This window comes from Mangifera indica, chromosome 2, assembly GCF_011075055.1.
Source record: "Mangifera indica cultivar Alphonso chromosome 2, CATAS_Mindica_2.1, whole genome shotgun sequence".
Lineage (NCBI taxonomy): Eukaryota > Viridiplantae > Streptophyta > Magnoliopsida > Sapindales > Anacardiaceae > Mangifera > Mangifera indica.
The window spans coordinates 1,461,848-1,605,947 of record NC_058138.1 but is presented as its reverse complement, the minus strand read 5'-3'; the positions used below and the strand labels follow the sequence as shown (position 1 = coordinate 1,605,947).

Genomic DNA, 144,100 nt, shown 5'->3' with positions numbered 1-144,100 from the left:
GGTTTGAATCTAACCTTGATTGTAGATAAGGTTTGAGTTTTTTTTTTTTTTTTAAATAATGAAAAGTCTCATTTAAATTGAATTGTTGTATCGAAGTTAAAATGATCATATTAAATTGGTAAAATTCTAAGAGCTTATTTTAATAATTTATCTATCATTACTCTAAGTGTTCCATGGGCCTCTTCTGGGCTTGCTTCCCCGATAACTTGTTTGGGTTTACCAAACCTATTCCATAGGTTTACCATTATGTTCTTATAAATAGTGACTCACTAATAGCTTTTAAGGATAAGATCATAAGATTGAAACAATAAAAATTTGAAAAAAAAAGAAAAATTTGAAAAAAAAAAGAAAAGAAAGGTTTAAGATATAGTAATAGAAGTAATTAGACTAAAATGTAATGATCTAAGACGACAAGAATGAAAAATAAATTACCTCAAATCTTTCTCTTGTTTCAACTCTCTTCTTCATTTTGTCTCTGAAGTCTAAACAATGTCAATGTTATGTTAAAATCTCCTTTAGTTGAAAAAAAGACACTACTCACAACTCTCTCTAGCTAAAAATCATTCAACCAAACTGAGGGAAGTTACATTTTTACTCTAATCAATCTTTACGTGGTGGCTCTTTGTTGTCTTCTTTAATTATTCACTGAACAATGTAATGTCATGTCAAAGTCTTCTTTAGTTGAAAAAAAAAAAACCACTCATAACTTTCTCTGGGTAGAAAGCACTCAGCCAAATTGAAGGAAGTTACATTTTTACTTTAATCAATCTTCACGTGGTAACTCTGTTGTCTTCTTCAATTATTCACATTACAATTGATAAACTTTTACTATAATCTCTCTTCATCATCTTCGGTTTTCTTCTCTCACAATCATTCATAAACCACCCAAAATTACTTTTTATAAATATTTATTAAATTTGAAATGGGTAAAATCCAAGAGTTTTAATTTTAAAAATTAACTACAATCCTACTTTTAATTGTGATAAACAAAAATATATATATTGATAAACATTGGATTATTAATATATAGAGATATATTTGTTGTCCTTTTACAAATCTTAGAAGACTTTTTGTTGACACATATCATGTAATGTTTTTATTGCTTCTTATAGTGGAGGGGGTAGCGGAGAAGCTATTTGAGCTACTTTTGAAAAATAATTAGAATTATATTCGAATTGGCTTAAATTTATAATGATGAGCTCAAAATTGAACTCATTCTAGTTTATTGAAAATGTCATTAAAAATGGAATAAATAATATCACAAGCAAAATAGACAGTTTCAACAATAGACAAATAGTATCGTTGATATGATGAAAATTATTATCAAAAAAAGATTTGAACTAAACTTAAATTAAACCATCAAATTGAAACCTTAATTTGAATTCAATTCGAATCAAATTAAACACCAAACTTGAATTTAATTAGCTTTGTTTGAATCCAATTGTAAAAGCAATATGAAGCTCTAAGTTGAGATAGAACTTTTTGGCCTATTAGTGATGTACCATTTCATGTCGTCCATTTTGCTAACAATTGAATGGAATCGACTTAAAATAATTAAAAAAAATTAAAATAGTATAAAAAAATAAAGATACAAAATTATAATATTTGAAATAATTGGACTAATCTATAATAATCTAAAACATAAAACGAGAAGGATGAAAAAAATTTTACCTTGACTGTAGCAACCAAAATTAATAAATAGATAAATATTTAAGTTTTCAAAAATTAATGAGAGTCATTTGGGTTTTCAATTTTAACAGTGTAGTTGTTGTGATGTGGCAGCCTCCTGGAAGATACAAATGACTTTATGAAGTATGGAATAAGAAAAAATAGGAAAGAGACATTGCAGTGAAGAGCCACCATGTGAAGATGAAGATGAATGAGAGTACATTTTACTCTCAAGAATCTAAAATGAAAAAATAATTCAAAATCCTTCTACATGAGGAAATTTCCTACTTGACTTGAGATATTTTTATATCTTCAATCAAGATATTTGAAGAGTAGAGTCTCTGTCATATAGCTACTTCTTAGAAGATACCTTTGTTTTTGTCAAATTAATTATCTACCTACTACTTCTTGGCTCTTCATTTTCCATAGCAAAATCCTTTTACATGAGGAAATTTCCTACTTGACTTGAGATATTTTTATATCTTCAATCAAGATATTTGAAGAGCAGAGTCTCTGTCATATAGTTACTTCCTAGAAGATGCCTTTGTTTTTATCAGATTAATTATCTACCTACTATTTATTGACTCTTGATTTTCCACAGAAAAATCCTTCTACATAAGGAAATTTCCTACTTGACTTGAGATATTTCTATATCTTCAATCAAAATATTTGAAGAGTAGAGTCTCTGTCATATGGCTACTCCCTAGAAGATGCCTTTGTTTTTGTCAGATTAATTATCTACCTACTACTCCTTGACTTTTCATTTTCCACAGCAAATTATTAGGGTTAGTGGTAATTCCAGTGTCATATCAATTGAATTTGGTGGAACTTTTATTTCTTGTATAAATGAATTGAGATGATAATCTTATAAGAATTTGTATTTATTTTAAGGCCATAGGACTTATTCCCACCCAAAGTATCATGTTTTCCCAAAGATCCCTCTCTTAATTATGAAAATTCTAAACATCTACCCATAGGAGATTAAGTCTATTAGTTTCAAGGGCAAAATTGTTATTTCATCTATAATATTAAAAATAAATTAAAATTTCATCCCCTTTTCCTTGCCTAAACCCTAAAAACTAAAAGTTTTCCCCCTAGACCAAGTTTTAAAGAATGACACTTCCCCCCCTAAGGTTTAGTTTTTAATCTTCAGCACCAAATCTAGTGCCATCGCTGACAATGAAAAGTTTCCAGTGCATCACCATACTTCGACGGTCCCTCTTCTCTTCTCTTCTTTTCTCTAGAACATCAACTGACAAAGATCTTGTCTGAGAAGATGAAAAGCTTCATCAGGAAGATAAAGACAAATATCTCATCGTCATTTGGGAAGACGATCGTCAAAGTTGAGTTTTAAACTAAACTCAAATTGAATTTTAATTTTAATTCAACTCAAAATAAAACTACACAATCAGTCAAAGTCGAGTTAGAGTTTTTTGGTTTATGATATTTTTGTATTGTAACATTTCATGTTGTCCACTTTACTAATGATAAAAGAATGAGACTAAAATGATAATAATTTGAAAAAGAAGGTACAAAAAATATTTGAAACAATTAAATTTGGGACAAAAAAAAGAAAGAGGCTAAATTATTAATGGTAATGGAAAGCAACTCATCACACAACAATTGTCCTCTATCCTGGCCCTTTTCCCTCTTTTGGTACACCCTAGTAGTACACCTTAGTATAGGTGGCCTTAAAGTTCCCTCAAACCTCTTGCAACATTCTAGCCAGAAACCAGCTCTGTCATCTTAATCTTTTATCGGTTGGTTAATGTGTATTGAATGACTTTCAACTATTGGAAGACACTGTTGTACAGTTGGGAAAGAACTAAATTTTTGCATTTCAAAGCAGTTTAGCATATTCTCTATAGGGGTTTCTGGGGCCCTTGTAAAGTTGAAGTCTTATGAGTGAAAAAACACCTCTGCTTTAGGGATCATATAAGACCTTACACAATTGACATATGAGCTTAATGCAATATATTTTTATCATACTTTTCAGCTGTGGCAATTAGCTGTGGGTATAAATCTTTAAAAAGGGAAAACTCAGGAAAACGCGATGTGTGGAAGTATGAAAATCATAAAATTTTGTGTATACATTATTGTGAGAATGTTTAATTAGAGGGAACTAATGACATTCTTGTATATGTCGCAAGTGCGTGATTCATATTCTACAGTAAAGAAATGTGTAAATCAATTGATAAGTTTATCTTTTCTTTATCTTGGTATAATTCTATGGTTTCTGGTCGCCACTTTTTCATGTTTCTTGCATTCCATCAATCATTGAATGAATTTTGTAGTTGAAAATATTTCGAACTTCAGTACCTTGGTCCTTGATGGATTTGTCGTCTCTGGCGTCTACCCTTGGTCTAGACGCATCATCATCATTTAGATGAAAGGTTTCATCTAGATTCTTCAAATCCTGACGAAATCTAGCTGGAGGGAGAACCATCACTGGGAAGGAGAGAGCGTGACTGTCGTTCACCAAGAAATTTGAAAATAGGGAAAAATGTCATTTTTCAAAACTTAATCTTAGGGGGGAAAAATGTTAGTTTTTCAAACTAAGGGGGGAAAATGTTATAAATTTTTAAAGTTTTAGGATTTAGTAGAAAAATAACAATTTTAGCTTTCTCTCTAACAGAAAATTTTAATAGAAGTTAATTTATGGGTAAGTGTGTGAGTTTTTTTAACTGTTATAGGTGTATTTTTGAAATTAGATTAAAACTTGGGTGGGACATATTGTTTGGCCAAGAAGAAAATATAGACATTGAAATGGTTGTTGAAATGTAAACGTAGGTTAGAGACAATGCTATCACTGTCATGAGCAAATGACTTTTGAAGTATGAAATAAGAAAAAGCAGAAAAGATACTGCAGTAGAGACCCACCACATGAAGATGAAGATAGATGAGAGTATAATTTACTCTCCAAAATCTGTATGAAAAAAAAAAATTCAAAATCCTTCTACATGATGAAATTTCCTACTTGACTTGAGATTTTAATCGAGATATTTGAAGAGTAGAGTCTCTATCATATGGTTGCTTCTTGGAAGATGCCTTTGTTTTTGTCAGATTAATTATCTACTTATTGCTTCTTGACTCTTCATTTTCCACGGCAAATTAATGAGGAGAGTAGTAATTTCCAATGTCATATTAATTGAATTTCGTGAAACTTTCATTTCATGTATAAATGAATTGAGATGATAATTAAAATTGCCACCGTTTTCAATGTTAAATCAATTGAATTTGGTAGAAGTTTCAATTTGTTCATAGTAAAGTTAAAAGCAATTGACACGTAGTTATCATACAATATATACATAAACAAATGATACATATTTTAGAATATATTGAAATTTGATATAATACAGTTATGTATCCTATGATACGATACATATTAGTTCGTAACAATAAAATTAACGATATAGACTAATACACCTTTTAACTAAATTAGATATGTAATTAGGGATAGATCTAAACTAGAGCAAGTTCGAATATCTCTTGACTTGAGTTTAACTCAAATATAACTTAATTTGATTCGATTCAAATTAATAATTTAGATTTAATTTGATTTGATGGTTCGAATAAATGACTAAAATTTGATTCATTTTGAATTAATGATTCCAATTCGAACTGGTGATTCGGTTTGAAAACTAATTTAAATTTGTTTGTTGGATGCATGTCATATCAGATCAAATGAATGCCACCGTTGAAATTTGAAATGGCTTCAATTTATTTGACAATGTGACTTTGTTTACATTGATTTTGTATTCAAAACATTTTCAATGTATCAGCGAATGTTATTGAATTATTAATTCAAAATCAGTTGAGTATACAATAGAATTAACAATTTTTAACACGATCTATTAATTTGATACGACATAATATAAAAAATATTAGGTTAAGATTGAGTTTTTTAATACAAAATTTATTTTGGGTCAATCCAATATGACACGAAATTAAATCGAATAATGTTATGGTTCATACGAAAGTAACCTGACACAATCTGAATCGATTCAAATATTTTGGAGAAATATTACTTTAATAAAATTTGTTAGAGATAAATTATAGAGATGTTAAAAGATAATATCAACAACACTCATTGAATGAAGTTTGTAGTTGAAAATATTTTGAACTTCAGCACCTTGGTCCTAGATGGATTCGTCATCTTCGGTGTGTACATTTGGTTTAGACGCATCATCCAGACAACAATAATTCGTTTGAACAACGAAGGTGTCATCTAGAAGAATCATTGTTATCCAGATGATGATGATTCGTCTGAACAACGAAGGTGTCATCTAGATGAAGGATAATCCAACCAGAGGGAGAGTCATCACTGAGAGGGAGAGAGCGGTTGTCATTCGCTAGGAAATTTGAAAGGGAGAAAAATATCACTTTTCAAAACTTAATCTTAGGGGGAAAAATATTATAAATTTTTAGGGTTTTAGAGTTTAGGGAGAAAATGACGATTTTACCTTTCTTTCTAATAAAAAATTTTAACATAAGTTAATTCATAAATGAATGTTTAAGTTTTAAAGTATTGTAAGTGTATTTCTAAAATTAAGCCAAAACTTGAGTGGGAAATAGTCTTTTAGCCAAGAAGAAAATATGGGCAGTGAAAATATTGTCAAAATGTAAACGCAGGTTAGAGTGCTATTAATTTTAGGCCAAATTACTTATTCCCACCCAAGGTATAGTGAAAACTTGAAGTGACCCTACTAAGTTTCGAAAACCTAAATACTCATCCATCAGTTAGTTTTGACTATTACAAAAAGGGGTAAATTTGTCATTTAGAATTTTTATTTAAACAATAAAAGTTATTTCCTCTTCCCCCCTTAGTTTTAAAAACTAAACATTTCCACGCTAGCTTAATTTTAAAAAATTAATCTTTCACCCCCAATATATATGGTTTTTAGGATTTTATACTTTAGAATGAATAACTGCCCCTTTAAACTTTGAAACATTGCACTTACACCTCAAAAACTTCACTCCATCTTTTCGATGATCGTTCTTTTCGATGTTCCTCTCTGATGGCATCTCCCCCCTTCCTTGGTGGTTTTTTGACTTGGAAACCACTGAAAATCCTATCAAAATATTTGGATTTTTGTACATAGATTTATGCAAAAATCACATAGATTCATCAACGATCTGTGAGAAAATTGCACAAATTTGTCTACAATCTGTGCACCGATCACATACGTAGGCAACGTCTGTGTGATGCCGTCTGGTTGATCTGTGCATCTGCAGACACATTGATCATCGCACAAATTTGTGCAATTTTTACACAAATTTGTGCATGAAAATGTAACCTTTCCAAAAAGATTTTTGGTGGTTTCCACGCCGGGAAACCACTAAGGAGGGGGGCAGATGCTGCCAAAGAGGAATGCTAAAAAGAACGGTCGTCGGAAAGATGGAATGAAGTTTTTGGATTGTAAGTGCAATGGTTTAAAGTTTGAAGGGGCAACTGTTCATTCTAAAATATAAAATCCTAAAAACATATATAGTGGGGTTGAAAGATTACTTTTTTAAAATTAATTTAGGGGGAAACAATTAGTTTTTAAAATTAAGGGAGAAAGAGGAAACAATTTTTTAAATTTAAATAAAAATTCTAAATAATGATTTTACCCTTGACTATAACAACTAAAACTAATAGATGAGTGAGTATTTGCGTTTTTGAATTTTAACAAAAGTCACTTGGGTTTTCAATTTTAACAGTGCAGTCATTGTCATGTGATAGCTTCTTGGAAAATACAAATGACTTTATGAAGTATGAAATAAGAAAAGGCTAGAAAGAGACATTGCAGTGGAGACCCATCATGTAAAAATGGAGATGAATGAGAGTACAATTTACTCTCAAAAAATCTAAAATGAAAAAATAATTCAAAATCCTTTTGCATGATGAAATTTCCTACTTGACTTAAAATATTTTTATATCTTCAATCAAGATATTTGAAGAGTGGAGTCTCTATCATATGGCTACTTCCTGGAAGATGCCTTTGCTTTTGTCAAATTAATTATCTACCTACTACTTCTTGACTCTTCATTTTCCACAACAAATTAATGGGTCAATGGTAATTCCAGTGTTATATCAATTAAGTTTAGTGGAACTTTCATTTATATATAAATGAATTGAGATGATAATCCTGTTAGAATTTGTATTTATTTTAAGGCCAAAGGACTTTGTCCCACCTAAAGTATTTTGTTTTTCCAAATATCTCTCTCTTAACTATAAAAATTCCAAATATTTACCTATGAGAGGTTAAGTCTGTTAGTTTTAAGGGAAAAATCATTATTTTATCTGTAATATTAAATATAGATTAAAATTTAATCTCTTTTTCCCCTCTAAACTTTAAAAATTAAAAGTTTGCCCTATAGGTCAAGTTTTAAAAAATAGCACCTCTCCCCTTAGGGTTTAAAAAATTTGAAGAAAGATTACAGTGGAAACCCACCATGTGAAGATGAAGATGGGTGAGACTCAAAATTTATCTCCAAAATTTAATTTAATTTGCATTTTGTTAATATAAATATAATTTTGATAGTGACTTCTCTCCAATAATCCTAATAATTGATAACTTTCCCGACAATAGAATAATTCCATTGGCTGAACTATTACCTGTTACAACAATTTGATAATAAATTATTAATGGTAATTTATAAAATAATTTTCCACCCAATTGAATTATAAAATAATTAATTAATGAGGTCGATAGTCTTCTACAATCCTCTGTTCACATGTGAGTTTCCACAATCAATCAATTGAATTTGGTGGTGCTTTCTTTCATAGACGAATCATTCACACTAAAGTTATAAGCAATTAATTCTTGTTCACTGTGATCTCTCTTGACCATCTTCAATTTTCTTCTCTCTCAATAATTCGGAAATACTTTCACTCACAAACCTCCCTGAAACTAGTTCCCCTGATTTCTTTAGTTTGCATCTTGTTGCCCTGTTACTTTCTCTGTTTTACTTTCTTTATTTCAGAATCCTTTTGCCCTGTTTCTAGTTCTTTATTTTTTTCTGTTTCAATATTTCTAATTTCTACAACCAAAAAAAAAAATTTTGCTTTCTGTCATTTCTCGATTACTAGAAAGAATTATCATTTCTTGTATTTATTGTTAATTTCAGTGTATTTTAATTATTTTCATTTGCTTTACTTCTCTTCTGTGCTTTTCAAACTTCAAAAAATGGTTGATGTTGCTGGGAGTATCGGTGGTGTGGTGAGTCCACTCCTTCAAGTTGGCGAGTGGTTGGCTGCTCCGATTTGGCGTCAATTTAAGTACGTGTTCAACTACAGGAGCAACTTTAACAGTCTCCAAGAACAAGTTGATAAGCTGAAGAATACAAGAGACGAAGCTCAACGTAAGGTCACTGCAGCTGAAAGAAATGTGCAAGAGATCAAACAGAATGTCAAAAACTGGCAGAAGGATGTGGAGAAGACCATTATTGAAGCAGAGCAGCTGATTCAAGAGAAAGCAAACAACCCTCGATGTTTCAAGGGATTGTGCCCCAACTTCATCATCCACTACAAACAAAGCAACAAAGCATTCAAATTAAAGCGAGATGATATTGCTCCACTCCACCAGCAAGAAAAGGATTTGGATCCAGTTTCCTATCCTACTAATCCACCGAAGATCTGGCTTAGATCTAGTGAAGATTATTTGGCTTTTGAATCAAGAAACTCCACAATGAAGAATGTTTGGGATGCTTTAAATGATAACAATGTCTTCATGATTGGTGTTTACGGGATGGGTGGTCTTGGGAAGACTACTCTTGTGCAAGAAGCCGGTAGGAAAGCCAAGGAGAAAAAGCTCTTTGAGGACATTGTCTTTGTAGAGGTAAAGAAACATATAGTACAATATTGTTTATTTGTAAAGGTTTACTTTATATTGGTTCTGACTGGGCGTATATATATATTTTTTAAATCTTGCAGATATCTGAATCTCTTAATATAGAGAAGATTCAAACAACAATTGCAGACAACTTGGGTCTGGAATTTAAAAACAAAAGTGACAGAGCAGATGAGCTATATGCAAGAATGAATGGCAAGAATATTCTTTTAATTCTAGATAATATTTGGGAACCTCTAGAATTTGAAAAGATGATAGGAATTCCTTGCGGAGCTGGTCGTGGAAGAAATAAACTTTTGTTCACAACAAGAAACAAAAATGTGTTGGAGAGAATGGATTCTACAAATAATTTTGGGATGCACTTTTTAAAGGATGATGAAGCTTGGACCTTATTCACCAAAATGGCAGGTAACTGTATTATAAAATTTTCACTTGTATGTTTTTAAGGTCAACACATTTTAATTTTTTAAAATTATTTATTGTACAGTGATGTGAATATTAAAAATTAAAATAATTATTACATGAAAAAATTTGATTTCAAATTTTAATTTCACTTGTGTGTTTGATAGAAAACTTTACAATTTTAGTTTAAGGGTAAGGTTCGTGTCTAAGATCACGTTTTATTATATTCATGTTACAGAGTAACCCAACTTAAAGTTAGTTTGTTTATTCATTTGATGGCACTATTTATTTAACTGATAACACTATCAACTACTCTAACAATATTATTCACACCATCAGTGACTTTTTAGTGACATTGTTTATCAGCTCGAATGTGATTGAACTTGAACTTGAGTCTAGACTTATGTCTTCAATCCAAGCTCGAGTCAACTTAAGATTTCGCTCAGGCTGAATCCACCCCTATTTTAGATATCAAATTTTTATATTTGATTTTATTGTATTTGTTTTCCTAAGAGTAAATAACATTTTCTCACCCAAGGTTTTGTTTAAAAATACTTTTCCATACAAAATTAAACTCCGAAAAAAATTGCATAAGGGTATAATAGTAATTTTATAATCAATATATTTTGAAACAAATACCAAAATTTGTATATGACTCAAATGTTTTGAACATGACAATTTTACCTTTAAAAGGTTTAAAATCTCACAAATCAATCTCTGAAATATTTTCAAACCCTTATATAATTTAGAACTATTGTATAGTCCCAATATTTGTGACATGACATTTATACACATAATTTGTTGTATTCTGTTTAATTTTGTGGGGATGTAACTATTATTTTTAAAACTATTATTGGGCAAACTAATAGTTCAAAATTTTTCAAAAAGACCCCTAAACGTTTTTGAATTTCTAGTGACCCCTACAAAATTTTGAAAATATCCTCAATATTTTCAAAATTATAGTTTACCTCTCATATATGATTATACGACAAAGATACTCCTATATATAGGAAAAGAGAAAAAAGGGGTAAAGATGAAATGAAAGGAAAATAAAAGGCTTATATAATTTGGATATTTAAAAAATTATTTTTAATTTTTGTTAAATTAGGGTTATATGCTAATTTTGATAAATGAAATAGTAAGGATAAAATGGTAATTTTACTTCCTAATACGTTGTTTCAATAACATTATTAAATTTTGGTTGGGAAAATGTTTTTATGCTTGATTTTGGGTGGAAAAGTGTTATTTATATCAACTAAGGGATGAAAATTGCTCTTGAGGCCAAACCTTGGGTGGGACAATGTGATTCACCATTTTTCTAAAAGTAAATACTTTTACATTTTCATTAATATAGTTTGATTTTGGGTGAAAATGTTACTTATACCAACTAGAGGTAGAAAAGTGTTCTAAGATCAAACATTGGGTGGGCAATGTATTTACTCAATGCAATATTTTGATTTGCATGTAAAAGTTTAGTCATAATTGTTATAATGTAAAGGCATTAAACTTTTTCAAAGTTTGACTTTGAGAACGTGCACAATTTAATAGATTTAGAACATAAATAAACATAAAATTTCCACTAAATTTGTGTACTACCAAATAATTTTAAGAACCTTTTTTTCTAAAGTTTTTTAAATAAAACTATTTTACATTTAAGATGTTGATTGTATCTTTTTCTAACACTTTGAGAGAGAGATTATATTGCAATTATTATGTTACCAGCTTTCACTTTTTTTTTTTGCAAATAAAATTTCAAGAGGAATAATATTTGATATTATAAAGTGGAATTCATTAAGACCAAAAGTTTGATGAATTTATTTGGAAAAGATTGAAAGTCAACATTTAGAGCGTTTTTTAAATCTAAAGTGCGCATGTAAATAAAAAAATGCAATCTGTAACTTATATTTCTCTGCAGGTGACGTTAGTCAAACACGTGAATTGAATTCTTTACCAAATGATGTATGCAAAGAATGTGGAGGTTTGCCGATTGTCATTTGTACAATAGCAAAAGCATTAAGGAATAAGAGCGAAAGATCTTGGTGGGAAAATGCTTTGGGACTACTACAACCGCCTCCCCCTACAAACTTCACTAGACCTTTGGAAGAGTCATATAAAAAGATTAAGTTGAGTTATGATTATTTAGAAGATGACAAGCTCAAGAAAACTTTTATAATTTGTAGTTTAATGGAAAATGACGCTTCCATTTTAGACTTATTGAAAAATATCAAAAGCATGGGGATACTTGAAGGATCTAAGTTAACCATAAAAGAAGCAATGAGTAGACTAGAGGTCTGGGTCGATGAACTCAAAGACCGTTGTTTACTACTTGATGGAGGAAGTAAAAGAAGATTTTCTATGCATGATGTTATTCGTGTTGTTGCTGTAACATGTGCATACATAGACTACCATGTTGATACAGAGAAAAATGATGTTGAAAAGGAATGGAAGGATAAAGATAAGCTTGGATTATGCACAACAATCTCATTAGTCGGTAATGATATTATTACTCAACTTTGGCCTGAAGGATTAAATTGTCTAAAACTTGAATTTTTTCAGGCAAGTCAGATGGGTTCTTCTTTCCAAATCCCTGAGGGCTTTCTCATTATGATGCCTAAGCTCAAAGTATTAAATTTATTTGAAATGCAACAGTCATTGTTGTCATTATCAATTGATTGTTTGACTAACCTTCAAACATTGTGTTTAGATGGTAGCAAAATTGAAGATGTTACTGTTATCGAAAAACTTAAGAAGCTAAAGGTCCTTAGCTTGCGAAATACTTTGATTGAGGAGTTTCATACAAATATGGGTCAATTGACACAATTAGAGTTATTAGATTTGAGCTATTGTAGAAAGTTGAAAGTTATTGCTCCAAATGTGATATCTCAGTTATCCAAATTGGAAGCATTTTATATAAAGTCATGTTCTATTGAGTGGAACCATGGATTACTTGAGGAAGTGAAGCGGTTGTCCAAGCTCACCATTTTGGAATTGGATGTTGAAGATATCAATGTGTTGCCTAAACGCTTTTTTTCCAAAGAGCTTAAAAGGTACAACATATCAATTGGCCGATGGCAGTGGTTTCTTTTTGGAAACGACCAACTTGAGTGTTGGAGGACATTACAATTTAAATTTAATTCTACCACTTGCTTAGAAAAATTACATGAAATCAAGAATGTTGAAGCTTTGCTATTGGACGAATCTTCAAATGAAGAGAATGATATTGAGGCTTCAAAAGTTATTTTGCAATCCAATGAAACCAAGCCACTTTTTAACAAAAAGGTTTGATTGACTATAACTTATTGTACTTATTAATTTTTATGTTCTTATTTTCTTTTATGTGCATTCTCATTTGCTAATATATAGTTGTGGTATTGTATAATTCATTCTATTTTGGGTTTTTTTTTTTCCTGGTGATTTAAATTTTCCATTCAATTTCACTATTAAGTACTTCTTTTCAGTCTCTATATTATATAATCTTTATCAAATTGATTTCATCATTTCATGCTTGATTTTGTAGTTGATACTATTAAAGACGAAAAAACAAAACACATTGTTAATATTTATGACATGTCATCTATAAATCCATGAAAACTAATTGTTATTTTCTTTTTTAATTTTTCTCATGAGTTTGTAAATATTGAAACAATAATTAATTTTGACTGCAGGTTACTTTGACTGATTTGATGAGTTTGAAATTGATCAACATTACCTTTGGAAAGATTTGGGAGAGTCAGCTTTCAACTTCTTCTTATGAAAATTTGACATGGTTTAGTTTAGAAAGATGTGATAAAATAAAATATGTGTTTCCATTTTACATAACTAAAAGCCTCCAACAACTTCGATGTCTTAAGATACATTATTGTAAGGTTTTGGAGAAGATTGTTGAAGAAGAAGAAGAAGAAGAACAAGGAATAGAAATTGTTAATTCTATATTTCCACATATAACTCAATTGATGCTTCGAGATTTACCCAAGCTTACTGTGTTCTATCAAAGAGCACATGTTTTGGAATTACCATTGTTAAAAGAGTTGGAGATAGAAAAATGTCCAAACTTCACTTCAAGATATGAAGGCTTCCAAGATAATAATGAGAAGGATGAAGTTCAAGTTTCAGAGTCAAAATCCATTTGTTTGAAACATAAGGTACTAATCTCATGTTTATTCTTTATTGAAAAGTGTAAAAAGAAAAGTCCTTAGATACACATACACACACTCACTTAAGTATATAATTTTTAAAGTTTTTTGTTACTTTAACCAAAATTAGAAAAAATTAAAATAAAATGAAATGATTGATCAATTGAATTTGGATAGATTATTATAAAAATCTTGTCAATTAAATATATTATAGTACAAAGTTTAAAAATTCCAATGTTGTTTTAGTTTTGAATTAGAAAAAAAATTGAGAAGTAATCATAAATTTAAGATTTTGTATTGTTTAAAACTCGAGTTAACATTAATATTTGTGAATTCTAGGAAATTAATAAATTAAAATAATTAAAAAATTGTTTTTTAAGACCATGTGGTGGATTATCTTACTTTTGTGGGCTGATATTATCTCTTGGACTTAGTCTAGACTAGTTTATATCTTAAATTGGGTCTCTATAAAGGGGTATGAATTTCGGTTCAACACACATTTGTTAAGAAAACTCAACAAGATGGCCTATTTAGCCCAAATTTATAAGTAAAGTAAACTGCTCCTGCATTTTTTATGAATAATTTATCACTCGATAGTTAATAATTTCATATTTAAACTACTTATACTCTTATTTTGAATTTAGAATATCTTAATAATAGTATAATTTCCATTATTATATTTATATTACAAATTTGATTTATTTTCTTATTTAAATTTATCTTATATGTTACACATTTGATCATATGTTTCACAATTTTTTTTTTGACAATTAAAAAGTATTGATTAATTATTAATTAACTATAGTACTATATTTCATGAATTTAATTATGTGCAAGAAATTGCAACAATTAAAGTTTTGTTTTAAGATTATAATGAACTCATTGGATTTTGTTTGTATATATATTTGCAGATTAATTCTGATTTGGAGGCAATTAGATTGGGGGATTATTGGGAAGGGGATGTGAGAGAAATCAATTGGTTGAGTGAATCTAAAACTCTTGAAATCTCCCACACTAATATTTCAGTTGGACTCCTTCAAAGATTTTACAATCTTGAAGTTCTATTTGTAGCTTCCAATGATAGATTGATGAGTCCACTGTCATTCTTAACCTATTTCCAGAATCTTACAATTCTGAAAATAAGTTATTGCCATGGGTTGATAAAGAGGTTAATAACACCTTCAATGACTGAAAGCTTGGTGCAACTAAGAGAAATGAGAATAAGAGGTTGTGGATTGCTTACTGAAATAGTAGAAAACGAGGGAGATGAAACAACAATTGAAATTGTTTTTAACAATTTGAACAAGTTGTCACTTGAAAATTTAAATTGTCTCACATGTTTTTGTTCTGGAAATTGCTCTTTCAATTTTCCATCTTTGGAAGAGTTAATTATAAAAGATTGTCCAACTATGAAGACTTTCTCTTCAGGAAGCTTAAGCACACCAAAGTTACACAATGTCCATTATAGGAAGTCTTGGAGAGATGAGAAGAAGCTAGTAAAGATTGGGGAGAATGACTTGAATACAATTACACAACAAGCAAACAAAAAAAAGGTATGTATTTAATTAATTAGTTTAATAATATTTCTAATGTTTTAAGAATACATATTTTCTTCTCTAATTATAATAAATTGTGTTTTAAGAATACCGCATTAAAAAGAATTAGTTTTTGCATATACTAGTGGCCACCACACACTTATTACTATAAGCACTGTTTTATATTTCTAATAATCTATCATTTCATCATTTTTTTCTCCTTGTTCCTTTTAAATATACATAAAAAATTATTATTTGTTTTCCAGAGCAATTTTAATTTTAATTTGATTGACATATTTTTTCTTTAGGTTAACTCTGCTTTGGAGAAATTGACATTAAGTGGAAAATATATCATATCAATTTGGCAAGGAGACTTTGAAGAGAACTTTGGCAAAGTAAAATCTCTTAAATTGATTAATGATGAGCATGCATATATTCCAATTCATATCCTTATGAAATTTATCACTCTTGAAAGACTCAAATTAAAAGTGAGTTCATACGAAGAGATATTCTCATATGAAGAAGGTGAGGAACATGTTGGAGCACTTGCACAATTAAAATTTCTAAAATTGTGGGGACTTTTTAATTTAAAGTGCATCTGGAAACAAGACTTTCAGTTCAAATCAATTCTTCAAAATCTTTGTGATTTAACTGTAGCATATTGTCACAATTTGATGACTCTACTGCCATGTTCATCATCATTCAAAAATCTTACTACTTTGGAGGTGATCTACTGTAATGGATTGCAAAACTTAATTGCATCCTCAATAGCCAAAAGTCTAGTATGTTTAGAAGAGTTGAAAATAAGAGAATGTGAAATGATGATAGAAGTATTAGCAAATGAAGGAGACAAAGAGGAAGATGAAATTGTTTTTGAGAAACTTAAGGAGTTGACCTTGGTAAAATTAAAAAGTCTCACATGCTTCTATTCTGGGAATTGCGCCTTAAATTTCCCATTCTTGGAATCATTAAATGTGTCTAAATGCTTCAAGATGAAAACTTTCTCTGGAGAAGGCTTAGACATGCCAAGGTTACAGAAGGTGAATAAAAAAGTTTGTACAAATGACCTCGATTCAATCATACAACAATTACAAAATGGTATGTATTCATTTATTTAACAATGTTTTTGTTTTTTGTAGATTTTTTTTCTCCCTCATTGAATTAATAACAATCAATCCTCAATGATCTTTATTATTGATTTTTTCATTAATTAAAATCCTCTGAGTACATGTACCAAAGCTACAATATTACAGTTTAAGTATCATTGAAGTTAAAATAAATTGAGTATGTGTGCTTTTTAAGAATTGAGGTGGTTGTTAAGGAAATTCTTCATCTTCTTGTTTAATTGATATATTATAGTCATTTTAGACATTGAAAGGAACATTAATTCTCTATAATTTTTGTTTTACAAATAAATTAATGTGTTATTTTTTGTGATTACAGATTGTTCAGAGTTCTGTGATAGAATGAGAAACAAACGTATAAAAGAACTTATATGGTTAGTCAAATTTCTTCTTAAACTTATTTCAAAAGAATATATACATTGCCTTCATAAATTCAATTGATTTAGAAAGTAAGAATGACCATGTCCCACCAAAACTTTGCTGAATTCACTTTCCATTCTCTAAGTTTGAAAATTAAAATTTCCCCCCTGTATGTCATTTTTTGTAAAAAAATTAACGATTAAAAACAATTTCTCAAATGGATGCTGCTTCCTTCAAATGCAACAACTCCTGAAGCTTTCTTTTGATTCCACCAACACAGGTCCCCCCTACTTCGGTCTCTCCCATCCTCGAACTCTCAAATATGGTAATTTCCTTTCATTTACTAATTTCGCATTTGTTTAATTTACATTGTTTCCACACTAACATATGTTTAATGTCACTGTCGAGGATTCTTCAGACTGGGAATCATCAGAAGAAGAAGAGGACTGGAGCCAGACGGCGAGGATGGAAGATGAAGAAGAAAGCAGCAATGTTTGAAGGGTTTTCAAACGATCAATTGATGACGGCAACAACAGTTGAAGTTTGTCAAAGAAAGTTTCAGGCAAAACCATACATTAAAACCCCGCCATAACTTCACTCTTTCTCCCTTTTTTCTTTCCTTATTTAACTCATAACACCATCTCTTTAAATAAATGTTCTAATTTCCGAATTTACTCATTTTTGCTTCTGTTATCTTCAGCTATTTTACGTCTTTATTTGCGTGCTATCTTAGTTTGATTTCCTAATGTACTCAGTGTTACCTCTGTTTTCTTCACAGGTAACAGAGAAAAAGTTTCCTACAATGGTTACCGGTTGGACGAGTTTGTTCCATAGAAAAAGTCAGCTTATGTAAGCCAAGAAGATCTGCATATTTCTAAGATGGCTTAGGGAAACACTTGAATTTGCTGCTCAATGTCTTGGTGCTGAAAACCGAGGAAGTAGGCTTCCTTAAATTTACTTAAATGAAGTTTAATCTTAGCCGCCTTATCAATTCTCTTGAGCAGTTGATAGGCTCAGAGCTATGATGATAGAAGTCAGTAAAAGAGAAGAGGCACGAATTGTTCCGGATCCAGATGTAGATACTTATATGAAGGTATCTTCAGCATATTTTTCTTGTTTGTATCAAATGTTTTGTTCTATATGCTGTTGCTACATGTATGAAATATTCATGAAAGTGGTTGTTATAATAAGCAATTTCTGCCGAAGGACAATAAAACAACCCTTCAAACAGATCATGTTTTAAAGCTGTTTCTCTTTGTTGAAGCTGTAACCACATTTTTTCGTAGTTGATTTTTATCGAGCAAATGTTTTAAGTTAAAATCTTAACTGTGTTAGGTCCCAAGTATTAGATACCTGCTATTATAAACCTTACAGGATTAATTTACATTGAAATATGCAGGAGAGGTGGTTGCTCCCACAAAAGCCTTATTTCTGGATGAAATATCAAATGGTTTAGACAGTTCAACTGCATATCAGATTGTTGTTTGGCCATAGCAGCAGGTGCATATCACTGATGCTACTGTATTGATTTTTACTTCTTCACCCAGTTCCAGAAACCTTTGAACTCTTTGATGACTTCATTTTGATGCGGAAGGAAAGGTTGTGTATCAAGGACAATGCAATAAAGTTGTAGAATTTTTCAAGGACTGTGAATTCAGGTGTCCTCAAAGACAAGGTGTAACTGACTTTCTTCAGAAGGTAAGTGAATTACAACTTACAATCATTTGTTTTTCCATGCTTAAATGTTAGTACTTCAGGTTTTATTTTTAATTCATTTATTCGGCTGGTGATATCTCAAAAAGATCAAGTGCAATACTGCTACTGCACTGATTCTAATTGGCACTAAGAGAAGTTGTTCCTTCAATGTGTATTTCTTCAATTTTCTGCTATGGCAGCTGTTTGAATTCAATGCTACTGAAGTTTGTTCAATGTTCACCCAGTTGAATTCAAATGCTGCCTCCTGATCATCTTGTGCGATGATTTTGCAAGAAAAGCCGGCCAATAGTCAAGTCAAGATTCCAATGACGGTAAACTTGATTCTCCTTCGAATGGTGAATTTGATTTCTTGCAGTTCAGATTTTAATCCATTTTTGTTCCAGTTGCATTTGTTTCACTTCAATGTTTTACATTATTATGATTTTTTTTTTCTGTCTTATCTTATTTGACAGGAGGGATGGTCCTAACTTTTAAACCCTAATCAGTAGCAATTCAGAATATGAACTATTATGTTGACTTCCCTACGGTACTCCTTATTAGCCATTCTGCATTCACAATCGGTTATTTTCATTGCATGATATTTAAAGGCATCAAATCTAATACCTTCATTTTAACATGTTTAGTCATTAATTTACCTTCTACTTCCCTTGGTTTTAGGAGAAGAGGAAACTCCTAACTGCTCTCTGATATATCTATTGGATTAAGGCCTACTGTGCTTATGACATCGATGGGTGTTAGTGAAGCTGGAAAGTCCACTCTTCTAGGCCTTGGCCAAACGATGTTGTGTCAATGACAAAACTCATGGTTCTTGCTTTAATCACTTATGAATCAATGAGTAAGAGTTTGTTAGTACTAAAAGCTCTAGGTTCATTCCCTTGGAAAACTGAACTGAGGTCATCCAATTGTCATGAATTGACTAATCTATGTTCGTTTTTCAGTTAAGCATTCAATTAATTGATGCTTCTTTATCTGTTGTGCTAGCATGTCCTTCTCGTAATCTCTTTCTGGAAAATGTTTTCATCATTGTCTTCTGGTACTAGCTGTAGGACTGTCGTAAGTTGTAACTTGGTTTCTTTATCTGTTCTTGTAATTTAGGTTGCTTAAAGGTTGCAGTATTCCCAGGTAAAATATTATTGACCAGAAGGGCAGTTCCTAAAGAGGACCCAAGCATACATTCCCCAAGTTTTGGACGTAGCTTTTCTTAGAATGATGCTTGGACAAGTAATAACATGCATGATTCCATAGAGGTATTATTAATGATAACTATTCATTCTTTTCAATTTCATAATTTTGAGTTTCATTTGAAGTTTAAATATTAAAGGATTTGATTTGCTGTTTTACTTATTATGCAGGTGGAAGATCAAGATACAACCAAGCCAAACAATGGAAGTGCTTAGTCCACCATGGGTGCTAGAGCTACGGATTCTGCAAGGGTTATGAAATTTACCAAGGAGCTCTCTGCTTCCATGGTCATATTGGGAATCATATTGAGTAGGTATGCCTTTTAGTTTAATGAGGCTCGAGGTATCAGCTATAGACTATAGTTCTGCAGTTGTTTCCTTACATTTCATTATGTTCTGTTTGCCTTTTTGAGTTTGTAGTAGTCAATTCTTATTGTTCAAAAGTTGAAATGAACCATTTTACGAGCATGCATTCAAGTGATTCTCCATTTGAGTTCTGGGATTTACATAATCTGGCCTCTTAAGTACAATATACATATTATTGAATATATTTTTTTCCCTGATAAAATTTATGTATGAACTGATAACAGGGATATGCACTACCTAATTCAGATGCAAGGGAGGGAGTCCTAAAAAGGAAGCGTAGTGAGTATCTTGCCTGTCTCTCAGTTTAAAGGTATTTCAGATACTGAATGTTCAGATGACGAAAATTAACATGCTTTGCCAGGTATTTTGACTGAAACGAATGAAAACTCTGAACATATCATAGCACAAGTAAAATTAAGTAATACATTAATGAAATGGTAATGTGCTAGGCCTCCAATACAAAAGGAAAAGCGTAGAAATTAAACATAGGAAGCTGAAATCAGGGCAGATAATGGAGCTGAAATCAAGGCTTGCCCTGATCAGCAGCTTGATTCAAGGAAAAAGAACAAGAGCAAGATCGATAGAACAAAGCCAAAACAGCCTATAAAAAGGGAAGATAAGATGAAGAAGAGGCAAGCAAGAATACAATAATTCTTTAAGGGGGATTTGCAGCCAAAAGAGGGAGGGGGTTGGCATCTCTACTTTCAGCATATTTCTTAGAGTTCTTGTTACAATTTTCTGTAAGAGAATAAACACTTTTAGTGTGAAGTTCATAGATATAATCCTTTGTGCTTGTGTATTTACACTTTGTAGTTCTCTAAGTGATTACAAATTCTATTCAAGCTCATTTTTTTTACGGTGCATGAATTCAAATTTGTTTCTTATTTCTCATAAATTTAGTTTATTTGATTTATTTTATTCTCTGGTTAGTCAAATTTTGAATGTATAACTATATTTCTTTATTTGACATAGATGATAATAAAATTGAACAAAATCTTAACGGTTTGTGAGGAAGAGTGAATCTTATCCCTTTGGTCATTCTCATCTAGACAAAAAGTTAATTTAATCAAAATTAAAGAAGGGTTAAATTAGATCAAATTAACTTTGAATAAGGGTTAACCTAACATTGAAATATTTTAACACAAACTCGATTTAAATTATAAAAGCGTTTTAATTTTAAACTTAGTTCAAATAAAGTTTAAAGTCGAATGTTTAAATCGATTTGAATTTGACTTATTTATGAAACTAAATCCAATCTTTGGCTTAAGCTTCAATCAAGTTTGATCTATTTTTATTCGAATTTGATTTGTTTAATCTAAATTATTGACTTTGCTTGTTATAATATTATCCAATCTTGTAATATAATAATTGTTAAAATTGATCTAATTGTAATGAATTTTTATTACCGTGTTTGTGACACAATGAAATATTTGAAGCAATAATTTTTTTAACTAGTTTGATTTTGGTAAAGTAATATAGTATGAAAGAGTGTATTTAGAGATTAATTACTCCTGTAAACCTCTATAAGGTATGACAATTATATTAAAGAGATGATCGTGATTTGATATGAAGTAATTATTTTTGTATGTAGTTATGAGATATAATAACAAAGTATCTCAACATATATGAAAAGTTGAAACATTAATATCTACATATGTTGGAACATTAATATATAGAAATGTATTTTTGCCTCTTTAGAAATCTTAAAGGACTTTTATTGGTATATACCATATGACATTATTATTGCTACTCTTGGTAGAAGAGGGGCTGTGGGTCAAGCTGTTCCTGGTAAAAAATAACAAGATTTCATGTGATATAAGGTATGTCCAAATTTGATGATGAAATTGTTATTAAACCCAAATTGAGTTAGCTTAATTTGAATGTAACTGTAAAAACAATATGAAACCTTGAGTTGAGATGAAACCTTTAGGTTGATGATATTTTTATGATTTATGATGTACCATTTCATTTAGTCCATTTTACGAAGAATCAATGGAATTGACTTAAAAGAATCAATAAAAGAATAAGACCAAATAATAATAATTTGAGAAATATAAATGCAAAATTATAACAGTTGAGAGAATTGGACTAAAATGTAATAATTTTAAATGACAAGGATGAGAAGGAATTATCTTTAAGTTTTTCTCCCACTGAAAATCTTGTAAATTTATATTTTGGCTAAAAATATACGCCAGCTCAGTTCACTTTTTAACCAATAACCACACACCCAAACTTTAAATTAGAATTTCTCTTTTTTTTTTTTAATTCAAAATTATATATGATAATAAATAAAACAAAATTATTGCAATAATTAGTTTAAATTATTCAAATAAAATGAGAAACCTAATATGACCTATATCGAGCCCAACAATCTTTGTAGAAGATTGTAGAAGAGAAACTAAAGAGTGAAAAGAAATGGACAGATGTATGCAGCGGGCCCACTAATCTTTTTGAATAAAACCTACTTTTTTCCCTCAAATCTTGAAACTGTAACCCAAAAATAACCCAAATATATTGCCTATAGGCTTGAAAAACACTAAAACAAGACAAAACAATGTGAACATGACAAAAAATAAATTCAATTTATGCAAGCTTAAACTAACAGCACCTTACATAATACACTCATTCTCGGTAGGCAACATTGTTATACCATAAACACGAAGGTTAAAATTTCTCTTCGCACCAATAGTGCTACACTCTAGGGATCTAGAAAATATACCATTGTGTTCTGGTGAAAATTATTTGCAACTGAATGTCAGACAAAAAAGGAACATTCCATTCAAATTATGTAACGTGAAAAACACAATGTGAACTGAAAAAATTGTTAATAACAAAATAGCAGATGACAATATGAATTGCAAAACAAACTGAACATTTTACCACGTTATAAAAAACAAATTAATGATTATCCAAACAGAAAACGTTGAAACAATGTGAACACAACAAAAAATCCATTCATGTCATGTTATGCAAGCTTAAGGCAGAAAGAAATAGTGCAGATACAAAGATTTAAAATGAAATAAAAGAATCAGTCTTTTAACAAAACATGAACAATAGCTGCAACAGCAACAAAAAAGATATATGATAAGCCCTAATACAAACCAGAGATATGATAAGCCCTACGAAAAGCATAAAAAATCAGACGTGCATATGCATAAATAGAGGTTAGCCCTGTATTCCTCCAAGATCTATCTCTAGCCAATTTGTAATAAAAAAGGTCAGTTTCCTTATCAGTGTCTAAACTGGAATGATTCTGACTTTGTGATAATCACTGGTTCAGGCCCATATCTTTATACTTTGAAGCACAAATTGGATGTGAGCCCAAGCCAGGTTCATCACTTGACTCTGCTGTATTGTTGTTATTCTGGAGCTTCTAAAATTTAGTCTTCTAAATTTTATTCCTTTTGATTATATATAAAAATCTTCGGAGCTTCAGGAAAAAATATTCAATTATAATTGTACGGTTTATTTCTGAACCTAAATTTACAAATTCAAATAATGACACCATTATAAATAAAAACAATTTATGTATACGAATTAATGATTATCCAAACATAACACCACAAATGACAAAACATGTGACCAAGACAAACAATTATGGTCCAAATATCAAGATAAGAATTTCAACTTTGGCACAGAATTTGGTAACATATGATGTACTAATATTTCACGAAAGGCAAGACTTCAATTTTAAAAGTGAGAACACAGAACATGAACAAAACAATACTTTTGTATAATGCAAGCTTAAGGCAGAAACAGTTAGGGCATAAAAAAAGTTAAATAGAAGAATCAATCTTTCATCGAAACATGAATAAAAACATCCATCAACAACCAAAAAAACAAATGATAAGCCCTAAAACAGACCAGAGATGTAGGACAGGACAATACGAACTGATACAGAAACCGAACATTTTACAATATTATAAAAACGAATTAATGATTATCGAAACACAAATCAAACATTTTACATCATTATAAAAACGAATTAATGATTATCCAAACAGAAGACAGTATGTTAGAAAGATCATGCAGAGAAAGTAGTGAAGAAAGCTAAAAGATTCTTATCGATTTTTGAGAGATTTCCAGGCCGATGGTTGAAAGCGTTATGATTTTTTGAGTCAGTCTCAGTGACAACCTGTACGTGCGAATGAAATTGAAGTTTCCACAGAATATTTACAAAAGACGAAGAGAACTTGTGGATTGATGACAGTTTTTGCAGAAGAGAAACAAAAGGGTAAAAAGAAAACTAAGAGAATTTGGGAGGAAAAAGAAATGAACAGATGCAAGCATTAGGCCCAATAAATTTTTAACTTGAAACATGGCCCAACAATAGCCCAAATGCAGTCTATCTGCACAGCAAATACAAAATCATATGGTATTAATCAAAATCATATAGTAAGTGTGGCATTATATGAGGTTACATTTCTTCTTAAACATATTTGAAAAAATATATATAAGTTGCCTTTAGAATTTCAGTTGATTAATAAATTATAAGGTTATATATGATATTAATCAAAATTTAAATGTTATAATCATATGAAGAATTTTAGTGATATTATCCAATTTTATAAATTTATTATAGAGTTAGGTATCTCCAGTGGCACATTACAATGACTCTATTCTTACAAATGAATCTTGTAAATCTACTCTAGTATCTAATTTTGTTCTTTAGTTTATAGTCATTTCAAACAAGTTATAATGCCAACGCCATCCTCTCCCTTTTGTTCTCTGTAACCCTTTCAAAATTGACTATAATCTCGTCTACTTAATTGTCATAAATCTAAGTCATTTTTGTCAACTCAAATATATATGGTTACAACTAATTGAATATGTATGCTAATATATGTTAATGTTTTTTATTTCACAAATGAAATTACCCAGTTGTTCTCTTATCTGTTTGACATATTGATAAAGTTGGTGTCAAATGACTTTTAATACATTGGGAGTCGATCACAAGTCAAAATTAATGTCATTTTCATTAGATTCTAATTGCCAAGTGGGCTCATAATTTCAAGAATTTTCATCGAGGATTTATATAATGATGTTATAGTTTTATTGTTTGGAAATATGATTTTCATGTTTTATTGCTAGATTATTATTAGTAATTTGCTTTTGAAATTGATAATTATACCCACAATTAGAAAATGTAGCCGGTGGTTTTATTGAAATTTACAACGGGAGAATTTTTAAGCATGTGTACATTTGGTTTAGCTATGTAAAAGTCATGTTAAGGTTGCATGATTGAAACTCCAGAGCTGGTGAGACTATTCATTTGATAACTGGAACATTTGGATGGACTTTGTTTTAAGACTATTTCTATCTATCTATCGGTATGTATACAAATATGCGAAGACAGACTACTATAATGATGAATACCCAAACTTATAAAAGTCTTATTTGTTGGCTTTTAGACACTTATGAGATAGGCAGAGGAGAGGCATACCAACAAGGACTCGATGTATGTTTAAACCCTTTCTTGCTCTTGTTTTCTTGTTTCTTTTTGAAGCCTTTTGTTTTTTGGTTGTTTTTCATTTTGGTCACCACCGTTTTGTTGTACAGAAAGCTAGAAATGGTAATACATGTCAGATAGTGATCTTATAAATGCATGTAGAATGAACAAATGGTTTAGGTCTTTTCTTGGTTTGGGTGTTAAATGTTTGGGGCTTAAATGTGTTCTGGTAGTGAAACCTTTTAGGATATGTTAAATTTAGCATACAAGTGTTTGTTTTAGGTATTGTTGAGAATATACTCCTGTATCATTGAAGTTTAAGGATCTTCATTAACTATTGGAATTGACTACTATATGAATTTATGACTGGGTAAGGCTGACTATGACTAGTATAGGTTTTTTTAACTTTAGCAACTTGGTCCTCCATGGGATCTGTAGAACAAACCATTTTTAGTGAATGCTCAGGTTTAACATATGTGGTCACAGGTGTTTGAAGTTCAGACTTTGGCAATTAATAAATGATTTGTTGTATTGGATTTGTACTTGATCTTGAAAAATGCAGCGAACTGAAGTTGGGAAAGAAAACAGAACTGGTTTATGGCATTGCCCAATATTGCCCAGGACATCAGAAGTGCACATTTCTAATAGGTTGCTTATTTTTATAGCATTAGATTATACCGCACTCTTATGTAGTTGTATTCTACTGCACAGACCATAGGTTTCTGGGCTATATACATCTGAGACAGAACCTAGTTAGCCTTTTCAGATCCAGTTTATATTTCTATCCAAACATTAATTTGCTTTTAGCTTGATGCAAGATGAAATTAGTGATTTATGGTTTCATTTAAGTTTTTTGTGTTATCTAGTTAGATATCTTACTTATATACTAACTTTTGATTCTGTTTTCTTCAACGGATGATGGGAAGATTTTAAAAAACGGTTACAGGCTAGACGAATTTGCTCCCCAGAAAAAATCATCAGCTTATACAAGCCAAGACGATCTGCATATAGCAGAAATGACTACTGAGGGAGCACCTCAATTTTCTGCTCAATATCTTGGTGATGGAGACTGAGGAGGTAGGGAAGTTTCAGTTGTAGCTACTATGAATGATAGCAGCTTCGAGCTTTGATAAGTGTTCCTTATGTGAAATTGTACTTCTATTTCCAGCAGGCTGTCAGAGCTAAGGTTTATGTACGAAAGAGAAACAAAGCCGAGGCAACCAATTCAGCAACGGTAGGAATTACAAGTGTCAATGGTCCAAGAGTAACAGCTGTAAAGCCACAAAAGGAGGAGCAAGCAACGGTGAACCACCTTCCAACTGTAGAAGCAGTAGGTCTCCAACTTTCAGAGGAATGGAGAAGGCACTGTGAGAAGAGAGTTGGTATATCAGCCATGGGAAAGAAGGAAAAAGGTAAGCGGATATTGGCAGCATAGGAAGGAAGGGAGAGACCAGCCTCTCTGATTGCTGGAGGAAGAATTGAATTGTGGAAGCTGCTGTAATCGCCGAACTGCTGTATTTTTGTTAATTGTGTTGTTGTGATTGAATGTAGAAGTATCAGAAAGTTGCTGAGACATTTTGTAACCATTTCATACATGATATCAATACAAAGACTACTGTTCATTACATCACAATTTGATTCAGTTATTTGCTTACAAACAAATTCCAAATACAACTACATCACTGTCATTGCCTCTGTGTTCTGATCTGGGCTCTGTAGTCTGGGAGAGGATCTCCAGAAGGAAAGCTGCTGCTGCTGGCTCCAGGTGAGGCAACTTCAGGTTCCTATCATAGGCTTCTTGTTTTTGCACGGTAGAATTTCTTTTCTAGTCCCTTAGATCAATCTCATTTAGACAAAGGGTTAACTTAATCATATGTAGCAAATAACGGTTAGCTTGAGATAATGAGTTGAATTTTAATTCAAACTCGGTTTGATTTGTAAAATCGAGACTTCAACTCAATTTGAACTTGGTATTAAACTGAATCCATATCAAATACCCCCAGCCCCTCGGTCCTAGTTCCAAAATTAAAGGTAGTTTGAATTTAGTTCGAATAAATTTGATTCAGTTAAATTTATATCTTGAGTTTGTGATTTATTGATAAAACGATGTCACTTTGAATTTTGTTTGATTTGTTGTTCCAAATTTTATATCTATGGTTATGTTATTCGGATCTTATTATTAAGATTTTAGCAATATAATACAAGAGAACATATGTCTAATCTCTGAAGACTAATTGAAGTCTTTTATCTCTATCGAATCCTTTATATTTGTAAAATTAAGTAACAAGGTTTCAACTGTGTATACAATTGAGATACAAAAAGTTCGTAGAGATTTACTCTTATTATAAGTCTTTAATAGAGTAAGATAATTATATTAAAGAGATAATCTCATTTTGATAGAAATGATTATTTTTTGATATAGCCACGAGATGTAAAAAGAAAGTACCTTCACATATTTAGCTATTATGTCATGCTTTTGCCATTGGTTCTAAACGACGTGACTCTTTTCCAAGACTTTGAGATGATCTGTGATAAATGACATGTTTAGTTATTGTTGACTTGATGATGCGTAGCGGACAATCTTCTTTTGTCTAAGTTTTGTTAAAGAATTTTCCATGTAATAGTTATAAATATTTACTAAATTTAAAATGGATAAATCTAAATATTTTCCCTTTAAAGAATGACTACAATCCTACCAATTGTGAAATAAAAAAAAATTTCTAATTGCAATAAACAACAATTTATATCAATAAATGTTGTATTATTAATATATAGAGATGTATTTTTGTTGCTTTAGAAATCTCATAGGGCTTTTATCATTCATTATGTGAAGGTACTTTCTTTTTACAATTTTAGGTTTTAGCATAGCACAATACAACTTTTTTAGTTATAATTTTAGGAATTCCTAAAATTATAACAAAAATTCCTAAAATCACAAAGGCACAACCTGTTGTGACATGGCTAAGTTGTGGGTGTTTAGGTTTTAGCATGGCACAATACAACTTGTGACACATTGAACCTCATCATTTTTTATCCGGCACAGCTCGGCCCATTGTCCCCTCTATTATAAAGAAAAGCAATAAAAAGTGCTTGTTTATGATTTAGGAATTTTTGTTGCTTTAGGATAAAACTTTTTGGTTTATGATATTTTTGAGATGTATCATTTTATATCTATCTGTTTTACTAACAATCGGTGGAATAGACTTAAAAAAGATTATCAAAAAGCGTAAAACTAAACTAATTATAATTTGAAAAACAAAGGGACAAAATTATAATATTTGAAATAGTTGGACTAACATGTAATAATCTGAAACCACAAGGATGAAAAATTATATCTTAGTCTTTCTCCCGTTGAAAGTCTCTGAGTAATGTCTTGTTAAAGTCTATTGTGGCTGAAAACGTATGTCATCATAACTTACTTTTCAGTTGGAAACCATACTTGATGCTTGAATAGCTCTTTTAGAATTTAAATTGATCTCTTCGATTTTCATGTAAATTAGAAGTGGAATGAAAAATATTCATGTTAAAATAAAAATGAGTTAGTTTAAATTTAGTTTTAATTCATAATTCAAATCTCATATTTGTCATATGATCAATACATGATTTTTTATAATGTTTTAATTGATAATATATAATATCATATCGTTTTAATAATTATTTAAAATAACATTAAAACTGAGTGAAATTGTCCACAGTCCTGAGTCCACTCTTCAAATGACAAAGACCTTAATATCAACCCTATTCATGTTGTGAGTTTCCAGTGCAATGTCTCTTCTTCTTCTTACAAAAAGCAGGGAAGAGAGATGAAGATAAATGGGAGTAAAATTTACTCTCCAAAATTAAAAAAAAAAAAGGTTAAAGAATTAATTCAAAATCCTCCTACATGACAAAATTTGTTATTTTACTTGAGATATTTTCATATTTTCAGTGGAGATATTTGAAGAGTAAAGTCTCTGTCGTGGCTGGTTCCTAGAAGGTGCTTTTGTCTTTGTCAGATTAATTATCTATCTACTTCTCTTTTTCCACCACAAATTAATTAATGAGGTCAATGGTAATTTTCAATATCAAATCAATTGAATTTGGTAGAGCTTTCATTTCATGTTATTAAAGAATTGAGATGATAATCCATCATTTACAGTAAACTTAAAAGCAACTGATTCTTGTTCACTGCAATCTCTCTTTATCATCTTCAGATTTCTTCTCTTTCAATCATTCTGAAATACTTTCACTCACAAACCTCTCTGAAACAGCATCCATTGATTTCCTCTGTTTGCACCTTACTTGCCTTGTTACTTTCTCTCTTTCACTTTCTTTATTTCAGCTTTTTTTTCCCCTAATTTCTGTTTTCTTTTTTCTTGAAAAATTTTTCTGATTTCTTCCAAAAAAAAACCTTTTCGCGTTCGGTTATTTCTCAATTACCAGAAAAAAAAATCCGTTTCTCTTGTTTATTTTTAATTTCCGCAGTTGTGCTTTAATTATTTTTATTTTCTTTACTTCTCTTCTGCTTTTGAAACCTGAAAATAGTTTAAAAAATGGTTGATGTTGCTGGGAGTATTGGGAGGGTGGTGAGTCCTGTCCTCGAAGTTGGCAAACGGTTGGCTGCTCCGATTTGGCATCAATTTAAGTACTTGTACAACTACACTACCAATTTCAAAATTCTGGAAAAGGAAGTTGATAAGTTGAAGAATACAAGAGACGAAATTCAACGTAAGGTTACTGCAGCTGAAAGAAATGTGGAAGAGATCAAACATGATGTTAATGTGTGGCAGAAAGATGTGGAGAAGACGATTACTGTAGCAGAGCAGTTGATTCAAGAAAAAGCAAACAATCCACGATGTTTCAAAGGATTGTGCCCCAACTTCATCATTCACTACAAACAAAGCAAGAAAGCATTCAAATTAAAGTGGGATGATATCGATCCACTCTTCCAACAAGAAAAGGAATTCGATCGTGTTTCCTTTCCTGTTAATCCACCAGAGATATGGCTTACATCTAATGATGATTATTTGGCTTTTGAATCAAGAAACTCCATTGTGAAGAATGTATGGGAAGCTCTAAATGATGAGAATGTGTACATGATTGGCGTTTATGGGATGGGTGGTACTGGGAAGACCACTCTTGTGCAGGAAATCGGTAGGAAAGCTGAGAAGGATAAGCTCTTTGAAGAGATTGTTTTTGTAGAGGTAATTATTATATATGATTAATTTATTTGATGGTATTAATTAGATGATAAATAAAATAAAATATTATTTTATTTAAATATTTTTATTAAATTAAAAATTTTATATTAATATTATACTTAGTTAAATTAATGTATCTATGTCATATAATTTGTTTTAATATAATATAAAATCATCTTTATGTTAATAATATATTAAAATATTTTTAAGTTATTAAATTATAAAATTAATTTTTAAATTATTATTTTAAAGTTAACATATTTTATTCTCATATATGTATTTTTTATATTATAAAAATATTTTTATGTACAAATATTTTATCTTAAAATAAAAATAAAATTAATTTTTTAAATTATTTTAAGCTATAATAATTAAATTACGTTTATATTATGTACTATTTAATTGAATATTATTGAAATAATTTATTGGTAAAATTATGTATATAAATAATTTATTTAAATTTAAATACAAATGATGGTATGTCATTATATAATTAAATAATTTTAAATTATAATTAAAAATTAAAATAATATCTAATTAGATAGTAAATAATACATCATTATTTATATTCAAATTTATATACATAATACTATTTGTAATTTATTATCTTATAAATTAAATAATATAAATTATTAAAATAATATTTAATTATTCCAACGCGAGCGCTTTGTACCAATTATAATTTGAAAGAAAAATGTATACATTTTTCAATCATGCATACATTTTTTCGTCTCACACTAAAAAATGTGATTAGTCAATCATACATACATTTAAAAAAAAAAAAGAGAAGAGACGTGTATACAACAAAGACCATTGAAACTTGGATAATTTAGATAAATTTTTGGTTAGTAAATTTTCAAAATTCAGAAAAGAGTAAGTCTTTTTTACTCTCAATTTATTTGACGATATTAAGGAGGCATTCAATACAATATCGTTTATCTGTTAAGGTTTGCTTTTCTTTCTGGTTCTTATTGGGCGTATATTTCTTTTCTGTCCTGCAGGTAACAGAATCTCCTGATACAAAAAAGATTCAAATAGTGATTGCAGACAACTTGGGTCTAAAATTCGAAAACGAAAGTGAAATGACAAAGAAGCTATATTTAAGAATGAAGGACAAGAATATTCTTCTAATTCTAGATAATATTTGGGAACCTTTAGAATTTGGCAAGACTATAGGAATTCCTTTCATAGCTGATCGTGGAAGAAATAAACTTCTGTTCACAACAAGAAACTTAGACGTGTTGGAGAAAATGGATTGTTCAAAAAATTTCAAGATGGGCATTTTAAACGAAGAAGAATCTTGGACCCTATTCACCAAAACAGCAGGTAATAAAGTTAACTTGTATTATGGTTTGACGTGAATAAATAAAAAGTTAAAATAGTAACGGCAAAATCTGTATAATTATTCACGTAGAAAAACAGAGTAATTTAATAATCTGATAAATAGTATCATACACGTTTTATTCTTTTCATTCAAAGAAACACTTCTTACAGTGCTTTGATGGTGCTACGGTAAATGCCGTTATTTTCAGTTTCGTTTCCAATTTCCCTGTTTTCTATGATAAGATAATAGCTTGCCAGGGGAAATTAACAACAATTAGAACTGTCATGTTTTTGAATCAAAAGCATGTAAATACAAAATGCAATTAGTAAAATTCTAGCTTCTTGTGCAGGTAATGCTTTTCAAAGATGTGAATTGAGTTCTTTACCAAATGATATTTGCAAGGAATGTGGTGGATTGCCTATTGTAATTTGTACAGTCGCAAAAGCATTAAAAAATAGGTGTCATCCATCTGATTGGAAAGTTGCCTTACAAGAATTGAGAGAGCCACCAAAAAGGTTCATAGGATTGCTAGAAAAGGAACATATGAAGATCGCGTTAAGTTATTATTATTTAAGAGATGATGAACTTAAGAAGACTTTTTTAATTTGTAGTCTAATGGAAAACAATGCTTCCATTTTAGACTTATTCAAACATGTTGTGTGTTTGGATATACTTGAAGGTGTTAACTTAACAATGGAAGATGCAAGGAATAGACTAGATAAATTGATTCGCGATCTCAAAGACACATCTTTGTTACTAGATGGGTTCAGAAGTGGACATTTTGCTATGCATGAGGTTGTTCGTGTTGTTGCTATAAAAATCGCATATGTGGATCACCATGTATTTACAATGGGAAATGATGTTGAACGGGAATGGAAGGATAGGGATAAACTCAAGAAATGCACAAAAATCTCTTTACTTGGTAGAAGTAATATTATTAGTCAGCTTTGGCCAAATGATTTGGATTGTCCAAATCTTGAATATTTTTATATGTCAAACTCTTCTTTCGAAATGCCAAAGGACTTCTTCACTAAAATCTCTTTACTTGATAGAAGTAATATTATTAGTCAGCTTTGGCCAAATGATTTGGATTGGCCAAATGATTTGGATTGTCTAAATCTTGAATATTTTTATATGTCAAACTCTTCTTTCGAAATCCCAGAGGACTTCTTCACTATGATGTCACAGCTCACAGTGTTGAATTTAGTCAAACTACAACAATCATCATTGCCGTCATCAATTGATCTTTTGATAAATCTTCAAACATTGTGTTTAGACCATAGAAAAGTTGAAGATATTTCTATTATTGGAAAGCTAAAGAAACTAAAAGTCCTTAGCTTGAATCATTCATGTATTATGGAGTTTCCTATAGAATTGGGTCAATTAACTCAACTAAGGTTTTTAGATTTAAGCAATTGCTGGAAATTGAAAATAATTGCTCCAAATGTGATATCACAATTCTCCCAATTGGAAGAATTTTATGTAAAGAGATGCCTTATTAAGTGGAACAATGAAGAACTAAAGGAGTTAATGCTCTTATCTAATCTCACAAGTTTGGAATTGGATATTAACGATAACAAGATGTTGCCTAAAGACTTCTTTTCTAGGGAGCTTAAAAGGTACAACATATCAATAGGTGGTGGGTTTTTCCAATATCCAAAAATGGTCAACAAAGAGGAGCGGTGGTTGAGGATATTTAAATGGATTTTCAATTCTACTATCAAGTTAGAAGAATTATATGTGATCAAGAATGTTGAACTCTTAGGCTTAGCCGAATCTTCAGATTATGAAAATGATATTGATGAAATGCCAACAATGCCATTATTTAACAAGAAGGTATTGACTACAACCTCTAGTATTTCTCTAACATATATTCTTATCTTTTTCTTATGCTTACGTATTTTTTGTCAAATTGATATCATTTATTTATGTTTGATTCCATAGTTGATATTATTAGAGATAAAAGACAAAATACATTGTTAATATTAATTGCATGTCATTGATAAATCCATAAGAATCAATTATTTATATTCTAAATTACCTTATGAGTTCATAAATATTGAAACAACAATTGACTTTTATTGCAGGTTATTTTCACCAATTTGTTGGCTTTGGTATTGAACAATGTTAGTTTTGGAAAGATTTGGGATAATCAGCTTTCAACTTCTTCTTATCAAAATTTGACACAGTTGATGTTAAAGGGGTGTAATAAAATAACATATGTGTTTCCATTTTCCATAACAAAAAGTCTCCAACAACTCCAATACCTTGAGATAAAATCTTGTGAGGCTTTAGAGAAGATCATTGAAGAAGAAGGAGAAAAAGTTGTTAATTCTATCTTTCCACAGTTAACTCAATTGGAGCTTATAAATTTACCAAAACTTACAGTTTTCTATCTTGGAATTCATGCTTTGGAATTGCCAATGTTAAAAAATTTCTGCATATACAACTGTCAAAAATTCACTTCAAGATATCCAGGCTTCCAAGATTATAATGAGGAGGGTGAAGTTCATATTTCAGACCTGAGATTCCTTTGCTTGGAGCATAAGGTATTAATCTCTTATTTTATTTATGGTTGAATGACTATTTCCCACTCAAGGTTTGATGAATCGACAAATTTTTACCTTTTAAGTTTGACTACTTATATTTCTATCTTGGTAATTGGAATTTTAGAATATCTTTTTAGTAGTATGATTTCCACTGTTATATTTTTATATTGCAAATTTGAGTTATTTTCTTATTATTTGTCTTCAATTTTGAATATTCTAATTTGAGTGAGACTCAAATTTCATCTCTCGTACATAGTCTACATTCCATTAACTCCACTTTTTTTAACGTAATTTTCATAAATGGCTTTTAAGGTTATTTTAATATTGATTTTAAATTAAAAATAAATCAATAAAGGTAGCCATTAACTAAAATTTTGTGCTAAGAATATAATTAAAAAACTAATTGGATTTTGTTTTGATGGAATTGTAGATCAATCCCAATTTGGAGGTATTGGAATTAAGGAATGGTTTGAGCAATATATCTTGGAAGAGTCAATCTAAAGATCTTGAAATCTCTAAAGATAAGTTAGCAAGTATTCCAGTTGGACTACTTCAAATATTTAAAAGTATAAAAAAGCTCAGACTAGATTCCTGTGCATACAGAAAAATTAAGAGCCTATCTTATGTTCCAAATCTTGAAGTTCTAGATGTAGAGTTTTGCCATGAATTGTTGAGTCTACTGCCATCCTCAACTTCTTTTCAGAATCTTAAAGTTCTCATAGTAAGTAACTGCAATGGATTAGTTAACTTAACAACACTTTCAACAATTAAAAGCTTAGTGCAGTTGAGAGAATTGAGCATATCAGACTGTCGAATGTTGATTGAAATAGTAGAAAAAGAGGGAGATGCAACATCAAGTAGTGAAATTGTTTTTAACAATTTGAAGAAGTTGTCATTTAAACGGTTAGAAAGTCTCACGTGCTTCTCCTCAGGGAATTACTTTTTCAGTTTCTCATTATTTGAAGAGTTTATTATAGAAGAATGTCCCAATATGAAAACTTTCTCTCAAGGAAGCTTATGCACGCCAAAGTTACTCAAAATCAATTATGGTCGAAGGTGGAATCATACTAATAATCAGTGGGAGAAAATGGAAGTAGAGATTGAGGGGAATGATCTTAATAAAGCCATACAAAGTTCATACGAAAAGCAAAACCAGGTATTCATTCAATTAATTTAGTCTACACGTTTTGTTAGTTAAGAAGAAAGACAAATAACTATTATTTGTTACATTTTTCTAGTCCATTAGAAACAAATGATTATTCTTTATATTATAATAATAATTAACTTTTATTGCAGGACATCTCCCTTGATCTGAAGTTGTTGACGTTGAAAGATGATAATTCTATGGAGATTTGCTACAACCAACATCCAACTTCCTTCTATCAAAATTTGACACACTTGATCGTTTGGAAATGTGAGAACATAAAATATGCGTTTCCATCTTCCATTGCCAAAAGCCTCCACCAACTCCAACAACTCAAGATACAAAACTGTAAGGTTTTAGAGGAGATTGTTGCAAAAGAAGAAGGAGCAAATGCAGTTGTCAAGTTTATCTTTCCTAATGTAACCTTATTGAAGCTTGAAGATCTACCAGAACTTGCTGCTTTCTATCCTGAAATGCATACTTCAGAATGGCCAAAGTTGAAAGAGTTGGTGGTGAGAAATTGTGACAAATTCACTTCAAAATATCTAAGCTTCAGAGAGAATAATGAGGAGAGCGAACTTAATATTTTGGATCCGAAATCTATTTTCTTGGAGTATGAGGTATGGACTTTTTATTTCATTTCATCTTGAAAAAGAAAAATAAGTTTCTACATATTTATTACATTTATTCAAATTTTAATTATTGAAGGTTACAGTGTGTATTTATAGCTGATGCATGATATATGAATTAAGGAAATTGTTATTAAATAATTATAATGTAATATGATATATGATTATGATTTCAGATTTACTCATGGAATTACATATTTGATAACATTTTCTTTCTAAATTTATTTTGATTTTAGTTTAGAATATGTATATCCAATTGTTGGGTTATGCATAGAATAGAATAGAATGTACATGTAGAATAATGTTATGCAAGCCTCAAAGGCTGTTGAATTTTACTAAGTTTTGGTTGTTACAGCACCAAAAGAATCCCAGCTGTCCAAAAAGGGAACCATCCACTATGGAACAACAAAGTTTATACCAACAAAAATTTAATCACTTGCACAAATGATTTTAAGTATTGATTTATTCGGTATTTATTTGGTATTTGACAAATGGTTAAGATTTTCATAAATTAACAGTTTGGATGTATTTGTAGATCAATTCTAATTTGGAGGTATTTGAATTGGAGGATGGTGTGAGAAAGATTAGCTGGCAGAGTCAAACTAAAACTCTTAATATCTACTATGATGACTCAACAAATATTCCACTTGGACTCCTCCAAAGATTTTACAATTTGAAAGAGCTCCAACTATCTGATAGTCAATACAAAGAAATTATTAGCATTTCTGATCTTCCAAATCTTGAAGCTCTACATGTAAGTTTCTGTAATAGATTGATGAGTCTATTGTCATCCTCGGCTTCTTTCCAGAGTCTTAAAGTTCTCATACTATTCAAGTGTCGAGGGCTGACAATGAAGTTAATAACACCTGCAATGGCAAGAAGCTTGGTACAGTTGAGAGAAATGGTCATAAAATCTTGTGGAATGCTAACTGAAATAGTAGAAAACGAGGAAGATGCAACAACTGAAATTGTTTTTAACAATTTGAACAAGTTGTTACTTAAACAGTTAGAAAATCTTACATGCTTTTGTTCTGGGAAATACTCTTTCAATTTTCCATCATTGGAAGAGTTAATTATAAAAGGATGCCCCAATATGAAGATTTTCTCTAAAGGGATCTTAAGCACACCGAAGTTACACAAAATTCTTTATGAGATAGAGGAGGTAGAGATTGGGAGGACTGACTTGAATGCAAGTATACAACAAGCACATAAAGAAAAGGTTTGTATTCAAAATGATTAGTTTAAATATGTAATCCAATTTTTAAGAATATTTTATTTTCAGCATTAATTATAATAAATTGTGTTATAAACAATATTGACCTTGATATCGTATAAACAAGAATTAGCTTGTGCATATGCTGAGCATTATTGTTGAACTAGTAGCCACCAAACACTTTCACACCAATATCTATAAAATTATTATATGTTAATATAATAATTTTAATTTGATTTGCATTATTTTTTCTTCAGGTTGACTCCTTTTTGAAGGAATTGACGTTATGTGGCAAAGATATCATGTCAATTTCACAAGGAGAGTTACAAGAGAACTTTGGCAAAGTATTAACTCTTCAATTAATTAAGGATGAATATGCATATATTCCAATTCATATTCTTACAAAGTTTACCAGCCTTGAAGAACTCATATTGAAAGTGAATTCATATGAAGAGATATTTTCATGTGGAGAAGGTGAGGAATATGATGGAGCATTAGCAAAATTAAAAGTTCTAAAATTGCAAGGACTTTTTAATTTGAAATGCATTTGGAAACAAGAATTTCGTTTCAAATCAATTCTTCATAATCTTCAATGTTTATGGGTACAATATTGTCACAATTTGATGACTTTACTACCATCATCATCTTTTGAAAATCTAAAGTCTCTAATGGTATGGCACTGCAATGGTATGCAAAACTTAATGACATCCTCAACAGTCAAAAGTCTGGTGTGTTTGGAAAGCTTGTCAATAGAAGAATGTGGAATGATGGTAGAAGTATTAGCAAATAAGGAAGATATGGAGAAAGGTGAAATTGTTTTTGAGAAATTGAAAGAGTTGTCCTTGTTTAATTTAGAAAGTCTCACGTGCTTCTTTTCTGGGAATTACACCTTAAAATTCCTATTCTTGGAATCATTACATGTGAGGAAATGCTCCAAAATGAAAACTTTCTCTAGAGAAGGCTTAAACATGCCAAGGTTAGAGTGGGTGAATTGGGAAAATTGTTCTATTGACCTTAATTCGGTCACACAACAATTACAAGATGGTATGTTTTCATTTATTTATTAATATACCTTTTTGTATACCTTTTGTTGTCCTTTATTGAATTAATACCAGTCAATCCTCAATGCTTATTATTTATTTCGTCTTTAATTAAAATCCTGTAAGTATGCGCAGAGAAGCAATCGTTAAAATTAAAACTGATAGAGTAAATGTGTTTTTCAAGTATTGAGGTGATTTTTGGGGAAATTCCTCATCTTCTTGTTGAACTAATATATTTTGATCATTTTAAGACTAAAAGTAGCAATCATTCTCTACAATTATTTTTTTTTTAAATTATTGAGGTGATTGTTGAGGAAATTCCTCATCTTTTCGTTGAACTAATATATTTTGATCATTTTAGGGACTAAAAGTAGCATTCATTCTCTACAGTTTTTTTTTTTTTCAATTAAGTTTATGTATTGTTCTCTATCATTACAGATTGCTCAAAGTTATGGGAAAGATTCCCATAGTTCCCATGGTAGCAACTGCAAAATCACATGGTAAGTGTGTGGGATTAGTATAAATTTCCTCTTACATTTCCTCAAAATTCAATTGATTAAGAATTAAACATGATGTTAATTAAATCTTAGGGACAATATTTACTTTGTCAGGATAAAATTAAAATGATATAATTATATGAAGAACTATAGTGATATTATCCAATCTTATAAATTTATTGCAGAGTTAGGTGTCTCCAATGGCTAACAGCCATGATTCTGTCCTTAGCACTGACTCCTGTAAGTTTTCTCTAGTATTCAGCTTCCTGGGTCAATTCACAGTCAATTTTGAACTAACCATATACACCATGCGCATTCTGTGGCCTATGTTCTCTGTAATCTTATCAAAATCATTGATGGTCTGTCCACTTAGCTGCCAGAAATCCAGGTCATTATTGTCATTGGCAAAGATCCAATTTCTCTTATAAGTTGATGGAGATCAATTTAAATGTCTAGTAATTTTATGTCCAGTTGGATCTGAGTTTCTGTAGTGCTTCTGTTTTCTTCAACGGTTGAATCTGCTGTGCTTCTGTTTTCATCAACAGTTGACAGGGGAAGTTTTGATTTCATTGCTTAGAATGTACTCTTCTGATTTCTTCATGAGCTACACATCCAATGGGACACAGGAAAAGCTGAAGCTTTACATATTCTCAAGTAAGCTATGTAATAACTCTACCAACAGAATTTGTATGCCGGATTTATCAATCATGGAGTTCATTATTTTCTATATCTTTGGACACCTTTCCATTTTTCTCCTTTCTGTTGTTCAACTAATTCATAATATTATTTGTTAAACACAATCTTATTCATAATTTCATATTAACTTATATGAGTTTATTTCATACAGTCTGTTTTTTTTTTTTTAAATTTTAGCACTGTTATTTTGTTTTACAAGTACTTCTCAGATATCAAAACAATGCTCATTCTCTACAGTTTCTGCTTTTACTTTCATTGTGTTATTCTCTTTGATTACAAATTGGATTCTGTGAAAAATTCCAGTTGGGCTAAGTACACAACCTTCAAAATGAAGCCTCTTTACAGTTTGTCTTTGTTAATGCTCTTGCTGAAAGATTAGTTTTTTATGGTGGTCTATGAAAAGAATGTGCTTAATTGTAGTACTGTTGTTATAATTGTTCTGGGTTCCAAGCAAGCTTGTAAATTTACTGATTTTGCTTACTGAAAGCTCAGTTCCTTTTTTCATATTGTGATCTCATGAAGTTTGTGCTCACCGTTGAACAAATGTACTTCACTTTTGGAACAAATCTACCTGATTAAATTATTCATAAGCCAATTGAAGTACTTATGTTGTAATTATTTTGGCTTGCAAGAAAGTTTGTAACTTTAATAATATTCTTACCGGAACCTCAGTCTTTGATACATCGAGTCATTGGTTTGCCTTTTGATATTTAAACTCAGCATTTAGTTGAGCAAATGCACTTTACTTTAATGAGTCTGATTAATTGAAGTACTTATAAGTTAGTATCAATTTGCTTTTTCTTTTTAGTTTTTCTTTATTTTTCAATGCTAATAAGTAAGACCGATAATGTCCTATGTTTTCTGTTTCTAATGTGAATAGTTTGCCTCGTGTTTAACTGTTAAAGGTTTATCTTTGTAGAGTTGGTGTGGAATTGCCAACTGTAGAGATGAGATGTAAGAATTTGAGACCGGAAGCTGATTGTGACATTGCTCATAGAATGCCCCTCCCAACTCTATGGTTCATTTTCTGTTAAGCCTGGAAGGTAATATGAAAGATTTATGTTATGTTTGTTTGATTCGCTAATTTACTCAGTTTTGCTTCCGTTTTCTTCAGCTAATTGACTTCTCCATGGTGTGCTATCATAGTTTGGTTTCCTGATGTACTCAGTTTTGCTTCCATTTTCTTAAGGTAACAGGGGAAAAGTTTTCTTCAATGGTTACCGGTTGGATGAGTTTGTTCCCAGAAAACATCGGCTTATATATGCCAAAAAGATCTGCATTTTGCAGAAATGAATGAGGGAAACATGTGATTTTTCTACCTGATATCTTGGTGTTGGAAACCAAGGAAGTAGGCTTCTTTAAATTTAATTCAATGAAGTTTTAGTCATAGCCACCTTATTAATTCCCGTGAATATTTGATATGTACAGAGCTTTTTTTTTCTGCCTGTGTGGATATGATGATGGAAGTCAGTAAAAGAGAATAGCCAGGGATTGTTCCAGATATAGACATAGATACTTTTGATTCTGTTTTCTTCAACAGATGATGGGAAGTTTTTCAAATACGGCTACAAGCTAGACGAATTTGGACCCCAGATAAAAATCATCACCTTAAACAAGCCAAGACGTTCTGCATATAGCGGAAAAGGCTACTGAGGGAACACTAGATTTTTCTGCCCGAAGTCTTGGTGATGGAGAATGAGGAGGTAGTAAAGTTTTAGTTGTAGCTACTATATCAGTTTTCACAAAGTAATTAAGATTTATCACTGTTTCGATTTTATGATGTAGGTCAGTAAAAGAGAGAAGGCAGGAATTGTTCTGGATCCACTCGTAGATGCTTATCTTTAACATGTTTTCTAGTTTCGGTCTGATTTCTTTTTGATGGAGCTGTAACCATACTTTCTTTGGCTGATTTTTATCTGTGCAAATGTTTTAAGTTTATATATCTCAGTTCTGTTTTTGGCTTCCCATATCCTTGCAGTTGATATCTGCGCTGAAACAATGGTGAGAGATGACATAGGAAGAGGCATCTCTCGTTGTCAACCAAGGATACGACTACAGGTATTTTTTGGCTCAAATGTTTAAAGTTTTACCGAAACATGAGATATGCATGGGCCTGGAATATTTGAAACATGTTAAGCAATTTCTTGTTACAAATTGTTATCGTTGCAACGATCACAATGAAGCAAACTCAGAATGTATACTGATGTTCTTCAGGCAACTTACTCCCTGGGTGCTCTGTTTTTGGATGGATGAAGCAATTACTTATGGTTTGTGCTAGAGTTGACAATTTTCAACATGTGTTGTTAATCTGAAACAACACAAATATAATCCGATAACACGAACTGTCATGTCTATTTTGTGCTGACACATTGCTTTCTATTATTTGAATAAGGAGTCTACATTCAGTTACAGTCTGCTTGTGTAGAAAACTATAAATTTTTGGAGATGTTAGGAGCCTCTAAGGCTAAGCTCCGAGATCCTTTGAGATTCATTAATGTTGAAGGACCACCTTGTCCTTCGAATTAAATAATCAGATTCATTACCTGTTTCTCTATTGCTTCTGCTTTTACTCTGAATAATCTGTTGTCTTTTATGTTACAGATTGTTCAGAGTCCTGTTCTAGTTTTCAGGGCGCACTTGATCGTGAGAATGTTAAAGGGGACTAATGGCATGCTTCAATATGCCTGAGTTGTGGTTGCCACTAACTATTTTAATCTTCTTGAATTCTGTTAGTCAGACTTGAATTTTAACTCCTAAGTCGTAATAAGTATTATCCTTTTACTTAAATCTTCCCAATAATTAACACAAAAACTAAAATTCAATTCTTTAGTGTTGCATTGCATTTGCGTCCATCAATTATCATTTCATACTTAAATTTTTGTTCTTTTTTTGTTCTCTAAGAAGGGATGACCACTTGACTCTAAAAATAATCTCTAGCCCGCCCCATACGAGGAGAATATCATCCAACATATTAACAGATATGGTAGTATTAGATTGGAATCAATCTTTCCTGATTTCCATCAATCTTCCTTGATTTCTAGCTATTAATAGATTTGGTAGTATTTGATTGGAATCAATCTTTCATGATTTCCAGCCTATTACAATTCATTGTATTACCATATTCAAAACATTCTTTTTTGTATAAATTCATTGTATTCCTATGCTTGTAAAGATACAAAAAAAAAAAAAAAAACAATTACAGTAATACAAAATCTTCTTCTTCAAATCTTGTAGCATTCTCGGCATCCATAAGCTATTCTTGCTATATTTTCTGACATGGTATCAGAGCCCCTCACCTGAACCAAAAATCTGTTGAAAATTGATCCTCTCAAAGCCCCAGCAAAGCTCTCAGATCAATCTTGTTTTTTTGCACAAAATTTTTCTGTCAACACACATTTTTTTGAAACCTTAAACCTTTACATTCATAGAAACAAAACCCTCCACGCTTTGTCACGATGGCTACTACACAACCGACCGAAAATCTAATTAAGTCAACCCAAAACATGCAAACACAAGACCAATTCATTCCCATACCCTTTAGCAAACCTGAACTCGGAGATGATTTGTACACAACGACATCTGATGGGCTGGATTTGGTACTTGTCAAACAATTACTCACAGGGGCTACCAATTACGCAATGTGGGCTTGAGACTTTTGTCGAGCCTTAATCACCAAAGACAAAGAAGGGTTTATCGATGGAACTGTAACCATTCCATCAGAACCTCGATTGCAGAAAATCCAGATGCAATGTGATATGCTTGTGCGATTTTGGATCAGTAACACTCTGACCTAAAAGGTTACTGCTAGATTACTTCCAAGTGAGAATGCAAAAGAAATGTGGGAGCACATTAAGAAGATGCATGGGCAATTAGATTTGGCTAAGATTTTTACCTTAGGCAATTAGATCTGGCTAAGATTTTTACGTTGAAACATAAATTAACAGAGATCAAACAACTGAACCAAGCCGTGTTAGTTTTTTTCAATCAACTCTCTGTCGTGTGGAACGAACTAGATGTCATGGAAAAACTACTTAAAGAACCACCAAAAACATTAAAACAATACAAAAAACTCAAGGATCAATAAAGACTTATTCAATTCCTCCTTGGATTGAATGAAAATTTTCTTACCTTTAGGACTCAAATGCTAACCACATCATCAACACTCTCATTACGCCAAACTTTTCAATTGGCGGTGCAAGAAGAAAGCCAAAGATCCATTGTTTATGAAGGTGAGAAGAATGAGGTAGTATTTCTCTCTACAGTGAACGAATATGAGAAGAAGCAATGTGAAGATGTAAATGGCCAAAATTTAAAAGAAATAAATGGCCAGAATTTGATCTCCAAAAGCAATGGCCCTGATTTGTCCAAACTTTATGAGGACAACAAGGCCCTAAACAATTATGGCAATCACTCAGGTAGCACCTATATTTTTGCTAATTTTCAAAATAATCCATCAAAGAAGGGAAAATTATTTTGTGAATATTGTAAGAGGAAAAATCACACAAAGGGGTCATGCTGGAAACTATATGGGTGCCCTAGATCTAACACAATAGGTCATTTTTCAAGCACTTCTGGAGGCACAGGATCAGCAATTTCAACTCCAGTCATCAGCCCCAAGCAATATAATCAACTTATCCAGATGATGAATCGACTTCCCTCCACGAGCTTAGCCTTATCTTATACAGGTATGACTTACTGCCTGAATAGTTTTTTTCCCAGTAATGATGTTTGGCTTATAGATTCAGGGGCTAGTGATCACATTGTTTGTCACCAAAATTTTTTCTATTCACATAGTCCAATTAGGTCCACAGTTTCAGTATGTATGCCTGATGGGATTAGAACCCCAATCACATGTATTGGAACTATCTACCTCACACCTTACCTTATCTTAAAAAATGTCCTTTATGTTCCAAATTTTAAATTTAACCTGATATCTGTGTCCAATCTTACAAAGGCAACAAATATGTCCTTAAATTCTTTCCCGACACTTGTCTTTTCTAAGACCCTTTGACTGGCAAAATAATGGGCTCGGCTAAGGCCTAAGATGGATTGTATTACTAGAATTCTAATTTTAATAAAAATGAGCAGATTACTCATTGCAAACGATCTTTCAATAATATTAATAAAAGTTCTATTATTCATTAAAGAATGGGCCATAGCAGTTTATTTCCTTGTCTTTATTGTCCTATTTGTCCAATTGCAAAGCAAACACGACTGTGTTTTCCCAAAAGAATGACCTTCACAAAAACACCTTTCGCCCTCGTACATCTTGATATTTGGGGGCCTTATCCCACACCTAATCATGATGGGTCAAAATATTTCTTAACCATTGTGGATGATTATTCTAAGGGAACTTGGTTGTTCTTAATGAATTCGAAAGCTCAAACTTATAATAACATTATTGCTTTCCTCACCATGGTTCGAACTCAGTTTAAACAATTTGTTTTACGTGTTCGAATAGATAATGCTTGAGAATTCTTTAATAATCAGTGTTCCTCATTTTTTGGTTCCCATGGCATAACTCATGAAAGCTCTTATCCATATACACCTCAATAGAACGATGTTGTCAAATGAAAACATTGTCACCTATTGGAAGTAGCTAGAGCTCTAAAACACTAATCCAACTTACCCATAAAATTTTAGGTTGAATGTGTGATCACAACAACCTATTTGATAAACAGGATGTCAACACCAGTACTTGGAGGAAAAACTCCATATGAACTTTTATTAAGGAAAGCTTCAAACAATAATCATCTTAGAGCTTTTGGATGCCTTTGTTACTCCATTATTATTCCATCACATGATAAGTTTGCTCCTCTCGCCAAACGAACTATCTTTATGGGATACTCAATGCATCAAAAAGGGTACAAGCTCTTTAGCCTTGAAGATGAGACATTTTTTATCAGTAGAGATGTCGTGATTCATGAAGATATTTTTCCCTTCAAGGAAAATCAAATAGATATTGCATATGATTCCTCTTGACCGGTTAATTGGTCCTCTTCTAATGTTCCTACAACAATGCTTCTTATACCAATTCCTAGACCTCTATCAACTCCAACCTCTACAATTGATATCCTTGATCTTACCACTTCTACAAATATATTGCAGTCCTCTAATCCTACTATAGAAGACTCTACGGATAACTCTTTCTCATAAATTCCTAACACTTTATTAGAAGCCCCAGTTTGTTGATCAACTAGACACACCAAACCATCCATTTGGACCTTTGATTATATCTGTTCTATAGCACTATCCTCACTACCAGATATCTCTTATCCCATCTCTCATTATGTGGGTGTAGATCATCTTCCCTCTGAACACAGGTCCTTCACTCTATCCTTATCTACTACTCGTGAGCCAGTGAATTTCTTAGAGGCTTCTCTACACTCTCATTGGCTTAGTGCCATGGAAGACGAATTTAATGCCTTGGTTCAGAATCATACCTAGGATCTGGTTCCCTATCTTGCATATAGTAAACCTATCAGTTCTAAATGGGTGTACAAGATTAAATATCGTTCAGATGGATCCATTGAACGTTACAAGGCCCAGTTAGTGGCAAAAGACTATACGCAAAGGAAAGGTTTTGATTATCATGAGACTTTCGCTCCAGTCGCTAGACATGTCATCGTCTGGACATTTTTTGCCATTGCGTCTTATCATGAGTGGCAACTTCATCAAATGGATGTTCAAAATGCCTTTCTTCAAGGTGACTTCAATAAAGAGATCTATATGGAATTACCTTCTGGTCTTCACAATCAAGGGGAGCATCGGGTTTGTAGATTGCATAAGTCCTTATATGGTTTAAAACAGGCTTCTTGACAATGGGATGCCAAATTTATATAAGCCTTTATCAATATTGGTTTCCAACAATCTAAACATGACTATGCACTATTCACAAAGCAGTAAGATAAGTCATTCATTAGTCTTCTGGTATATGTAGATGACATCTTGATCATGGGAAATGACAACAAAGCCATAAATTCCCTCAAGACTTACCTATACCAAACTTTCAGAATCAAGGACTTAGGAGAGCCAAAGTACTTTCTAGGGATTGAAGTAGCCAGAACTCTATCTAGAATCTTGCTCAGTCAAAGGAAGTATGTTCTAGAACTCATTTCTGACTCGAGACTATCAAGATGCAAACCTAGGAACATTCCAATTGAATAAAATACAAAGCTCACTAGTCAAGAGTTCGATGATGGCACCAAATCACCTAAAGAAGACCTACCATTACAAGATCACTCCAAATACCAAAGATGGTTGGAAGGTTGATTTATCTCACAATAACCAGACCAGATATCAACTACGTGGTGCAAATTCTTAGTCAGTTCATGCACTCACCTAAACAATCACATATGGATGTAGCGATTAAAGTGGTAAAATATCTTAAAGGAAGCCCTAGACTAGGCTTGTTCTTACCAAAAAAAGGGAATCTAAACTTGATGGCCTCTTGTGACTCGGACTGGGGATCTATCCCATGACTAGGAAGTTTCTCACAGGATTTTGTATAAAGTTAGGTGAATCACTCATCTCATGGAAAACAAAAAAACAATCCACAATATCTCTATCTTTAGCAGAGGCAGAATATAGAGCCATGGCCAAAACAACCTGTGAAATCATATGGATTCTTGGGCTTCTAAAAGACTTAGGTGTGGAAGTTACAAAACTAGTCATGTTGTATTGCGACAACAAGGCAGCCAATGATATAGCAGCCAATCCGATCTTCCATGAAAGGATGAAACATATAGAAATAGATTGTTATTTCATCAGAGAGAAGATACAAGAAGGACTAATCAAAACTAGCCACATTTACACATCAGAACAACCGACAAACATCTTCACAAAGCCTCTGAGCTATAGACAACATTCACATCTGTTAAGCAAGCTTGGAGTTACGAACATCTACCGACCATCAGCTTAAGGGGGAGTATTAATAGATATGGTAGTATTAGATTGGAATCGATTTTTCCTGATTTCCATCAATATGTCCTAATTTCTAGCTATTAATAGATATGGTAGTATTAGATTGGAATCAGTCTTTCCTGATTTCCATCAATCTTTCTTGATTGCCAGCCTATTACAATTCATTGTATTACCATATTCAAAGCATTCTTTTTTGTATAAATTCATTGTATTCCTATGTTTGTAAAGATACAAAAAAAAAAAAAAATTACAGTAACACAAAATCTTCTTCTTCAAATATTGTAGCATTCTCAACATCCATAAGCCACTCTTGCTATAATTTCTTACACAACACATACAAGAGATGAGGACAAAAACAATCTTAAGAAGTAAGGGTGGGATAAATATATTTCTTGACTCGTCATGTGTCTAACTTGAAACTATTTATAAAGTATAATTTATGAAATATTCATTGCAATTTTAATTATTTAAACTAATATCATTACTATGATAGTAGTTAAACAGAGGGAACTAGAAGGGACTAGGGTGGAGGAAGAATTATTTCCTTTGAGTAAGGGATGAGGATTCCCCATGGGAGGGATGAGAATGTGTCCCACCCCATGGGAATGAAGAGCGCCATCCCCACCCTCCCTTTAGCATTGTCATTTCTATCTCAATCTCATAATGTATCAATAGAAATGAAAATTTTTCAATGTTGTTAAAGTTTGGAATGGGATATATTAGCTAGAAAATATTTTGATTCACCGTCACTATTTATAACAATATATTTTTCTTACTTATCAAATTGAGGATTTATAACCGAGATCTGTATGTGTATAAGTACAATTATAATTAGTAGCCAAATGAACAAATACCCACTCTCAGTGTCTTTTGTTCACTTTTTTAACTAAATTATTAATTTACCTTCATAAATTAATATACGTTTAAATTAAAAATCTATACTTTGTTTAATTGACTATACAAAATTTCTTCTTATATTAAAATTGAAATTTAATCAATGTAATTAAGATTAAATTACCTATTTATCAACATAATTAAGTTAATTACGAGGAACAATTATATGTCCATCAAGTATGCATCTATACACCATCACCTTCATCTTCCTATGAGCATATCCTCTATCTAGTATTTATGCACTTGATTAAATTCATCTAGAAGACTATCGTTAATCCAACAGTTTATATCCCATTCATGGTTTGCTGAAATGTTAGATATTTCTTTCCACTGGAACCATAGAAGAAGCGAAGGAAGCCTCATGCAACAGGGCTCCTATTCCCACCACGTGAGCTACTTTGTGGCTTGACTTCTTCAATCATCCACAAACAAGTGTAGGCTATGCATTTGCCCAGTTTCTGATTGAGTTAGAAGGGAGAGTTTCATGGCCTTTATATTAAAGTTTTCTCTTTTTTTTCAATCTTGATCCGCCCATGTTTGTTGGAGGGTAAACCGGGGCCTACAACCACTGCATGACAGAGTTTTGAACCTACATCTTCACTTTGGAAATTTTAATGTCCTACCAATTTTGCTAACCTTAAAGTTCTTGAAGTTTTCTGCTTTAGGCCAAAACATTTATTGCGCAGCTACCTTTTTCAGAAAACAGTTTTTTAATTATAAAATAGTTTAAAAGAAAAAAGGCCTATCCACATGACTATAGTTGCGATCTCTAAGCGGGATTTTCCTTCATCGTACTGTGTTTCTCCCTCATCTTTTTGCAAAAAGCCGCTCCTTGACTAGGTTCGGTCCGCCTGCCTGGGTTGATGTGCTTCATCCCAAACAAAACCCAAAAAAAATAATAATAATAATAAATTTAGAAAAAGGAGGCTCAATCCTTAAGCGAGGAGAAGCCTTTGACACAAAGCTCATCATTGGCGGCGACCATATCAAGGATTTGCGGTAGAGCACGGGACCATTCTCGTGCTCAGGTAGCGCCGTGAGTATTTCGGAACTTTGCATGAGGGATTGTAAACGATTGTGAGTGTTGACGGCGGAGAAGGTGATCGTTGGTGTGGCAGTGACTGTGTTGGTGCTGGTGGCTTGGAATTGATTGTGGTCTAGAAAATATTGTCTTCTTTTAGCTCATCATCGACGTCCTCAGATACGACTGAGGTAGAGGAGCAGATGCCAAGGAATCGATCGGAGGAGGGAGATCAGCGGCGGTGGAAACTACATTTCGCATAAAAATGAGGACAAAGAGTGATGCGGTGGAGAGGCGCGGAAAGGGAAGTGGGTGGAGTGGATCATTTATGCACGAGTGGAGTGTGGAATAAGTAAATAAATTAAAATAGTAAATTATTAAAATAACATATAATTTAAGTGTATATTCATTTAGAGCAGTGCTATATCTAAACTTTTAGTACACAATTTAAGTATACAGATGACATATTATTATATAATTAAGTGTTATTTTATCTTTAATTAAAAATCATTCAATCACATTATAATATTCATCTGTGTACCTAAATTGTATAGTAAAAGTGTGTATGCACAATTTTATCGATTAATTTATTAAAATGCTTTTTATTAAATTTGAAAAGGGTAAATTAGTTATTTATTTTGAAATTTAACATAAGACACTAACAAAAATAGATGATAAGTGGATATTTGAATTTTTGAAACTTTTGGATGAACATTTGACAATGCATCAAAACCCTAGGTGGAAAATAGTCTTTTCGCCTATTAATTTTAATCTAACAATTACATTCAAAATTATTTCAACATGATTTGGCTGTAAACAAGAGCAAAAAATAAGTATAATTTTGAAACAAATTATCTATAGCCTCACTCTAATATAATATTATTCGTATATATCCATCGTATTCATCTAGTACAACTAGAATTGTTGAAAGTAAAAGGTAATGGAATGATGATAGAAGTATTAGTAAATGAGGGAGACATAGAAAAATGTAAGTCAATTTTAAACTCTCAAGTATACATAGAGAAGCTATAATACTAGGATTTATTTCTCCTTAAAGTTAAACCAAATTGAGTAAATGCTTTTTCAAATTTTGTGGTTGTTGTTAGGAAATTCTTCATCTTCTAGTTTATTTCTCTACATTTTTTGTTATTACTATTAATGTATTGTTCTCTATCATTACAAATTGTTCAAAGTTATGGGAACGATACCCATAATAACAAACTGCAAAATCATACAAAAAGCGTGTGGTATTAGATGAGTTTATGTTCCTTTTTAAACATAATTCATCAGAAATTCAATTGATTAAATAAATTTTGGGTATATTTTTTAGGAAATTGGAAGATGATATATAATACTGATTAATAATTTAAGGACTAATTTATATTCTGTTAGGACCATATTGAAATGATATAATCATATAAGGGACTATAGTGATATTATCCAATCATTTATATATATATATATATATATATATATATATATATATATATATATATATATATTTATTCATTCGGTGATCTCAAGAATTTTCAGTCAGTATGCATATGAAGTTGTGGTTTGAAAATGTGATTTTAGTGTTTGCTAGATTACTTGCAGGATCATGAGAAAGGTAACATTCAGTTTAGGAGAGTTCTAGCAAGGATCATTAGTTTCAAATACGTTGGGTCTTGAGTACTTAACTAAAAAATGTTCAAATTGTCTAAGTAGAAGTAATGCTCAAATTGCACGTTAAGGTTACATGATTGGAACTCCAGAGCTGGTGAGACTATTCATTTGATGATTTTATGATTTGGAAGGACTTTGTTTTAAGGCTAATCAAATATCTGTGTATATGAAGACTTGTTGACATAATGATAATTACCCCAACTTACAGAAGTATTGTTTTATTTGGTTTTTAGTCAATTATGAGCCAAGCAGAGGAGACATTCAGGCTGGGACTCCATGTATGGTCAAAGCCTGTCCTTATCTTGGAGTCATATTCCTTTTTAAAGCCTTTTTCTTTTCTAGTTGGTCTTCATTCTGGTCAATGCTGCTTTGTAGTTCAGAAAGCTAGAAATGGCAATGCATGTTAGACTGTGATCTTATGCATACTTGTACAATGTACAACTGTTTAAAGTTCTTTTCTTGGTTTGGGTTCTTCTTTGTTTGGTGCTTTGGATTGTAGAGGTAGTTAAACCCATTAACCCTTCAATAAAAGTGTGTGCATAACCTATGTGCACAACTTTATGTACAAACAATACATGTTATTATGTGATTAGATATTATTTTATTTTTAATTTAAAACTATTTAATCACATAGTGATATGTCATTATTTATGTACATAACATTACTCTTAACCCTTAGGTGGCATTTGGTTGATGTAATGTTTTATTACCAAATATGAAAGATTTCCACAAATATAGATTACTTTGAAGATTACTGAATATAAATTATTACTATATTTGATAAAATTAGATAGATAAAAATAATTATTGTGTTTGATTAGAGATAATAAAAGAATATTAAAATATTATTTTATTTAAATATCCTTTGATATAATTATTTTAAAATATATTTCATATTACTTGTTATATTAATTAAAAATATATATTTTAGTTTTAAAAATCTAATAAGTTAGAATAAAATTATAACAAAATCAATATTATTTTAATAATCTTTTAACACCTATAGTAGAAGTGGTAATCAGATAGATTACCAAGGTAATCTTCTTTTACCACAAACAACATGCCCCTTATGGGTATATATCATTAAATTTTAAGGATCTTCGCTAAATTTGGAATTCTCTACTGTATGAATTTATGACTAAGTGAATTTGACCATGACTAGCAAAGCAGTGTTTTTGGTTATTAGAAAACTGCTAGTTTGTGAATTAACTACTGAGTGTGGTGGGGTCGAACATGTTTAAGGGTGGAAATGACATCGTTAAGATTTTGGATTATAGCCAGCAAGTCAAAGCCAAGGGTAGTGGCAGAAGCCACTAACTAAACTTCATGAACCATGAAGTTTGCACATTTGCTGGGCTTTGTTTAATTACAAATGAAAAAACTAATGGTGATTGCTGGGTTTGTGATTAATGTGCGTTTGGTAAATTGATTATGGGAGATATATTTTTAGATTTCAAGGAGACAAAAATAAGCAAACTGGGAATCAATAAAATTGTGGGAAATGATTGGCAAAATAAACTTTCTTGTGAAAGTTTGCAGGAAAAATTTTGGAAATCGAAACTTCAGCGTTTAACATCTGCATCTTTTTTGTCTTTTCTCTCTATCTTCTTTCTCTTCTTTTCTTTTCTTTTTGCTTCAAATTGTTTGATTCAAGCTTTTCTAGAGAAGTCAGCCTCACCACAAGTACCATTCCAACCTTCTGTATTGTGCTAGACTGTAAAAAATTATATATCCTAAATGAGTTGGTACTCCAATTGTTGTGACATGTCTATTCGGTGTCAACATTATCATCATGCTCATGTTAGTACAAATTAATTGTGATATCAAATGTGATGTGATGTACAAAATTATTGTTTAGGTTAGCTTACAAGATCTACATGCTTTTAGTTTGATGATAATCGAATAGTATTCTCACAGTCGTTTCAAATTTATATATATATGCATGTGTTAGCTTATTTTGCCAAAAACATACTACCTTTAAAATTGGCGACCGCTTCATCTATATATAAGGCCTTAACTGACGCAAATGGGATTTTAAACCATGAAAAGTTGTTTTAGGATTTTTCTTAGAAATATGAATTTTACTAGGGTTCTTTTAAGAATAAGAGTCCTAATAAGGGTTGTTTTAGAGAAAAAAAATATTAGTATATAAACATATTACTCTTTTGTATGAGTGATATGACGATTTATTAACAAATATATTCATTGTAACGAGAGAAGATAAAATATTGAAATAGTATTGACTTTATTAAATGTAATCCTATTTTGGGTGAACTAGGATTGGGCAATCTTTCTCTTCACTGTTTGTGTGTTAGTTTGCTTCACATACTCTAATTCATTCACCACTAGCATAGAATTTACTAAGTTTTAAGTTCTGTAATTTCTTTCTTTAGCCTAGTGCATGTGTTAATTGATGTTAACTTGTGTTTTTGCCTTTTCTCAATTTTTCACCATTTGTTCGTAAATTCATTTTCTCATCTGGACTTACCATGCCAATGACGTTTGTTGATCACTTATGCTTGTTTGTCAGGAGACTTCCATTTATCGTTGTAGGTGAGTAACTCTCCCGACCGTGTCCTTGGAGAACTATCTTTCAACTTGGCAATTCAATTCCATCTTTGCGGAAGGTATTTTAGAGAAGATCTCCATCATATTGTTGTTGATAGAGAAGATCTCCATTTGTTCTTACATTTGTATTATTTCTAGGTTGAGTTCATAAGCAAAGTTTTATTTTATGATGTGTTTGAGTTGGAAATTCGTTGAGCAAGATTTGATGCCCAAATCTTATCAAGATCATGAGTCTCGAACAATCACAAACTACTCATAATATATAAGTAACCCTAGTTGTGTTTCCAATAATGATACTGGAGCAAACGATAGGTTTGAGTATTGTGCATCGTTTGTGAATAAGTTGAGTTTTCAATTTTATGAAGACATGAGAATAGATTTTTAAAGTAAATTTAAAATTTTCTTGATTTAAATAGTGACTCCTATTAACAGCTTCTAAGGATAAGATCACAAGACTAAAACTATAAAAATTTGGAAAAAAAAAAGATTTAAAATATAATATTTGAAACAATCAAACTAACATATAATGATCTGAAACTATAAGGATGAAAAAGAAATTATCTCAAGTCTTTCTCTCGTTTCAAGTCTCTTCTTCTTTTGGTCATTAAAATACAATAATGTGAATGTCTTGTTAAAGTCTCTTTTAGTTGAAAAAGGACACCACTCACAGCTCTCTCTAGCTGAAAACACTTAGACAAACTAAAGGAAGTTACACGATCTTCACATGGTAGGTCTCCATTGACATCTTCAATTATTCACACTATAGTTAATAAAATTTTATTATAATCTCTCTTCATCCTCTTCAGTTTTCTTCGCTCGCAATAATTCAAAAACCACCCAAAATTACTTTTTATAAATATTTATCAAATTTGAAATGGGTAAAATCCAAGAATTTTAACTTTAAAAAGTAACTACAATCCTACCTTTAATTGTGATAAACAACAATTTATATAGATAAATATTGGATTACTAATGTATAGAAATATGTTTTTGTCATTTTAGAAATCTTAGAAGACTTTTCATTGACACATACCACATAACGTTTTTATTGTTTCTTATAGTGAATGGGGTAATGGGTGGCTGTTTGAGCTACTTTTAAAAAATAATTTGAATTAGATTTGAATTAACTTAAATCTATAATGATGAGCTGAAAATTGAACTCATTCAAATTAATAAAAAATATCATAAAAATTAAAAATAGAATAAATAATATCACAAAGAGAGTAGATAATTTTTGACAAAAGATAGAATAGATTAATAGTATCATTGATACTATGAAAATTATTATCAGATGAAGATTTGAATTAAACTTAAATGAAACTATCAAATTGAAGTTTTATTTTGAATTCAATTCGAATCAAATTAAACATCAAACTTGAATTTAATTAGCTTTGTTTAAATCCAATTGTTAAAGCAATACGAAACTCTAAGTTGAGATGGGACTCTTCGGCCTCTCAGTGATGTACCATTTCATATCATCCATTTTGCTAACAATGGATGGAATCGACTTAAAATAATATAAAAAAAAGAACAAGACTAAAATAATTTGAAAAAATAAAGGTACAAAATTAGGATATTTGAGGTAATTGGACTAAATGGTAATAATCTAAAAGCAGAAAGATGAAAAAGATTATCTCTAAGTCTGTCTCCCGTTATAAGTCTCTAAGCATTTTAGCTGAAATTTGCACTATGACAACACACTTTTAAGTTGGAAACCACACACCCAAACTTTAAGTTGCATTTCAATTTTTCTCATCGATTTTCTCATAAATTTGGAGTGGAATGAAAAGCAATTCGGTGAGTTTATCCTACCAAAATTAAAAATAATTTAAATTTGATTTGAGCAAAGATGAGATAGTTTAAATTTGGTTCAAATTTATAATTTGAATTTGTGTATTAAATTTGTTATTATTAAATTTATAATTTATTGAAGAAAGATCATTATTTTATATGATAATAAACAAAACTAAATTGTTGTAATAATTAGTTATAATTATTCAAATCGGATTAGAAACCATATTTAAACTAGAACAAACCATCAACTTAAGCTATCCAGCTTTCGAACTAGGTTGAACCAAACTTTATAGGTTTAGATGAATTAATTAGATATGAAACAGTGAAACCAAGAAAAACCAGGGAAAAGAGATTGTAATAAAGACCCATCATGTAAAGATGGAGATGGATTGAGAGTAAATTTTAATCTCTAAAATGTAAAAAGAAAAAAAGGTTAAAGAATTCATTTATAATCGTTCAATACGAAATTTCCTATTTTATTATTTTTTTCATATTTTCAAATGAGATTCTTGGAGAGTTCAATCTCTATAGTAATAGTAGGAGTGCTCATAGACTATAAAAACGATTAAGATTAAATCCAAATTGAATTAAGTTCAAATATTGATTGACTCAAATTTAGTATGACGACATCTTTCTCTCGTTTTTCGACCTGCTCTCTGGACTGGACTTGTCTACCTATTTCTTGGTAACCCTCATTCTAGAGAATTCTTCTAACCAAAACTGTTGGTCCCCGGAAACGGCGCCGTTTCTCAAGCAGACCTAGTGGGCTTTACATTTTCTGAAATTGGGCTATAAAATTTTTCATTGTGTTCATAGCTGGCCCTTCCTTTGCTCTAATTTCCGAAAAATAAAAAACTAAATCTAAACGACTAAACCAACCAGAAATAATTATAATTTTCCATCAAAATTATAAATATCATTGCTTTTTATTACAATTATGTCTTTTTTTCTGATAATTAATTATTTATGAAAAAAAATTAAAGATGTTTATCTTTATGCATTTCAAAATAAGCAAACAGATAAAATATTATGTGTCCAATTTTAACTAATAATTTTTTAATTTTAAATTAAAAATAAAATATGTATCATTTACCTATTTATTTCAATATTAAAAAACTGAATGTATAAAACATTGTCTTAGATTAATATCATCATATAATTTATGTTCTTGAAGCATAAAATTGTATAATAAAATTAAATTTGAATTTAAACTCATATTAAATCAGAGGAATTAACAATCTACAAGAATTTGCAAGACAAAATCATATATGATTAACCTTTAAAAGATAATTTAAATAACAAAAAATGAGATTTTATATATAAAAAAATAAATTTATTTTTTTTAATAATATATTAAAATTAAAATTTTTATTTATCTAATTTAATAATTATTAAATTATAATTCCATTTGACGTGATCAGTTTTTTGATAATATATATAGCTATTGTAAAAACCTAAGAGAGGATAAAGTTTTTCAAATTTTAGATTAAAAAAACTTTGTTAAAAATATAATACATTTTTAATTTTTAAAATATTTTTGTTAAATAATAATTTTATGCTTGATAATAATAATAAAATTTAACAAAAATATAAGTATTTAGATTTTCAATAATTAATAAATAAAAAGTTGAGATTGTGCTAAACTTTGGACGAAAAATAATCATTTAACTTATAATATAAAATGATGGCCAATTGATTTATTTTATAATATAAAGTAGGAAGAAAGATTATAGTGAAAACTTGTTGTGTGAAGATAAAGATAGGTGAGACTCAAATTTACTCCCCAAAATCTAATTTAAATTAAAAATTTTTAACCTATGTATTGCGAATCAAATCAAATTATATTTTGTTAATATAAATATATTTTTGATAGTGACTTCTCTCCAATAATTCTGATAACTGATAACTTTCCCAACAATAAAATAATTCCATTGCCTGAACTACTGATTACAACAATTTGATAATAAATTATTAATGGTAATGGAAGCCAGCTCAGGTTTGGACAAGTATTATTGTATAAAGCAGGAATTATTGATTAATTAATAATAAAATTTTAGCTTTTGCTAGAGCCCTTAATAAAGCTAATGCTACTTGGGCTATTAAAATAATTAATTAATGAGGCCTCTCTTTTGTTATTTTGATAAAGTATTAATCTGTTAACATGGTGAGTTTTCACAATCAATCAATTAAAGTTAAATGAATTGAATTTGGTGAAACTTTCTTTCATAGAAGAATGAATTGAGTTTACATTGAATCATTCACACTAAAGTTATAAACAATTGATTCTTGTTCACTGTTTGTATTTTATTGTTGTTTATATTTTATGAAGAAAGTAATTGATACTCTTTTTATAACTGGAGACCTCGTCCATATTTGTTGAATGGGTAAACTTGAAATATAATAATCAGACCCACAACCACTGTATTAAGTAAGTCACGATTTCACAATGTGACAGAGACTTGAACCTAGGTTTTCACTTTAAAAGTTTTAATGTTTTGTTAGTTTTGTGCACCCTCGGGGTCTAAATAGTTGGCATGTTGCTGTCAAAGTTTGTGTTTTTCATTGGATTCTCTACCTATAGCTGTTGAGATTATGTTAAATATTCAATTATAATGATGAATACCTAATGCACAAAATGAGAATAATTTAATATGTCTTTGTCGAGTTATAGGGATAGAAACATAAATAATCCCAAACCTTAAGAATTAAACCATTGTTACTATCTGTTTAAATTGAAAGTCATGTTGTCTTCATCTTCATTGCACAGTATATAGTATTCAATATAGCTTAAAATAGAATTATAATCTCATAAAATAGAAAAAATAATTTACAATAAATCATACTCATATTAAATCAAAATTAAATTTAATTTGAATTGGATCAAATAGAAATAGATATACTTTATTTAATACAACTAACAAATAAACAAAACATACTACATTTTATTTATTATAGTTATATTTAATGGATAAATCGAACAATTCGAACAATTAGCATTAAAGCTGCCCACAATTCTAAGGTTATCCAAATTTCATTCTTTTTCTTTTCTTTTTTTTGATTACCCTTTTTTATAATAAAATCTAATCTATCCGTTAAGTACAAGTGTCTTCTTATCCTAACAGTATCACAGATGCTATCGTATTGATTTCATTTCTTCAGGTAGCATGAAAAATCTTTGAACTCTTAGACAACATCATTTGGATGTGGAAGAAAAGGTTGTGTATTAAGGATTACAAGATCTAAATTGTAGAATTTTTCGATGACTGTGGATTCAAAGAAATGGTTTAGTGTGCATAAATTAATCATCCCATTGTTATGATGATTGTTTGTAGAAGACATCTCTTACTGATGAAACTGAGGACACATGATTTGCAGATGACATAATGATACTAATGGAAACCAGCTCAGGTTTGCATTTGTATGTTATAATTAATAATAAAGTTTAGCACTTAAAAAAGCTAATACTAACTTTACCTACTTTAATCTTCATTTTCCACCACAATGAATAATAAAATAATTATTAATGAAGTTAATGGTCTACTCTTACTTTAATCATATTAATTAATTTGGTCACTGCATGAGTTGCCATTATCAATTACTTGAAGTTAATGGTTTTATATCATCAAACTCAAGTTTAATTTGGAGGTGTTTGTTTAATCAAGTTTACAAGCTGAAAAAAATTTGATTTAAATTAATTAAAATAATGTTATTTTAATTAATAATATCAAAACAATATTATTTTAATTAATTTTGGCTCAACTGTAACACAAAACAAAGCTCAATGAGTTCAGTTTAACATTGTAACAAAAAACAACTTTGAAGGAAACTTGTTGAGACAAATTCGAGCCTATATAAAATGGGGTCAATTAGAAACCAACTCAAGTTTGGTTGTGAAGAGCATTTAAATCAAATATATATATATATATATATATATATATATATATATATATATATATATATATATATATATATATATATATATATATAGCCTAAGTCTTTCTTTGGTTTTACATTAGATTTATATGTGTATCTTTTGTAAAAGGTCTTGGTGTCTTAATATTATTGGGTGTTGATATATGTGTTAATGGCTATTCATATAAAACAAAAATCATTGAATAGTCGAGCTTAAGACAAGTTTGACTAGCCTGAGTTTAATTAAAAAAGTTTATTTTACTTTCTAATTTTTAAATTATTCTTTTCACTTTATAATTTATGTATTTATCAATTAACCATATATTTAAAATATATATGAAAGTTTAGGGGTGTAAGTTATATTTAAAACTTTTTTGGGTTTATTGATATTTTATTTGAGCTAAACTATGAGTTTATGAGCTCACCAAGTTGGTCATCCTCAAGCTCGAATTTGAATTTGACTCAAAAACTAAACTCAAGTAGCACAATCTTGAGTTTGGTTCAACTTGGCTTACACCTTTGATTCTTGTATATATACATTAGTTTGTATAATATATTTTGTATAAATTCTTTGTAAATAGGGATTGATTTAAGTTAAATTGAGCTTGAGGTTGGGTCAACATGAGCTCAACAACTTAAAAGAGTTGAGCTCGCCTAAAACCAATTTAAAATTAACTTGGCTTGAGGAAGCCGAGCTTGAGTTTAGCTCAAATTCAACAACAATAGTAATTTGAGCTCGCGTTTAGCTCAAAATTGATCAAAATAATATCATTTAAATCAATTTAAATTGAATTTTTTTATTATCACAAGCTTGCAAAGTCGTGAGGTGAACACCATCTAAGCTTAAAGTTAAGCTCGAGTTTGACTATACAAAATCATAAGACTTGAGTTCAAACATTGACTGTTTACCCAACAAAGTGAAAACTCATGTTTTACCTATTAAAAGTCGTTATTCAAAAACTTATTAGTACAACTTAGTTAAAGTGAAAGCTCAAGTTTGCACAATTATTATTATTTTAAAGCATGAATTATTAATTAATAATAAAGTCTAGCTTTTGCAAGTGCACTTAATAAAGCTAATGCTACTTTAATCTTCATTTTCCATCCAATTGAATTATAAAATAATTAATTAATGAGGGTCTTCTACAATCCTCTGTTCACATGGCAAGTTTCCACAATCAATCAATTGAATTTGGTGGAAATTTCTTTCATAGATGAATCATTCACGCTAAAGATATAAGCAATTAATTCTTCTTCACTGTCAACTCTCTTCATCATCTTTATCTTTCTTCTCTCTCAATAATTCAGAAATACTTTCACTCACAAACCTCTCTGAAACTAGTTCCTCTGATTTCTTCAGTTTGCACCTTGGTTGTCCTGTTACTTTCTCTCTTTTACTTTCTTTATTTCAGAATCTTTTGGCCCTATTTCCAGTTCTTTATTCTTTTTTCTGTTTCAGTATTTCTAATTCCTACAACAACAAAAAAAAACCTGTTTGCTTTCGTTTATTTCTCGATTACTAGAAAGAATTATCATTTCTTGTATTTGTTGTTAATTTCGGTGTCTTTTAATTATTTTCATTTGCTTTACTTCTCTTCTGAGTTTTTCAAACTTCAAAAAAAATGGTTGATGTTGCTGGGAGTGTCGGGGGTGTGATGAGTCCTGTCCTTCAAGTTGGTCAGTGGTTGGCTGCTCCGATTTGGCGTCAATTTAAGTACTTGTTCAACTACAGGAGCAACTTTAACAGTCTCCAAGAACAAGTTGATAAGCTGAAGAATACAAGAGACGAAGTTCAACATAAGGTCACTGCAGCTGAAAGAAATGTGGAAGAAATCAAACAAAATGTTAAGAACTGGCAGGAGGTTGTGGAGAAGACGATTACTAAAGCAGAGCAGTTGATTCAACAGAATGCAAACAACCCTCGATGTTTCAAGGGATTGTGTCCCAACTTCATCATTTACTACAAACAAAGTAAGAAAGCATTCAAATTAAAACGGGATGATATTGATCCACTTCTTCAGCAAGAAAGGGAATTGGGACCAGTTTCCAATCCCAGTAATCCACGGGAGATCTGGCTTAGAACTAGTGAAGATTACTTGACTTTTGAATCAAGAAACTCCACTATGAAGAATGTATGGGCTGCTTTAAATGATGAGAGTGTCTTCATGATTGGTGTTTACGGGATGGGTGGTCTTGGTAAGACCACTCTTGTGCAAGAAATTGGTAGGAAAGCCGAGAAGGAAAAGCTCTTTGAGGAGATTGTTTTTGTAGAGGTTAAAAAGCATTCTATACAATATTGTTGATCTGTTAAGGTTTGTGCTTTATTTATTTATTTATTTATTGGTCTTGTAGGTTTCAGAATCTCCTGATATAAAGAAGCTTCAAACAACAATTGCAGACAAATTGAAGCTGAAATTCGAAAATGAAAGTGAAATGGCAAATAAGCTATATTCAAGAATGGAGAAGAAGAATATCCTTTTAATTCTAGATAATATTTGGAAACCTGTAGAACTTGATAAGATGGTAGGAATTCCTTGTGGAGCTGATCGTGGAAGAAATAAGCTTCTGTTCACAACAAGAAATGTAGATGTGTTGGAGAAAATGGGGTCCACAAAAAATTTTGGAATGGGCTTTCTAAAGGATGATGAAGCTTGGACCTTATTTACCGAAATGGCAGGTAACTGTGATAATGTGAATATTAAAAAATTAAAACAATTATTACATGAAAAAAATTTGAATTTCAAAATTTAGTTTCACTTGTGTACTTAATAGAAAACATTACAAATCCGGTTTAATGGTAAGGTTTGCATCTAGGATCACATTCTTAATTATAAATTTAATTTAATCATATTCATGCTCTAGATTAGGGGTGGATCTGATTTAAACTAGTTTAAATTGAATTTGTGATTCGGATCAAATTAATTGATTTTGATATGGAGCTACAGATAACTAGCTCAATTCAAGATCAATATGTTTATCCATTCAACGAATCTGATGACAATATTCACCACTTTGATGACACTGTTTATCAACTCAAATGAGATTGAACTTGAATTTAAGTTGAACCCAAGTTAACCTCAGCTTCGACTTAGACAAATCCACCCCTACTCTAGCCATCAAATTTTTTTATTTGATTTATTGTGTTAATTGTTCTCCTGAAAGTCATTGTTTTTGCATTTTTATTAGCAAGTTTGATTTTGAGTGGAAAAGTTTTATTTATATCAACTAGGGGTAGAAAAGTATTTTAAGTATTGTTTTGAAAACTCGACTGTTCAACCAGGTTAACGAAGAATTGATCTATAATTCAATCTAATTCTCATAAATGGAGGAATTTTTATAAAACTAAATCAAAACCGATGGACCGTTACAAAACCAGTTGAACCTGGTTCGGCTAACTTTTCCTTATTTTTAGCTTTTCCAAGTTACAACTTTTACTTCATCTTCACGTGATTACCCAAATCCAGTCATCTCTCTCTTTCTTGAATCTTACACTTGTTTTTTAATATTTCCACAATTTTGTTCTTTTGTCAATTTTGTTTTATATATGTTAATATATTTATCACTTTTAGCTTTTAACTCATAAATAAGATTATGTGTACAAATTCATATATTAATGATAATATGTTATTACAAGATTGAATAATTTTAAAATAAAGAAAAATAACATTTAATTATATAATAATATATCATTGTTTATACATAAATTTATGCTAATTGTTTATGCATATAAAGAGTGGTTGGACTCTCTATTAAAATCTCAATTAAATTAATAATTATTTTTATAATTATTTTTTTTATCTATGTAGTCAAGGATAAATCAGTTAATTAACATATTTGAAATTATTATTTTTTAGTTTTTTTAATTGAAATTTATGTTTCAAAGAAATAAATATACTTGATAATTATACAAAGTTGCTTATAATGAACTTAATATGGGTTATGTTTAAAAAATATATTAAATGATTGATATTATTTAAGAAATTTATAATAATTTGGGAATATGTTGAATCCAAATTAAGTATAGATATCGATAGAAAATGTAATTGGTATAATCTTTGATGTTTTTGCGGGTGATGTTATCCAAACACTCGAATTGCATTCTCTAGCAAATAAGGTATGCAAGGAATGCGGAGGATTGCCTATTGTTATTTGTACAATAGCAAAAGCATTAAAAAATAAGAGTCATCCATCTGATTGGAAGGTTGCATTACAAGAACTGAGAGCTCCTACACCAACAAAGTTCACAGGATTCCTAGAAGAGGAATACATGAAGATCGCCTTAAGTTACAAGTATTTAAGAGATGAACTTAAGAAAACTTTTTTAATTTCTAGTCTATTGAAAAATAATACTTCCATTTCAGACATGTTTAGACATGTTGTGTGCCTAGATATACTTGAAGGAGCTAACTTGACAATGGAAGAAGCACGAGATAGACTTGATAAATTGGTTCGCGATCTCAAAGATGCTTGTTTGTTACTTGGCGAGTTAAGAAGCGAACAATTTGCTATGCACGATGTTGTTCGTGCTGTTGCCATAACAATTGCATATGTGGATCACCATGTGTTTACAGTGAGGAATGATTTTGAACGAGAATGGAAGGATAGAGATAAACTCAAGAAATGCACAAAAATCTCCTTGCCTGGCAATAGTCTTATTATTAGTCAGCTTTGGCCTAATTATTTTGATTGTCCAAATCTTGAATATTTCTATATGACTAATATGTGGAAGTCTTCTTTCAAATTCCCAGAGGACATCTTCATAGTGATGCCAAAGCTCAGAGTAATGAATTTAGATGGATTACAACAATCGTCATTGTTGTCATCAATTGATCTTCTAACAAACCTTCAATCTTTGTGTTTAGATAATAGCGAAGTTAAAGATTTTGCTATTATTGGAAAGCTAACGACACTAAAAGTTCTTAGCTTGCAAAACTCAATTATTGAGGAGTTTCCTATAGAATTGGGTCAATTGATTCAATTAAGGTTGTTAGATTTAAGCAAATGTTGGAAATTGAAAGTTGTTGCTCCAAATGTGATATCACAATTATCCCAATTGGAAGAGTTTTATATAAAGGGATGCCCTATTAAGTGGAAGCATGAAGTACTCGAGGAAATGAAAGTCTTGTCTAATCTCACTAGTTTATCATTGGATATTGATTTTAACAATGTGTTGCCTAAAGACTTTTTTTCCAAAGAGCTTAAAAGGTACAAAATATCAATTGGCCAATGGGAGTTTCATTGCCAATTGGAGTGTTTGAGGATATTACAATTTAAATTTAATTCTACCATCTGCTTAGAAAAATTACACGGAATCAAGAATGTTGAAGTTTTGCAGTTGGATGAATCTTCAGATGAAGAGAATGATACTAAGGCTTCAAAAGTTATTTTGCAATCTAATGAAACTAGACCACTTTTTAACAAAAAGGTTTGATTGACTATAACTTATTGTACTTCTTTATTTTTATATTTTTATCTTCTTTTATGTGTATTCTCATTTGCTAACATATAGTTCTGGTATTGTATAATTCATTTTATTTTGGTTTTTTTTTAACTAGTGATTTAAATTTTCAATTCAATTTCACTATTAAGTACTTCTCTTCAATCTCTATATTCTATAATTTTTATCAAATTGACATCATCATTTCATGGTTAATTTTGTTATTGATACTATTAGAGGCTAAAAAACAAAACACATTGTTAATATTTATCGCATGTCATCTATAAATCCATGAAAAACTAATTATTATTTTCTTTTTTAATTTTTCTCATGAGTTTGTAAATATTGAAACAACAATTAACTTTGACTGCAGGTTATTTTCACCGATTTGATGAGTTTGGAATTGATCAATATTAGTTTTGGAAAGATTTGGGAGAGCCAACTTTCAACTTCTTCTTATGAAAATTTGGCACAGTTGTTTTTGAACCGATGCAATAAAATAAAGTATGTGTTTTCGTTTTCCATAGCCAAAAACCTCCAGCAACTCCGATACCTTAAGATAGAGAATTGTAAGGCTTTGGAGAAGATTGTTGAAGGAGAAGAAGGAACAAAAATTGTTAATTCTATATTTCCACAAATAACTCAATTGGTGCTTCAAAATTTACCCAAACTTACTGTTTTCTATCAAGGAACGCATGCTTTGGAATTGTCAATGCTAAAAACATTGCAGATAGACAATTGTCGAAACTTCACTTCAATATGTCAAGACTTTCAAGATAATAATAAGGAGGGTGAAGTTCAAGTTTTAGAGTCAAAATCCATTTGCTTGGAGCATAAAGTATCAATCTCGTGTTTCTTTCTTTGCTAAAAAGAGTTAAAAGAAAAACCATATAGATATTTGATAAGAAAGGTCAACATCATGGCCTATTAAGCCCAAATTTATAAGTAAAGCCCTCCAACATATTTACACTACTTATATTCCTATTTTGAATTTAGAATATCTTATTAGTAGTATAATTTCCACTATTATATTATATTACAAATTTGATTTATTTTCTTATCTAAATTTACGTTATTTTTACACATTTGATCATATGTTTCACAATTTTTTCTTTGACAATTAAAAAGTATTAATTAATTATTAATTAACTGCATTATGATATTTTATGAATTTAATTATGTGCAAGAAATTGCAACAATTAAATTTTGTTTTAAGATTATAATGAACTAACTAGATTTCGTTTGTATATATTTGCAGATTAATTCTGATTTGGAGGAAATTACATTGGAAGATTATTGGGAAGGGGATGTGAGAGAGATCAATTGGTTGAGTGAATCTAAAACTCTTTGTATCTCCAATGCAAATATTTCAGTTGGACTCCTTCAAAGATTTTATAATCTTGAAGTTCTATTTGTAGATTCCAATGATAGATCGATGAGTCTACTATCATTCTCAGCCTATTTCCAAAATCTTAAAGTTTTGGAAATAAGACATTGCTCCGGATTGATAAAGAGGTTAATAACACCTTCAATGATTAAAAGCTTGGTGCAACTGAGAGAAATGAGTATAGACAATTATGGATTGCTTACTGAAATAGTAGAAAATGAGGGAGATGAAACAACAACTGAAATTGTTTTTAACAATTTGAACAAGTTATCACTTCAATACTTAAATTGTCTTACATGCTTTTCTTCTGGAAATTATTCTTTCAATTTTCCATCTTTGGAAGAGTTAATTATAGAAGATTGTCCCAATATGAAGACTTTTTCTTCAAGAAGCTTAAGCACACCAAAGTTGTGCAATGTCCATTTTAGGATGTTTTGTGAAGATGAGATGAAGCTATTTGAGATTGGGGAGAATGACTTGAATACAATTATACAAGAAGCAAGCAATAAAAAGGTATGTATTTAATTAATTAGTTTACTAATATTTCTAATGTTTTAAGAATATATATTTTCTTCTCTAACTATAACAAATTATGTTTTAAACGATATTGACCTTGCTATTTGCGACCGCATTAAAAAGAATTAGTTTTTTCATATGCTAAACATTATTGTTGAATTGGTGGCTACCACACACTTATTTCTATAACCACTGTTTTATATTTGTAATAATCATCATTTCATCATTTCTTTCTCCTTGTTCCTTATATATATATATATATATATATATTATTTGTTTTCATGAGAAATTTTAATTTTAATTTGATTGACATGTTTTTTCTTTAGGTTAACACTGATCTGAGGAAATTGACATTAAATGGAAGAGATATTATGTCAATTTGGAAAGGAGAGTTTGAAGAGAATTTTGTTAAAGTAGAAACTCTTGAATTGGTTAAGGATGAATATGCATATATTCCAATTCAAATCCTTCTTAAATTTGTCAGTCTTGAAATACTTATATTAGAAGTGAGTTCATATGAAGAGATATTCTCATGTGGAGAAGGTGAAGAACATGTTCGAGCACTTGCAAAATTAAAAGTTTTACTATTGTGTGGACTTTTTAATTTAAAATGCATTTGGAAACGAGACTTTCAGTTCAAATCTATTCTTCAAAATCTTCGTTCATTATTGGTAGTATATTGTCACAATTTGATGACTGTGTTGCCACCTTCATCATCTTTTGAAAATCTAACGACTTTGGAGGTATGGTTTTGTAATGGAGTGCAAAACTTAATTGCACCTTCAACAGCCAAAAGTCTAGTATGCTTAGAAAAGTTGAAAATAAGAGAATGTGAAATGATGATAGAAGTATTAGCAAATGAAGAAGATATAGAGGAAGATGAAATTGTTTTTCAGAAACTTAAGAAGTTGACCTTGTTTAAATTAGAAAGTCTCACATGTTTCTATTCTGGGAATTACTCCCTAAATTTCCCATTTTTGGAATCATTAAATGTGTCTAAATGCTTCAAGATGAAGACTTTCTCCAGAGAAAGTTTAAAAATGCCACGGCTACAAAAAGTGAATGGGAAAGTTTGTATAAATGACCTTAATTCAGTCATACAACAATTACAAAATGGTACGTATTTATTTATGTAACAATTTTTTTTTTATAGTTTTTTTTCTCCATTGAATTAATAACAGTCAATCCTCAATGATCTTTTTTATTGATTTTTGCTTTAATTAAAATCCTTTAAGTACATACACCAAAGCTACAATATTACGGTTTAAGTATCATTAAAGTTAAAATAAATTGAGTATGTGTGCTTTTCAAGAATTGAGGTGGTTGAGGAAATTCTTCATCTTCTTGCTTAATTCTCTATAGCTTTTGTTTTTCAAATAAATTAATGTGTTATTTTTTGTGATTACAGATTGTTCAAAGTTCTGTGATAGAATAACAAAAGAATTAGAAGAAGAACTAGAAGAAGGACTAGAAGAAAAATGGAAGTCATGTGGTAAGTCATATTTCAAAAGTACATACGTTGCCTTCATAAATTCAATTGATTTGGAAAGTAAGAATAACTATTTCCCACTAAAACTTTGCTGAGTTGACATTTCCGTTCTTTTGAAAATTTAATTTTCCCTCCCGTACGTCATTTTTTTTATAAAAAATTAACGATTAGAAACAATTTCTCCAATGGATACCTCTTCCTTCAAATGCAACAACTCCTGAAGCTTTCTTTTGATTCCACCAACACAGGCCCCCTCTACAGTCTCTCCCATGCTCTATTTCTCAAACATGGTAATTTCCTTTCATTTACTAATTTCGCATTTGTTTAATTTACAATGTTTCCACACTAACGAAAGTTTAATGTCACTGTAGAGGCGAAGAATAGGAAGTTGACGACGAGCATGGAAGATGAAGAAGAAAGCAGCAATGTTTAAAGGGTTGCCAAATGATCAATTGATGACGGCAACAACAGTTGAAGTTTGTCAATGAAAGTTTCAGGTAAAACCATACATTAAACCCCGTCATAACTTCACCCTCTCTCTTTTTTCTTCATTTCTTTAACTCATAACACCATCTCTTTACAATCAATGTGCTAATTTCCTAATTTACTCAGTTTTGCTTCTGTTATTTTCAGCTATTTTAGGTCTCTATTTGTGTGCTATCTTAGTTTGATTTCCTAGTGTACTCAGTTTTGCCTCAGTTTTCTTCTCAGGTAACAAGGAAAAAGTTTCCTACTGGTTAGATGAGTTTGTTCCCCAGAAAACGTCAGCTTATATAAGCCAAGAAGATCTGCATATAGTAGAAATGACTGAGGGAAACATTTGAACTTTGTGCCCAATGTCTTGGTGTTGGAAACCAAGTAAGTAGTCTTACTTAAATTTACTTAAATGAAGTTTTAATCTTAGCCTGATTATCAATTCCCTCGAATGGTTGATAGGTACAGAGCTTTTTTTTCCCCTGTCTGTGTAGATCTGATGATGGAAGTCAGTAAAAGAGAGGAGGCAGGAATTGTTCCGGATCCAGATGTAGCTACTTACATGAAGGTCTCTTCAGCATATTTTTTTTGTTTATATCTGATGTTTTGTTCTATACGCTGTTGCTTCATGTATGAAATATTCATGAAAATGGTTGCTGTAACAAGCAATTTCTGCCAAAGGGCAATAAAACAACCCTTCAAGCAGACCATGTTTTAAAGGTGTTTCTCTTTGTTGAAGCTGTAACCACATTTTTTCCTAGTTGATTTGTATCAAGCAAATGCTTTAAGTTAAAATCTTAACTGTCTTGTGACTTCCCAGGTCCTTGATAATTTTCCATAAATGCATCTGCTCCACTTGGTAGTAATGTTTATGGAATAGACGATTCCAAGTATTAGGTGCCTGCTATTATAAACTTTAGAGGATTAATTTACATTAAATATGCAGGAGAGGTGGTTGGTCCCACAAAAGCCTTATTTATGGATGAAATATCAAATGGTTTAAACAGTTCAACTGCATATCAGATTGTTGTTTGGCCATAGCAGCAGGTGCATATCACAGATGCTACTGTATTGATTTTATTTCTTCACCCAGTTCCAGAAACCTTTGAACTCTTTGATGAATTCATTTTGATGCAGAAGGAAAAGTTGTGTATGAAGAACAACGCAATAAATTTGTAGAATTTTTCGGGGACTGTGGATTCAAGTGTCCTCAAAGAAAATCTGTAATTGACTTTCTTCAGGAGGTAAGTGAATTACAACTTACAATCATTTGTTTTTCCACGCTTAAATGTTAGCACTTCAGCTCTTATTTTTAATTGATTTTTTCGGCTGGTGATATCTAGAAAAGATCGAGCACAATACTGGTACCGCACTGATTCTATGTGGCATTGAGAAAAGTCATTCCTTCAATGTTATGCTATGACAGCTGTTCGAATTCAATGCTACTCAAGTTTGTTCAATGTTCACCCAGTCGAATTCAAATGCTGCCCCCTGATAATCTTGTGTGATGATTTTGCAAGAAAAGTTGGACAATATTCAAGGAAGTCAAGATTCCAATGACGGTAAACTTGTGAAGGAGAAGTCTAAGAATTCACCTTCCAAAGGTAAATTTGATTTCTTGCAATTCAAATTTTTATCAATTTTTATTCCAGTTGTATTTGTTTCACTCTAATGTTTGACATTATTTTCTTTCGTGCCTTATTTGATAGGCGGGATGGTCTTACCTTTTAAACTCTAATCAGTAATAATTCAGGATATGAACTATTATGTTGACTTCCCTGCGGTACTCATTATTAGCCATTATACATTCACAATCGGTTATTTTCATTGCATGATATTTAAAGGCATCAGATCTCATACCTTCATTTTGGCATGTTTTGTCTTTAATTTGCCTTCTACTTCCCTTTGGTTTTAGGAGAAGAAGAAAATCCCAACTGCTCTCTGATATATCTGTTGGATTAATGCTTGGTGTGCTAATGGCATTGACGGGTGTTAGTGAAGCTGGAAAATCCACTCTTCTAGGTTTTGGCCAAACGATGTTGTGTCAATGACAAACTCGTGGTTCTTGCTTTAATCTCTTATGAATTAATAAATAAGGGTTTGCCAGTACTGAAAGCTCTGAGCTCATTCTCCTTGAAAACTGAACTGAGGTCATCCAATTGTCATGAATTGACTAATCTGTGTTTGTTTTTCAGTTGAGCATTCAGTTAATTGATGCTTCTTTATCGGTAGTGTCAGCATGTCCTTCTCTTTGTCTTTTTCTGGAAAATGATTTCATCATTGTCTTCTGGTACTAACTGTAGGACTGTCGTAAGTTTTAATTTGATTTCTTTATCTGTTCTTGTAATTTAGGTTGCTTAAAGGTTGCAGTATTCCAGGTAAAACATTATTGACCAGAAGGGCAGATCCTATTGAGGACCCAAGCTTACATTCCTCAAGTTTTGGACGCAGCCTTTCTCAGAATGATGCTGGGACAAGTGATAATATGCATGATTCCGTAGAGGTGTTATTTATGATAAGTATTCATTCTTTTCAATTTCATAATTTAAGTATCATTTGAAGTATATATATTAAAGGATTTGATTTGCTGTTTTACTTATTATGCAGGTAGAAGATCAAGATACAACCAAGCCAAATAATGGAAGTTCTTATAAGTTAACAATTTCAAATATTGAAACTATGTTCAAAAAATCTCATAGGTCCACCATGGGTGCTAGAGCTACAGATTCTACATATGAAACCAAGGAGCTATCTGGTTCCATGGTCATATTAGGTATCATGCTATATAGCTTGTTGCTTATTTATGTGTATGGAAATTTCCAAACTGAGTTGGTTTTAAATTGAGATTAGGATTCTTTTTTTTTTTTTCCCTCTCTCTTTCTCTCTCTCTTTTATAGCTTCTTTATACCATATTCTTTTTTGCTTAATCATGCAGAGAGAGTACGAGAGTTAGCTTGGAGTGGTGTACCACCATACATGTGCCCTACCATATGGAGGCTTCTTTTGGTAAACTTTTTACTCTATTAGTTGCCATCAATTTTGGAAGTACATTGGCCAGAGATTTTTATATGATCATTCCTTTGAAAATTTTCTAACTGGGAATATTTTTAAGTGATGTTTTTAAGAAAATTTTGGGCTAATAAACTCTTTGATTAATAGATACTTGCACAAGTAGAGAACTATTGTTTGGATTTCTTGTTAATCTATATGCAAAAATCGGTCGCTTTGTACTAACACTGGTGAGGGAGATCAATTCAATGATGTGGAAGCTGGTTCATGCTCATTCTATGTACTGTGCATATTCTGAGTAGGTATGCCTTTTAGTTTATTGAGGCTCGAGGTATTGGCTGTAGACTATAATTCTGCAGTTGTTTCCTTACATTTCATTATGTTTTGTTTGTCTTATTGAGTTTGTAGTTGTCAATTCTTATTGTTCAAAAGTTGAAATAAACCGTTTTAGGAGCATACTTTCCAGTGATAGTGGGATTTACATAATCTGGCCTCTTAAGTACAATATACATATTATTGAATATATTTTTTTCCTTGTTGAAATTTATAGATGAACTGATAACAGCCATATGCACCACCAAATTCAGATGGAAGCAAGGGAGTCCTAAGAAGGAAGCATAGTGACCATCTTGACTGTGTTGCTCAGTTTTATGACATTCCAGATACTAAACATTCAGATGATGAAATTAACATGCTTCGCCAGGTATTTTGACTGAAACTGCCTATCAATCTTTATTTTTTTGTTTAATTTTCTACATGACCAACCTGGACACTCAGAGAATGTATATAAACAAATGAAAACTCTGAACATATCATTACACAAGTAAAATTGAGTCATACATTAATGAGATGGTAATGTGTTACGCCTCCAATAATGCACTTATACAAAAGGAAGGGCAAAGGAAGCTGAAATCAAGGCTTGCCCTAACCAGCAGCTGGATTCAACGGCAAAGAACAAGACCGAGATCGAAACAGACTGTAAAAAGAGAAGATCAGATGAAGACGAGGCAAGCAAGAATTCAATAATTCGTTAAGGGGGATTTACAGCCAAAAGAGGGAGGGGGCTGGCACCTCTACTTTCAATATGTTTTTTATAGTTCTTATTACCATTTTTTTTTTTTTTAAGAGAATAAACACTTGTAGTGTGAAGTATCATAGATAAAAATCTTTGTGCTTGTCTATTTACACACTATAGTTCTCTGTCTGATTACAAATTCTATAATTTTCTATTAAAGTGGTGTTAGGGCCACTCTGGGAGCTAGATTATGGTGAACAAGCAAATGGATTCTAGGCTAGATCAAGTGGCAAAAGATTTGTCAAGAAGGGGGCATGGTTTGGATGTTGAAATTCATTTGTTAAGAGAGTGATTTAGTGAGATGAAAGACCACCAGTCTATTAAATTACTCTCGGCACTTCTGCCATGCTTGTCTATTTATGTACTAAAACCAGCCTTTTATTTATTTTGAGCTGTTCCACTATAAAGATGTTTAATTTATACTTGCACTTCTCTTCCCAATAGGCTTCATGTTTTTGTACTGTAGAAATTCCATTCAAGTTCATTTATTTTTATGGTGCATGAATTTATTTTTATTTCTTATTCCTCAGAAAATGAGTTTCATTTGATTTATTTTACTCTATGGTTAGTCAAATTCTAGATGTATAAAATATTTTTCTTTATTTGAAATTGAGATGATAATTAAATTGAATAAAATGTTAATGATTTGTGATGAAGAGTGAATCTTGCCCCCTTTTATCATTCTTATTTAGACAAAGCATTTGATTTGTAACGAAAACTCAGTTTGATTAGTAAAATAAAGTTTTGAACTTAGAGCATTTCATTTTTGAACTCCATCAGAAGGAAGTTTAAATTAGAATGTTAGAATTGATTCAAACTTGATTTATTTATGAAACTAAGTCCAATCTTTGGCTTGAGTTTAGATCAAGTTTGATCTATTTATAAGCTAATTGACCTGTGTTGTAATTATTTTGGTTTGCAAGAAAGTTTGTAATTTTATTAATGCTCAGTTTTTGATATATTGAGTCATTGGTCTGCCTTTTGATATTTAAACTCAGCATTTAGTTGAGCAAATGTACTTCAATTTAACAAGTCTAATTAATTGAAATACTTATGAGTTAGTATCAATTTGTCTTTTCATATTAGTTTTAATTTATTTTTCAATGCTAAGATGGTTAATGTCATATGTTTTCTGTTTTTAAGTGTAAATAGAGTTGTATGCAGTTGTTGTCTGCCATGTGTTTAACAGTTAATGGTCTATCTTTGTAGAGTTGGTGTGGAGTTGCCTTGTGTTTAACTGTAGAGGTGAGATATAAGAATTTAAGATTGGAAGCTGATTGTGAGATTGTTCACAGAAAGCCCCTCCCATCTCTATGGAATCCTCTTATACATTCGCTTTCGCTCGTTTCTGCTGAGCCATAAATTGAATCAATATAGGTACTTTTTTTGCTATAAATAATGTTTAAAATTTTACTACAGAGAGCTTTAAGTTTAGCCCTTAGATTTTTACTCTTGAAAGTTCTTTAAGATGCAGCTTACTTGCAGTTTTGAATTATTTTATTGATTAGTTGAAATTGAAACCTCCTTTTATAGGTCCTCTCTGAGCTTATAGGTTCAAAGTCAAATCAAGTTCAGATAACCTTCCAATGATAGCAATGGCATCGTTGAGCCCAGAAGGTAATATGAAAGATTTATTGTTAGTTAAATTAACTCAATTTATGAATTGACATAATTAGTTTTCGGTCAATTATACTGATTTTCCATTATTGTAATTGTAGAATTCCAGTGGTTTGTCGTAAATTGTTGTTATCTTTGACTTATAAAGGTTGCACTGACCTCTCTAATTTTATCCTATGCTTCTTAATTTCTGAAGACCTTTTGACAGTGAACTCTTTTGTAAGGATATAATTTATTTTTTAATGAATAATTCATATATTTAAGCATGGGTAATCTTCAATTTGTTCTTCTCTTGTCAGAATTAGTATGTTTGGATCACGCTGTCATGTGTTTTATCTCTTCTTGGTGGAATCTATATTTAATTTAATGGAAATACCATACACTTCAGTATCTTAGCAAAAATTTTACATGTGAAATCAGGTATGTGGAGGATTCTCCTCAGCCAATTTGCATGCGATAATTTAACAATTTGTTGTTTTGCTTTGAAATACTCTATTAGAGATTAGACTGAATTCCAATTGGGTTTGGAAAATGATGTGGAAAGCCTCTTTTCTGCTAGAATTTTTCTAAGCGAAAATGAGATACTTAAGTGTGCTTGAATTATTGCAGGATGATTGTTCTGCTTGGCCTCAAAGTTGCAGGAAGATCACACTTCTAAAGGCTCTCTCAGAAACTCCTGACAAATCTCAAAAGGTTTCAGAATTTCTTTGTTAACTCACCATCATTTTGAATACATTTGGAATGTTACTGTCTTGAGTATCATTCATATACATGAATCTATATGATAGAATCACAAAAGAAAAGCTTGAGGCATCACAAGTACACATCTTTGATAGGTTTCACAATTTTGTAGTATTTGATTATACCTCGTCTTTTACCGTTCTGTTGTATTCTGCTGCACAAACAGAGGTTTCTCTCCTTTATATTACAGAGAGAATTTAGTTTTATTTTTTAGATTACCCTGCAACTTTTTCCAGAAGTATCAAGTCTATTTGTAGCCAAGTTTATTTACTTTTAGCTTGATGCAAGATATAACATTTTATGTTATCTTAGTTTTATTTCCTAATTTTCTCAGTTTTGCTTCTGTTTTCTTCAACTAATTTACTTCTCTATGGTGTGCTATCATAGTTTGATTTCCTACTGTACTCAGTTTTGCTGCTGCTTTTTTCGAAGGCAACGAAGGAAAAGTTTTCTTTAGCGGTTGCTGGTTGGATGAGTTTGTTCCCAGAAAACATCAGCTTATATATGCCAAGAAGATCTGTTTTTTGCAGAAATGACCTAGGGAAATACTTGATTTTTCTACTTGATATCTTGGTGTTGGAAACCGAGGAAGTAGGCTTCTTTAAATTTTAATTCAATGAAGTTTTAGTCATAGCCGCCTTATCAATTCCCAAGAGTAGCTGATAGGTACAGAGCATTTTTTTTTTCTGCCTGTGGAGATGATATGATGGAAGTCAGTAAAAGTGATGTGAACATAGATACTTACATGAAGGTATCTTCAACATATTTGACCTTTTTTTTATCTGAAGTTTTGTTCTGTGTGCTGTTGCTACATGTGAAATATCCATGGCATTGGTTGTTATAACAGGCAATTTCTACCTTCAAACAGATCATGTTTTAAAAGTATTTCTCTTTATTGAAGCTGTAGCCACATTCTTTTCTGGTTATTTGTATCATGCAAAATGCTTTAAGTCAAAATCTTAACTGTCTTGTGACTTCCCAGGCCCTTGTACTCAATATCTGTGCTGACACAATGGTGGGAGACGAGATGAGATGAGGCAGCTATGGAGGTTAAAAAAGGAGATTGAGTACAAGGAAATTTTCATAAATGCATCTGCTCCATCTGGTACGTGCTGTCGTTGACACCCAAATTAAATCCTAAATTCCTGTAACAAAAATGTAGTAAAGGAAAGTAGGGATCGATCCCTCGAAGAGCTTTGATTAGTATGTCGTCACAAATAAATCGAAACAAATAAATAAAAAGGGGGGTTTTGAAGTGAATGCAAATTATAATGAAAAACACTAATTAAAAATTCGGTAAAATAATCTAAAAGGAATAAATCGATTTAACAAACCTTGGTCTTCGGTCACATCCACCATTGGAACTACGATTGATCATCGAAACAAAATATCAAATTAATTAATTGAATATTCGTTGTGGTATTAAATTAACCTGTCCTTCCTTACGATTAGTTAACCAAAAACATGTATTCCAATTAACCCTTATTGATTAATAATTCGGATACGATCTCGAATTTAATTAAACAATAGCATTACGAATTAGAAAGACCAACGAAGCAAGACAACACAAACGTACGACGTTGCATTTAATTTAGTTGATTATTTTCCTAGGATTTAAAGTTTCTGACGCAGCAAACGATAAACCTAGTTGCCACTTCGATTAGATGGATTGAACAATTACGGATTCAGCACCTAAACTAGCGATAGATTATATTAATTGATAAACTAATTGCGCACCTTAGAAATCAACCAACACAATCATGAAAAATAATTCAGAAAGATAACCAATACTCAAATAATTAAAAGATGCATTAAAGAACAAAAATAAATCTCACAAACATTGTAGTTCCATGGTTTCAGATCCCTTCAACCAAGATAAATTATTCAGCCACTGTAAACCATATTTTGCTCTCTAATTCTCTAATTACAATGGTTGATAATTCTCAAATAAAAATAAGAGTATATATATATTATCTTCCTACTAAAATCTGGAAATTGAAATCAATCCTAATCTCCTAATCCAATCAAGCAAAGTGATACATATCTTCCCAAAAAGAAAGGAAAAGATATGTATTTTTAATATAAATCCTTCTTCCAAAAATATCATTCCTTATTTAGCTCAATTAATCCTCTTTTCCAGCTGGTGATTATCCTTTTCCTAGGAGGCAAATCTTAATATTTTCTGGACTCTTGCAGCTGATCTGGGCGTTCAGATCTGCTTTCCGAATTCTGCTCTCATCTTTCACGTGCCCACGCCTAGTCTGCATTACGAAATTTCCAGTTTAATATATCTGCTCCAGTTTTTCCTCTTTTTGGCCCTATTTATTCCAAAATTGCTCAAAGCTTCCTAAAAGCAAAAAGATAAGTAATTCTATTAGATTGCATCAAATTTCCACACAACACAAGGAAATTATAAATCAAAATATTAACAATTAATGGCCTTATCAAATTCCCCCACACTTATCTTTTGCTCGTCCTCGAGTAAAACAAAAACAAAACAAAACAAACTCAAAAAGGTTCCATCAATCTCTTTTCTCACGATACCAAAAAGTGTGTATACCTTAAAATTCAAACCAACCAAGATTCAAGCATCAACACACATTATTATCAAACTTTACAAGGAAATATGCACAAAGACAAATCAAGATAATCGCATTCTAAAGCATGTATAAAGCTTTGGTGAATCATCCTCATGGTTATCACTCATATCACTCATGTGTTTAATGGTTCGGTGTTTCGCTCAGATTCTTCCAATGCAAACATTCTACCATAAGCTTGCTCATGCACCAAATCTCCACCACTTAGATTATATACATGCATAAATCAAAAGGACTTTATTTTAGGTTGTAATGGGGCTTTGGGTAAAGGTAAGGATTAATGGATACAAAAGGTTAAAACCATGAATATTAACAAAGTATTTAAACACTTAAGGGGAACAAAAATGTAAAGCTAAAGCCACCACATTCATCACATTTTTTTTTTTTTGCTACTTGTTTTTGCCTTTCTCTTCTCTCTTTTTTTCAACTTCTTTTCTTTTTTTTTTTTTTTTTGAATGTTACTGCAGTTTTTTTTTTTCTTTTCTTTCTTTTTCTTTTTCTTGAACAACTAAGAGAGTTGGGTAGCAAAGATAACAATATAAGGCAATCTCAATAGCACTCTTCATGCCAACTTCTTTTCATCAACTCTTCCTATACAATTAAGTCCCTTTTTCCCCCACACTTAAATTTCTCAAGACAATATATTCACCAAGCAACAATTTTAAGTTTAAATGCCTTGCTCATTTTCATGGTTGGGTGAGGATTTTTTTACTTGAAAGCTTGGGTTTGTAATATGGTTTTAGCACAAAGAATCAAGGGTTTTGTAAGGCTCAAGGGGCTAACTAGGGAAATTTAACATAGGTTGGCTTTTTAAGCTAAAGGGTTTAAACAAGAATGCCTTTATCATTTTTATGCATGCATATTTCAATGTGGTTTCGAAACGGTTCAAAGCAAGTTCTAGAGATATATTCACATGGAAGAATATCACTCATCAAAGAAAACATAGATTGATATGAATGTTTCAATCTTTTTTGGCTCAAAACTCACGGGTTAATTAAATTCACCTTAACTTCAAACAAACTCGAGCACTCAATTATCAAAATTTGTTTAAATGCATACCCCTAATTAATCTAACAAATCAGTGTACAATGCTCTCCTGTTGAATCGGCTAAATTCCAAGGCATGCATACAAATTAATTCATTTAAAGTGAGATTAATGGACTGTTTAGCTGACTTAAAACAGGGAAGGATACACTAGCTGCCATATTAATAAAAATCAAGCTTTATCCAGCAATGAACAGCAACATACACAAAGCAAAACAAGGCATACCCAGAATAAGCATAACACAAGAGGGCAGAAAAAAAAACTGACAGAATACAAGAACAGAGCAGAAAAGAAAAAAAAAATAGAATTGAAAGACAGAGAACTGAAAGACAGAGCAGTAAACAACAGAAAATAAAACACAAATACACCCTCCCCCACACTTAAACCAAACATTGTTCTCAATGTTGAAGCACAATAGAATAATAATAAAACTGAAATTTAGAAGAAAAAGGAAGAAGAAACTTCTCTGGTTTTGTGGAGAAGGAAGAACAATTTGAATTATGGAGATGGTGGAGATGGCGGCGTGAATCCTTGCAAATTGAAAAAGGCGAGCAGATTACGCTCCATACGGTCTAATTTTCGTTCACATCTCTGCAGTTGGGTCCCTATACTGTCGAATGAATGAGCATAGGAAGATGATGGCAGATCTCCTTGTGGTTGGGTACTGTTGGGAGCTGCTTCTGCTTGCGTTCTGGGCTGCCTATGTGGCCTGGAATGAGGCGGTGCTGTTGGTCCAGGTGGCAGGAAGCTGAAACTACCATCTGCTTGTTGTCTTACAATCCCCATCCTGTCTAAACAAGTTATATCCAATGGTTCTACCTCACAAGCAGTATGCATGTTATGATTAGAAATATCTAATAAACCCAATTGAACGGCTAATTGAGTAATATATGAACCAAGGATTAAGGTTTATTCTTTTTCTGGACCACTGACTGGAATTGGGTGAGTAACCAAAAGCCTAAATTAACCTGAATGTTATGCTCCAGACACCATAAAAAATAAAACTCAACTTTGGAAATGGTACCTGCACTATCCCTCCTTCCAGAAAAATTAAAAGCTAAGAATCTTTGTAAATATTTGAACACGGGGCTTTTTAAATACGAACTCTTAGAAGCACTAGGATTATAAGGAGCAACATCAACTGACCATTCATGCCATAATTCAGTAGGATTAAAATTAGGATTGTAATCACATTGGGATCGTACGTAGCGCTCACTCTTTTCATCCTCTTTTTTCAAAAACCCCAAAGCAATGTTAAATTCAGAAATTGATCATGAACATTCTTTCCCCATTAGCCTAAACTCAACTATCCCCTTGGTAAACAAATCAAATTCCTCAACAACATTAAACTGAAAGGTTGTATAAAATTCACGGGTGAGTTTAATAAACGCAGGGCAGTCCACATATACATAATTTTGCCAATTCAATCTATTCACTAGCTCATCAATTTCAGTACGAATTCCTAATTGCTCAAGAGTGTGAGTGTGAATATACTTACATGGGTAGATTTTTCGCTCACACATAGACCCATACCGTTGTTGGTCTTGTGCATCTATGAATGTATTGAAACCGCCTAATTTGAGTTGTAGGCTGCTGGAGATTTCCAATTGCTTCCCTTTTTGAGTGCGCGAACGTGGACCCGAGCGGACGGAAGCCGTGGTGGTTGGTTGTGGCTGAGGTGACGGTGAATGGAATGATGGTGGAGGCGTTTCATTCGTCGGAGACGGTGTGGACTGTGGCGTGCTATTGCTCGGTGAATCGTCAGAATCGGACAACAGCTCGGGTGTGGATGGTCTCTGATGGTCGGATTTTGCTGCTCGATGACGCTGAGAACGAGTTCGGACCATGGTGTTCGGAATGGAGGAAAGGGGGCTGCTAGGGTTACGTTTTAGGTGGAGAGGAATTTTGGAGGCATGTGTTTATCGATGATGTCTCTGGAAGCAATTAACCCAGCCCTTTTAATTACACAAATTCATATGGCCCCCTTGGTTTCAAGCAAATATCAAAGCCAAAAGTTGGACTTTTGACAAAAAGACATAACCCAGCTCCAGATTACCAAACTACAGATTCCTCCCCTCGTGAACATTTACAGAAGGCTAATTGAGACTGGCAGGAGGAAGAAGACGATTGAACAGTAACCTGAAAATAAATTAAAATAAACCCAATAAAAAAAATCATAAAATAATTGCTAATTAACTATCTAAACACCCTAAAACCAAAATTTAAAACGAAAGATTGAACACATAAACCGAAATTAAAGCAATTGTTGAGAAAATTAAAATTGAAACATTAATCAAAATTAAGCTTGGGCTGCCTCTCAAGTAGCGCCTTTGTTTACAGTCGTCGGCTCGACATAATGCCTTCATTTATTCATCCATGTACATGGGATCTTTCAGCTCCACTTCTCCAACGTTTTCAGTCGGTACTCCTTCGTAAAACATTTTGAGTCTGTGGCCATTAACTTTAAATACTTTCGATGTCGTTAAGCTCTGAATCTCCACTGCACCATGAGGAAAAACGTTAGTAACAACGAACGGCCCAATCCAACGAGAACGTAATTTACCTGGAAATAATTGAAGTCTTGAATGATAAAGGAGAACTTTTTGGCCAAGTGAAAATTCCTTTCTGGAAATCATTTTGTCATGGAAAGCTTTTGTTTTCTCCTTGTAAATTCTAGCATTCTCGTACGCGTCATTGCGAATTTCTTCTAATTCTTGCAGCTGTAATTTCCTATGTTCGCCACTCTCATCCAATTTCATATTGCAATGCTGGACAGCCCAATATGCTCTGTGTTCTAATTCAACTGGAAGATGACAGGCCTTACCGAATATTAACCTATACGGCGACATCCCAATTGGCGTTTTGTATGCTGTTCTGTATGCCCACAACGCATCTTCCAATCGCAAACTCCAATCCTTTCTGGTCGAACCAACTGTTTTCTCTATAATTGATTTAATTTCTCGATTCGAAACCTCAGCTTGTCCGCTAGTTTGTGGATGGTACGCTGTAGCAATCTTGTGTGTTACACCATATTTTTTTAGCAGTGCCTCTATTGTTCGGTTGCAAAAATGTTTCCCTTGATCGCTAATTAGAGCCTTCGGAATGCTGAACCTGTTGAATATGTTAGATTTAAGGAAACCTGAAACAACTTTAGAGTCATCAGTTCGGGTAGCTTTCGCTTCTACCCATTTCGAGACATAATCAACTGCCAATAAAATATAAACGTAACCAAACGAAGATGGAAAAGGCCCCATGAAATCAATACCCCAAACATCAAAAATTTCGCAAACTAAAATAGGAGTTTGAGGCATTTCATTTTTCTGCGAAATATTACCTGTTTTCTGACATCGTTCACAAGATTTACAAAATAAGTACGTGTCTCGAAATAAAGTTGGCCAGAAAAATCCACAATCCAGAATTTTTCTTGCTGTCCGTTTTGCTCCAAAATGGCCTCCACAAGCATACGAATGGCAGAAGGTAATAATAGAAGAAATTTCAGTTTCAGGTACGCACCTTCTAATAATTTGATCAGCGCAACGTTTCCATAGATATGGATCGTCCCATACATGATACTTTGCATCATTTTTCAGTTTATCTCTTTGAGCCTTAGATAAATCAGTTGGCAGTGTGTTAGTAACTAAATAATTCACCATGTGTGCATACCAGGGCAGCCTGCAGCTTGCTGAAAATAATTGCTCATCAGGAAATTGCTCCTGCAGATCCTGCTCTGTTTTAACATGAACCAGACGGCTTAAATGGTCAGCAACACAATTTTCTTGTCCAGCTTTATCCTTGATCTCCAGGTCGAATTCACTCAACAACAGAACCCATCTTATAAGCCTTGGCTTTGCCTCTTTCTTTGTAATCAAGTACCTAAGAGCTGCATGATCAGAGTAAATAACCACTTTAGTACCCAATAAATAAGAACGGAATTTTTCTAATGCAAAAACAACAGCCAAGAGTTCTTTTTCAGTGGTCGAATAATTTTTTTGTGCATCATTTAAGGTCATTGATGCATAATATATGGCATGTGGCACCCTTCCAACTCGCTGCCCCAACACGGCTCCTACGGCGTAGTCACTTGCATCACACATTATTTCAAACGGAAGACTCCAATCTGGTGGCTGGATTATTGGTGCAGAAGTCAGCAGCTGCTTCAATTTGTCAAATGCCTTTTTACAGCTTTCATCAAACTCAAAAGTCACCTCTTTCTACAGCAGCTTACATAATGGCAACGCAATACGTGAAAATTCTTTAATAAAACGTCGATAAAAACCTGTATGGCCAAGAAAAGAACGAACTTCCCGCACACTAGCGGGGTAAGGTAAAGATTGAATAATATCAACTTTAGCCTTATCTACCTCAATACCCCTAGCTGAAACTACATGCCCCAAAACTATACCTTGCTCAACCATAAAATGACATTTTTCAAAATTTAAAACAAGGTTAGTTTCAATGCATCTTTGTAACACAAGTGTGAGATTCTGCAAACAATTATCAAATGAGTCTCCATGAACAGTAAAATCGTCCATAAAAATTTCGATAATGTGCTCAACATAATCCGAAAATATACTTACCATACACCTTTGAAAAGTAGCCGACGCATTACAAGCTCCAAATGGCATTCGTCGATATGCAAAAGTTCCAAATGGACATGTGAAGGTTGTCTTCTCTTGATCTTCGGGAGCAATTGCAATCTGAAAATATCCTGAAAAACCATCTAGAAAACTATAATAAGCTCGGCCAGCCAACCTTTCCAACATTTGATCAATAAATGGTAACGGAAAGTGATCTTTACGGGTTACCGAATTTAATTTCCTATAATCTATACAAACCCGCTACCCATTCTGAACTCGAGTAGGCACCAATTCATCATTCTGATTTTTTACCACTGTGATGTCGGTCTTCTTCGGAACGACTTGAACAGGGCTGACCCATTCGCTGTCTGAAATAGGATAAATTACTCTAGCTTGAAGCAACTTTAAAATTTCCTTCTTTACCACTTCCATCATTGGCGGATTCAGCCTCCTTTGTGGCTGTCGAATTGGTTTAGCTCCTTCTTCAAGATGAATTCGATGCATGCACGTAGAGGGACTGATTCCTTTTATGTCGGCAATGGTCCATCCTATGGCTGTTTTATGCTTCTTCAAAATCTGTACCAATTTTTCCTCTTGCTGCTTAATTAACTTGCTGGAAATAATCACTGGTAAGGTCTCCCCATCTCTAAGGTACACATATTTTAGGTGATTTGGAAGAGGTTTCAGCTCCAGCTCTGGTGCCTGCAAAACAGAAGGTATCAATTTTTCGTTAGATACTGGCAGCTCAATATAAGATAAATTATTTGTATTTTTCAGCTCTCTGCACTCATTTATCGCTGCTACTGTATTCTGCACATCTGAAATTAATTTAGGTTCATCTCTTTCTTCCAAAATATTGTCCTGGTTAGCTGCTTCCAACTCATCTTCAGCATCAAAAATTTCCTGCGTTAGAGAATCAATTAAATCAATTGAATACACAGGAAAATCCACATCAGGATATTTCATAACATCATAAATATTAAATTGGACAGCTTCTCCATCAAATTCCATGGTCAGTGTGCCTTTATGCACATCAATTTTCGTTTTAGCAGTTTTCAGAAAAGGTCTTCCCAACAAAATAGGTGCAGATTGGTCATTATTTTCCATATCAAGAACATAAAAATCAGCTGGAAAAATTAATTTATCATTAACCTGAACAAGAACATCTTCAATTAATCCTTTTGGATATGTATTCGATCTATCGGCCAACTGAATAACTACACCAGTTTGTTCTAAAGGACCCAGATTAAGAGCAGAATAAATGGAATATGACATTACATTAATGGATGCTCCTAAATCTAACATGGCCTTTTCAATTTTTGTTCCTCCTATGGTGCAAGGGATGCAAAACATACCTGGATCTTTGCATTTTTCAGGAAGCCTCTTTCGAATTATGGCTGAAACATTTTCTCCTACCTTTATTTTTTCATACCTTTTGAGTTTTTGCTTTCTTTTCAATGTACACAGCTCTTTAAAAAATTTAGCATAGCGAGGCACTTGTTTTATTGCATCGAACAGTGGGATATTGACTTCACACTTCCGAAAGGTCTCATATAAATCCGCATTGCTTTCGCACTTCAACTTTAAAGCTTCAGGAAAAGGAGGAACAGGTTTGTATTCGCTGAAAGGAGGATATTTACCTGTCGCTACCTTTTCGGAAGGATTCTTTTCTACTACCGTTTCCTCTCTGTTTTCCACTTTTTGTGTTGGTACAGGTGGTACAGGTGGGTCTTTAATTGGCATCTCCAACTCTTTTCCACTTCTCAGCACTATGGCGCTAGCATTCTCCTTTGGGTTCACCACAGTTTGTGACAGTAGTTTACTTGAATTTTGTGCTTCCAGCCTACTGATTGCAGTAGCCATCTGACTCATTTGATTCTCTAAATTTTGAATACTGGTTCTTGTTTCCTGCTGAAATTTCACAGTGTTAGTAGCCATAGTTTTAACAATATCTTCAAGAGATGTACCTGAACCAGAATTTTGTGTTGGTTGCTGCTGTCTAGGAACATAGGGCTGCTGATACGGCTGAAAATTATTTGAAGGCTGATTCGTATTTGCATTCCCATAACAAAAATTAGGATGATCTCTCCAACCGGAATTGTAGGTATTCGAATAGGGATTATAATTATGATTTCGCTGCTGCTGTCCTAAAAATCCGCCCACTGCATTAGCATGTTCAGAGCAGTCCTCCTGAAGTGTTGGGCACATATCAGTTGGATGTCCTCCTGCTGAACAGATTCCGCAAACTTTCGCTACCTCCGTTTTTCCTACAGCCATTTGACGTACAAGAGTAGTTAGATCATCAAGTCGGCTTTCAAGAGAAGATATATTTACCTCATTGACGCGCTGAGACGAATGGTCTAATCTATTTCCAAATTGTTGTGAATTCGACGCCATATTTGCAATTAAATTTCGGGCTGCTTCAGGTGTTTTGTCGGCCAATGCTCCACCACTTGCCGCATCAATCATATTTCTCTCATTTGATAGAAGTCCTTCGTAGAAATATTGAATAAGCAGCTGGTCACTAATTTGGTGATGTGGACAGCTTGCACAAAGTTTTTTAAAGCGCTCCAAATATTCGTATAAAGATTCTCCAGTATGCTGCCGAATGCCACAGATTTCTTTCCTTATGCTGGCTGCTCTTGATGCTGGAAAAAATTTCTGCAAAAATAATCTTTTCATCTCATGTCAAGTAGTGATACTTCCAGCGAGTAGATAATACAACCAATCTTGCGCATCATCTTTCAAAGAAAACGGAAAAGCCCTCATCTTGATTTGTTCTTCGGTTACTCCATTCGGTTTCATTCCGGTGCACACCACATGAAATTCCTTTAAATGTTTATGAGGATCTTCACCTGCAGAACCACGAAAAATAGGTAAAAGATGAATTAGTCCAGATTTTAATTCAAAGGTAGTATTAACATCTAAATTCGGAAAAGTAATGCAGTGTGGTTGTTGATTTAAATTTGGAGCAGCAAGCTCTCGTAAAGTCTGATTTTCAGCCATGTTTTCCTCTGTTTCGTGAACTGATTTGTGTGCTTGCAGTCTCCTTTTCGCTTCTTTTCTCAGCCCTTTTGCAGTCTTTTCAATTTCTGGATCAAACTGTAAACTAGCTTGTTTCAAAGATCGCATAACGAACATACAAATTAAAAAAGTCCCCGGCAACGGCGCCAAAATTTGGTACGTGCTGTCGTTGACACCCAAATTAAATCCTAAATTCCTGTAACAAAAATGTAGTAAAGGAAAGTAGGGATCGATCCCTCGAAGAGCTTTGATTAGTATGTCGTCACAAATAAATCGAAACAAATAAATAAAAAGGGGGGTTTTGAAGTGAATGCAAATTATAATGAAAAACACTAATTAAAAATTCGGTAAAATAATCTAAAAGGAATAAATCGATTTAACAAACCTTGGTCTTCGGTCACATCCACCATTGGAACTACGATTGATCATCGAAACAAAATATCAAATTAATTAATTGAATATTCGTTGTGGTATTAAATTAACCTGTCCTTCCTTACGATTAGTTAACCAAAAACATGTATTCCAATTAACCCTTATTGATTAATAATTCGGATACGATCTCGAATTTAATTAAACAATAGCATTACGAATTAGAAAGACCAACGAAGCAAGACAACACAAACGTACGACGTTGCATTTAATTTAGTTGATTATTTTCCTAGGATTTAAAGTTTCTGACGCAGCAAACGATAAACCTAGTTGCCACTTCGATTAGATGGATTGAACAATTACGGATTCAGCACCTAAACTAGCAATAGATTATATTAATTGATAAACTAATTGCGCACCTTAGAAATCAACTAACACAATCATGAAAAATAATTCAGAAAGATAACCAATACTCAAATAATTAAAAGATGCATTAAAGAACAAAAATAAATCTCACAAACATTGTAGTTCCATGGTTTCAGATCCCTTCAACCAAGATAAATTATTCAGCCACTGTAAACCATATTTTGCTCTCTAATTCTCTAATTACAATGGTTGATAATTCTCAAATAAAAATAAGAGTATATATATATTATCTTCCTACTAAAATCTGGAAATTGAAATCAATCCTAATCTCCTAATCCAATCAAGCAAAGTGATACATATCTTCCCAAAAAGAAAGGAAAAGATATGTATTTTTAATATAAATCCTTCTTCCAAAAATATCATTCCTTATTTAGCTCAATTAATCCTCTTTTCCAGCTGGTGATTATCCTTTTCCTAGGAGGCAAATCTTAATATTTTCTGGACTCTTGCAGCTGATCTGGGCGTTCAGATCTGCTTTCCGAATTCTGCTCTCATCTTTCACGTGCCCACGCCTAGTCTGCATTACGAAATTTCCAGTTTAATATATCTGCTCCAGTTTTTCCTCTTTTTGGCCCTATTTATTCCAAAATTGCTCAAAGCTTCCTAAAAGCAAAAAGATAAGTAATTCTATTAGATTGCATCAAATTTCCACACAACACAAGGAAATTATAAATCAAAATATTAACAATTAATGGCCTTATCACCATCTCCACTTTGTAGAAAAGTTTATGGAATAGATGACTCAAAAGGATTAGATGCCTCCCCCATCACAAGCCTTAAATGTTTAATTTTTCATTAAAATTTGCAGGAGAGATGATTGTTGCTTGTCTGCAACAGCTGGTGCATATCAGAGATGCTACCTTATTGATTTCACCTCTGCCTCCAGCTTCATAAACCTTTGAACTCTTTGATGACATCATTTTGATGTGGAAGGAATGGTTGTGTATCAAGGACCACACATCAAGTGGTAGAATTTTTCTGCGCCTTGTATTTGTGAGGCTCTAGAATCCCTTTGCGCCTTATCTGTGTTTAATAACTATGGTTCTTTATCACAGTTCCTTATAGACTGATGCATGTTTCTTTTTAATATTACTTCTATTTTAATGGTATATAATCTATCTACCTGTATTCTTTCTTGACTTTTGTTTTAGGAGCAATGTAATTAAGAGTTTGTAAGCATGCCTATAGTTTGTGTAATTTTATCATAGTGGACAATATAATTCCGGTGTTTGAAAAGATAAGATTCGATAACCTGTTAAAACTGCACAATATGACAAAACATTGTGCACTGGTTATCAAGGCATTGGTTGTCTGTTACAATGTAGAAACATCTTGTTTCAGAATAAATGAAAATGTAATGACTCCTTCATTTCAGTTTATTAGAGGGAAAGTCCTATTTTTACCATCTTGTTTTAAGGTATTGATGGTTAGTATAATTCCATAAGAACTACTGAAATCATTTCTCTATTGCTATCATCTTTTGAAATGAAAGGTATCATCTTCCCAAACAAGCATATATGCAACAAAAATACAAAAAAGCATACATGAGTCCACTACAATATAAATAACCCTGCTCAAAAACTGTCCAAGCTCAAGTGTAGCTATCAAAATATCTAGTCCATAGTTTTCTTGATTATCTAAAGCTTATTACATGGCGTATAACGTTGAACCATAATTAATGTTGAATGTTGTTGGCAGGTCAAAACCAAACTCATGGGTGCCAAAATTGAATCACAAGGCTTGTGTTTTCCTAAACATTAAATGCATTGGTGTTTTGGGGGGCTGATGCATAGGTTAGAGCCCAACTAATATAAATTTCAATATTTTAGTATTTATGGCTATGAGTTGTTCTTTTGTTTATTTGGGATGATATGAGTATTTGTTAAGAGTAAGAAAACTAGCACATTCTAACCATTAAGGGCTTGCTTTATGGACAGTATGCACATTAAAAGTTGTTTCTTAGTTAAAATTTTCAAATATAGTTGAATTATCATGTAAATATGACCTTCTTGTGTGTTTCCTTCTCAGCGATAAGTGTCGAGAAGTGCGCAAATATAAGTTGTGGTTGTTTGAATAGGTTAGTTGAATGATCAAATTGTTTTGGGGGAACCTCTAATGTAAAGATCTTTCAATGAAAATGTTTTTTTTTTAATTTTTCTTTTGCATAAACCTGGTTAACCTGGTTTGTGTCATAGATTAAATTCCAGTATTCTTATCTAACAACTGGAGTTTTTGATATGACTTCTGGATTATAATGTTATTTAACACAATATTGTACCAAGTGAGCCGAGTGTTTTGAGTTCAAGTCCCTTAGCTGTGATGTTGAATTAAAATAAGTTGTGAGGGAGGAAATATGTAAGTTATATACAGTGAAACCAAGAAAGGAAAATATTCTACCGCTAGCAAAGCTAATCACTTACTACACTAAAAAGAATAGTCAATCATGCAAATGAAGAAAGACTTTAATTTACTACAAGTTTCAGAAGTGGCTTACCCCAGTCACTTCTAAATGCTATTGAATTTCAGTCAAGAGCCCAAAAATTAAGTTGAAGCTTTCTCTTTATTGCTATCTCTGGGATTTTTACTTCTGTAACATAATAAATGATTTATTTATATTCAATTAATTTGATGCAGCTATGTATGTGGAGCATTGGTTACCACCATTTTGTTGTGCAGAAAGCTGGAAATGGCAATGCAAGTCAGATGGTGATCTTATATATTCATGTATAATGAACATAACAGGTTTATGACATTGCCCAATATAGCCGAAAAATGCCACAGAGATACTTGGCTTAGGGCATCACAAGTGCACATTTCTATTAGGTTGCTTAATTTTGTAGTATATGCCACACTTTTATTCACTTGTATTCTACTGCACAGACCAAAGGTTCCTTTCCTTGACAGAACCTAGCCGAGTCTTTTCAGACCTAATTCATTTTCCCACCCATACATTAATTTGCATTTTGCTTGATGCAAAATGAAAATAGTGAACAACGTTTTCATTTTTGTTTTTTCTCCATTGTATTATCTAGTTAGATGTCCAACTTTTACTAACTTTTGTTTCTGTTTCTTCAACGGATGATAGGAAGTTTTCTATAAACGGTTACAGGCTAGATGAATCAGCTTCCCAGGAAAAAAAAAAAAATCAACAGCTTATACAAGCCAAGATGATCTGCATATAGCAGAAATGACTACTGAGGGAACACTTGATTTTTCTGCCCGATGTCTTGGTGATGGAGACTGAGGAGGCAAGGACGTTTTAGTTGCAGCTACTATATCAATTCTCACTAGTAATTAAGAATTCTCTCTATTTGGATATGAGGATGGAGGTCAGTAAAAGACAGGAGGCAGGAGTTGTTAATTTGACACAACGTAAGCACAATATGATGATACGAACTGTGATATCTATTTTGTGATAACACATTGCTATTTATTATTTGAATTAAAGAGTGCTACCTTCAATTACAGACAGCTTGTGTAGAAAACTATAAATTTTTGGCGATGTCTGATGCTTAAAGGCCAAGCCGGGAGATCCTTCAAGATTCTTTAACGCTGAGAGACCACCTTGTCCCCTGAAGGCTGATCTTCTCTAATAATAAAACAAATCCAATTCAAACTATTTTTGGCAATTCTTAGTGAATTTGGCTGCAGCAATGTGATAAACTTCATTCAATAATTATTTCTCACCTATCATTTCCTTTGAATTTAATCATCAAATTATCTGTTCCTTTGTTGTTTTAGCTTTTGTGTGCCTTATAACGGGTTGATCCGTTAAAATATGAAATTCTTTTATTTTTTAAAATTTTGCAGATTGCGCTGTGTTGACCTTCAGGCCTTCCTGTAAGGTCTCGACACAGACCTGTAAATTCGCAGGCCGTGCCCAAAATTTGTGAGTTGTGTTTCTTTCCAGTAATTTGGTACATTAAAGTGCTCTTAGATTTCAAAAGCATTTAGAATTATATTTGAGCCAAACCTGAATACGAATTGACTCTAGTTTGATTTGAATCTATAGTGATCAACTTGAAGATTAAGCTGATTCGAACTAATTGAGGATGTTATTAAAGATCATCAATGAAATAAGTAATATTATTAACACAAATAGTATCATTGATGGAATGAACATTATTATTATACGAGGATTCAAACCGGATTTAAGTGAAACTAATAAACTGAAACTTTAATTTAGATTTTATTCGAATCAAACTAAACATTGTTCCAAGTAAAGCTAATTTGATTCTAATCTAGTCCTAAAAGCAATACTAAGGCTTCAGTCTGAGATGAACTTTTGGTGTTTTTGTGACTAACCATTTCGTATTATCCGGTTTACTGACAATCAACAGAGTTGACTTAAAAAGGGTGAGAAAGGAATAAGACTAAAACAAAAAGAAAGCCAAACAATTGGACTAAAATGATATAATCAAAAACCATGAGGACACAAAAGATTTTCTGAAGGTCTATCCGTCGTTGTAAATATCTGATCTGACAATGACTTTGTCAAAGTCCATCTTGGTTGAAAACGTAGGCGGTTACAGCTCACTGGAAAGGTTCAGAACTTAAATTTCTCTCATCAATCTTCACGGTGTGGGTCTCTCTTGACTGCAATGCCTCTTCATCTTCGGTACCTTTTCTTCTCCCTGAATCTTCAAGTTCAAGATACCTATCGAAAATACTGATTAATTAATGAATGTATTCTATATTGTGATCACAAAAAGTGGCGTATGTCATATTTTTCTGTTAGGAGTTTTCAATTGTTGTTCTGAAAACAATTTAACAAATAGTGTGTGGAATTGTAATTTAGTGTTTATCAGGTATGAAACTAGAAAATGAAAGGAAAATACAGGTAAACGCTTCCTAGAAGATGCGTTTGTTTTTGTCAAATTAATTATCTACCTACTTTAACAATTTAACAAATACTGTGTGGAAATCTGATAGTTTTATTGAAGTATCTCAGGTTTGGTCCCTTTAATTAAAATAATAATGAAAATTTAATATAAAATCTGAAAGTTAAGATCTTTAATGTCATATGTTTTCTGTTTCTAAAAATGGAGAGTTGTATGTAGTAGTTGTCTGCCTTGTGTTTAACAGTTAATTATTTGTCTTTTTAGAGTTGGTGTGGAGTTGCCAAATGTAGAAGTGAGATATAAGAATTTGATATTGGAAGCTGATTGTGAGATTGTTCACAGAAAGCCCCTCCCAACTCTACAGCTCATTTTCTGTTAAGCCTAGAATTGACTCCATTTATGAATTGACATAATCCATTCTCGGTCAACCATATTGATCTTCCATTACATATGTAGCTGAATTATTGTTGTGGAATTCCAATGGTTTGTGGTAAATTGATGTTACCTTTAACTTATAAAGGATGCATTGACGTTTCTATTTCTATCTTGTGCTTCTTGACTTCTGAAGGCTTTTTGATAGTGAACCTTTTTGTAAGAATATAATTTCTTATCCAATTAATAATTTGCATATTTAAGCATAAGTAACCTTCTAATTGTTCTTCTCTTGTCAGAACCAGTATGTTTGGGTCACACTGTCATAAGTTTTATATCCTCTTGGTCAAATCTGTATATAATTTAATGGAAATGCCTTACACTTAAGTTTCTTAGCGGAAGTTTTACTTGTGAACCCAAGTACCCAATTTGTATTAGAAAATTTAACAATTTGTTGTTTTGCCTTGGGATACACTATTAGAGATTAGAATGAATTCCAATTGGCTTCAGAAAATAATGCGGAAAACTCTTTTCTGCCAGAATTTTTGTGAAGGAAAATTTAAAAGGCTGCTGGGGAATGTATACTTAAGTTCGCTTCAATTATTGCAGGATGATTCTTCTGCTTGGCCCCCAAGTTGCAGGAAGACCACACTTTTAATGGCTCTCTCAGGAACTCCTGACAAATCTCTAAAGGTTTCAGATTTTCTTTGTAACTCACCATCATTTTAAATACATTTGGAATGTTACTGTCTTGAGTATCAGTCATATGCATGAATCTATAACTAAATATCTAACTTGCTTAAACATGATAGAATCATAAAAGAAAAGCTCGAGGCATTACAAGTACACATCTTTGATGGGTTTCCTAATTTTGTAGTATTTGATTATACCTTCCCTTTTACTGTTCTGTTGTATTCTTCTGCACAAACCAAATGTTTCTCTCCTATTTATTACAAATGGAATTTAGTTTAATTTTTTAGATTACCCTGCAACTTTTTCCAGAAGGATCAAGTCCATTTTGTAGTCATATGTTTATTTACTTTTAGCTTGATGCAAGTTATAACATTTTATATTATCTTAGTTTTATTTCCTAATTTACTCAGTTTTGCTTCTGTTTTCTTCAGCTAATTTACTTCTCTATTGTGTGCTATCATCGTTTGATTTCCTATTGTACTCAGTTTTGCTTCTGCTTTCATCAAAGGTAACAAGGGAAAAGTTTTCTTTGGTGGTTACTGGTTGGATGAGTTTGTTCCCAGAAAACATTGGCTTATATATGCCAAGAAGATCTGCTTTTTGCAGAAATGACCGAGGGAAACACTCATTTTTTCTACCTGATATCTTGGTGTTGGAAACCGAGGAAGTAGGCTTCTTTAATGAAGTTTTAGTCATAGGTGCCTTATCAATTCCCAAGACTAGTTGAAAGGTACAGAGCATTTTTTTTTCTGCCCGTGGAGATATGATGATGAGAGTCAGTAAAAGAGATGTGAATGTAGATACTTACATGAAGGTATCTTCAGCATATTTGACCTTTTTTTTATGTCTGATGTTTTTTTCTGTATGCTGTTGCTACATGTGAAATATCCGTGGCATTGGTTGTTATAACAGGCAGTTTCTACCTTCAAACAGATCATGTTTTAAAAGTATTTCTCTTTATTGAAGCTGTAGCCACATTTTTTTTTTATCGGTTATTTGTATCAAGCAAATGCTTTAAGTTAAAATCTTAACGGTCTTGTGATTTCCCAGGCCCTTGTACTCAATATCTGTGCTGACACAATGGTGGGAGACAAGATGAGAAGAGATTTGAGTACAAGTAAATTTTTATAAACGCATCTGCTCCATCTCCACTTGGTAGTAAAGTTTATGGAATAGATGACTCAAAAGGATTAGATGCCTCCCCCATTATAAACCTTAAATCATTAATTTTTCATTAAAATTTGCAGGAGAGATGGTTGTTGCTTGTCTGCAACAGCTGGTGCATATCCGAGATCCTACCTTATTGATTTCACCTCTGTCTCCAGCTTCATAAACCTTTGAACTCTTTGATGATGTCATTTTGATGTGGAAGGAAAGGTTGTGTAGCAAGGACCACACATCAAGTAGTAGAATTTTTCTGCGCCTTGTATTTGTGAGGCTCTAGAATCCCTTTGCGCCTTATCCGTCTTTCGCAACCATGTTTCTTTACTTTGTCACTGTTCCTTATAGACTGATGCATCTTTCTTTCTAATATTACTTCTATTTTAATGGTATATAATCTATCTACCTTTATTCTTTCTTGACTTTTGTTTTAGGAACAATGTTATTAAGAGTTTGTAAGCATTCTCATAGTTTGTGTAATTTTATCATAGTGGACAATATGATTCAGGTGCTTGAAAAGATAACATTTGATAACCTGTTAAAACTGCACAATATGACAAACAAACATAATTCCTTAAGAACTACTGAAATCATTTCTCTATTATTATCATTTTTTGAAATGAAAGGTATCATCTTCCCAAACAAGCATATATGCAACAAAAGTACAAAAAGGCATACATGAGTCCACTACAATATAAAAAACCCTACTAAAAAACTGTCAAAGCTCAAGCATAGCTATCAAAATATTTAGTCCATGGTTTTCTTGATTATCTAAAGCTTATTACATGGCATCTAATGTGAACCATAATTAATGTTGAATATTGCTAGCAGGTCAAAACCAAACTCAAAGGGTCATCAAAATTGAATCACAGCGCTTGCATTTTCCAAAACTATAAATGCATTGTTGTCTTCAGAGGCTGATGCATAGGTTAGAGCCCAACTAATATAAATTTCAATATTTTAATGTTAATGGCTATGAGTTGTTCTTTTGTTATTTGGGATGTTGTGAGTATTTGTTGAGAGTAAGAAAACTAGCACATTTGAACCATTAAGGGCTTGCTCTATGGACAGTATGCTTATTTGGGGAGCAAAAATTTTGCAACCCTGTTGGATAGCATGAGAATTGCAATTTGAGATTGATCTTAATCCATTGCAGGTAATCAATGTCTGTATATTACGAGTAGTTTCTTTGGTAAAATTTTCAAATAGAGTTGAATTAACATGTAAATATGGTCTTCTTGAATGTTTCCTTCTTAGCGATAGGTGTCGAGAAGTGCCGAAATATAAGTTGTTGTTGTTTGAATAGGTTAGTTGAATGATCGAATTGTTTTGAGGGAACCTCTAATGCAAAGATCTTTCAATGAAAATGCTCTTTTTGAATTTTTCTTTTCAAAAATCTGATTAACCTGGTTCGTGTCATAGATTAAATTCCATTGTGTGTTATTGAGTTAGATGTCCTGCTTTTACTAACTTTTGATTTTGTTTTCTTCAACAGATGATGGGAAGTTTTCTATAAACAGTTACAGGCTGGATGAATCTGCTTCCCAGAAAAAAAATCATCAGCTTATACAAGCCAAGACAATCTGCATATAGCAGAAATGACTACTGAGGGAACACTTGATTTTTCTGCCCGATGTCTTGGTGATGGAGAGTGAGGCAGGGAAGTTTTAGTTGTAGCTACTATATCAATTCTCACTAGTAGTAATTAAGAAAATCTCTCTATTTGGATATGAGGATGGAGGTCAGTAAAAGACAGGAGGGAGGAATTGTTCTAGATCCAGACAGATGTTTATGAGAAAGTATCTTTAACAAGTTTTCTAGCTTTAATATGATGTTTGAATGAAAAATTGAGTGAGATTAATCTCTCCATTTATCTAATAAAATTATGCCGTTTCACAAATAATAAATAAAAGCAAATAATTGCAATTTTAAAAATTATTGTTCTGAAAATAATTGAACAACTAGTGTGCGGAATTGTAATTTGTCGTTGATCAGGTGTGAAAGTAAGAAAAAGTAAGGAAGAAAATGAGTTAATCAAATATTTATTTGAAGAGTACAATTAGTGTCATGCGATAGCTTTCTAGAAGATGAAAATGAGTTTATGAGATATGAAATCGAAAAAAGCAACAAGAAAAGTTACGGTGGAGGCTCACCATATGAAGATGGAGATAAAGATGGGTAAGATTAAAAATTTCTCTCCAAAATCTAATTTAATTTAAAAATTTTAAACCTATAAGGTATATAGAATTACATTTTGTTAATATAAATATAATTTTGATAATGATTTCTCTCCAATAATTTTAACTTTCCAGACAATAGAATAATTCTATTGACTGAACTATACTCATTACAACAATTTAATAATAAATTATTAATGGTAATGAAACCAGCTCATCACACAACCATTGTCTTCTACCCTGGCCCTTTTTCCTCTTTTGGTACACCTTAGTTATAGGAGGCCTAAAAGTTGCGTCAAGCCTCTTGCAACATTCTAACCAGAAGCCAGCTCTGTCATCTTAATCTTATATCGGTTTGACTAATGTGTATTAAATGATTTTTAACTGTTGAAAGACACTGTCGTACAGTAGAGAAAGAATTAAATTTTTGCATTTCAAAGCAGTTTAGCATGTTCTCTACAGGGGTGTCTAGGCCCTTGTCAAGTTGAAGTCTTATGAGTGAAAGACTGGTAATTACAAATGTTTGGTGTTGAATATTAAGCTTTATGTATTAGGAGGTAATTAGACCAATAATATTAAGTTATTTGTAACAAATAACTGATTTGATACAATTAGTGTCTAGAAATTTATTCATATTGTATGTCTCAATAAACTAAAATAATAACATTAATAAGATAATTTTAATTTGATAAAAAATAATTTGTTTTTTTACATAAATACGAGATATAATAAGAGAATAATAATAAGACGATAATAATAATGACACTAATAATAATTTGAAAAAGGAGGGTACAAAATTTAATATTTGTAAATAGAAATAATTGAATTGAAATGTAATAATCAAACATAATAAAGATTAAAAAGAATTTATGTTTATATAATATGATTATTTATTTTTAATCTAGAATTATTTAATTAGATATTATTATTTTAAGTTGTATAAATAAATTTATATTATTTATTTGTAAATGTAAAATATTAGTTATAGGTTTACTAATAACCAATAGAATTTACTTGAAAAAAGATTGAAAAAAAAATTGAATAAGACAATAATAATAATAATAATAATTCGAAAAAAGAGGGTACAAAATTTAATGTTTGAAAATAGAAATAATTGAACTGAAATGTAATTATCAAACATTATAAGGATTAAAAAGAATTTTCAGTAAGTCTTTCTCACTGAGTCTATCTCTGTGTAATGTCTTGTCAAATCAATTTTGGACTCAAAACGTCGCTGTTCACCTGGAGGCTTCACAATTAGAATTTCTGTTGTCGATCTGGTCAACCTTTTCCTCTCTCTCTCTCTCTCTCTCTCTGAATCTTTACGTTCAAGAGCTTGAACCACTCAAAAATATTATTTAATTCATTAATTTACTGTTTATCAGTTGTGAATCTAAGAAAAAGCAAAAATACGACGAAATTTTCTATTTTACTTTCGATTTTAAGAGTTTTCTTTTGTCAGACCACAGCAAATTAATGAAGTCAATGGTAATCTTCAGTGTCAACTTTCATTTCGCGCATAAATGAAATTTGTGTTTATTTTAATGTAAAATTGCAACTGTTTCTGATGTCAAATCAATTGAATTCGGTGGAATTTTGATTTCAAAAGCAATTGATACGTTTTCACTGTAATCTCTCTTTATCATCTTCACATTTCTTCTCTTTCAATCGTTCTGAAATACTTTCTCTCACAAACCTCTGAAACCACATCCCTTTTCATTTCCTCTGTTTTCTCCTTAATTGCCCTGTTTCTCTTCCTCTCTTACTTTCTTAGAGCCTCTTCTGGTTCACCATCTTCTTCAGTTTACTTCATTTTTACTCGCAAACCAGATCACTTGATTTTTCACTCCTTTCCCACTTCCTGACTACTCTCTAAAGAAAAGAAAAGAAAAAAAAAAAAATTCCCCTCCTTTTCCCTTATTTCAGACCCAAAAAAAATTCTGTTTCCATATTTCTGATTTCTTTAAAAATTAAAAAAAAAAATTTCATTTCTCTTATTTGTTGTTAAAAAAATTGTTAATTTCGGCAATTGTCCTGTGATTATCTCTGTTTGAATTATTTCCAATCGCTTTACTTCTCTTCTGTGTTTTTCAAACTTTAAAGAAAAAAAAAAATGGTTGATGTTGCTGGGAGTATCGGGGGTGTGGTGAGTCCACTCCTTCAAATTGGAGAGTGGTTGGCTGCTCCGATTTGGCGTAAATTTATGTACTTATTCAACTACAGGAGCAACTTTAACAGTCTCCAAGAACAAGTTGATAAGCTGAAGAATACAAGAGACGAAGTTCAACATAAGGTCACTGCAGCTGAAAGAAATGTGGAAAAGATCAAACAAAATGTTAAGAACTGGCAGGAGGTTGTGGAGAAGACGATTACTAAAGCAGAGCAGTTGATTCAGCAGAATGCAAACAACCCTCGATGTTTCAAGGGATTGTGTCCCAACTTCATCATTTACTACAAACAAAGTAAGAAAGCATTCAAATTAAAACGGGATGATATTGATCCACTCCTCCAGCGAGAAAGGGAATTGGGTCCAGTTTCCAATCCTAGTAATCCACGGGAGATCTGGCTTAGACCTAGTGAAGATTACTTGACTTTTGAATCAAGAAACTCTACTATGAAGAATGTATGGGATGCTTTAAATGATGAGAATGTCTTCATGATTGGTGTTTACGGGATGGGTGGTCTTGGTAAGACCACTCTTGTGCAAGAAATTGGTAGGAAAGCCGAGAAGAAAAAGCTCTTTGAGGAGTTGTCTTTGTAGAGGTTAAAAAGCATTCTATACAATATTGTTGATCTGTTAAGGTTTGCTTTATTTTCTGGTCATGAATGAACAAATATATATATATTTTTTTTTTGTCTTGCAGGTTTCAGAATCTCCTGATATAAAGAAGATTCAAACAACAATCGCTGACAAATTGAAGCTGAAATTCGAAAATGAAAGTGAAATGGCAAATAAGATATATTCAAGAATGGAGAACAAGAATATCCTTTTAATTTTAGATAATATTTGGAAACCTGTAGAACTTGATAAGATGGTAGGAATTCCTTGTGGAGCTGATCGTGGAAGAAATAAACTTCTGTTCACAACAAGAAATGTAGATGTGTTGGAGCGAATGGGTTCTACAAATAATTTTGGGATGGGCTTTCTAAATGATGATGAAGCTTGGACCTTATTCACCAAAATGACAGGTAACTGTGTTATAGAATTACATTCTTAATTATAAATTTAATTTTATCATATTCATGCTCTAGGTTAGGGGTGGATCTGATTTGAATTAGTTTAGATTGAATTTGTAGCTCGGATCGAATTAATTGATTTTGAGATGGAGTTAGCTCAACACAAGATCAATATGTTTATCCATTCAATGAATCTGATGGCAATGTTCACCACTTTAATGAGACTGTTCACACCGTTGGTGGCTCTTTGGTGACATTGCTCATCAGCTCAAATGAGATCAAACTCGAATTCAAATTGAACTCAGGTTAACCTCAAGTTCGACTTGGACAAATCCACCCCTACTGTAGCCATCAAATATTTTTATTTGATTTATTGTGTTAATTGTTCTTTTGAAAGTCAATGTTTTTGCATTTTCATTAACAAGTTTTATTGTGAGTGGGAAAGTTTCATTTATGCCAACTAGGGGTAGAAAAATATTTTAAGCACTCTTTTGAAAACCCAACTTAATTGGTAAACCAGGAACTGGTCTATAGGTTGGCCCAATTCTCATAAATGAAGGAGTTGCTATGAAACTTAATCAAAACCGATGAACTGTACCAAACTGGTTGAACCGGCTTTGGCAAACTTTTACTTATTTTTAGTTTTTCCAAGCTACAACTTTTACCTCACCTTCACGTGATTAGCCAAATCCAGTCATCTCTCTCTTTCTTGAATCTTGCACTTGTATTTTAATATTTTCACAATTTTGTCCTATTGGCAATTTTGTCTTACATATATTAATGTATTTGTCGCTTTTAACTTATAAAGAAGCTTATGCGTACAAACTCATATACGAATGATAATATATCACTACAAGATTGAATAATTTTGAGATAAAAATAAATAATATTTAATTATATGATAATATATCGTTTCTCATTGTTTGTACATGTAATGATGAAGAGTGGTTGGACCCTCTATTAAAATCTCAATTAAATTAATGAGAAAATTTATAATTAATTTTTTCTTTATCTATGAAATCAAGTATAAATCATTTAATTAACATATTTGAAATTATTATTTTTTAGTTGTCTTTTTAATTGAAATTAATGTTTTAAAGAAACAAATATACTTGATTGTACTTGATAATTGTACAAAAGTTGCTTCTAATGAACTTAATATGGTTTATGTTTAAAAAATGTATTAAATGATTGATATTATTTAAGAAATTTATAATAATTTGGGAATATGTTGAATCGGCCGATTAAACCGGTTGAACCGTAAACTAGTAAGATTATCAATTCGATCATTGGTCTAGTTTTAAAACCTTGGTTTTAAGGCTAAACCATGGGGTGGGAAAATGTGACTTAGTGTAGTATTTTGATTTGCATATAAAAATTTAATCATAATTTTTATAATGTGAAGGTTTTAAACTATTATGAGGCTTGACTATGAGAAAATGTATAGTTTAGTAGATTTTGAACATGAATAAACATAAATTTTGTGTACTAATAAATAATTTTATGATCTTCTTTTTCTCGAGTTTCTTAAATAAAACTATTTTGCATTTAACATGTTGGTTCAAATCTTTTTCAAACACTTTGAGAGAGACATTATTTGCCACTTACTATGTTACTAGCATCCAATTATAGATTTTTACAAATAAAAATTTAAGAGGAATAATATTTGATATTTTAAAGTGGAATTCATTTAAATAAAAAAATTGATGGATTTATTTGGAAAACGATTGAAACTCAACATTTAGAACTTTTCTTGTTTTTAATCCAAATTAAGTATAAATATAAGTAGAAAATGTTATTTGTATAATCCTTGATCTCTTTGCAGGTGATGTTATTCAAACACGTGAATTGTATTCTCTATCAAATGAGGTATGCAAGGAATGCGGGGGATTGCCTATTGTCATTTGTACAATAGCAAAAACACTAAAAAATAAGAGTCATCCATCTGATTGGAAGGTTGCATTACAAGAACTGAGAGCTCCTGCACCAACTAAGTTCACAGGATTCCTAGAAGAGGAATACACGAAGATTGCCTTAAGTTACAAGTGTTTAAGAGATGAACTTAAGAAAATTTTTTTATTTTCTAGTCTATTGGAAAATAATACTTCCATTTCAGACATGTTTAAACATATTGTGTGTCTAGATATACTTGAAGGAGTTAACTTGACAATGGAAGAAGCACGAGATAGACTTGATAAATTGGTTCAGTGACCTCAAAGATGCTAGTTTGTTACTTGGTGAGTTAAAAAGCGAACAATTTGCTATGCATGATATTGTTCGTGCTGTTGCCATAACAATTGCATATGTGGATTATCATGTGTTTACAACAAGGAATGACGTTGAACGAGAATGGAAGGATAGAGATAAACTCAAGAAATGCACAAAAATCTCTTTGCTTGGTAACAGTCCTATTATTAGTCAGCTTTGGCCTAACTATTTTAGTTGTCCAAATCTTGAATATTTCTATATAACTAATATGAGGAAGTCTTCTTTCAAATTCCTGAAGGACATCTTCAAAGTGATGCCAAAGCTTTGAGTAATGAATTTAGTTGGACTACAACAACTGTCATTGTTGTCATCAGTTGTTCTTCTAACAAACCTTCAATCTTTGTGTTTAAATTATAGCGAAGTTAAAAATTTTGCTATTATTGGAAAGCTAAAGACACTAAAAGTTCTTAGCTTGCAAAACTCAATTATTAAGGAGTTTCCTATAGAATTGGGTCAATTGATTCAACTAAGGTTGTTAGATTTAAGCGAATATTGGAAATTGAAAATTGTTGCTCCAAATGTGATATCACAATTGTCCCAATTGGAAGAGTTTTATATAAAGGGATGTCCTATTAAGTGGAAGCATGAAGTACTTGAGGAAGTGAAGCTCTTGTCCAGCCTCACCAATTTAAAATTGGATATTAAAGATAACAATGTGTTGCCTAAAGACTTTTTTTCCAAAGAGCTTAAAAGGTACAAAATATCAATTGGTCCATCATGGTTTCATTTTGGAAATAGCCAACTTAAGTGGTTGAGGATATTACAATTTAAATTTAATTCTACCATCTGCTTAGAAAAATTACGTGGAATCAAGAATGTTGAAGTTTTGCAGTTGGACGAATCTTCAGTGGAAGAGAATGATACTAAGGCTTTACAAGTTATTTTGCAATCCAATGAAACCAGACCCCTTTTTAACAAAAAGGTTTGATTGACTATAACTTATTATACTTCTTTATTGTTATACTCTTATTTTCTTTTGTATGTATTCTCATTTGCTAACATATATTTGTGGTGTTGTATAATTCATTCTATTTTGAGTTTTCCTTTTTCTAGTGATTTAAATTTTTACTTCAATTTCACTATTAAGTACATTTCAATCTCTACATTATATAATCTTTATCAAATTGATTTCATCATTTCATGCTTGATTTTGTAGTTGATACTACTAGAGACAAAAAAAACAAAACACATTGTTAATATTTATGGCATGTCATCTATAAATCCATGAAAACTAATTATTATTTTCTTTTTTAATTTTTCTGATGAGTTTGTAAATATTAAAACAACAATTAACTTTGATTGCAAGTTATTTTCACCGATTTAATGAGATTAGAATTGATCCATATTAGTTTTGGAAAGATTTGGGAGAGCCAACTTTCAACTTTTTCTTATGAAAATTTGACAAAGTTGATTTTGGACCGATGCAATAAAATAAAATATGTGCTTCCATTTTTCATAGCCAAAAGCCTCTAGCAATTGCGATCCTTTAAGATAACGAATTGTGAGGTTTTAGAGAAGATTGTTGAAGAAGAAGAAGAAGAAGGAGCAAAAGTTGTTTATTCTATCTTTCCACAATTAACTAAGTTGAAGTTTAGAGATTTACCAAAACTTAGAGTTTTCTATCAAGGAGCATATGCTTTGAAATTGTCAATGCTAAAAAAGATGGCCATAAAATTTTGTCCAAACTTTACTTCAAGATATCAAAGCTTCGAAGATAATGAGGAGGGTGAAATTCAAGTTTTAGAGTCAAAATCCATTCGCTTGGAGCATAAGGTATTAATCTCATGTTTATTTCTTTATTGAAAATAGTAAATAGAAAAACCTTTAGATACACACACTTAAGTATATGATTTTTAATGTTTTTTTTTTAAAATAAAATAAAATGACTAATCAATTGAATTTGGATAAATTCTTATAAAAATCTTGTCAATTAAATATATTATAGTGCAGAGTTTAAAAAAGCCAATGTTGTTTTAATTTTGAATTAGAAAAAAAATTGAGAAGCAATCATGAATTTAAAATCTTGTATTGTTTAAAACTTGAGATAACATTAATATTTGTGAAATTAAATTAAATGTTAATGATTTATTATAAAAATAAATTAAAATAATTAAATGATTGTTTTTTAAGTCCTTGTGGTGGATCATCTTATTGTTACACCCTAATATTATGTCTCAAATTGGGTCCCCCTAAAAGGGTATGAATTTTGGTTCAACACACATATTTGATAAGAAAGCTCAACATGATGGCCTATTAAGCCCAAATTCTTGCATTTTTCATGGATAATTCCTTACTTGGTAGTTAATAATTTCTTATTTAAACCACATATATTCCAATTTTGAATTTAGAATATCTTAATAGTAGTATAATTTCCATTATTATATTTATATTACAAATTTGATTTATTTTCTTATTTAAATTTACCTTATTTGTCGCACATCTGATCAGATGTTTCATAGTTCTTTTTTTGACTATTAAAAAGTATTGATTAATTATTAATTAACTGCTTTACGATATTTCAGGAATTTAATTATGTGCAACAATTAAAGTTTTGTTTTAAGATTATAAAGAACTAACTGAATTTCGTTTGTATATATTTGCAGATCAATTTTGATTTGGAGGCAATTCAATTGAAGGATGATTGGGGAGAGAATGAGAGAGAGATTAATTGGTGGAGTGAATCTAAAACTCTTGAAATCTCCTACGCAAATATTTCAATTGGACTCCTTCAAAGATTTTACAATGTTGAAGTTCTACTTGTATATTATGATGATAAATTGATGAGTCTACTATCATTCTCAGCCTATTTTCAAAATCTTAAAGTTCTAAAAATAAGTGATTGCTACGGGTTGATGAAGAGGTTAATAATGTCTTCAATGACTAAAAGCTTGGTACAACTAAGAGAAATGAGTATAGAAGGTTGTGGATTGCTTACTAAAATAGTTGACAATGAGGGAGACGAAACAACAACTGAAATTGTTTTTAACAATTTGAACAAGTTGTCACTTGAAGACTTAGATTGCCTCACATGTTTTTGTTCGGGAAATTACTCCTTTAATTTTCCATCTTTGGAAGAGTTAATTATAGATAGATGCCCCAATATGAAGACTTTCTCTCTAGGAAGCTTAAACATACCAAAGTTACGCAATGTCCATTATAGGATATCTTGGGAAAATAAGATGAAGCTGTTAGAGATTGGGGAGAATGACTTAAATACAACTATACAGCAAGCCAACAAAAAAAGGGTATGTATTTAATTAATTAGTTTAATAATATTTCTAATGTGTTAAGAATATATATTTTCTTCTTGAATTATAATAAATTGTGTTTAAACAATATTGACCTTAATACCATATTAAAAAGAATTAGTTTTGTATATGCTAAAAATTATTGTTGAACTAGTGGCCCCCACACTTATTTCTGTAAGCACTGTTTTATATTTCTAATAATCATCATTTCATCATTTTTTTTCTCCTTGTTCCTTTTAAATATATATATATATATAATTATTATTTGTTTGCAAGAGCAATATTAATTTTAGTTTGATTGATATGTTTTTGATTTTTTAGGTTAACTCTGATTCGAAGAAATTGACATTAAGTGGAAGAGATATCATGTCAATTTGGCGAGGAGAGTTTGAAGAGAACTTTGATTAAGTAAAAACTCTTGAATTGATTAAGGATGAACGTGCATATATTCCAATTCATATCCTTCTAAAATTTATCAATCTTAAAAGACTCAAATTAAAAGTGAGTTCATACAAAGAGATATTCTCATATGAAGAAGGTGAGGAACATGTTGGAGCACTTGCACAATTAAAATTTCTAAAATTGTAGGGACTTTTTAATTTAAAGTGCATTTGGAAACAAGACTTTCAATTCAAATCAATTCTTCAAAATCTTCATGATTTAACTGTAGCATATTGTCACAATTTGAAGACTTTGTTGCCGCCTTCATCATCTTTTGAAAATCTAACAACTTTGAAGGTATCTTATTGTAACGGAATGCAAAACTTACTTGTATCCTCAATAGCCAAACGTCTAGTGTGCTTAGAAAACTTGAAATTAAGAGGATGTGAAATGATGATAGAAGTATTAGCAAATGAAGAAGATATAGAGGAAGATGAAATTGTTTTTGAGAAACTAAAGGAATTGACCTTGGCTAAATTAAAAAGTCTCACATGCTTCTATCATGGGAAGTACGCCTTAAATTTCCCATCCTTGGAATCATTAAATGTGTATGGATGTTTTAAGATGAAGACTTTCTCTGGAGAAGGCTTAGACATGCCAAGATTACAGAAGGTGAACATGAAAGTTTGCACAAATGACCTTAGTTCAGTCATACAACAATTACAAAATGGTACGTATTCATTTGTTTAGCAATGTTTTTTTTTAAGATTTTTTTCTTCTTCATTGAATTAATAACAATCAATCCTCAATGATCTTTATTATTGATTTTTTCATTACTTAAAATCCTCTAAGTACATGCAGCGAAGCTACAATATTATAGTTTAAGTATCCTTAAAGTTAAAATACATTGAATATATGTGCTTTTCAAGAATTGAGATGATTGTTGAGGAAATTCTTTATCCTTAAAGTTAATCATTTTAGGCATTGAAAGGAATATTAATTCTCTATAGTTTTTGTTTTACAAATAAATTAATGTGTTATTTTTTGTAATTACAGATTGTTCAGAGTTCTGTGATAGAATGAGAAAAGAATTTTTTGAAGAATGGAAGTTAAATGGTTAGTCATATTTCTTCTTAAGCTTATTTCAAAAGAATATATACATTACCTTCATAAATTCAATTGATTTAGAAAGTAAGAATGATTATTTCCAACCAAAACGTTCCTGAATTGATAATTTTCCATTTTTTAAGTTTGAAAATTTAATTTCTCAAATGGATACCTCTTCCTTCAAATGCAACAGCTCCTAAAGCTTTCTTTTGATCCCACCAACACAGGACCCTACTTCAGTGTCTCCCATGTTCGAATTCTCAAATATGGCAGCTTCCTTTCATTTACTAATTTTGCACTTGTTTAATTTACATTGTTTCCACACTAACAGAAGTTTCATGTCACTGTGGAGGATTCTTTAGACTGGGATATAGACCACCTATTGTCAGCATGAGAACAGGACTGAAGCTCGACGACGAGCATGGAAGATGAAGAGGAAAGCAGTAATGTTTGAAGGGTTGTCAAATGATCAATTGATGATGGCAACAACAGTTGAAGTTTGTCAAAGAAAGTTTCAGGCAAAACCATACATTAAACCCCGTCATAACTTCACCCTTTCTCTCTTTTTTCTTTCTTTATTTAACTCATAACACCATTTCTTTACAATATATGTTCTGCCTTTAACGTCTTGATTTCCTAATTTTCTCAGTTTTGCTTCTGTTATCTTCAGCTAATTTACGTCTCTATTTGTGTGCTATCTCAGTTTGATTTCCTAATGTACTCAGTTTTGCCTCTGTTAACTTCACAGGTAACAGGGAAAGAGTTTCCTACAATGGCTACTGGTTGGATGAGTTTGTTCCCCAGAAAACGTCAGCTCATATAAGCCAAGAAGATCTACATATTACTAAAATGACTGAGGGAAACACTTGAATTTGCTGCTTGATATCTTGGTGTTGGAAACCGAGGAAGTAGGCTTCCTTAAATTTACTTAAATGAAGTTTAATCTTAGCCTCCTTATTTATCAATTCCCTCGAGCAGTTGATGGGTACAGACCTATTTGTTTGTTTTTTGCCTGTGTAGATATGATGATGGAAGTCAGTAAAAGAGAGGAGGCAGGAATTGTTCCAGATCCAGATGTAGATACTTACATAAAGGTATCTTCAAGATATCTTTCTTGTTTATATCTGATGTTTTGTTCTTTTTGCTGTTGCTACATGTATGAAATATTCATGAAAATGGTTGTTATAACAAGCAATTTCTGCCAAAGGACAATGAAAAAACCCTTCAAACAGGTCATGTTTTAAAGGTGTTTCTCTTTGTTGAAGCTGTAACCACATTTTTTTTTTGGTTGATTTGCATCAAGCAAATGCTTTAAGTCAAAATCTTAACTGTCTTGTGACTTTCCAGCTCCCTGGTCTCAATATCTGTGCTTACACAATCGTGGAAGTTGAGATGAGAGGAGGCATCTGTGGAGATAAAAAAAGGAGACTGAATACGGGTAATTTTTCATAAATGCATCTGATAGGTACCTGGAGTCTGCAGCAGCTACCCAGAAGCTTTCACCCTCCTGCTAATGCGGTGGAGAAAGGAATTCCAAGCTGAGTCTGTCGTCCCTTGTGGATTTGTTTCGTTTTACTTTTTAATGTAACAGTGTTGTATTCAAGGAAACTTAACAAGAGAACAATAACCTTTACTGAATCATTTCATCAAAAGAAGAGTTTGATTACATTGTACATTCTTCATCCATATCAGCACAAATAAACAACTCTACTAGAATTTAACCAACGAGTACTACGCAAACTAAGATAATAACCTTCCCACCATGAAGGCCAAACAGATAACTAAAGCAAAACACAGCAAAACACAACAAAACCCTACCCCCACCAGCTTTCGAGAGGCTGGGACTCTCCCTTACTCTATTTCCCTTCTTTTTCCTTCCTCCCCTGCTTCCTCTCTCAGCCCCTTATTTCTGGACTCTTTGCTGACGCCCAACCAATCTCCAATTGCCAACTCAGCGTCCCCTGTATTCATAACCTCCATCTCTTCCAGCATGCTCCTAATCTTTTGCTGCTTGTCTGATATCCTCTCTGCCACTGAAATGCTGCCACCTGGAGTCCCTCTTTGCTGTTTACTAATATTGCTACCAACATTATCACTCACAGCTTTTGGACTGCTGCCTTCCGCTCCACTATCCTGCTTTCCGTTATTACCATCAATGCCTTCTGTCGAATTCCAGATTTGCTCCTTCAAGGTCGCCCTTCTTTCTCTTCTTTTCCTCTTCACGTAGACCCGAGCCCTAACATTACCCCTCCCATCCAGAGGCACCTTGTCCTCAAGGTGCACGTGGGGAAAAACTTGAATCAAATGTTTGTATAATTCCCAAGAGTTCTCGTGGTTCTGCAGGCCGTACCACTTAACATGTAATTCCAAATCTCCCAGCTGTGAATAACGGAAGTCTAGAATTTCTTCAGGCTGGGCTTCAAGTTCATTGTCTTCGTTCAAGCATTCAGGGAGTGGTGAGCTAGGCACTGAAGGCCCCAGCCTTTTTTTCAGTTGAGAAATGTGGAATACTGGATGAATTTTCGCAGATGCAGGGAGCTTCAGTTTGTACGCCACTTGCCCCACTCTTTCCTGTATTTCGAAGGGTCCGTAAAAACGGGGACTCAGCTTTTCGTTTGGTCTCGAGGCTAAGGATCGGAACCTGTAAGGTTGTAACTTCAGGAATACTTGGTCGCCCACCTCCAGTTCTACCTCACGCCTGCTGCGATCTGCCCATTTTTTCATCCTCTGCTGCGCATTCTGCAGGTTGGTTTTCAGCCTATCTAACACCTCGTTTCTCTGCCTTATCATTGCGTCTACTTGTTCGACTCTAGACGGCTCTTCTACGAATCTCAAAAGTGGTGGCGGATCGCGACCATACACTGCCTTGAAGGGCGTCATTCCCGACGAAGAGTTATACGTCGTGTTGAACCAGTATTTCGCCCATGGTAACCATTTTGGCCAGGCACGCTGTTGTTCGAAGCAGAAACATCGGAGGTAAGTTTCCAAGCTTCGATTCACAACTTCAGTTTGTCCGTCCGTCTGAGGGTGATACGCCGTGCTAAATTGCAGCATCGTTCCAGAGATCCTGAAAAGTTCAGACTAGAAGTTACTCATAAAGATGCGATCCCTATCCGAGACAATCGTCCGAGGGAAGCCGTGGAGCCTAACAATCTCCCTAATGAATATTCCAGCGATGTCCTTTGCCGTATACGGATGACGAACAGCAACAAAATGCCCGTATTTGGATAGGCGATACACAACCACCATTATAGTATCAAATCCTCTCGTTTTCGGCAGCCCCGTAATAAAATCCATTGACACGTCTTCCCAAATTTTGGAGGGAATGGGGAGAGGTTGTAGAAGACCTGCTGGCGTCGTTGCTTCGTATTTAACCCGTTGGCAAACTTCACACTCTGCCACAAACCTTCTGATATCACTCTTCATTCCATCCCAGTAAAGAATTGACGACACTCTCTTGTACGTGCGAAAGAATCCGGAATGGCCACCGGTGGGAGAAGAATGGAACTCGGTTAACAACAGTTGGACTAACCTGGAGTTTCGTGGTATAACAATTCGTCCTCGGAACATCAGCCCTCCCCTCTTCAGTTCATACCCTGCATGTGAATTGGCTTGCTGGAGAAGATCTTGAACAATCTGCCTCAGCCTTTCGTCCTTTAGAACCTCCTCTTGAATTTTTTCCACCCCACTCGGTACTGCCACTGAGAGAACCTTTATTTCCCCTTCTCCAGCTGGTTTTCTTGACAGGGCATCTGCAGCCTTGTTTTCGCATCTCGGCCTATACACGATATCAAAATCGAACCCCAACATTTTCACCAACCACTTCTGCTGCTCCGGACTCACCGCTTTCTGCTCAGTTAAGAACTTGAGGCTGCGTTGGTCTGTCCTCACTTGGAAGTGGCGTCCCAAGAGGTAGTGGCGCCATTTTTGCAAAGCCAAGACGATAGCCATGAGCTCCCTTTCGTAGACTGACTTCTCTCTGTTTCTAGGCGACAGCACCTTACTTAGGTAGGCAACCGGTCTTCCTGCTTGCATGAGAACAGCTCCCAACCTTGAACCTGAAGCATCGGTTTCGACTATGAATTCCTTCACGAAGTTAGGTAATGCGAGAACTGGGACAGTCACCATGGCTTGCTTAAGGGCGTCAAATGCAGCGAGCGCCTCCTTGTTCCACTTGAAGGAGTTCTTTTTTAATAAATTCGTTAATGGCGCTGCGATTTTTCCATAGCCGCGCACGAACCTCCGATAATATCCGGTGAGCCCCAGGAAGCCTCTCAGGTCTCGTAGATCACGTGGTATAGGCCAGTTTTGCATGTCTTCGATCTTCCGAGGGTCCGCTTCGACTCCATTCCGTGAGACAATGTGGCCTAAATATTCCATCCTTTCTCTGCCGAACTGACATTTTTTTTGATTGACTACCAGTTGATGTTCCCTTAATAACTCCAGCACCTTTCGCAAATGCCTCCGATGGTCTTCGATTCCCTTACTGTAGACCAAGATGTCATCGAAGAAGACCAACACGAACCTCCTCAGGAAAGGCCGAAATATGTCATTTATCAAGCTCTGGAACGTCGCTGGTGCATTTGATAATCCGAATGGCATATCTAGGAATTCGTAGTGCCCGTCATGTGTTCGGAAGGTGGTCTTTTCTACGTCAGATTCCCTGATTCTGATCTGATGATACCCCGAGCGGAGGTCCAGCTTACTGAAAATTTCAGCCCCCTCCAGTTCATCCAGAAGTTCGTCTATAGCTGGGATCGGAAATTTATCGAGGATTGTCACCCGGTTCAGAGCCCTATAATCCACGCAGAATCTCCAGCTCCCGTCTTTTTTTCTCACTAGCAGAACAGGGCTGGAGAACGGACTTACGCTGGTTCGAATTATCCCTGTTGATAACATTTCCCCAACGATTCTCTCCACCTCGTTCTTCTGAAAGTGCGGGTAGCGATAAGGCCTCACATTGGGTGGTTGGGCTCCTTCCACCGGTCGGATGGCATGGTCCCGGTCTCTTTTTGGCGGTAGGCTGTGTGGTTCGGTGAACAAGTCTTCAAATTCCCTGAGCAATGGGACCAATTCGGCTTGATTGCCCCCTTCATCCATCGTGGCCAATTCCTTGTCCCCTTCGGTGCACAGCCACAATCCCTTATTTCCCTGCACCAACAATTTAAGCAATGTCGTTACCGTAGTCTCCAACCTGGATAGCGAAACATCCCCTTTCAATTCAGTTCTCTGCCCATTCCACTCAAATCTCATGGTCTGTTTTCCCCAATTTGTTTTCACCTCCCCAAGTCGGCTCAGCCAGTCAATCCCGAGTATTACATCTACCCTTCCTAATCTGAATGGTAAGAAGTCTTGAATTATTTGCACCCCTTGCACAGTCAGCTCTACTCCTCGGCACTTCCCCACCCCCGTGACTTTCCTACTATCCCCTAATATCACTGCAAAGGTAGTCGGTAGGATTGGAATTTGCAAGTCGGTAACTACTCGTTCGGAGATGAAGTTGTGCATTGCCCCGCTGTCCAGTAAGACGAGCACCTGTTTCCCCTTGATAAACCTAGTAAACTTCATCGTCTTCGGGGAACCGAGTCCCACTACAAAGCTTGAATTTAAGCTTGCTTCCAGTTCCATGACCTCCCCTTCGTTTTCCTTCTCTTCCTCTTCTTCGTCCTCCGCTGCCTCCTGTTCACAGGCGATCATTATCCGGAGTTGTCGGAATCGACAGCGGTGCCCCGGGGTATACTTTTCATCGCACCTGAAGCACAGACCCCTCTCTATCTTTGAACGGTACTCTTCATCGGACAGTCTCTTGTAACTGCTATCCCTTCGTTGAACCGAGGACGACGCGACAGAAGGATTCGGGACCTTTGACGAAGAGGCTGCATTTGTGTATGGAAACGCGTTCTCTGACCGAGTTTGACCAAATGGTCACAGGTTTAAAGTGGGGCGAGTTGGGCCGGGTATTGGGGCAGGCGTCGGGTTGGTTGTTGGGCGGTTAATTTGAAGGTTAGGGCTGTGGTGGGGTTGTGTGTTGGGCTTAAAATGTGAGAGCTGGGATGGGCCGGTCCCTTGTGCGGGCTGGGTCATGTTCTGGAGGGGCGAGTACCGGATTGGGCCTGAAGTCATATGGGTCCTCGGGTAGGGCCTCTCGGGTCGGGCTCCTCCTCCTCCTCCTCTATTCTCTATTAGCGCGTTCTTCCGCTTGATTTCCTGTGCCCTTTCCATGGTTTCCTCCAGAGATGATGGACGAAACAGCCGCACTTCCTCCCTGAGTTCACTCGGAAGCCCATTCATAAAGATCACAGTCAATGTGTTTTCGGACAACTCTTCGATCTCTGCCGACAACAACTCGAATCGGTATCGGTATTCATGGACCGATTCCGATAGTTGGATGGCAAACAACTCCTCTTGAGCCGTTCGCTCGTTGTCCAACCTAAACCTTTTGAGAGTTGCGATTCGGAAGTCTTCCCAACCGGCAAACGGCTGTCGCCTTCTTCTCCACCTGAACCAGTGGAAAGCTGCTCCTTCCATGCAGACCCCTACAGCCGTCAGTCTTTCCCTTTCCTGAATTATATTTACATCGAAGTAACGCTCAACCTTCTCTAACCACTCCAAGACTTGTTCCCCTGCAAATAACGGTAGGTCCAGACGTCGAAACTAGACGTCTCGACGCAAGCCTTCGAAACAGTCAGCTCCCCTCTGTCCAATCTCGGACGTTTCCTCATCCCCTTCTTCTACCTCCACCCGAGGTGATGGGTTGCGGATAGGAGTCGGTTCCTTTTCAGTTGGAGTTGCGTTATTGTGATTCGTAAATGGAGTCGTGGATGGCCCAGGACCCGTCGGTGCCTTTCCCTTGTCACCACCGTCTTTCCCGATCATGACTTCTTTGAGGTCCCGAAGGTACCCCTTCATGACTTCCATGCCACTTTCCAACCCTTCCAGCCTTACTTGGGTGTCGCTCAGTTTTTCTCTTACTTCCAGGTCCATTTCTTCCAGTCGGCCGCCCATTCTCACCAACCTCTCATGAACCTCCGTCAGATCCTTTTCCATTCCCTCTACCCGACTCTCCATCCTGGTCATGCTCGATACCACGTGATAGGTACCTGGAGTCTGCAGCAGCTACCCAGAAGCTTTCACCCTCCTGCTAATGCGGTGGAGAAAGGAATTCCAAGCTGAGTCTGTCGTCCCTTGTGGATTTGTTTTGTTTTACTTTTTAATGTAACAGTGTTGTATTCAAGGAAACTTAACAAGAGAACAATAACCTTTACTGAATCATTTCATCAAAAGAAGAGTTTGATTACATTGTACATTCTTCATCCATATCAGCACAAATAAACAACTCTACTAGAATTTAACCAACGAGTACTACGCAAACTAAGATAATAACCTTCCCACCATGAAGGCCAAACAGATAACTAAAGCAAAACACAGCAAAACACAACAAAACCCTACCCCCACCAGCTTTCGAGAGGCTGGGACTCTCCCTTACTCTATTTCCCTTCTTTTTCCTTCCTCCCCTGCTTCCTCTCTCAGCCCCTTATTTCTGGACTCTTTGCTGACGCCCAACCAATCTCCAATTGCCAACTCAGCGTCCCCTGTATTCATAACCTCCATCTCTTCCAGCATGCTCCTAATCTTTTGCTGCTTGTCTGATATCCTCTCTGCCACTGAAATGCTGCCACCTGGAGTCCCTCTCTGCTGTTTACTAATATTGCTACCAACATTATCACTCACAGCTTTTGGACTGCTGCCTTCCGCTCCACTATCCTGCTTTCCGTTATTACCATCAATGCCTTCTGTCGAATTCCAGATTTGCTCCTTCAAGGTCACCCTTCTTTCTCTTCTTTTCCTCTTCACGTAGACCCGAGCCCTAACAGCATCTGCTCCACTTGGTAGTAATGTTTATGGAATAGATGATTCCAAGTATTAGATGCCTGCTATAATAAACCTTAAAGGATTAATTTTTCATTAAAATATGCAGGAGAGGTTGTTGGTCCCATAAAAACCTTATTTATGGATGAAATATCAAATGGTTTAGACAGTTCAACTGCATATCAGATTGTTGTTTGGCCGTAGCCGCAGGTGCATATCACAATCTTGGATGACATCATTTTGATGCGGAAGGAAAGATTGTGTATCAAGGACAATGCAATAAAGTTGTAGAAATTTTCGAGGACTATGGATTCAGGTGTCCTAAAAGAAAATGTGTAACTGACTTTCTCCAAGAGGTAAGTGAATATTGGTACCGCACTGATTCTAGGTGGCACTGAGAAAAGTTGTTCCTTCAATGTGTATTTCTTCAATTTTCTGCTATGACAGCTGTTCCAAGTCAATGCTACTGAAGTTTGTTCAATGTTCACCCGGTTGAATTCAAATGCTGCCCCTTGATCATCTTGTGTGATGATTTTGCAAGAAAAGTTGGTCAATATTGGAGAAAGTCAAGATTCCAATAATGGTAATCTGGAGGAAGTGAAGTCTAAAAGTTCTCCTTCGAAAGGTTAATTTGATTTCTTGCAATTCATATTTTAATCAATTTTTGTTCTAATTGTATTTGTGTTACTCTAATATTTGATATTAATTTCTTTTGTGTCTTATCTTATTTGACAGGACTATTATATTGACTTTCCTGCGGTACTCCTTAGCCATTTTGCATTCACGATCAGTTATTTTCATTGCATGATATTTAAAGGCATCAGATCTCATACCTTCGTTTTGGCATGTTTTGTTTTTAATTTTCCCTCTACTTCCCTTTGGTTTTAGGAGAAGAAAAAACTCCCTACTGCTTTCTGATATATTTGTTGGATTAAGGCTTTGGGTGCTTATGGTATCGACGGGTGTTAGAGAAGCTGGAAAATCCACTCTTCTAGATTTTGGCCAAACGATGTTGTGTCAATGGCAAACTCGTAGTACTTAAATCTCTGAGCTCATTCTCCTTGAAAACTGAACTGAGGTCATCCAATTGTCATGAATTGACTAATCTGTGTTTGTTTTTCAGTTAAGCATTCAAATAATTGATGCTTCTTTATCTGTTGTGCCGGCATGTCCTCTGAATCTTTTTCTGGAAAATATTTTCATCATTGTCTTCTGGTACTCCCGATAGGACTGTTGTAAGTTGTATCTGGGTTTCTTTATCTTTTCGTGTAATTTAGGTTGCTTAAAGGTTGCAGTATTCCAGGTAAAATATTATTGACCAGAAGGGCAGATCCTATAGAGGACCCAAGCTTACATTCCCCAAGTTTTGGACGCAGTCCTTCTCAGAATGAAGCTGGGACAAGTGATAACATGGATTAGAGGTATTATTTATGATAAGCATTCATTCTGTTCAATTTCATAATTTAAGTATCACTTGAAGTTTAAATATTAAAGGATTTGATTTGCTGTTTCACTTATTATGCAGGTAGAAGATCAAGATACAACAAAGCCAAATAATGGAAGTGTTTATAAATTAACAATTTCAAATATTGAAACTGTGTTCAAAGAATCTCGTAAGTCCACCATGGGTGCTGGTGAGGGAGATCAATTCAATGATGTGGAAGCTGGTTCATGCTCATTCTATGAACTGTACATATTTTGAGTAGGCATGCCTTTTAGTTTATTGAGGCTCGAGGCATCGGCTATAGACTATAGTTCTGCAGTTGTTTCCTTACATTTCATTATGTTCTGTTTGTCTTTTTGAGTTTGTAGTTGTCAATTCTTGTTGTTCAAAAGTTGAAATGAACCATTTTAGGAGCATGCATTCGAGTGATTGTGTCCATCTGAGTTCTGGGATTTACATAATCTAGCCTCTTTAAGTACAATATACATATTATTGAATATATTTTTTTCTCTGTTGAAATTTATATATGAACTGATAACAGGGATATGCACTACCTAATTCAGATACAAGGGAGGGAGTCCTAAGAAGGAAGCGAAGTGAGTATCTGAACTGTGTCACTCAATTCAAGGACATTCCAAATATTGAATGTTCAGATGACGAAAATTAACATGCATCGCCAGGTATTTTGACTGAAACAAATGAAAAATCTGAACATATCATAGCACAAGTAAAATTAAGTAATACATTAATGAGATGGTAATGTGTTAGGCCTCCAATAATGCACAAATACAAAAGGAAAAGCAAAGGAATTAAACATAGGAAGCTGAAATCAGGGCAGATTATGGAGCTGAAATCAAGGCTTGCCCTAATCAGCAGCTGGATTCAAGGCCAGAAAACAAGACGAAGATCGATAGAACAAAGCCAAAACAGACTATAAAAAGAGAAGATAGGATGAAGAAGAGGTAAGCAAGAATACAGTAATTCTTTAAGTGGGATTTGCAGCCAAAAGAGAGGGAGGGGGCTAGCGTCTGTACTTTCAGCATATTTCTTATAGTTCTTGTTACTATTTTCTGTAAGAGAATAAACACTATATACACAATAGAGATACAATTAGATTCTAAAGATTAATTACTACTGTAAACCTCTATAAGATATGACAATTATATTAAAGAGATGATCTCGATTTGATAAAAAAGTAATTATTTTCATATGTAGATATGAGATATAATAGGAAAACATCTTCACATATTTGAAGAGTTGAACAATCATGTCAAGACTTTGCCTTTGATTCTAAACAATGGGAATTTTATTTATGTCTTTGAGATGACTTATAAATCGATGATATGTTTAGTTGTTGATTGTCATGATGATGCCTTGTTTAGAAGGAATTTTCCACATAATAATTATAAATATTTATTAAATATGAAATGGGTAAAATCCAAAAATTTTACCTGTAAAAAATGGCTACAATCCTACCACATTTGTTAAATAACAAAAATTTTGTAATTGTGCTAAACAACAATTTATATCTACATATGTTGGATTATTAATATATAGAAATGTATTTTTATCTATAAGATTAATATATAGAAATGTATTTTTGTCTATTTAGAAATCTTAAAGGACTTTCTATTAGTACATACCACATGACATTATTATTGTTACTCCTAGTAGTAGGGGGCTTGTGGGCTGAGCTATTTCTGATAAAAAATTGACAAGGTTTGAATGTGACATAGGTTACTCGCAAAGAAGTTATAATAGCTCACAAAACCTCAAGACTCATAACATGGCCCATTGTCATGGCATGTTGTGCCTTTTTAAAGGATGATCCACAAAAACATAAATTTTATTTTAAAATTTTCCCATATTGCATGCTGCTTACTCGTAGGTCTTCTCATGAGACCTTGATGCAATTTGCAAATTTGCAGAGTAAGCTCAAATTTTGTAGATCTTACTATTTTCCAAGAGCAATTAGGGTTAGACTTGAGTCAAACTAAACTCGAATATACTTTAACTCAAATTTGAATTGAATCTATAATGATTAGTTCGAGATTAAACTTGTTTAAATTAATCAAAAATATCATTAAATATTAAAAACAGAATAAATAAAATCATTAATATGATAAATAGTTTCAACAATAAATTAACAGTATCATTAATATGATGAAAATTATTATCAAATAAATATTTGAGCTAAATTCAAACTGAACTATTAAACTGAAACTTTAATTTAAATTCAATTCGATCAAACTAAATATTAAACTTAAGTTAGCTTAGTCTGAATCTAACTGTAAAAGCAATACGAAACCTTGAGTTCAGATGGAACCTTTAGGTTTATGATATTTCTATGATATGCTATTTCATACTGTCCATTTTACTAAGAATTGATGGAACTGACTTAAAAGGATCAATAAAAGAATAAGACCAAATAATAATAATTTGAAAAGTGAAGATACAATAATATTTGAGAGAATTGGACTAAAATGTAATAATCTTAAACTACAAGGATGAAAAAGAATTGTCTTTAAGTCTTTCTCTCACTATAAATCTTGTCAATCTATTTTAGCTGAAAATATCGTTATCACAGCTCACTTTTTAACTAATAACCACACACCTAAACTTCACATTAGAATCCCTCTTGGATTTTTTTTAATTTAAAATTATCTATTCACATGATAATACATTATTTATATACTCAAATTAAGTATAAATATAAATATATATATATATATATATATATATATATATATATATATATATATATATATATATATATATATAACTTTATTGTTATTTTATTTGATAATAAGTAAAACGAAAATTTTGTAATTATTGGTATAAATTATTCAAATAAAATTAGAAGCTCAATATGACCTGAATTGAATCATTTATCCAATTTTCAAGCTAGATTGAACTGAATTCTATGGATGTAAATGAGTTGATCAGACATGAAATAGTGAATCTATCAAAAAAGAGGGAAAAAAGATTGCAAAATGAAGGACCCCGGGGAAGATGAAAATGGATGAGTAAAATTTAGTCATGAAAATCTAAAAAGAAATCATTCCACTCTTGATTTATGTGAAAATCGATGAGAGTCTAATTTCTATTTAAAAAGTGAATTATGATAACGTACATTTTCGACCAAAAAACAAGATATTATTAAGAAAATTTTAATAGAAAAAAGACTTTGACATCATTCTTGTCCTTGTAGTTTTTTATTATATCATTTTAATACAACTATTACAAATATATAATTTTATGTTTTTTTTTTCAAATTGTTATCATTTTAATTTCTTTTTTGTTTGGTCAATCTTTTCTATGTCATTTCCATGATTGTTAGTAAAACTAACAGTGTAACATGATACTTCACAAAAATATCATACCCAAAAACTCTCATATCAATTAAAAGCGTCTACTTTAAGATTCAAATTAAGCTAACTCAATTTTATTTAATATTTAATTTGAGTTTAATTCAACTGCTTTAATCATTTCACTTCATTTAAGTGTTTAACAATAGTAAAATCATACTTTTTCTTTTTTTCATTTATTCTCTTCTCTTGTCTTTTCCGTGCCCTTATAATTGCTCTAATATTTTTGTGGTTGACTTGTGTTTCTTCTTTTTGGTTTTGTAGATGGGTGGAACTCACTATTATCCCCTGGATTTTTCCATGTCATTTGTTATAGTCTTCAAATGGAGCCTTTTTGGGGACTGAAGGCTACTAGTCCAAACAGGTACTCCTTTTTTGTTAGGAAGTAAAGGCAGCTAAGCTCAAATAAAGCCTTGTTAGGAATGAAGCTCATTGGTCCAAAAATGTACTCATTTTTTTGTTAGGGAGTAAAAGACAACTGGCTGAAATTTTGTAGTACATATATATATATTTAAAAAAAACTACTTTCAAGACTTTAGAATATGCAATCACTTTTTCGTACACAATTAGATACATAAAATATGTATCATATAATTGAATGTTATTTTATCTTTAATTTGAAATAATCTACGTATTCAATTGTGTATAAAAAACTATATACACATAATTTTAATTGTAAACTATACATTAGTAAAGTTGAAATTGATTTCAAATGATCTTTTATAGTTAAGTTAAACTCTAAATTATAGTTGTCAGAATTTTCCCTGATAAATTATTTGTTTTATAAATATCACCTAATTTAAAACAGATAAAATCACAACAATTTAAACATAATACTTAAAGTTGCAATAGAGGTAGAACAATGTCAAATAACCAGAGCCACAAGATGATCACATATCAAATCATATAGTTTTAAAATACTCTAGAAAATGCAATCTTCACATTTATTTCTAAATTCATATGTTCTGTAAGTTTTGCCGAATGAACTTCTTTGATTCAGCGCTTCTTCTACATCCAGTTGGATCTTTCAATAGCATACTAAACATTATCAGGGTTCTTGTTTGTATGTTTAAACCCCACGTTTAAAAGTGCATGCAAAGAAAGTAGTGAAGAAAGCTAAGAGATTCTTACCCATTTTTAAGATATAAGAGGTCAATGGTTGGTAGCGTTATGATTCTTTAGAAAGTCTTAGTGACAACTCTTATGTGCGAGTAGTCTGCAGAAGATTAATAAAAGAGGAAGAGAACCTGAAGATTGATAACAGTTTCTGCAGAAGAGAAACTAAAGAGTGAAAAGAAATGGACAGATGTATGCATCGAGCCCAACAATCTTTTTGAATAAAACTTACTTTTTTCTCTCTATACCTTGAAACCACAGCCCAAAAACAGCCCAAATATATTGCCCACCGGCTCGAAAAACACTAAAACAAAACAAAACAATGTGAACATGACAGAAAATAAATTCAAATTATGAAAGCTTAAACTAACAGCATCTTACATAGTACATACATTCAACGTTCTTATACCATAGAGACGAAGGTTAAAATTTTCCTTCGTGCCAGTAATGCTACACTCTAGGGATCCAGAAAATATGCCATTGTGCTCTGGTGAAAATTATTTGCAACTAAATGTCAGACAAAAAAGGAACATTTCATTCAAATTATGTAATGTGAAAAACACAATGTGAACTGAAAAAATTTTTAATAACAAAATAGCAGATGAAAATACGAATTGCAAAACAAACTGAACATTTTACCACGTTAGAAAAAACAAATTAATGATTATCCAAACAGAAAACGTTGAAGCAATGTGAACACAACAAAAAATGCATTCATGTCATGTTATGCAAGCTTAAGGCAGAATGAATTAGTGCAGATACAAAAAATTTAGGGTGAAATAAAAGAATCATTCTTTTAACAAAAAATGAACAATAGCAGCAACAGCAACAAAAAAGACATATGATAAGCCCTACGAAAAGCATACAAAATCAGACATCCAAATGATACCTAGAGGGTAGCCTTGTATTCCTCCTAGATCTATCTCTAGCCAATTGGTAGTCAAAAAGGTCAGTTTCCCTATCTGTGTGTAAATTGGATTGATTCTGACTTTGTGATGATTGCTGGTTCAGGCCCATATCTTCCTGCTTTGGAGCAAAAATTGGATGTGAGCCCAAGCCAGGTTCTTCACTTGACTCTGTTGTACTGTTGTTATTCCGGAGCTTCTAAAATTTAGTCTTCTAAATTTTATTCCTTTTGATTTTATATAAAAATCTTCGGAGCTTCAGGAAAAGTATTCAATTATACTTGTACAGTTTATTTCTGAACCTAAATTTACAAATTAAATTAAAAACACCATTCCAAATAAAAACAATTTATAAATACGAATTATAGTCCAAACAAAGCATGTGAACAAGACAAACAATTATAGTCCAAATATCAAGACAAGAATTTCAACTTTGGCAAATAATTTGGTAACATATGATGTGGTAATATTTCATGAAAGGCAAGACTTCAATTTTTAACATAAGAACACGGAACATGAATAAAACAATACTTTTGTGTTATGCAAGCTTAAGGCAGAAACAGTTAGGGCATAAAAAATGTTAAATAGAAGAATCAATCTTTTAACGAAACATGCATCAAATGAGATTGATACACAAACCAAACATTATGACAGTTTACATCATTATACAACATTATGAGATGAATTAATGATTACCCAAACACAAATCAAACATTTTACATCATTATAAAAACGAATTAATGATTATCCAGACAGAAGACAGTATGTTAGAGAGATCATGCAGAGAAAGTAGTGAAGAAAGCTAAAGGATTCTTATCGATTTTTGAGAGATTACCAGGCCGATGGTTGAAAGCGTAACGATTTTTGAGTCAGTCTCAGTGACAACCTGTCTGTGCGAATGAAATTGAAGTTTCCACAGAGTTTTTACAAAAGAGGAAGAGAACTTGTGGATTGATGACAGCTTTTGCAGAAGAGAAACTAAAGGGTAAAAAGAAAACTAAGAGAATTTGGAAGGAAAAAGAAATGAACAGATGTATGCATTAGGCCCAACAAATTTTTAAATAAGGGCTAATTTTTTCCCTCCCAACCTTGAAATCATAGCCCAACAATAGCCCAAATATAGTCTACCCGCGCAACAAATACAAAAACACGACAAACAACACATTAAAATTATGCAAGCTTAAACTACACTCTATCTTACATGATAAACTGATTCTCGTCACGTGGCGTTATTATGCTAGAGAGACGAAGGTTAAAACCTTTTTTCCCACTAGTTGTACTAGGCTTAAACAATTTGAATGTGTATGCTAATAATTGTTAATGATTTCAACTGCACAAATGAGATTGGCAATTGTTCCCGAATCTATTCCTCATGTTGGCAAAGTTAGTGCCAAATGACTTTCAATACATTAGGAACAGATCACAAGTTACAATTGATGGTTGTTTTTGTTAGATTCTTTTTGTCAGGTTTACTCAATGTGATTTCAAAAACTTTTAATGAGGATCTATATAATGATATTATAGTTTTAAAATATGATTTACTTGAAATATTGTTTGAAAATGCGATTTTCATGTTTTGTTGCTAGATTATTACAGAATTGTGAGAAAGATTGTATTCGATTTAGGAAAAGACCATCAAGGATCATAAAGTGCAAGCAAATATATTGAATGACTTCTAAATATATTTATGTGGTTTAAATTTGGTGCGTATTGAATTGTAGTTGAACTTGAGCAAATATAATTTGATAGTGTATTGATACGGGTAAGCTGTTTATGTTTTTAGTAATTTGCTTTTGAAATTGATAATTATACCCATAATTAAAAAATGTAGATGGTGGTTTTATTGAAATTATAAAGGTAGAATTTTAAGCATGTGTACTAAGATTTGGCCAAGTAATGCTCAACTTGCATGTTAAGGTTACATGATGAAACTCGGGAGTTGGTGAAACTATTCATTTGATGATTGGATCATTTTGGATTTACTTTTTTTAAGACTATATACATACATACATACATACATACATACATACATACATAACATACACTTTGATACTTGTGTGCTTAGGTGAAGCTCTGAAACTTACTCAACTCTTTTCTTTTTCAGAAGCTCAATATTATGTTATTAAATTCATTGATTAAACTTTGTAGTTATTAATTACTGATTGATTATGGATGACATATTGAATTAGTTTACAAATGACATGTCGTTTACAGACTTGTTGAAAAACATCTTGTCCAGATGCAATAGCAATTACAGTAGAAAGCAATAAAAGTTAAATCAATTGAATTTGGTGGAACTTTCTTTCATAGATGAATGAATTGAGTTTGTAATGAATCATTTACAGTAAAGCTATAAGTGATTGATTCTTTTTCATTGTTTGTATTTGATTATTGTTTAAATTTTATGACGAAAGTAGTTGGTATGTTGCTTTCAAAGTTTGTATTTCTCGTTGGATTCTTTACCTATAATTGTTGGGATTATGTTAACTATTCAATTACAATGATGGATATCTAATGCACAAAATGAGAATAATTTAATGTGTTTTTGTTGAGTTATAAGGATAGATACATCAACAATCCCAACCTTGGTTAGAGGAGATTAAAGAAATTTATCTTTTATTACTTATATTATTTTGTTTAGTTTATTAATAATAGAATATTTCATTAATTTTATATTACCAACAGTGATGTAATAGATAATATAAGAGACAATCTGATTACTAGGTAATTTTGATTTTATTATAACTAAAAACTTATTTATTAATTTTTTAAGAGCAAAAATAATTTCATTTTCAATTAATATAACAAATAATATAAAAAATATTTTAGAATAATTATACCCAAAGGTATTTAAGTAAAATAATATATTAATATTATTTTATTAACTCTAATCAAACACAATAATTATTTATACTTATCTATTTTTGTCAAAATTTATTAAACATAGTAATAATTTATACTTAATAATCATAAAGTAATCTATTTTCAATGTAATTTTACAACTTTAGTAATAAAATATTATACAAACCAAACGTCTCTTAGAGTTATACCATTATTGCTATCTATTTAAATTAAAAGCAAATGTTGTCTTCACCCTACCTAGGTTGTAAAATTGTTTCTTGTGCTATCCTTTCGTTAGAACATTGACAACTTGATTAATAGTTTGCATATATGGCACACAAATCACCTCACCATCAATCTTTTTTAAACAAAATTTGGTCAATTTCAATGTGTTTTGTTCTCTCATAAAGAATCATGTTGGTAGTAATTGCAATTACAACCTTATTATTACAGTAGACTTTGATTGATGATAGATTAGGAACCTTTAATTCTTCTAATAGGTTTTTTATCCCAGTAAATTCTCAAATTTCATAATCAACTGATTGAAATTCAGCTTAAAAAAGAAGATTTCCTCCTACAAAGGTGCAATAATTTCACCTTGATCAGTCTTTGTCAGAGGCAACAATAATTATTATTAATCTATATATATTTAAAAAGCTTAGTCATGAAAGATGGGTAAGGATTATTATATTATAACTTGACTTGCAAAATCGGGATATTAATTAAAATAGGCAGCCGTTTTCCCGTCTAAACCTTTTTCGGCAACAAATTTGATGTTTTACCTTTTTAAGCAAATTGTTTTTTTCATTCCAAAAACACCCCTCGTTTAATTTTTCAATCTTACCGTAGCATTTCGTCGATTAATTACCTACCTTTCACGTGGAATTTATTTTATAAAATCTACCTTTCACGTCGATTAATTGCCTACCTTTCTCAACCTTAACTATACCCATTAAGATTAATTTATCTATAATGAATAAAATCTATAGATTGAAAAATATATATACTACAGATTGAAAATGTTAATCTATGAATAAAATTGAAAAACATATTGAAAATTTATAGATTGAATAAAATTTATGAATAAAATCTACAAATTTTATAAAATCTATAAATTTACAAAATAATTAAATTTAAAATTGATTGATATATATGGAAAATAATGGATATATTGATAACGGTATGTTTTTCTCAAAACGTTGCGTTTTCTCAAGAGGGGTGCGGGAAGGGAATGAAAATACAAACGAGTGTATGGAAATACAAATGGGTTCGTGAAAATGTGGAGGGTGCGGCAATTTCTGAAAGGGTGCGACAATTGCCGAAAGGGTGCGTGGAGGGTGCAGCAATTTCTGAAATGGTGCGACAATTTCTGAAAGGGTGTGGCAATTGTTGAAAGGGTGTGTGGAGGGTGCGACAATTTTCTGAAAGGTGCATGAATTATAAAAGGGGTGCATGAAAATAATAAACACAAAACGGGTGTGTAAAAATACAAACGGGTGCGTGACAATGTGGAGTGAGTGAAAATACAAAATGAGTGCGTAAAAATACAAACGGGTACGTGAAATTGTGAAGGGGTGCGTGGAAATACAAATGGGTGTGTGAAAATACAAAACGGGTGCGTAAAAATACAAACAGGTGGGTGAAATTGTGAAGGGGTCCGTGAAAATACAAAACGGGTGCGTGAAAATGTGAAAAGGTGCGTGAAAGTATGAAGAGGTGCGTGAAAATATAAACGAGTGCGGGAAAAACAAAAGGGGTGCTGGAAAATTATAAAAAGGGTACAGGACAATTATAATATATATTATATTATATTATATTTTTATTATATTAATATAATATATTTATAATAATATATAATATAATATAATATAATATATATTAATATAATATATTTATAATATAAATATATTATATTTATAATATATAATAATTAATGTATATTATAAAGGGGTGCGGGAGGAGAAATTTCTCCTGCACCCCTTTTTATAACCCCGCACCCCTTTATAAATTATGAAAGCTGTACAAAAAGAGGCAGGTGGGAGGCTAAGTGCAGGTTTAAGTGCATGTTTAGGCATGCATGTAGCAAAGGCTGTACAAAATGATAACATCTTTGGACTTTCAGACTTTCATGTTTTCTCAAAGATGACAAAGCCACAACAATATAACCTCAGACAATCGACTCAATAAGCAATTCTAAACAGTTTAAATAGCATTCTAGGAAAGCTTGGATGAAGTGCTGCCCCTTCTCTCATAAGAGCTCTACAAATCTTCAGTGAGAAAACTTTAAAAAATTTACTAGTACCCTTTAAAATTTCCGAGTATTCCAAATACAATATCACCAAGTAGAATGTATACTCAAGTCCTTACCCAGATGGTCGAGCAATGAATATAGTCCTCTTTCCGAAAACTGGAGGCTCTTAAATCATGAACAACATTGATTACATTGCTACCAGGGAAAAATATGATTTGAAATTTTCACTAGATATGTTCCATCATAGCATATATACTAGGATTAAATAAACAGAACCCCAGACCATGATACTTACATCATATTCTGCGTGCGGGTGCGGGAACGGGGTGCGGGGGCGCTAGCACGCGCACGCGCTAGCAAGCAGCGCCCGCATGCACGCAGCGCCAGAGCACGCGCGCTAGCTCGCACGCACACGCACCCCTTACCAAAGTCCCGCACCCTTTACCAAATTCCCGCACCCGCATCTGCACCGTTTGTTATATTATATAAATATTATATATTAATATAATATATAATATTATATATTAATATAATATATAATATAATATATTAATATATAATATATTATATTATATTATATTATATTTATATTATATTATATAATATAATATGTATTAATATATAATATATTAATATATATTCCACGTAGTGAGTTGTCGCACAGTTCCACGCACCCTTTCAGAAAATGTCACACCCTTTCAGAAAATGTCGCACTCTTTCAGAAATTGTCGCATCCTTTCAGAAATTGCCGCACCCTTTCATGCACCCGCCGTGCTTGCCGCACCCTTTCAGAAGCTGTCGCACCCTTTCCACAATTTCCACATACCTTTCACGGTTGGCGCACCCTTTCAGTAATTCCCGTACCCTTTCAGAAACTGCCGCACCCTTTTCGCAATTGTCACATCCTTTCAGAAACTGCCGCACCCTTTCAACAATTCTCGCACCCTTTCAAAAACTGTCTCACCCTTTTCGCAATTATCGCACCCTTTCATATGCTGCTGCCGCACCGTCCACGCACCCTTTCTGAAATTCCCGCACCCACACATTTTCCATAAGAAAACGCACCGTTTCAAGGAAAACATACCATTTTCGATATATGCATTGTTTTCTATATAAAAGAATCAATTATTTTATAAAAATTAATATATTTTTCAATTTATAAATTTTATTCATTACAGATAATTTAAAAAAAAATTAACATTTTTGATATATAACAATCAATTATTTTATAAAATATTAATCTATTTTTTAATTTATAAATTTTATTCATTATAGATAATTTAGAGAAAAACGTAATATTTTTTATATATAAAAATAAATTATTTTATAAAATATTAATCTGTTTTTTAATTTATAAATATTACGGTAGTTTAATCTTAATGTTTTTCGTGAAAGAAAAGCAAATAATCGGGGAAATGCTACGGTAAAGTGAGAAATTAAAAGAAGGGTATTTTTGGAATGAAAACAGCGGTTTGCTTAAAAAAGTAAAATGTAAAAATTATTACCGAAAAAGGTTTAAGCGAAAATACGATTACCTATTTTAATTAATATCCCTGCAAAATCAGGTAGATTGGCTAATTTTCACTTATTTATTTGATTCTTAATATTTATATAGAGAGAGTTGTCGTTTTTTAAAATTGTCCGAATACACATTTCTTTGTTTTATTACTTTTGTATAAAGTTTACTTAATCTTTATTATTATTTATTTGTGTTTGATTATTAATTATTTTTAGGAGGAAAGTAGTTGGTTTGTTGCTCTCAAGGTTTTGCATTTTTGGTTGGATTTTCTACCTAGAGTGGTTGATACCTAATCATCTTTTGTACATATCTGACTTCTAAGAATAATTTAATACAAGTAGCATTTTATGTCTTGATCAATGGGAAACCTGTGCTCCATTTTTTTGAAAGTATATAGAGGACTGTAGATTCTTAGTCAGTTTGGTTGTAGCAAAGTGATAGACTTCATTCAATAATTATTTGTTCACTGATCATTTCCTTTGAATTTAATCATCACATTCATTACCTGTTTCTCTATTACTCCGAATAATGTGTTGTGTTTTAAGTTACAGATTCATTCTTGATTGTGAGAATGTTGAAAGGGGACCAATGGCATTCTTCAATGTGCTGGAGTTGCGGTTGCGACTATTTTATGCTCCTTGCATTCTGTTAGTCAAAACTTGAACTTTAGTAGCTTTGTCCTAATATAAGTATACAAGTTTCAGCTCAATATTACGTTATTAAATTCATTAATTAAACTTTGTAGTTATTAATTACTGATTGATTATGGATGACTTTTCAGGCTCAGATGGTGGCTGACAAAGACGAATTCCCATTACTGTTATGACCGACAATTACACATTAATGGCAACGACGGCAAACTGATCGTTGGTAAGGCGTTACAAACTTTTTGTTTAAATTGTTAAGTTTGTTTGCAGTTCAAACTTTATTCAAACGTCAAAGCATACTTATCCTGGTACAGTTTTTAAAAATTTTTTTTTTTGATAATTTTTGGTCAAATGGTGTACAGTAAGTCAATGATATTTTAAATTTTAACTTAATAGGTTTTGGCTTTTGACGCTTGTCAATTTATTTTATGGCTTTTGGTGCTTGTTAAGTCAAAACTATAATTATAGTTGAATCAGTTGCTCCAACCGGTCTGATCGAAACTAATACCTATAACGATTTTTATACCAATCTTGTTATGAAAACTTTGAATAGGTGACGATATTTCCAATGTATTACTTCCATTTATGGTCATTATAATATCAGTGTTTTGATGCTTGACTCATTTCGTGGAATCTTTTATTTCAATTTTCAACTAATTACTATGATAGAACACGCTATACTTAATTGTCTGAAAGCAAAAATGTGATCCTATCCGGGCAGAAGGCCACCTGATGTTATCAAAGTAGTAACACTCTGTTAAGATCGCATCACTGATGGTTTGTGATAAAGAGTGAAAGTCTAGTCCCTTAGATCATTCTCATTTAGACAAAGGGTTAACTTAATTATATATTGGGGTGAATTTGATCCAAATCAAGTTCGAATAATGGTTAGCTTAAGATAATGAGTTAGAATTTTAACTCAAATTTGGTTTGATTTGTAAAATCGAGAATTAAACTTGGTTTGAACTTGGTATTAAACTAAATCCATATCAAGTACCCCTAGCCCCAAGGTCCCAGTTCCAGAATTAAACATAATTTGAATTCAATTCAAACAAATTTAATTTAGTTTAAATTTGATTCGAGTTCATAACTTAGATTTGTAGTTTAAATTTATGTTTTAAATTTATGACTAATTGATAAAACGATGTTGCTTTAAATTTTGTTTGATTTATTGTTCTGAATTTTATATCAACGGTTATGTTATTTACAACTTATTATTGAGATTTTAGTAACATGGTGCAAGAGAATGTACACTAGTCTCTAGTAGAGTGATGTAGTACAATAGAATGTGTGTCTAATAACTGAAGACTGTTTAGGGTCTTCTATCTCTATTGAATCTTTTATATTTGTAAGATTAAATGGTAAAGTTTCAACTCTATATACAATTGAGATACAAACAGTTTGTAGAGATTTATTCTCATTATAACTCTTTAATAAAGTAAAATAATTATATTAATGAGATAATCTCAACTGATAAAAGTGATCATTTTCCTATATAGCTATGAGACGTAAAAGGAAAGTATGGCAAAAAGACTTGTTCTCACCCAAGGTTTTTGAAATGATAAACCTATTAAGTATAAAAAATTTAAATATTCATTCTTTTGTTAAAATTTATTGGTTGAGTTAAAGGTAAAAATATTATTTTGCTAAAAATATTAAAGAAACTAAAAACTTATCACAACAATTTTTCTCCCATTCAGGGTTTGAAAAATGATCATTTCTCCCAAGGGTTTCGAAACTGTTACTAGAGATAACAAATTTCATCATCTTTGTCCTTGGTCTTTCTCCTTTCTTCTCCAACAAACATATCAGTCTCTCTCTCTCTCCCTCTCAAATCATTTTTGCCTTAGACAAAAAAATGAATTGTTTTTGTCTGAGAGACATAGATAGTTGATGATGGAGGGAGAGAAAATGCAATTGGAGATGGCAACGGTGACAATTGCCATCTCCAATAACTGTTTCAAAACTCTAAAAGAAAAATTATCAATTTTTAAATTTTAAATGAAAAAAATTATAAAATTTTTAAACTAAAAAAAAAAATATGATAATTATTTAGTTTATTTAAATTTTTCAGCTTAATGATGTCTTTACTTTGAACGTTAACAGTAAATTTTAATATAAAAATTGATATTTGAGTTTTTTTAAACTTGGCAAATTCAACTTTATCATTTTAATGCACCTTGGGTGGGAATAATTCTTTGGGCCAAGAAAGTATCTTCACATATTGAACTATTAAGTCATGCTTTCGCCAGTGTTTCTCTACATGATGGGCTTCTTAGATGTGACTTCGAGATGATCTACAATAAATGACCTGCTTAATTATTGTTGACTTGATGATGTCTGGCGGATAATCTTCTTTTGTCTCAGTTTTGTAAAGGAATTTTCCACGTAACATTATTTACTTACAATCGATTGCAATTGGCATAAAAATGATTGTCAAAAAGCATAAGAATAAAATAATAATAATTTCAAAAAAAATAAGGCACAAAATTATAATATTTGAAACAGTTGGGCTAAAATATAATAATTTGAAACCACAAGGACAAAAACTCATATCTTAGGGGTTGTTTGACTTTAGTTTTTGAAGATTATTTTGGTAATCTATCTTTTATTCCCTTGTTTGGTTTATCAGTAATAAAATATTACAGTAATCTTCTATTACCAATGCTGACGTGAGAGGTAATATAGGTGGTAATCTAATTACCACCTTTACCTTAGGTATTTAAAGATTATCAACGTAATCTTGATTTTATTATAATTATATTATTATTTATTAATTTTTTGAAACAAAAATAAATTTATTTTTAATTAATATAACAAATAATATAAAAAATATTTAAAAATATTATATTCAAAGGCATTTAAGTAAAATAATTTACTAATATTCTTTTATTACCTTTAATTAAACACAATAATTATTTATACCTATCAAATTTTATCAAACATGGTAATCAGTTATACCCAGTAATCTTCTAAGTAATCTATCTTCAAGATAATCTTTCTATTTTGGTAATAAAATATTACCCAAACCAAACGCCCTCTTAATCTTTCTCCCGTTTAAAGACTCTAATCTTATCATAACTCACTTTATAGTTGGAAATCACACTTTATGTTCGCATGTTTTTTTTTTAAATTTAAATTTATCTCATCGATTTTCAAGTAAATTAGGAGTCGAATGAAAAATATTCAAATTAAAATAAAAATGAGTTAGTTTAAATTAGTTTTAGTTCATAATTCAAATATCATATTTTATTATTTGATCGATATATGATTTTTTATATTGTTTTAATTGATAATATATAAAATGATATTGTTATAATAATTATTTGAAATAATGTTTAAACTAGATTGAGGTAAGAAATACAAATTTAAACTTCGTAAGGAAACCAAATCTATTAGAGGCCTTTTGAATTCTCAATAAAAACACTAAAACCTGAACAAGAACTTTCCGAAAGAAAATTTGAGAAATTTTATTAATTAAAAGTTTGAATAACTCGAAATATGACAAGCTTTTAATATAATAATCCCAAACAAACAAGAAAATCAAATAAATAAAAAATAGAAAGAAAATAAAATTATAATAGTAAAACAATCTATCCTACTATAAATAATCGATTATACAAAAGATAAAATCACTCAGGCTGAATGACAGGTCTTTTACGTTAAATACTAGTAGGCATAATTTGTTTTGAAGCCCATATGAACAAACAACAAAAAAGCACAAATACTAGACATACTATGTAGAAAACCTAGCACAAAAAATCCATATGCGTAAGACGGAGAAAAATTTAGGCCAAAAGACTTTTTCCCTCCCAAAGTTTTGCCCATCATCAAAAATCTATCCGTGGGGTTTTAAAATCCTAAACATCTACGCATGAGTCAATTTTTATTATAATTTTCTATTATGATGAAGGGTAAAACTATCATTTTACCATCCATATTAAAACATATATACTTTTATCTTATTTTTCTCTAGGTTTTAAAAATTGACATTTTACTTTAACCTCAATTTTAAAAAGTAACTCTCCCTTCCCCCAAAAAAATCGTAAGGTTTGTCTTCTCTCTGTGGCAACGACAACGGTGGTCTACCAAGGAAAGAGACGATCGGAGCTTTGAAAAAGGTGGAGATATTGTCAAAAACGGAAGAAACCCTTATGGATTCTTTTTTCTTTGGGCGGGGGGGGGGGGGGTGAGTCACTTTTTAAGGTTAAGGTTGAGGTAAAATATCAGTTTTCAAAATCTGGGGTAAAGGGAGAACGAGATAAAATTATATATTTTAATATGAATGGTAAAATAATGGTTTTACCTTTCATCATAACTAAAATTTCTAACAAAAGTTGGTTTGTAGGTGGGTGCTCAACTTTTTGAAACCTGACAAGTGGATATTTGGGAAAGGGCTAAATCTTGGATGGGAATAAGTCTTTTGGCAAAAAATTTATTATAAATGAAGAAGATTACCAGATGAAAAAGACATTTTTTTTATTTTATCTGTCAGAGCTCTTAAGTTTAGATCACTCTAATTTTGTGACACACGCTCACCCATTTTACATTCATTTTAACATAACTTTTACATACAAACCCTAGTTAATAGAATATTTATCATGTGTATTTATTGGTCACATGTTCATCATAAGTCATACTCACACTATGATAGGTCACTTGAGTTCACAAGTCACACTATTCTACTGGACTAACCAATAAGTAGGGTCTAACTGTTTCATTTACTCAAATATCTTATTCCTTTTACTCTCGAAAATTCACTTTTGGAATTTACACCTCATAAATTCATATAACCTTTCTCAGAATTCGGATCACCACTATACAACATAATTTCACAAGAATCCTAAATTGTTTTTGCTTTTTTTTTTTCTTTTTTTGGGTTGTTGGTTAGTATTTAGTAAGTGGTTAGGTAATCAATTTCAACAAACTTAAGTTTTTTTATCTCACTTTAGTCACCACGTTATCGGTAACAGCTTATCTAAGCATAATGTCACTTTAGACAGGTTCAGCCATTCAAATATCTAGGCTTATCTAAGAGCTTATCTAAGCATATCGTCACCCTCCCAACGCAGTCAAGCACTAAAATAGAGCCAGCCATTCGAAAGGCTAAGCGATCCACACGGCAGAGCTCCGCTTCATCCAATAAAATTCCCAACTCATTTATACTTTAGCATCAAAATTCAACCCAGAAACTCACAGAAATCAATGGCCACAGTGAAGAGAATCAAGCTTGGTTCACAAGGCTTGGAAGTTTCTGCTCAAGGCTTAGGTTGCATGGGGATGTCAGCCTTCTACGGCCCTCTAAAACCTGAGCCTGAAATGATCGCTTTGATTCACCATGCCATCAACAGTGGCATCACTTTTCTTGACACTTCTGATGTATATGGTCCTCACACCAACGAAAGTCTTCTGGGAAAGGTTCAATTTTTCTCTCTCTTTCTTCACTTTCTTGCGCGTTTTGCTGAGTTTCTTCAGGCTTGACTTGATCATACACCAACTGGGTATGGATAATGCAAAGAGAATTTATGAAGTTTATGTTTTTATTTTGGTCTAATCCCATATTTATCCATAAATCCATCTAATTTGAAAATGAAATACAAAAAAGAATATGGTATGGTGATTTTGACGATGAATATGAATTCCTAATTTAGATCAGGTTCTTTGTCTTTGGACACACTTGCATCTGGGCACTCTAGAAACTCAAGTGATTCGGGATGCCCATTTATACAAAAAATCTCTATAGTACAGAAAAGAATAGTGTATAGTTTTTATGAATTTTTACGTCTTATATATTACAATTTTGTGAAAGTTAGTGAAATCTTAATTTGGTTTATGTTTTCACTGTGGCCTTGTATAGAATTTAAAACTTAATTGGTTTGCCCTTTGATGTGAATTTGGGCAGGCTTTGAAGGGGGGGATGAGGGACAGAGTTGAATTGGCCACCAAATTTGGCGCCTGCTTTCAGGATGGCAAGCCAGAAATTCGGGGCGATCAGGCTTACGTGAGGGCTGCCTGTGAGGGGAGCTTGCATAGGCTAGGTGTTGATTGTATTGATCTTTATTACATACATCGGATTGACACTCGAGTCCCCATTGAAGTCACGGTTTGCCCCTTCTAATTAATTCTTAATTACTCTGCTTGTTGATTAGTATTATCTATCATGTTTACACAAACATTCGGATATGGTATTGCTAAAATATTGTGTAGCTAATACCGCAGCCCACTGCAAATTATTATTTGTTTTAGACACATTATACATTACAATTTGTTTAAAGGTTTTATAACTCAAAACATATCATGACAATTAATTTAAGGCATACCCAACATATGATTCTTGGATCTTTTCCTGTGTGCTTTGAAAGATGGGGGAACTTAAAAAGCTAGTTGAGGAGGGAAAGGTAAAGTACATAGGCCTCTCTGAGGCATGTGCTTCAACAATTAGAAGAGCTCATACTGTTCATCCTATAACAGCTGTGCAGCTAGAATGGTCCTTATGGTCACGAGATGCAGAGAAAGAGATAATTCCCACTTGCAGGTAAGACAATATTCTTACATTAATGAGGCTAATGAATTGCTTGCAATCCAATATAAATTAACCTGATGGATTCTTATTTCTCAGGGAACTTGGCATTGGCATTGTTGCATACAGTCCTTTAGGACAAGGATTCCTTTCATCAGGGCCTAAGTTGCTTGAAAACATGTCAAAGGATGACGTTAGACAGGTTTGTAACCATCAATTCAACTCTTAGTATCTGGAATGCACTATATGTCACTAGTGGAAATATATATCAGCTTGAACGAGTAGATCTTCAGTCGGAGTTTCATTTCAACAGTTTGATTCTTATGTCTATTAGGTGATAGCTTGAGGCAGCAACAGGTCGTGCCAAACCTATCTATGTTGTGCCAAGGCTTGGGGCATAACAAACAACATGTAGGTCGTGTCTCTGTGGGGTGGGTCAACCCACCTAAAATATATATTTTTTTAATTTTAATTTATTTTTTGGGTCCTTCCATAAGGCCTCAACATGGCTTGCTTCATTCGCAAGCCTTGGCATGTGCCCAAAATTTGTGGGTCTAACCAGCTCGTGAGCCATAACAACCTACTACTACTTATAAGTGACATTATATCTCACCAATAACATTGTTCACCCTAGTAATAATATTATTTACTCTGTCAACAACCCTTTAATAATATTGTACATAAGTTTGAGCTAAACATTATAAATTCAATTCAAACTCAAGTCATAACCAGTTCTACTTGAATCCACCACTAACTATGTGCAATCTAATGCTTGAATCCTTAAATAATTTTAAGTTAAATCTAAGTTATTTGCAAAGTTAATTGATAAACTTTTATAACCCCAAATTTTACAGAACTTACCCAGGTTGCAACCTGAAAATCTTAAGCACAACAAGAAGTTGTTTGAGCGTGTTAATGAGATGGCAGAAAAGAAGGGATGTACAACGTCACAGCTTGCTTTAGCCTGGGTTCATCACCAGGGAGATGATGTTTGTCCGATTCCTGGAACCACAAAAATGGACAACTTTAATCAGAATATTAAAGCGTTGTCTGTGAAACTTACTCCAGAAGAAAAGGTTGAACTTGAATCCATTGCTTCGGTGGATGCTGTAAAGGGTGATAGAAGTATGCATAGCCGTGCTACTTACCACAACTCTGAAACCCCACCGCTATCTTCATGGAAAGCTTCTTAGAGTCATGGACTTACACAGTCCTTTCTGCACTTTTATTTTGTTGTGAGGAAGTGTATTTGTATGTTAAATTACTACTATTGATATGAAAAAAGGAAGAAAAATGTGATGCTATTGTTTCAAACTAAATAAAGGAAGATCAATGCAAGTTATAATAATAGTTTTGGTGATCTCTCATTGATGTTGTGGTTGAGTTCTTAATGGTTAACAGTAAATATTTTTGCACGTCAATTACTCCTAAATTATTTTGAACTTTGTAACATTGGAAGTTTGGAGGGCTTGAGTTTGAATTAAATCTATAAAGTTTGGTTCAAACTAAAGTTCAAACTCATCCGAGTTAATATAATTGATGAATTGTCGATAGAATAAATAATATTATCAAAGGGATTATTAGTGTCATAGACATAATAAATAATATCACTGAATAAACACACAAATCAATTTCGATTAGAACAATTAAATTAGAATTATATCTTAAGATTGATTTATTTGAATCAAATGATAGATTTGAATTAAGTTAATTTGAATTGGATCACCCCTAATTGAAATCACAATCTTAGTTATATAATCACTACTTAAATAATATATTTAAAATAAATACTAATTTATATATCAATATTATATAATTAAATATTAATTTATCAAGTATAAATCAAAGCCTATCACAAAAGAAATTTAACTAACCTTCCCGATGGTATCCCAAAAGATATTTCATTAACTAAAACCTTCCTGCGTATCAAGTGCGCCATCCGTTAATAGGCTAATAAAGATACGCAATTATTAATAGATCAAAAGGCTTATTTCCTCCCAAAATTTAACATGTTGTCAAATTTATACCAATTCATCTTGCAAAATTTAAATACCCATGCTGCTAGTTTATCCAATCATATTCATTACTGGTAAAATAGACTTGTTCAGAATTAGAAATAAATAAATAAATAAATAAATACATATATATATATATATATATATATATATATATATATATATATATATATATATATATATATATATATATATATATATATATATATATATATTATAATGTGTTTTTTCAAACTTGTGGGACCCAGTAATAGATGACACCTTTCTTGACAAATTTAATGTTGACCAAATGCATTTGATGCTTGACCATCACCATCACGCACGTATTCCTTTTAATATGGTGAAGCCCTCATATATATAGATTGAAACATTTATCTGAATTGGTATAATTTCAAGATCTACGTATGGATTATAAAATACTTAATTAAATTTTAGGATTTTAGAAATATTTAGTTCTTTATGCAATTTGAAACTGAAAAATATATTGAAATCACTTGAAATTATTTATCAAGATCATCTCTTGATGTGATTTAGTCTTCTACTCCAGAAACCTCTCTGAATGACAGCTTTAAACGAGTAAGCTATACTACATAAGGTTTTGGAGTAGGGACCTAACCAATTTATAGTAAGTTAATTGACCCCTCATCAAAGTCAAATAAACTTTAAGGCTCACACTTGTACTGTCCACCTAAATCATAACCTTTAAGTGTATTGGATTTATCTTTATTAATCGTTTACGTCCATCTTTAAATTGGTATTAGACTATTTAATTACCCGGTTTTATTAAACTAAAATCATAATTAATGTTAGTCCACATCAAAAAATTTCTAATATTTTCTCACTTGGGCAACATTAATTATTTTATTTTATTTTAAGAAAAAGAAATCAATTTTGACTCTCGGGTAATTAACATTTTAAACTTTAAATGGGCACTATTTAAAAAAAATAAAATAGTCTAAAGATAAATTACATTTTAATAAATAATCCAGTTAATATGAGCATTAATAATGAACCAAGATACTACCTATGTCCTATATCAACATAAGATTATCTTTGATCACAATTACTAATAATCAAATTAACACGGATTAAATCTAGGAGTGTGGCAGAAATAGCACCCAACAATGTGCTCATAAACATGTGTTATATCTCTGTCAGTTTTCTTTATGATTTTTTGTTAACCTTATGTTAAAAAAAAAACAAGAAAAATCTCTTTACTTATAACGAAGTTTGCATGTTTAAACTTTGCTCGATATTCGTGAAACATACACATACAGCTGTCATACTCAGGAGAAACTTTATCTTGAGACACATATTGTACCTTAACCGTATATATGCGCATACATTCATAGATAAATAAATATGTCAATATGATCATGATTAATGAATAAATAAATAATAAATAACAAAACATATCAATAAAAACACTCATAATAAAACTCCTACTGCCCCTAGATATAAAAAGACCTTAAACATTCTCATATTTTCAATATGACTTTATAGATTATAGGTCTTCTTCCTTTGGTTAGGGGTTTAATTTTTATCAACTTTGCATTTTATATTTTAGCCTAATTTCTCCTTTCTTTATGAGGTTTCTGATTGTAATATATTTTATTTTATATGTCTCAATCTACCTGTGGTCTTTTTCCTAATTGCACTACTATCATAATAGATAAACTCTACCCCAATAGTTCAACCAAGTAATCCAGCAACCACACACTTCAGAAGCTACCCCATGGTAAGCTACAAATTAAATGTCTATAGTTGATGTACAACTAATGACTACTTAGTACTTTTCCCAATATGACCCATTCAGCAAATATAAGAATATATTCTAAAATAGACTTTAGATCATCTTTATAACTACCAAAATTTGATCTTTTGCAAGCATCTCATTACCTCTTAAACCACAACCCAATAATCAACCTTGGATTTGAGAGGTGTAAATTGAGAACCATAAATGCAAAAGTTACTTGTATATTTATCAAGCTTCAAGTAGTATCATTATAAGGGACATTTCAAATAGATTCTCTTTCTACCTTATTTTTTATACAATGTTTTTATGTCAAGCTTATCTCATTTCACAACAGGAATATTGTTTGCCCTACAATTTTTCATGTTGAGCATTTTAGGTAAACCATTAAATTCACGAGTCCTTTCATAGCGGATCTTCATACCAAGAACAAATTATGCATTTTGAAGATCTTTCACATTATACATCTTGGATAAGATTGACTTAATCTCATGGAACAAATCCATATTGCCACTATCAATATATTAAACCATACTATAAAATAAATTTGCTCCCACTGATCTTCATATTCTTATATTGATCCAATTCGTTTCATATGAAGTTATAAGCAATTACACTTTATTAAATCTGAGATACTATTGTCAATATGTTTATTTAACCGTAGATAGACTTTTTAAGATCACATACCAAATGTTTCATCCCTTATGCTTTTGATAGACCTGATTGCACCATACAGACTCATATACTAAGGCTTTTATTCAGAAAGACAACTTTGACATCCACCTATTATAACTCTAATCCAAATGAACTTTTAATGTCGTAGGGTCTCCTTTGCTGAGATACGTATAATAATTCTTGATGATAACAAATCATCCTTTTATAATAGACAATCCTATCAAAATTTTCATACCTTCACCAACTGTATTTGACTTATCTATTATAAAATTAGCTATCAATTATTTAGGGAGACGTCATTTAAGGCGATCTCAGATTCCATTAGATTTTGTAATCTTTATTGACTCCTACTATTGATTTTAGCTATGACATTATCAAATCTTATAACATTTCAAGAATTAGACGTTAATCACTTTAGTACCTTAATTGGGGTAATAACTTTGACATATATATAAAAAATTTCATTAAAAAAAATACTAAGTTATTTTGACAACTTTACCCCATGAACACTTACCCACATTTATTTCTCATTGTAACTTTAAGTCTAAAATTAAGTTTTATAGTAATACCATTTTGGAGTCCTAAGATCTTGAAAATTTTAATAAAATATCCATTATGACCATATTTCTAACCTTAATGTCCATAGAATTTTCAAACCTAAATGTGGACCTCCACTTACGTAGCCTTTATCTATTGATCAACTTCACGTTTAGAACCTTAACCTTATTTAGGCAATCAAAACTAATACTTCTTATTATTGTTCTTCCTTTATAATTAAGGATCGCTTGAACAACCTAGTCTACCATTAAGGTTCCTTCACTCTATTCGTTCCTTATTCAAGAACATTTATGAATCAGATTAATAGTATTTCATATCTGATTCTAAACCATAACTAATCTTAATTTGATTGAAGTCAAAAGTGAGTCTTATGGTGTCTTTTGAAAACTAACATATACCCATCAATCTTTGACTCATTTGGGACCATCATATTGTTTCAGAGTCTTACTAATCAAATGAGTATCTCTAATATTGTGAGATATTTTAGTAATTCTCAGGATAAACCTCCAATGAGGCAATCAATAAAAGATTTTTTTTTATGACAAGCAACCTTAACTTGATGGATTTCTCCCACTCAACATAGAAATCCTTTTATTCAATCAGGTTTCATCTTGAGCTTAGATGGTTTATTAACTCATAGGCCAAAGATATATCCTTAATTAGCAGTGCAAAATCAACTTTTATCTCTAACTCTTTAAAGTTAGAGTCAATTAGGATCTCAATTGTGGTTTTATTATTATTGTTCACAATAATGAAATCTATCAATGATGAGATGCAATAAGCAATATCATTGGCAACAAATAGCTTGAAAACCTCATAAGCTATTATCCACGAGTGTTCTAGATGCATCATCATATAATCACCTTTAGGCAGAGAATATGACATGCAATTAGCACCCTCGAGCTTAAGGGTATAAATAAGAAGAACAAATAACTTTTGAAAAGTTTATCACATTTGGGCAGATAAACCCCCTAGGTTACTGCTTCTTTTCACACCAATAGAAAAAACTTATATCAATTGAAAAATCATAACCACTTTTGGATTAATTGAATTTTTCACAACCAATGCAGTTCCACAAACACCTTATGCGACCATCAATTTTAACACACAATAACCACCTTTGGGTAGGAAATTATATGTGTCAATTGAAAAATGTCTCTTTCACCGAATATAGAAATTTTACAAGCTTCAAAGAATGCATCATTTTGGCGATTAAACATTCTGACAACTTACAATAATTTCTACTAAGAGTAATATAGCCAAAATTAAGATTTCATGAGATACAATACTAAATTACCTTTGACAATCTTAATTAAATATTGCAACAAACTCACATAGGGCAATAATTAAAGTAGTTTTAAAACTGTAGAAGCCACACCTCATAAGGATTCTTGGTGCATCATCATTAAATCACCTTTGGGCAGAAAAACGACATGCTATTAGGATCCCAAATACAATATTAAAGCCATATGAAAACTTTCAAAACATATGGTTTTCGAAAGAAATATCACTTTTGGACAGACAAAACTTTCTAGACCATTGTTCCTCTTCAGTTTAATAGGAAAACACATGTCAATTGAATAAGCGCAATCACCTTTGGGTGTATTGAGTTCTTCATGGCCAACGCATTTCCAAAATTAACCTTATGCTTTAAAAACCAAAAAATGTATCATTACCGAAAGGAAAATTTTGTAAGTCTCAATAGTATATTACTTTAGTAATTACTATCATGAAAACTCACAAAATATTCCAATGATACTAAATATTATTGCCCTAAATAAGATTTCATGAGACATAATACTTTATTGTCTCTGATTATGTCTCTGACAATCTTCTTTAAATTATTGCATCTATCCCATTGAACAATAAGTTTTACTTTAAGGGAGTATTTTATGCCACAATAGTTAATTTAAAATTCAATTCATCTCAAATGGACTTTGATACACACAAAATTTGTTGAATAGATTGTTTATGCATGCACACACTTATTAGGAATAAATTGCACATATTTACATGCAACCACTCAATATAATTAATCATTTATATGCATTGACATGCTTTTAGAAGATCCTAAATGTTAGTTTCACAAACTACAAGCTTGAACGTACCTTTAGGGATTGTCAATATGCCAAACGAATCATTTCACACGCTGCATGCACCAAAGGAATGCCTCCACGCGTGTCAAACACATCAATAATAATTACACACACTGACACGTGCCCCAAATGATATTCACGCACTCTCACGCGCCATCAGAATCGGCCACACGCTCTCACGTGCCTGCAATAGAGTCCCATGCACCATCTTTCAAGTCATGCACCATCACGCGCTTCAAGGTCTTCATGACACGCCTACCTCAAACAAGTCTTAATGCACACGCATTCCACAAGCTATGCTTCATCTATCACGCGTGCACTCACACTCTAAGTCAGGTCAGGTAGCTAAAATGGGTCAGGTATATGGGTCAAGTTATGCCCAAGTGAACTGTTGATCAAATCTCTATGACCCAGTTGACTTTGACTAGGTTGAACTTAATCCATTTGCTTGTGGGTTAGGGTTTCAGGTTTTCCCAACCCGGTTTTGACCTGAACTTTTTTTTTTTAGAAGAAACTCTAACCTTAATATTTGCAGCACCGATCACGGAATTCACAGATTTCGTTCATCGTAGAGGTTTCATCTGAGAGAGTAATAAACGACTAGCTTACGATAGTGTATCTTCAGCGATTCTGTCGTCGGATTTGACAAAAAATTGTGATAAAATATCATAGCAAGTCTCGTCGTCAAGGTTCTTATATACATAATCTCGTCATGGACTAAACTTTCTAATTGACGGAGAAGGATGTTAGCACATAGCTCATGCCATCAGCCGCTCAAAACCTTTTAATTTTGCCTCAAATCAAATAGAATTGGAAGTCACACACTACGCGTTTAGGCCCTTCTTTCTTTATTTTTTATTTTTTTATTATTATTTTTTAAAATTTTAACCAGAAAACAATTTCAGCATCAAAAATTGAACAATCCAAAAAAAAAATTTAACATCCCAAAAACAAAACTAGAGATTATTCAAATCTAATTTCAAAACTTAATGGTTCAATTTGAAAAGTTTCAACATCAAATTAAACACTAAATTCCCCAATTTTGCAATGTTTGAATTGAAATTCCAGAACCCTAATTTCAAACTTTGTTCTTAATTCTAAGATTTGAATTTTCAATTAAAAACAAAACCCTGGTTTCTGAAATTTTGTTCCAATTCTGAAATTTTAAACCCTAATTTAGGAATTAAACCAAAACCCTAATTTCGATTTAAGAACCCTAATTTATAATTAGAATTGTTAAAGGCAATAATAAATTTTTTTTTAAAAAACACTGGGTTTAGGGTTTTCATAATATAATTTCAAAGTTTAATTCCCAAATTCAGATTTTATAACCTAATGCATACTGCTCTGATATCACATGTAAGATTTATTTCATAAAACAGAATAAAATAAATCATTCAATTATAATCCAAAGATCTACATATAGATTATAAAATACTGAATTAAACTTTAGGGTTTTAGAAATATATGGTTCTTTATGCAATTTGAAACTGAAAA

At 32.1% G+C, this 144,100-nt stretch overlaps 8 protein-coding genes, 2 long non-coding RNA genes and 1 other non-coding gene across 34 annotated transcripts; 10 read left to right on the top strand and 1 right to left on the bottom strand.

Annotated features, from left to right (window-relative positions):
- Positions 1-8,367: 8,367 nt before the first annotated feature.
- On the top strand, positions 8,368-17,623 carry LOC123208394 (disease resistance protein At4g27190-like). 2 transcript variants are annotated; one of them, XM_044625881.1, is made up of 9 exons: positions 8,369-9,491; positions 9,587-9,911; positions 11,821-13,184; positions 13,571-14,047; positions 14,950-15,591; positions 15,882-16,671; positions 17,017-17,071; positions 17,338-17,382; positions 17,476-17,623. In XM_044625881.1, coding segments are annotated over exons 1-9 (4,350 nt in total). In that variant the 5' UTR covers positions 8,369-8,840; the 3' UTR covers positions 17,477-17,623. The 2 variants fall into 2 exon arrangements, 1 of the variants encoding a protein (XP_044481816.1); XR_006500777.1 differs by lacking the exon at positions 15,882-16,671 and having other exon boundaries at positions 8,368-9,491.
- Positions 17,624-17,835: 212 nt separating this feature from the next.
- LOC123208400 lies at positions 17,836-21,176 on the top strand. Of its 10 annotated transcripts, none has more exons than XR_006500779.1 (9): positions 17,836-18,150; positions 18,457-18,755; positions 18,998-19,084; positions 19,226-19,299; positions 19,431-19,608; positions 19,869-20,020; positions 20,126-20,268; positions 20,545-20,599; positions 20,682-21,176. It is a non-coding gene; the product is annotated as an uncharacterized LOC123208400 (long non-coding RNA). The 10 variants fall into 10 exon arrangements; XR_006500782.1 differs by having other exon boundaries at positions 18,860-19,084; XR_006500785.1 differs by having other exon boundaries at positions 18,457-19,084; positions 19,896-20,020.
- Positions 21,177-29,870: 8,694 nt separating this feature from the next.
- Positions 29,871-42,595, top strand: LOC123208392. Of its 11 annotated transcripts, XM_044625877.1 has the most exons (16): positions 29,871-30,952; positions 31,951-32,275; positions 32,623-34,109; positions 34,361-34,822; positions 35,253-35,978; positions 36,119-36,586; positions 37,131-37,814; positions 38,066-38,852; positions 39,287-39,348; positions 39,531-39,733; positions 39,817-39,999; positions 40,961-41,084; positions 41,156-41,230; positions 41,470-41,744; positions 41,827-42,099; positions 42,256-42,595. In XM_044625877.1, exons 1-9 carry the CDS (start codon positions 30,302-30,304, stop codon positions 39,316-39,318), a joined length of 5,622 nt encoding a protein of 1,873 aa, XP_044481812.1. In that variant the 5' UTR covers positions 29,871-30,301; the 3' UTR covers positions 39,319-39,348; positions 39,531-39,733; positions 39,817-39,999; positions 40,961-41,084; positions 41,156-41,230; positions 41,470-41,744; positions 41,827-42,099; positions 42,256-42,595. The 11 variants fall into 11 exon arrangements, with proteins under 11 accessions (XP_044481812.1, XP_044481813.1, XP_044481810.1 ...); XM_044625878.1 differs by lacking the exon at positions 41,156-41,230 and having other exon boundaries at positions 41,582-41,744; XM_044625875.1 differs by lacking the exon at positions 41,156-41,230 and having other exon boundaries at positions 41,238-41,744.
- An 18,356-nt stretch (positions 42,596-60,951) lies between these two features.
- On the top strand, positions 60,952-62,624 carry LOC123208396 (probable disease resistance protein At1g61310). Its single transcript, XM_044625884.1, has 2 exons — positions 60,952-62,091; positions 62,171-62,624. Exons 1-2 carry the CDS (start codon positions 61,441-61,443, stop codon positions 62,567-62,569), a joined length of 1,050 nt encoding a protein of 349 aa, XP_044481819.1. The 5' UTR covers positions 60,952-61,440; the 3' UTR covers positions 62,570-62,624.
- Positions 62,625-63,913: 1,289 nt separating this feature from the next.
- LOC123208395 lies at positions 63,914-116,669 on the top strand. Its single transcript, XM_044625883.1, has 15 exons — positions 63,914-65,243; positions 65,629-66,093; positions 66,514-67,155; positions 67,485-68,274; positions 68,567-68,650; positions 68,896-68,937; positions 69,019-69,144; positions 69,359-69,505; positions 69,616-69,689; positions 70,068-70,168; positions 70,259-70,365; positions 70,465-70,725; positions 70,831-71,315; positions 116,199-116,316; positions 116,421-116,669. The coding sequence occupies exons 1-7, from the start codon at positions 64,086-64,088 to the stop codon at positions 69,078-69,080; spliced, it is 3,243 nt and encodes a 1,080-aa protein (XP_044481818.1). The 5' UTR covers positions 63,914-64,085; the 3' UTR covers positions 69,081-69,144; positions 69,359-69,505; positions 69,616-69,689; positions 70,068-70,168; positions 70,259-70,365; positions 70,465-70,725; positions 70,831-71,315; positions 116,199-116,316; positions 116,421-116,669.
- Positions 71,288-73,307, top strand: LOC123208398. Its single transcript, XM_044625887.1, has 6 exons — positions 71,288-71,411; positions 71,500-71,624; positions 71,729-71,894; positions 72,057-72,127; positions 72,281-72,432; positions 72,681-73,307. Exons 1-5 carry the CDS (start codon positions 71,390-71,392, stop codon positions 72,353-72,355), a joined length of 459 nt encoding a protein of 152 aa, XP_044481822.1. The 5' UTR covers positions 71,288-71,389; the 3' UTR covers positions 72,356-72,432; positions 72,681-73,307.
- LOC123209852 lies at positions 86,310-86,416 on the top strand. The gene has a single exon (XR_006501159.1). It is a non-coding gene; the product is annotated as a small nucleolar RNA R71 (small nucleolar RNA).
- Positions 98,529-102,809, top strand: LOC123208397 (probable disease resistance protein At4g27220). 2 transcript variants are annotated; one of them, XM_044625886.1, is made up of 3 exons: positions 98,529-99,608; positions 99,710-100,034; positions 101,848-102,809. In XM_044625886.1, exons 2-3 carry the CDS (start codon positions 99,791-99,793, stop codon positions 102,231-102,233), a joined length of 630 nt encoding a protein of 209 aa, XP_044481821.1. In that variant the 5' UTR covers positions 98,529-99,608; positions 99,710-99,790; the 3' UTR covers positions 102,234-102,809. The 2 variants fall into 2 exon arrangements, with proteins under 2 accessions (XP_044481821.1, XP_044481820.1); XM_044625885.1 differs by lacking the exon at positions 101,848-102,809 and having other exon boundaries at positions 98,538-99,608; positions 99,710-99,851.
- On the top strand, positions 105,888-107,615 carry LOC123208399. Its single transcript, XM_044625888.1, has 2 exons — positions 105,888-106,649; positions 106,976-107,615. The coding sequence occupies exons 1-2, from the start codon at positions 106,295-106,297 to the stop codon at positions 107,038-107,040; spliced, it is 420 nt and encodes a 139-aa protein (XP_044481823.1). The 5' UTR covers positions 105,888-106,294; the 3' UTR covers positions 107,041-107,615.
- Positions 116,670-120,530: 3,861 nt separating the features above from the next.
- On the bottom strand, positions 120,531-122,694 carry LOC123209558. The gene is made up of 2 exons (XR_006501087.1): positions 122,564-122,694; positions 120,531-121,310 (listed from the first exon to the last, which is right to left on the bottom strand). It is a non-coding gene; the product is annotated as an uncharacterized LOC123209558 (long non-coding RNA).
- Positions 122,695-133,971: 11,277 nt separating this feature from the next.
- Positions 133,972-136,873, top strand: LOC123199625 (IN2-2 protein-like). 3 transcript variants are annotated; one of them, XM_044614659.1, is made up of 6 exons: positions 133,972-134,404; positions 134,889-135,089; positions 135,349-135,521; positions 135,606-135,708; positions 136,361-136,738; positions 136,802-136,873. In XM_044614659.1, the coding sequence occupies exons 1-5, from the start codon at positions 134,192-134,194 to the stop codon at positions 136,697-136,699; spliced, it is 1,029 nt and encodes a 342-aa protein (XP_044470594.1). In that variant the 5' UTR covers positions 133,972-134,191; the 3' UTR covers positions 136,700-136,738; positions 136,802-136,873. The 3 variants fall into 3 exon arrangements, with proteins under 3 accessions (XP_044470594.1, XP_044470591.1, XP_044470603.1); XM_044614656.1 differs by having other exon boundaries at positions 136,361-136,873; XM_044614668.1 differs by lacking the exons at positions 136,361-136,738; positions 136,802-136,873 and adding an exon at positions 135,841-135,997.
- The last annotated feature ends 7,227 nt before the right edge of the window (positions 136,874-144,100 follow it).

Excerpts from the sequence above, each read along its gene's own strand:
- LOC123208394 (XM_044625881.1), top strand. The coding sequence starts at position 8,841 with ATGGTTGATGTTGCTGGGAGTATCGGTGGTGTGGTGAGTCCACTCCTT. Across the intron at positions 9,492-9,586 it reads AGGACATTGTCTTTGTAGAG|ATATCTGAATCTCTTAATAT; the intron begins GTAAAGAAACAT and ends TAAATCTTGCAG. Across the intron at positions 17,072-17,337 it reads CGTATAAAAGAACTTATATG|GTCCCCCCTACTTCGGTCTC; the intron begins GTTAGTCAAATT and ends CCACCAACACAG.
- LOC123208392 (XM_044625874.1), top strand. The coding sequence starts at position 30,302 with ATGGTTGATGTTGCTGGGAGTATTGGGAGGGTGGTGAGTCCTGTCCTC. Across the intron at positions 34,110-34,360 it reads TGCCATTATTTAACAAGAAG|GTTATTTTCACCAATTTGTT; the intron begins GTATTGACTACA and ends CTTTTATTGCAG. Across the intron at positions 36,587-37,130 it reads CTATTTTCTTGGAGTATGAG|ATCAATTCTAATTTGGAGGT; the intron begins GTATGGACTTTT and ends ATGTATTTGTAG.
- LOC123208396 (XM_044625884.1), top strand. The coding sequence starts at position 61,441 with ATGGTTGATGTTGCTGGGAGTGTCGGGGGTGTGATGAGTCCTGTCCTT. Across the intron at positions 62,092-62,170 it reads AGGAGATTGTTTTTGTAGAG|GTTTCAGAATCTCCTGATAT; the intron begins GTTAAAAAGCAT and ends TTGGTCTTGTAG.
- LOC123208395 (XM_044625883.1), top strand. The coding sequence starts at position 64,086 with ATGAAGATCGCCTTAAGTTACAAGTATTTAAGAGATGAACTTAAGAAA. Across the intron at positions 65,244-65,628 it reads GACCACTTTTTAACAAAAAG|GTTATTTTCACCGATTTGAT; the intron begins GTTTGATTGACT and ends CTTTGACTGCAG. Across the intron at positions 67,156-67,484 it reads AAGAAGCAAGCAATAAAAAG|GTTAACACTGATCTGAGGAA; the intron begins GTATGTATTTAA and ends TTTTTTCTTTAG.
- LOC123208398 (XM_044625887.1), top strand. The coding sequence starts at position 71,390 with ATGATTTCATCATTGTCTTCTG. Across the intron at positions 71,895-72,056 it reads TGGTTCCATGGTCATATTAG|AGAGAGTACGAGAGTTAGCT; the intron begins GTATCATGCTAT and ends TTAATCATGCAG. Across the intron at positions 72,128-72,280 it reads CCATATGGAGGCTTCTTTTG|ATACTTGCACAAGTAGAGAA; the intron begins GTAAACTTTTTA and ends TTTGATTAATAG.
- LOC123208397 (XM_044625885.1), top strand. The coding sequence starts at position 98,959 with ATGGTTGATGTTGCTGGGAGTATCGGGGGTGTGGTGAGTCCACTCCTT.
- LOC123208399 (XM_044625888.1), top strand. The coding sequence starts at position 106,295 with ATGCAAAACTTACTTGTATCCTCAATAGCCAAACGTCTAGTGTGCTTA. Across the intron at positions 106,650-106,975 it reads CATACAACAATTACAAAATG|ATTGTTCAGAGTTCTGTGAT; the intron begins GTACGTATTCAT and ends TTGTAATTACAG.
- LOC123199625 (XM_044614659.1), top strand. The coding sequence starts at position 134,192 with ATGGCCACAGTGAAGAGAATCAAGCTTGGTTCACAAGGCTTGGAAGTT. Across the intron at positions 135,090-135,348 it reads GAGTCCCCATTGAAGTCACG|ATGGGGGAACTTAAAAAGCT; the intron begins GTTTGCCCCTTC and ends GTGCTTTGAAAG. Across the intron at positions 135,522-135,605 it reads GAGATAATTCCCACTTGCAG|GGAACTTGGCATTGGCATTG; the intron begins GTAAGACAATAT and ends CTTATTTCTCAG.